General features: G+C 39.9%; 9 protein-coding genes and 1 pseudogene across 14 annotated transcripts; 6 read left to right on the forward strand and 4 right to left on the reverse strand.

The window, feature by feature from the left end:
- Window positions 1–595: 595 nt before the first annotated feature.
- LOC115730274 lies at window positions 596–5,471 on the reverse strand (annotated as a pseudogene).
- Window positions 5,472–36,043: 30,572 nt separating this feature from the next.
- On the reverse strand, window positions 36,044–46,352 carry LOC115753926 (protein ENHANCED DISEASE RESISTANCE 2-like). Its single transcript, XM_048278661.1, has 21 exons — window positions 45,677–46,352; window positions 44,450–44,524; window positions 44,302–44,355; window positions 44,156–44,221; window positions 44,014–44,075; window positions 42,865–42,998; window positions 42,746–42,792; window positions 42,568–42,668; window positions 41,758–41,853; window positions 41,619–41,683; window positions 41,458–41,529; window positions 40,507–40,653; window positions 39,991–40,304; window positions 39,766–39,829; window positions 39,478–39,653; window positions 37,879–37,980; window positions 37,729–37,779; window positions 37,497–37,640; window positions 37,293–37,388; window positions 36,763–36,864; window positions 36,044–36,474 (listed from the first exon to the last, which is right to left on the reverse strand). Exons 1-21 carry the CDS (start codon window positions 45,830–45,832, stop codon window positions 36,382–36,384), a joined length of 2,217 nt encoding a protein of 738 aa, XP_048134618.1. The 5' UTR covers window positions 45,833–46,352; the 3' UTR covers window positions 36,044–36,381.
- Window positions 46,353–52,431: 6,079 nt separating this feature from the next.
- On the reverse strand, window positions 52,432–58,101 carry LOC115755149 (dolichyl-diphosphooligosaccharide--protein glycosyltransferase subunit 1B). The gene is made up of 8 exons (XM_030694462.2): window positions 57,896–58,101; window positions 56,998–57,042; window positions 56,180–56,811; window positions 55,401–55,548; window positions 53,865–54,044; window positions 53,683–53,751; window positions 53,280–53,369; window positions 52,432–52,824 (listed from the first exon to the last, which is right to left on the reverse strand). Exons 1-8 carry the CDS (start codon window positions 58,007–58,009, stop codon window positions 52,702–52,704), a joined length of 1,401 nt encoding a protein of 466 aa, XP_030550322.2. The 5' UTR covers window positions 58,010–58,101; the 3' UTR covers window positions 52,432–52,701.
- Window positions 58,102–61,564: 3,463 nt separating this feature from the next.
- On the forward strand, window positions 61,565–65,370 carry LOC115755129 (BTB/POZ domain-containing protein At5g03250-like). The gene is made up of 4 exons (XM_030694429.2): window positions 61,565–62,016; window positions 62,715–62,784; window positions 63,246–64,463; window positions 64,618–65,370. The coding sequence occupies exons 1-4, from the start codon at window positions 61,958–61,960 to the stop codon at window positions 65,161–65,163; spliced, it is 1,893 nt and encodes a 630-aa protein (XP_030550289.2). The 5' UTR covers window positions 61,565–61,957; the 3' UTR covers window positions 65,164–65,370.
- A 51-nt stretch (window positions 65,371–65,421) lies between these two features.
- LOC115755143 (synaptotagmin-3) lies at window positions 65,422–71,131 on the reverse strand. Of its 2 annotated transcripts, XM_030694453.2 has the most exons (12): window positions 70,576–71,131; window positions 69,258–69,356; window positions 69,128–69,178; window positions 68,920–69,043; window positions 68,368–68,486; window positions 68,166–68,267; window positions 68,003–68,077; window positions 67,828–67,904; window positions 67,430–67,679; window positions 66,174–66,545; window positions 65,893–66,021; window positions 65,422–65,790 (listed from the first exon to the last, which is right to left on the reverse strand). In XM_030694453.2, the coding sequence occupies exons 1-12, from the start codon at window positions 70,684–70,686 to the stop codon at window positions 65,662–65,664; spliced, it is 1,638 nt and encodes a 545-aa protein (XP_030550313.2). In that variant the 5' UTR covers window positions 70,687–71,131; the 3' UTR covers window positions 65,422–65,661. The 2 variants fall into 2 exon arrangements, with proteins under 2 accessions (XP_030550313.2, XP_048134907.1); XM_048278950.1 differs by lacking the exons at window positions 68,920–69,043; window positions 70,576–71,131 and having other exon boundaries at window positions 69,258–69,320.
- Window positions 71,132–71,751: 620 nt separating this feature from the next.
- Window positions 71,752–95,512, forward strand: LOC115755135 (phenylalanine ammonia-lyase). Of its 2 annotated transcripts, XM_048279270.1 has the most exons (5): window positions 71,752–71,756; window positions 75,583–75,587; window positions 91,492–91,917; window positions 93,531–95,317; window positions 95,350–95,512. In XM_048279270.1, exons 3-4 carry the CDS (start codon window positions 91,505–91,507, stop codon window positions 95,278–95,280), a joined length of 2,163 nt encoding a protein of 720 aa, XP_048135227.1. In that variant the 5' UTR covers window positions 71,752–71,756; window positions 75,583–75,587; window positions 91,492–91,504; the 3' UTR covers window positions 95,281–95,317; window positions 95,350–95,512. The 2 variants fall into 2 exon arrangements, with proteins under 2 accessions (XP_048135227.1, XP_048135226.1); XM_048279269.1 differs by having other exon boundaries at window positions 93,531–95,512.
- LOC115733757 (phenylalanine ammonia-lyase) lies at window positions 79,746–95,512 on the forward strand. 2 transcript variants are annotated; one of them, XM_048279268.1, is made up of 3 exons: window positions 79,746–80,182; window positions 81,801–83,552; window positions 95,283–95,512. In XM_048279268.1, exons 1-2 carry the CDS (start codon window positions 79,758–79,760, stop codon window positions 83,548–83,550), a joined length of 2,175 nt encoding a protein of 724 aa, XP_048135225.1. In that variant the 5' UTR covers window positions 79,746–79,757; the 3' UTR covers window positions 83,551–83,552; window positions 95,283–95,512. The 2 variants fall into 2 exon arrangements, with proteins under 2 accessions (XP_048135225.1, XP_048135224.1); XM_048279267.1 differs by lacking the exon at window positions 95,283–95,512 and having other exon boundaries at window positions 81,801–83,794.
- A 13,482-nt stretch (window positions 95,513–108,994) lies between these two features.
- On the forward strand, window positions 108,995–116,839 carry LOC115753231 (probable lysine-specific demethylase ELF6). The gene is made up of 7 exons (XM_030691762.2): window positions 108,995–110,570; window positions 110,989–111,067; window positions 111,173–111,240; window positions 112,661–112,811; window positions 112,903–113,402; window positions 113,806–114,045; window positions 114,385–116,839. The coding sequence occupies exons 1-7, from the start codon at window positions 109,430–109,432 to the stop codon at window positions 116,553–116,555; spliced, it is 4,350 nt and encodes a 1,449-aa protein (XP_030547622.2). The 5' UTR covers window positions 108,995–109,429; the 3' UTR covers window positions 116,556–116,839.
- A 721-nt stretch (window positions 116,840–117,560) lies between these two features.
- Window positions 117,561–118,688, forward strand: LOC115753292 (probable acetyltransferase NATA1-like). The gene has a single exon (XM_030691845.2). It carries the CDS (start codon window positions 117,656–117,658, stop codon window positions 118,370–118,372), a length of 717 nt encoding a protein of 238 aa, XP_030547705.2. The 5' UTR covers window positions 117,561–117,655; the 3' UTR covers window positions 118,373–118,688.
- Window positions 118,689–119,824: 1,136 nt separating this feature from the next.
- On the forward strand, window positions 119,825–121,632 carry LOC115753260 (lysM domain receptor-like kinase 3). 3 transcript variants are annotated; one of them, XM_048278953.1, is made up of 3 exons: window positions 119,825–119,918; window positions 119,973–120,762; window positions 120,939–121,632. In XM_048278953.1, exons 2-3 carry the CDS (start codon window positions 120,015–120,017, stop codon window positions 121,463–121,465), a joined length of 1,275 nt encoding a protein of 424 aa, XP_048134910.1. In that variant the 5' UTR covers window positions 119,825–119,918; window positions 119,973–120,014; the 3' UTR covers window positions 121,466–121,632. The 3 variants fall into 3 exon arrangements, with proteins under 3 accessions (XP_048134910.1, XP_048134909.1, XP_030547666.2); XM_048278952.1 differs by having other exon boundaries at window positions 119,829–119,875; window positions 119,923–120,762; XM_030691806.2 differs by having other exon boundaries at window positions 119,853–120,762.
- Window positions 121,633–122,715: the final 1,083 nt, after the last annotated feature.

Consider the following 122,715-nt stretch of genomic DNA (forward strand, 5'->3'; position numbering starts at 1 on the left):
TTGGTGTTTCAAGAAGATTTGACCAAGTCAAATGGTCTTGGATATCTTTAACTAGCATAAAGAAAGATAGTGCTCTTTATTTCTTTGTGCGTGCAAGTAGAAAGTTTGTGGGCCCAGCGTGGGAGGAACAAAAGAGAAAAAAGGGAAGGGTTTTGCTTCCCCTTTTTGTGAAACCTGCAGAAGCCGCGCAAATCAAGAGAAAGAAGGACGCCGCACAGTAGCCTTCGTACACAGGAGAAGAAGAGAGAACCAAGAACTCTGCGTGTTCTTGGTTTCGGGCTGTACGACCGCAAAGGGATTTGTGCTTCGTGAGTTTTACTATATCCAATTAAGTTGTTTATTTGTGAACACTTAGGGTTTGGGTATAATCTAGGTGCGGAAACCGGCGTTTGGCGATTGTAATTTTCTCGATTATGTGGATTGTTCTTTGGCTCTCCCGTGGGAGTATTCGGACCACCACGATCTCGCTTTTTGTTATCGTTATTTTTGGTTTTTGTTGATTTATTTAATTGTATATTACAACAGAAGCAACTCAACCCGTAAATAACACAAATGTCACTCGAAAGTATAACGATAAAGCATACCATCGTCAGGTCTTCATTCTTATTTCTGAATCGAGAGACAATGGAACTTTCACACTTCCAGATACATTACAATTCTAAAGATTGCACGTGGAGCGACGACTTCTGATTCAAATTGACACGATGGAAATGGATATCAATCGACAAGTTCGAAATGAAACATAAGCTGACACGATTTTTGAATAAACCATTTACTCTACATTTTCACCAGGAATCCAGATTGCCAGCCCTGTAATTTATCAACAGTATTGTAGGGCAAGACGAGGATAGATCAAGACGAGGATGCCTTTTTGATGACATGCCTCCTTAGACCCGGAATATGGGCATTTGCGAAGTAATCATCCCAATTTATGCTCCTCAAATCCGTTGGAAATTTATTGCCCTCTTCGGTCGACATTTGTTCCATCAACTTTTGGGTATTCCCACTGTCGAACCTGTCAATACACAATCTATCTATGTTAGTCCCAATCAGTTACCAAATATGGAGAATTAGTGAAAAAGTCATAAACTTATTGCATTTGTGTCAATTTAGTCCTAAATTGTTCGGTTGTGTCAACTGGATCTTAAACCCTTTGATAACTTGCCAATTTAGTCATTTCAACCAATTTTGATTGGAAATTGCAAACATGGATGCGAACCTTCACATGTGGCACGATCGATATTGAGGTGAAAATTTTTATTAAATTTTTTGACATTTTTATTAATTTTCTTTTCTTTTTTTATTATTAAGGGCCGACAAGGGGCCGCCGGCCAAGGCCCAACGACCCCCGCTAATAGCTAGCGTGGGTTGCGGCCCTCGCTGACCTTGCTCAACTATGAGTGAGGGCCACATAGTCCTCACCGACCATTGAGCGAGGACAGCGAGGACTATGCGGCCCTCACTCACATTTGAGCAAGGGGAGCAAGGGTTGCGACCCTTGCCCACGGCGGTGAGGGCCTGCGGCCCTCATCCAATGGCCGACGGGGGTCGGCAGGCTTCTGATGGTGGCCGGCGACCCCTTGCTAGCCGGTAGCCCTTTGCTAGCTGTTAACAAAAAAAGAAAGGTAAGAAAAGAATTTCTCTTTCTAAAAAAATCAGAAATTTTCCACGTCAACCTTGGCCATGCCACGTAAGATACTCGGCATCGACGTCATCAATTTCTAGCTAAAATTAGCCGGATAAACTATATTGACAAATTGTTAAAAGGTTTAATACTAAATTGACAAAATTAAAAAGTTTGATACTGAATTGAAAAAAGTGCAATAGGTTTAGAAGTTTTTTGGGCAATTTTCTGGTTACCAGTATCACACCAAAAAGAATGCTCTCTGCATTGGTCAAAAAATGATTTTGCTTCGACAAAAAAATGTGATTTTGCTAACGCATATCTCAAACACCCAAAACACCCATTAACGAAATTTTGCAAAATTCAGTGCACAGATTTTGTTTTGGATATTATGTGTGCATTATATTGCACTCCACTATAATATAAACATAAATTAGTTTTAATGATTATTATTACCTTGCATGGTAGAACATGTAGGGCTCGTACAACTTAGCCAAGTGAATTAGACTCTCTGCCATTCTCTTGCATCTTGCCTCAAGCCTGGAATGTTGCTTTGTGTTTGAATTAGGGCCAATTTCTGTGCTCAAGCCACTTTTCTCTACTATGTATTTCTCTATGTAAGAGGAGAAGCTGCTTATTGAGCTGAAATACTCCATGTCAGTAATTTGAATCTCATCTCCTTGGTTGTCCGTCAAGGGAGAAGCCGCGAAATGGTCGCGGGAATACTTGAACATGTCGCCCATCGTCATCGGATTCACCGTGGATGACGCCGCGTGGTACACATCAATGCCAGGGCTCGCGGCTATCCCGTGCTTTGCGATGGCCGCGAGGATCACATTCGCTACTAGGTCTGCCGGTACCTGAGTGTTGTTGAGAAACAATAATTCAAGACAAAGAAATCCATTGTGCAAAATTGCAGAAGTTGGGTGACAAATTGCTTCCACCCCACCCCTCAAGACCTCTGGTAGTAAAATACCAAATACACCTTCATATGTAATGTTTAATGGAACAACTGTGTCCCACACGTTTCCTAAACTTACCACAAAATACTAATTTATTTTTTTAAAACAGCTGACAATAATCTTACAATATTTTTTTTCATTTCAGAACAGAAGGTCTTGAGTTCAAATCTTTCTTGGCTCTATTTATCTCAATTATTCTATATTTTCATGCTTAGTCTTGGTCAAAGTCCAACCAACGCTTAGTCTTAAACCGTGCCTTGAACCCTAAAATAAAAATGGATTGCTCACTCACCACGTCCATAACTGTGTTGGGGTTGACTAGGAAACCAGGAAGTCGACCTTTCCCATAGGACAAGATCAAGAGGTCGAGCACTCTTGCGGCACATGAAAGAGAAACTTATCTTAATTAGCATCAGCAAATTTGTGGTTATTATTGTAATTATTATTTATGCCGAAAAAAGTAAACGAGTAATAATAAAAAAAGCACCTGTAACCTTGAATCCATCCAGGAAAAGGCTCTCGAAAAGTACTCTCGATTACGCTGGGACGAATGATTACAACGGGTACTCCTTCTCTATCTGTGTTTATCATCATCTCCCCCATGGCCTTGGTCATTTGATATACATTCTGCCACCCATACATTCTTGCCCTGAACTCATACATGGTTAATAAATTCCGGGCGAGTGGTCATTTTCAGAAAAATGTTTCAGAATAAGTTTTCATTTTAGGGGACAAAATTCTTGAATTAAAAAGAAGCAGTCGGGTAGTTGTTTCCATACGACCTTTACATCATCCCATTTTTCTTTTCTTGAGACTTCCATGATTTGATTTTTATTCAATTTCAACGCCCAGAACTTTTTGAAAACGTATGAGTACCGATGAGTGAAACGTATATAAATATTTTCATAATTTATTGCCAAAATTTAAGTGTCAACAAGGCTAAAATAGTTTTGCGGTTTTCAAATATTGGGTAAGGCCAAAATCTAGGTGTTAACAAGTCTAAAATAGTTTCATGGTTTTCGATTATTGGGTAAAGCCGTCTATGTTAATTCAACCTTGGGTTAAAATTGGAGGTAGATGTTCACCTGGCCAAACCAATCTCCTTTAATTTCTGAGGCACTTCATTTGGAGGGAGTGTCTCGACTAGATCTGAAGCCAAATTTATTTCGTAATGGACGTCCAACTTGCTTTGAGTCGACGAATCTATTCTGCGCTCCCCCATTTCAAAAGCCTTCTCCATTAATATTCCCGGCCTCTCTCCATTCACATATGCTATCAATAATGAAAATGATAACGATGATGATAATGATAAAAAAAAAAATGGGGATAAACGAACCGAAATGTACAGTTTCATTTTTCCTTCGCATGAATTTTCGAAACAAGCGTTCATTTTTCTTACTCGTCGACAAGTGCAAGAAAAGGCTTAGTTTCTTGCATTTCTTGGCGAAGCTTAGGAAGCCGAGAAGGTGCAATGGTGTTCGCGACGAGAGCTGCATCGTACCTACACATGTATCGCAAGGAGTGAAATGTATCAGCTAAAGTATTCATAGGAATGGGAAAGGACAGTAGCAGAAGAAAAATGAATTGAACCGAACGTATTTTCGAGATTAGGGTTTTGATTTCGGTCGAAGCCATGTTGAGTCGGGCTCGTGGAACACAAACAGTGAAAGCTATGTCATTGTCATCCCTTCCTCCTTCATTTTGTATGGGAATAACAGAGAAAAATTCAAGATACCTCTCATCCAAAGTGGTGTTGGCTGCTGAGTTTATGATCACATCGACTTCTCGCGTAATTTGGCGAAGCAAATCATCGGCTATTCCCATATTCGACTCCCGGATGTCGCCCTTCACTGGGACAAGCTTGCTCAGCATGAAATCTGTGTATTCTTCTCCATACTTTTGCTGCAGGCACTTGAACAACTCGCACCCTATAATCTGGAAAATAGAGAAGAACAGAGGTTCTTGGTGTTCGGAAAGAGCACGTTTTCCTTCATGAACATTAACAATGCAACTTAGCACGTGGCCTGCACATGCACATGCCTGCACATGCACATGCAGGTAATATGTGTCGTCTTACGACACACCAACCTCTTCTTTGACTCTGTCCATGGCAGCTCGCTCGTCTTTTGCCTTGATCAGCAGGAATATCTTCCCCACGTCGGGAGTCACGCGTAAAATCTTCTCGATGAGAACTGTGAACAATAGTGTCAACAAGCAATGGAATTGGAACAGCAGAAAACGAATGAGTTCATTATCCATCATTAATGTTGAGTCTAAAGACTGCTTAGCGTAGATATCTGTATCATCACATTCAAAGAACATCGATTCCCATCTTTTCGTAGAAGGAGAATTTCCAAGACCAGCACAACATTAGGTCAGGATGAACACATCAAGCGGCTCAATTCCGTTACCTTTCGCGAGAAACCCAGTCGCACCGGTGACAAGATAGTTCCTTCTCTCAAGGAAGCCAACTATTCCAATGCCATCTCGCGATTCCCGAGCCATATCCGTGATGGCAGCGGGGGAGGCGGTGGCGGCAACACCAACGTCACGGCCATTGCCATCATCTTTATCTTTGATGGCCATGTTTCGCGAAGGTACGATGTTTCGGTCGTTATTTCGAGGAAATCTCGGTAAATGAAGGAACGGTTCTTGAAACCCTAGTTGAAGCTCAACGTTTCTTGGTGACATTGCAGAGAGGAAGGTGTTGTGTTCCCCTCGATCGGAATGGGCTCTGATGGTTGTGATCGGCAATGGAATCATGGCAGCGGAAGCGTAAGAACGAGAGAAGGACAACATTTGGCTGATGTTCTTGTTTTGGCTAGAGAGACGATCGATGGAGGTGAGGTACAGTGCAAAAGTAGGGCAAGAAGCCTGTTTCTTATATAACCAAGTGGTTAACCATTGGAGCCCATGTCCTCAAGTTATTACAATGCTGGTCGGAGATTAATCGTATCCGAACAAAAAGGTTTTGCAATGGGAACGCAGAGAAAATGCATTTGATTTTTTTTTGGCTGAAGTCACGAGATAATTTGAGAAGATGAACAAGGGTTTAGTTTGATTATATTTGTATTGACTAGCTATAGCTGAAGCACCTTTTCCACGCACAAGATTATTTAAGTAGATCGTCCATGATTTGAATCTTAAACTAATCATCTCCGACCAGATACTCGTCACTCCTGTGTCCCACCAACTAATCACGACTACGTTCCTTTGTATATTAAATGTGTTTGCATATGGCGCTTTGCAGATCAACCTTGAAACCTATTCCCCAGATAATATCGCGTTAAGTTCTATTTAATCTTATTTGTTTTGCAGAAAATGAATGATTCGGAAAACATTTTCCTAAAAATAACCGCTTGTATTGATTACAAAAACATATGAACAAATAAAATATTTTTCCCATCCATGAAAATATTTGTACATAAATAGTTATCAATTATGTAAGCATTTTCTATTGGCTAATTATTTCAAGTGATATAAATGATCATTTTCAGGAAAAATGTTTTGCGGATCATCCATTTTTCTAAAAAAAAAAAAAAATGGAGCCTTAGTCTTGAAAAAAACTTCTTTTGAAAATATTATTTTTAACAAAGTTTTTTTTTTTTTTTTGTGTGAAGTAAATGGAGCCTAAATTTCGAATTTTTTATTATTATTATCAAGGGTCGAATATGGCTTGAAGTTAAGGGCCCGTTTGTTTCACGGAAAATGAATAATTTGAAAAACATCTCAAAATGAAAACGATAGCTTCTATTATTTATGAAATTGAATGCACACAAAATATTTTCGTTGTCTACGAAAATGATTAGACATGAATTATTTTCGTTAATGAAAATATTTTTTATCAACTAATTATTTCAAGTGATATAAGATATCATTTTTCAAAAAATAACTTTCAAATTATCCTTTTTTCGTGAAACAAATGAAGAACAACAAGGCAGACACTCCCCCACAGCTGTCGTTGAAGCATCTTTCCCATGCATGAGATAATTCAAGAAGATCATCCGTGATTAATAAGCTAATTACCTCTTAAACTAAGTATCCATAATTAATCAATCGGAATTGACGGCAGTTGACTTGTCTTCCTCACATTTGTCTCCTTCCTACTAAACGAAGCTTCTCGTGCAATGCACAGGGATAAAATTAATTAGTTCATTTTTTTATCAAATTAATACACGGAATTATTGAAGCATGTTCCCATTACACGAGACAATTTAAGAGGACCATGTATGATGAATCATCGAACTTAGACTTCTTAAATGAATTATCCCTAATCAGTTTATTGAAATCGATGGTGTTAGACATAATTAGGAGATTCTTCGTATCTTCAACATCCACGAATACGAATGTAAATGAGCGAATTCGTTCAGAAAGTGTACAAAAAAGTGAAATGAATGATAACGTGCGTCTTCGGATTCACTAGTTGATTTAACCGTGCTTTGCGCGTGCATAATCAAAAGCTTAATTTGTTAGCATATGTAGGCAATATGACGTAATCATCTTCAATTTCACGTCGGAAATTTTTATAATTGCACATGAATTCACCTTCCGGTATCATCAAGGGGCAATGAATTTTGCATTGGAATTACCATAACACCAAACATCATAATAATGAAAAAAAAAAATCTAAGTAAAGAAAATATGCACTGACTATTGAAATTTACTGCGGGGATTAGAATCCACGTCCACCTCGTCAACACTTTAATGATTTAATTTAATTATTCCAACTTTTCGATTAGATTAATTTTCATAAATGCGCGGAGAAAATTACTCTACCCATTTATATTAGCTAAACTAGTGTAGTGGGTTTTGATTTACATTTGACGGGAAAAAAAAAGGTACTCGACACTATAGTAAGGACAAGACATCATTGGAATGATTTTACATGTAATGCATACATTCGAACTTTTTCGATTCGACTAGTTTTCATAAATACGTGGAAAAATTTACTCTACGCATATATATCAGCTGAATTAATGTAGTGAGTTCTTTATCGGTGACTCTATCGTCATACATTAGGCTTCAATTTTATAATTATGGAATAGGAGATTTAAGTGGAAATTCCCACTTACCTAACGAAGAGATGTAAAGATGTTGTGTCAGCATTATTTACTCAAACTTTTTTCTTTGGTATCATGGATCAAGTGAAGTCCGGAAAAGCTTTTGCAAATTTCAATTTGTCCACTTCCTTATGCGATTTTAAGGACGCTCTCCCCCTCATCGACTTAATACATTCGGGATTTTACTCACGTGGTGCTGCTCTCAACAAAATTCGAGGCTAGAATCAAAAGGAGATGAACGAATTTCCTTAACATCATCTTTACTAAAGATTCCACACTAAGATTCCACACTGCCTAGGACATCGCCGGTTGTCTTTGCTTTTCTATTATAGTTTGCAAAAGACGGAGACTCGGCAGAAGGCGTCAATGCTTTTCTATTATGACTAGCAGTAGCACCACATGCTAATGCCTGACCCCACCTGTATCATGCACCACACAAATCCAAACGCAGGACAGAGAAACAACTTACTTACATGTGGAAACGAAGAAGGAAACTGATGAATTCCACATTAAAAATTGCGTGCCCTGCTAATGCCTGACCCCACCTATCTGCCACAAAATCAAACGCAGGACAGCGAAACAACTTACTTAAAAAAAGAAAAGAAAAAAAAAAAAATTCCACATTAAAAATTTTAGAGTGCTTGATTAGCTAAGAGGAAATTGGATTTTAGCTTCAATGCTTTGATAGAAGTCGATTTTAAAAGGCCTGAGCTACTAGGATGAAAGGAGACGACATGTATAAATGTAGATTATGCATAAGCCAGCAACAAGATGATGCGCGACACATTTTAGCTTGCGACCATGTATATTGTTTTCACTTCTCCATGGATCCTATGTTGAATGCTCCACCGCAAGCTATCATCTCTAGCTAGAGGCATCCACCATGCGATCGGCACGTGACCTATGTTGGATATTTCAGCAGTTTTGAAATATTCTTTTAAAGTGGTTTTAATAGAATTATAACTGCAATGATTAGCCATCGTTATTTCTAATGGTCAGTTTTCCAACGGTCATATAACAACTTTATAATGTACAATTTATTCTTCAAAAAACCTTCATTATTCTATAACTGCTATAGACCAATCATATTCTTCTATTATTACGAATTGATTTATAATGGTTTTGCAACAATTTCATAACCACTCTCTCTCTTGTTTTGCCTATAAAATTGAACATCAAACCTCAATCCTTGCGATAGAGAATTTTCATTTCCTCCACACATCTTTCATTCTGTTGTTGGGTTATAAACATAAAGTTGTTCCGGTTCCTTTTAATATTCGATTAGGTTAACTAAATCGCGCTGAAAATCTCTAAAATAACCTTTTCTTATTTTTTCTTTTTCATTTCTTTTCTTTTTTCATTTTTGGGGCTAAGGACCGGCAGCCCCTGGGCAAGGGCCGGCGGGGATAGCTGGCATCCGCCGGCCCTCAACTCGAAAAAGGAAAAAAGGAAAGAAAATAAAGAAAAGGAAAAACAAAAATAAAACTAAAAATCGAGAATCGATCTGAACTAAACAGAACCGAACTGAATTTTTGATTCAGTTCATATTCAGTTTAGAGAGAGATTCGGTTTAGTTTAAGCTTGCACGCTAATGGTTCTGTTCGGTTCGGTTTAGTTCGTTTTTTTTTTTTTTTTTGAAAAATTAACACCCCTATGTCAGGTCCTAAAGTAATTAGTTCATTTTTATCAACGTGTTATCCAGAGTTATACCCGAGAAGAAATGTCGAAAAAGGAACGCACAGCCAAAAGAAATAAATATATATATTTACGATGAATCATCGAACTTAGACTTCTTAAATTAATTATCCCTAATCAGTTGACCTTGACTGCGGGGATTAGAATCGGCGTCCACCTCTTCAACACTTTAGTGATTTTAATTTAATTATTTAGAGTTTCGAATTGGAATATAAACGATAAAAATCCTTTCATTTAGTAATGTTATATCCCTATTATCTGTTTTTTTCTTTTTACACATCCTATTATTCCTTAACCTAAATTCACATGTAATGCATACATTCGAACTTTTCCATTAAACTAATTTTCATAGAATCGTGGACAAATTTCCTTGACGCATATATATTAGATGAATTAATGTAGTGGGTTCTTTATAGGTAGGTCTATCGTTACATGTTAGGCTTCCATTTTAAATTTATGGAATAGGAAATTCAAGTGGAACTTCCCTCTTATCTAACAAAGGGATATAAAAATGTTGTGTCGACATTATTTTTCTTAACTTTTTTCTTTGGTATAAGGAGTAAAGTGAAGTCCGGATCACCTTTCGGGCATTTCAATTGGTCCACTTCCTCATGTGATTTTAAGGACGCGCTCCCCCGCATCGACTTAATACATTTGGGTTTTTACTCATGCGGTGCTGCTCTCTACAAAACTCGAGACTAGAATCACAAGGAGATGAACGAATTTTCTTAACATCTAGTTAATCATCTATTGAGAAAACATCATCTTTAGTAAAGATTTCACACTGCTTGGGACATCGCCGGTTGTCTTTGCTTTTCTATTATAGCTTGCAAAAGACAGAGACTCGGCAGAAGGCGTCGATGCTTTTTTATTATGACTAGCAGTAGCACCACATGCTAAATTCGGACGCCACCTATATCATGCACCACACAAATCCAAACGCAGGACAACGAAACAACTTACTTTCATGCTAAGAAGAAATTGGATCGAAGTTTCAATGCTATGTTAGAATTCGATTTTAAAAGACCTGAGCTACTAGGATGAAAGGAGATTCATACTTGTATAAATGTAGATTTATGCAAATGCAAGCAACAAAGAAGATGCAGGACATGTTTTAGCCCGCAACCATATCGATTTTACTTCTCCATGAATCCTATGTCGAATGCTCCACCGCAAGCTATCTGTTAGGAATCGTGCACCAATTCCAGAAAAATAACCTAAGCAAACAATTCACACTAGCAGAATATAATAATAAAAAAACATAATCAAAAGAACATACTAGAGCATTTCTTATCGAAATTCACCCAAACTTAGACTACGTCTTCGTGTAGAGGCACTCTGCGAATCCACTAGTCTTCGAGAAAAGTAGGAATACAATTGATTATCTTCTCACAAGATCTGGGCACAAAGAGATTGAGAACACCCATAAAGCCGTCACGACTTCTCTTTTTCTTTTTCTCTCTATACTACTTTGCGCTTCTCCTTCTGCTATTTGTTGACACCTAAATTTTGATTTTTAAGAAAATTGTTCATTTAAGCATAAAATGAGAATTAGTTATAGTTCTACAAAATTAATTTTTCATGCATTGCATATTTATTTTGTCATTGATATTTATTTAGGTCACAGGAATGATCTCGTTGCACGTGTCCAAGAGGGATTACCATGGAAAGAAAGGAGGTAAGGCATAGAGAATAACAATGGGAGTCGTGGTTTTGTGAGTAAGATGTTTTGACAAATCATAACAAGAGGCCCATGATGCTTTGATTTGGTCATATAACTTTACTGTGGTAATTTTATCTCAAATCTAGCCCATTTTTGGTCATTGAAGCCTTTAGTTTATTACTGTTGAATTAATTAAGGCCCAAAGACCTTGAAATTACTGAGGTAGCCCATAAAATGGAAGAAATTTGCCAACCCATGATGACATCACTTTGCTGAAATTGATAGGTGTTTGGTTGATTAGGACTCTTTAGGTCAAATTCAATTTATTAGAGTCTTATCTTAACAAAATTTTATCTCTATTTGGCTGCAAATAACAGAAAATTTTAGTGGATGCGGACTCTTAAAATCTAGGCTTCATTCTCCTTATTGATGGCTACTACATCTATATCGCTAATATATGAGATATAGCTTTTAACCAAGAAGCAAAAGAAATGGTAAAAGACAAAAAAGCCCTTACTAATAAATTTGGCTTCACCGCCCGCCCCATCATCGCCGGTTGGAGGCATCAATGGTGAGATCATCGGCATGTGACCTACTCTCTCTTTCACTTTGATCTGCCTTGCTCACCTCCTCATTTGGAAGTTTTTTAATTGGGATAAGTGCAATAGAAAGTTCTAAAATTTGTGACAAAAAAAAGTGCAGTTGAGTTCTAAAACTTTCAAAAAGTGCAAGTCATAAAGCTTGTCAAATTGATGCAATGAAGTCATTCTGTTAACTTCATTAATTTGACTAATGGAAAATGCAGATGTGATTTTTTTTTCTCTCTCCTACATGGCATATGTTAACTTCATCTTAATGAACTTTTAAAAAGTGTAATGAAGTCCTAAAACTTGTTAAATCGATGCAATCAAGTCATTCCATTGACTTAGTCTAATTTGATTAATGAAAAATACTGACATGGCTTTTTTTTTTTTTTTAATTTTCTCTCTCCCACATGGCATCCTACATGGAATTAAGCTTAACTAAAGCACCTAAACGGCATCATTTTGATCCAAATCCTAATTTGTTTTCAAATTAGGACTGATTGAACAAACAAAGAGAGAGGGTTAAGGATTTTCATGTGGATTTGCCATACAAATAAATTTATTACCATATGTCATCCAGCTCGGCCATATCATGGTAAAATTTAACAAAGGGTAAATGTGTCACACGTGTACTAATTTGAAGTTTTTAGTGACCCAAAAATTAGTTTGGGGTAAATTTATCCTACATAAATTTATCACAGCGTACCCCAAAACAACCCACCCACACACAAAAACCCTAGGTCTTCCTCTTCATGGAGCATACTCCTTCATCATTGCCTTCATCTTCATGATTAGGTATCAGAACTCGTTCGAGTACACCATTATCTTTGGTAATCTTCTCACCTCCGACTGTTTTTTTAGGTCATGCTTCTCTTCGATGCACTTCCGAACAAAGCAAATGAACATATTAATTTGGTGATTTGGATAAGTTTGCCAAACAAAATCAGAAATAAAAAAGTTCAAGGTGAGAAGACTCATTGACAATGGCCAACGGGGTCACCAGCACCTCGGTGAGCGTCGTTGGTGACCTCGTTCACCATCGCCGATGCCCCAACAGCGATGAGGCTGTGGCTCCCTCTTGTATTATTTTTTTAAAATTTAGCTGTTTAATTTAAACTAAATTTTAGGTTAGAATTGAGATTTTGATTAAAATGACGTTGTTTAAGTGCGTAGTTAACCTTAATGCCATGTAAAACACCATGTAGGTGAGAGAAAATAATTTAAAAAAAAAAATCATGTCAACATTTTTTGTTTATGGAAGAACTTGATCGCGCCAATTTGACAAGTTTTTGAATTTGATTGCATTTCATTAAAGTTCTAAGACTCAATCACACTTTCTTAACAAGTTTAGGGCATCCAACGAACTTATCTTGTTTTTAATCACAAGGTTTGTGGGGATATCAATTATTGATTATAGATTCCCTGTTGACTGTCATATACTAGTCGCATAAGGGATGTACAAAACACTATATCGGGTTTCGTTTGTTTCGTCGAAAATTAATAATTTAAAAATTATTTTCCTCAAAATGATCACTTACAAAAAAAAAAAAGGAATGAGCCAAAAATGTTTCCATCATCAACTTTTCCTCAAAATGATTGCTTACAAAAAAAGAATGAACGAAAAATATTTTCATCGTCCACGAAAATATTTAGATATAAATTTATGTTGATGGTGAAAACATTTTTCATTAACTAATCATTTCAAGTGATACAAGCAACAATTTTCAAGAAAATATTTTTCAAATCATTTATTTTTCACGAAATAAATAGTCTCGATGTGCTTGCATTTTCGTATTTTGTAGTGGGATGGAAGTCATGTGCTTCCATATGTGAATCACATCCACTTTTAACATGGAAGCGACGATCCAATTAACGATAATGTTATTTCCTTATTCTAAGTTCTTGTTACACATTTGTTATTCTTCAGTAACTTCGTGCATATGTGTTCGATAATTAGTAGTCATCTCTCAATGAAATAATTCATTCTATGAGTTATTTTGCCGATAACACGAATGATTTTCATTTGAGAGAGGAAAAAGAAGTACCTGAATACTGTAGGGACTAGTGGTGTGCAAAAGAACCAGAAATCATCCAAATCAGACCAAATCATCCGATTCTAAGCTTATTATATGAGATGCGTTTACATGTCGCGCTTTGTAGCTCAACCTCGAAGCCTACTCCACTGATAATATCACACAAGTTTGATCTAATCTTGTTTGTTTCGCAGAAAATGAATAATTTTGAGCTTATTTTCCTAACAAATCAAATAATTTTTCTTGAAAATAACTTCTTTTGAAAACATTTTTTTAACAAAGTTCATTTTCCGTAGTGCCGAGATTATCCAGGCAACAAGGCAGGCACTCCGCAAATCGTATTGTATTGAGTTGCTGTAGCTGAAGCATCTTTCCCATGCATGAGATAATTTAAGAAGATCATCCGTGATTAATAATCTAATTACCTCTTAAACTAAATATCCCTAATTAATCAATTGGAATTGATGGCAGTCTTCTGTGGACTTGTCTTCCTCGCATTTGTCTCCTCACGACGCTTCTCGTGCAATGCACAGGGACTAAATTAATTAATTCATTTTTTGTCACATTAATGTACATAATTATATCCGAGAAGAAATGTCGAAATGGGAACGCAGAGCCAAAAGAAATATATGTGGATTGACTAAGGTAGTTGAAGCATGTTCCCATTACATGACATAGTTTAAGAAGACCAGAACTTAGACTTCTTTAAATAATTATCCCTAATCAGTTGATTGAAACTAATGGTGTCGGACATAATTAGGAGATTCTCCATATCTTTCTTCATCGTAGAACATCCTCAGAAACTAGTGTAAATGAGCGGATTCGTTCAGAAATTGTACAAAGAAGTGAAATGAATGGTGACGTGTGTCGTTGAATTCACTAGATGATTTGCCCGTGCTTTGCGTGCGCATAATCAAAAGCTTAATTCATTAGCATATGTAGGTAATACGAGGTAAACGTCTTCAATTTCGCGTCAGAATTTTTTATAATTGTTACATAAATTCACCTTCCAGTATCATGCTACTTCAATAGATTAGTTCTGTCTATAGATTGGACATGAAACTCTCGTTATTAGGTCAGCTGAATGGCCCTTGTAGCTGCTTCCAGTAACATCAAGGGGCAATGGATTTTGCATTGGAATTACCATAACACCAAACATCATAATAATGAGAAGAAAAAATAACTAAATAAAGAAAAAATCACACTGAATATTGAAATTGACTTTGGGAATTAGTCGGCGTCCACCTCGTCAACGCTTTAATTATTGTAACTTTTCAATTCGACTAATTTTTATAAATGCATGGAAAAAAATTACTCTACCCATTTGTATTAGCTGCTGGTATAGTGGGTTTTAATTTTTTTTTAATTTTATATCAACCGAACGCCGACAATCCTATATGGCACGGCCAACACCGACAAAGAGAAATTTTAACAGATATTTTAATTTTTAAATTTTTTTTAACTTTTTTTCCTTTCTTCTCTTTTCCTTCTTTCTTTTTTACTGTGGCCAACTTGGGTTACCAAGCCCTTGCTGGCCACTGGGCAAGGGTCGTTGACGAGGGCTTCGCTGCCCTTGCCCAGTGTCCAGCAAGGGCTCAGTGACCTTCGCCGGCCCTGATCCGGGGAAAAAAGAAGGAAATGAAAGAGAAAAGAAAAAAAGGAAAAAGAAAAGAAAGAAAATCAAAAAATTTTATTAAAAAATAATAAATGTTATCCACATCGGTGTCGATTGTTCCACGTAGAATGACTGGCATCCACGTAAGCGATTTACGGCTAAAATTGCTAGGATGGACTCAATTGGCAAAACGTAAGAAAGTTTAGGATTCAACCGATGCAAGTAAAAGGTTTATGATTGAATTAGCTAAAGTGTAACAGGATTAAGATTTTTTGGACAATTTCCCCGGCCAAAGTCGTATGACAAATTTCAAGTTTGAAAAGTCCGAAATTGTTGGCACCTAAATTTTGACTATCATTTTTAGTCATTAGTTTTTGCATAAAAATTAGGGACTAACATTAGTCTCTAACAAAAACATTAAAATCATTTAGTTGTTACTTAGATTGGTTTAACTTAGCATTCATCACATTTACTTAGATTGGTTTAATTTAGTATTCATCACATTGCATTTACATTTTTATTCGGATCGATGGTGGGTTCACATAGGCAACGTGGTTTCGGAATTTGATTAAACTTAGCCTCACAAATTGAAAATATAGCGAGGTTCTTTAATCATTTAACATGGTCGAAATTTTTGCACGTGGGGTGCCGAGCTTGGATAGATTATGAGAAACAATTTGAATCAACCTATGCGCGCATTTGTATTGGGGTACCAAATATAAAACGAAGAGGGCAAACCTCGTCGCTTTTGGGTATAGCAAGACTCAGTCAAATGATGTTGAGGATACATACCTCCAGATCTCCTGCAGTTAAGAAGGCCATATATTTTCGGCAATGGGAATGATTCACAAAGATTTTCAGTTTTATAAAATATGAGTCTGGTACGAGATCCCGTCTTTTCCTCAGGAGCCCAAAAGCTCTCGCCTATAAGGATGTTTCACAAACCAAAAGGGGGGAGGATGGTGCAGAAAAGTCAAAAGGGGGAGAGCTTCGTCCATTGAAGTGCAGAAAAATCAGAGGAGAGAGAGAGAGAGGGAGAGCTTCGTTAAAAAAAGAGGAGAGTCGTCCAGTGAGGTCCACCATTTGAGAGCATTCTTGAGGAAAATGGGCTCTAAAAGATGAGAAAAACACGTGAGTTCCACTCTCGACGACGGCCGAACCAGGACTGAAGCGAGTTCCACTCTTGACAACGGAGCCGCTATCCAGACGTGCACGAGTGAGTCTCCTTACGTTGGTGTCCTTGCCCGCAGTTCTGCTGTTCTTGTTTCACTAAAGCCCTTCCGATGTGGTCTCCAATTTGAAAAGAAAGCGATACTACCATCATCAGAAAAAGTGAAATCCTTCGGTGGTTTCTTTTTGTCGTCTTTTTGCTTGGTCAACAGAGTCTAAAATTTATGTTCTTTGGTTAATTAACTACAAAGTCTACCATGTTGACTAATTGAATCTTGAGATGGGATTCGGAGAAGCCTTGGAGGGGGGTGCAGTTGTAGTGCATGCAGTGAAACACCCTCACCGGATGACCACCATGAGCGTCATCGTAGACGTTTGAGCCTTCGGTCTTCCGCGCGTGTCAACTCTCACCATCGCCACACGTGAGCCCCCATATATCACGTCCAAAGGGTCCTAGGTCGAGCTGCAATTTTTGTGCAAGTCGGAAAAAAGAAAAGCAATCTTTGAAAGGCAAGGTACATCCTCCATCTCGAAATTTGATTAATTTGAGGATGTTTTTGCATATTCCGAATATTGCATATCTTGGAGCATATGTTGCAAATGTCAAAGCATTTATTGTGTTATCTTGCACAAACACAGGTCGATTAGGAAAATCTCCTAATCCGCAACTTGCCACGAGCAAGGATTTGAATTCAATCGTTAACCGTAAGATTACGGATTAAAGGTTGGATTCAGATATGTGCGAAATGTTTTCAAAAATCGGTTGAGATATCCACTTGATTTGATTGGCGTAATATCTTTAGAATGAATATGCTCTTGCGTGATATTTAAAATTCTAAAAGATATTGCATTGCATTTTAGATAAAAATTGCATTAAAATCATGTAGATATTTGCATGTTAATCTAATTTTAGAACAAGTTAATTTAGATTTGCATTCTAGGATAGAACATGCATATTTGCATTGATTTTCATGTCTAAAATAATTTATCTTTAATATGTTAGGGATTAGGCAAACTGAACCTTAAAATATGTAAAGATAATCATCTTTAGACATATTTTTATTTAGGGTCATTCATTAATCCGAAAATACAAAAATTAAAACAAGCTTGCCATGTCATTTGCATGCTAGGTTTAGATCATATAGAATTTGCATGTTTAGGTCTTCAATTAGTTCGTAAGCCATGTAGTCATTTTAATTAGACCGTAACATCATTTCTGCATTAGTTTCATTTAATTGCATGTCATCTAGGTTAGTCATATAGTTGGATTAATTTCATATGCATGCTTAGGATTTCTCTGCATTTAATTTAATTCATTTGCATCTTAGATTAAATTCATGCATTGCATATAGGTTAGTCTTTATCCCATTAAAAAGCAAAAATTCAAAAGTGAGAACAATTTGTCTTGGCATATGCTTCCTGCAATTACCTTGACTTCGGATGTTCAATTAATTGATTGTGCAATCGCATGATAACCTTTGTTAGTGACTTAGGTTAAAATCAATTAATGTTGCTCGACAAAATTTTTTCATGAAATAAAATGGTACCGAAAGGGCGTTAGAGTAATCTAGCGTAATCAAGTCCTCGGACTTAGAATCTACGGTTCGTAGAAGTAATTTAGTTCTCCCGCTAATTTACTTAGGTTTTTAATCGACCTACCAAAAACGATTAGTGGCGACTCCAATTCAAATATTTGCATGTTAAGTTGCGATTTGGTATGGACTTGGGAGAGTCCGAGTTAGGTTGGTTGAATAATTGACCTAATAATCCATTAGCCTAGAAACCTGATTTTTAGGTCGCGACGACTTGGCGACTCCACTGGGGACTGATTTCTTAATTCTTTCGAAATAAAATTGATTGATTAATCACTTTAATTTTCAGAAGAATTAAAAGGAACCTTAGTGGACTTAGGCCAATAATTTCATGGGAAAAACTGCATTTTTGTCTGGCAATTGGATTCCAGGTAAGTCTTAACTTAAGTGTTAAATGGTTTTGCAGATGGGAGATATAAGGGGTGGAGTGTGTGGCTAACCCCTTGTTTTGCAGGATTGGAGTTTGGAATTTCTGTGATTTATTTTCTGCAATTTTGAAGCGGTGTTTGCATATTATTTGTTGTGCATGATTAATTGCTTTAGCACTACACCACACAATAACCCGTGGCTGGACCCGGGCCACTAGTTTTAGGATGGTATTGAGATTGGTTCTAGCGTTCACCGTGAGATCATGGTCGAAAGTTAGTCCAAATTCAATCCCGAATCTTTTTCCAAAAATGAGTTTCAAAAATTAGAACTCATGCCCGGTAGGATTACCGAAGCAAGAGTTATAATTTTTAACTCGAGAAGCCGAAGTGAAATGACCCGGCTAATCCTGGTTATATCGTAGGATTACGATTAATCTTGATTATGTGCGCGAGATTGTCGCCTTGCCGCAAGTCTTTTGCTTCAATTTGTCGGTCTCTAGGATAGATAGAATAAGGTTAACTCACGAATCATGTGCATGTCCATGTGATTGTTTATCTTCCTATCCTACGGTAATGTATGCTCCTGAACTTTATCTTGTCTTATGTTATTTTTTTTTTGGGTCGGTCCATGATACTTAGGTTTGTGGCACGTGATCTATAGACAATGGGGCATTCAGATCTCCGTTTCGTGTACGTTCCGAAGGCTGAGTTGAAGCAGATGTGGGGCCATTTGAACGCCGATGCACGGAATTACGTCCTTAGCCGTATGGGTAACATGTTGCCACTTTTGGACATTGGATTATAGACTGGGGTTATACAGGCACTTGCATATTTTTGGTGCCCGGATACCGCTACCTTTATTTTAGGTAAGCACGAGCTCACTCCGACTTTGGAAGAATATAGCATTGCCATTGGAAAACCTTTAGACAGTGATTTAATTCGTCCTTGTGTGGGAATTGATCCAGTTCTCTTTTTAGCTGAATTTTTGAAAGTTAGCGAGAATAAAATGAGAAAAATTTTGAAAGAAAAATGTCAAATGTGTCCTTTCTCATTTCTCATGGAGCGTTTTTATGAAAGCAATTCATACTTGCAAGGTAGGATTTTCATTCTAGCTTTCTTTGGGCTTGTGATTTTTCCACTTCAAAAGAATTTCATCAATCCATCCATGGCTTGGATAGTTAGGCAAATTTGTAGTGGAATGAATTTCATTAATGCTATCCTAGCTGAAACTTTCATATCCCCGACTCGTTTCATAAAAAAGGAAGATAAGACATTCCATGCTTCACCTGAACTTTTGCAAATGTGGTTTTTCTCTCATTATGCTGAGTTTGGTTCTAAGATGATTATACCTCGAATAAGTGAAAATGAAAATCCAATTGCAAAATTTCAAGAACTGCAAAGAGATTTTAAAGGATTGTCTTATTCTCAATGGATTGATTTACTTAAAGATCCGAGTCCTAAGGTTTTCTTATGGCAAGCTATATGGTTCCGAGTCTCTGAGGCCCGCTTGTATCACGGTGAGCGGAAGCCCATACCCTTGTTGGGTGTTACAGGTGTGACGAGATATCATCCTCTTCGCGTGGTACGGCAATATGGGGTTTTGCAGGACATTCCACCACCACTGGGGCTTGATGCTTTTCAAGTCCAATTCGTTGCAGCCGAAAAATATGCAACCGAGCTTAGACATATCGATCAAGTTTGGCTTGAGTCCGAAACTCGCCAACTATTGCTACCCGAAGCGGAGCCCGAGGGAAAGGAAAGGCTTTATCATGCTAGAGCCCAATATATCCAGCATCATTTCATACCGGCCCATATGCTCCCAAAGTTCCCATTGATGCCCGTGAAGCCCACTCGTGAAGCCGAGATCGAGGCCTATGAGAAGAACGCGCAAAAGGCTAAGAAGCAAATGGAGACCTTGGCTAAGGAAAATGCACGACTTCGGAAAGAATTGGAGGCCCGTTCGTCTATAGATCGTGTCCTCACAAAGAAGAGAAAAACAACTTGATTGCCATGTTTAGGAGTCATTGTTTTGCTCTTAGTTAGTTTCATCTTAGTTGTAATTATGTTTCATCATTTTATGGGCTTTTCTTGTAATAAAGGTTACTCTTCAGATCGACATTCCGGTCTTCCGTAAATGTTATTGATTTATTTCATCATCAATTCGACTTTAAGTTCGTAAATGTGATCTTTTTCAATCATTTTTTTTGAATTGACATGAATTTTCTCATGAGGATCGACAAAATTGGAAATTTCCCGATGTAGTCCTTTATTTCGTTTTGAGGTCTAGAGGATGTCATGGACCGACTCGCTATTTTTACTTGTTATATTCATTTCGATCATTTTTTTTTCAGGTAATTTACTACGAATCCTCCACATTCTTATAACACTCGGTTAGTGACAAAGAGAAGGATGGCCAATCAGGCCGAGATTGCGGCCTTGATCGATGAAAAGCTGAAAGAACACATGAATGCAATGAATGAACATGTTGCGGCTACCATGTCCAAGATGATGAATGATTTCATGGCTAAGCAGCAGCAAGTCAATGTTGGCTCTCGTCCGGAGATTCCACCTCCGGTTCGCCAAGGTCGTCGCCCCGACAAGGCTCATGCAGTGGATACTGACCCAACTTTTCACTTGGATGATGTCATTTTGACCGATACTAGTATCTCTCCGGCAGCCCATGTTCATCATCCACACTTAAATGATGAGAATGTCAAGTTGCTGGCAAAGCTCGACTAGAGGTTGCGAGAAGTAGAGGGAACTCAAAGTGTTCCGCTTGTTGATCTGTCCATTTTTGCTCGGGTTCAAGTGCCCGAAAAATTCAAGATGCCAACCTTTGATAAGTATGATGGCACCTCAAATCCAATGCAACACATTGAGATGTACCAGGGGCACATGAGCGGATATATGTCCAATGAACCTCTAATGATCCAAACTTTCCGGGCAAGCTTGAAGGATGCTGCAATGAGGTGGTACACTAACCACCAGATTAACCGAAAGGATTCATGGGAAGAGGTGGCGAATCTTTTCGTCAAACATTTTAAGTTCAATCTCGATGTCACCATTACACGGGAAGATCCGGAGAGAGCCGAGCGGAAGAAAGGCGAAACTCTAAAGGAGTATGCTACTCGTTGGAGGAACATGGCGGGACAGATTATGCCCGAACCTTCGGAGCGAGATTTGATGAAGATATTTGTATCGACTCTTCCGCACGCAGTCCGTTCACGCATGCTGATTACGGTGGTCCGAACGTTTAGTGAGCTCATTTTCATGGGAGAGGAAATTGAGTCCGGGCTCAAGAAGGGGTGGTACGGTGAGTCGGGTGCATCTAGCAAGAGATTTTTCTGTAAGAAGGAGAAGGAGTCTGTCCCTGAAGTCAACATGACTTATGTACAGAAGGCACCAGCTTAGGCTTTGAAGTTGCAATTCACCACCCAGCAGTCGACCTCTTATGGGCAGCAAAGCCAGCAGAACCCACGCCAGCGACGCAAACCTTGCCCGCTTACTCCACTCCCTGGGTCACTTTCCCAAGTCCTGGCTGTTTTACGAAAGAAGGGTCTGTTGTCCTCTAAGCCGCAACGTCCCAATCCCCCGGAGTATCCTAGGTATGATCCCACGAAAAAGTGTGATTATCATTCCGGCGAAATGGGTCATTCGGTCGATGATTGTCTTGTACTCAAGCATCGCATCCAGGATCTACTTGAAACCGGGGCATTTGCATTTCAACCGGCTGATAAACCCAATGTGCAGAACAACCCACTACCGGATCATTCGATCGACATTTGAAGAGTCATCGATGGAGACGGTGCTGGCCCACAATAGCAATCATTTTTTAGTCTTTTCATTTCCCCTACGTGGAAACCTTTACTGCTTTTTAGGATTTCCCTTTTCTTTTCATGTTGGACTTTAGGATTTGCATTTCAATAAGATGTAATTCATTGATTTGATATCAATATAATTACAGAACTTTTTCATTAAATTTTGAAATCTTGGTGAAGTATCCCAAACCAACCCGATGACGATAACCAACGATTGAAAAATTTTGTCATCTATGATAAGTACCGAGGGTTGGGCTTCTCAAGAATTTTCGTCCCAAGGTGTTCGAAAAAAAATGTTTTTTGAAAAAAATTTTGGCTGGCATGCGGTCTAACCTTGTTTGTTTTCTTGATCCATCTACTACATGTTCAGGGGCAAAAGGGAATATTTTTAACTATATGCACCAGCCTGATCATCCCAGGACAGCCCTGTACATGAATATCGAGCAAACTAGAAATCCCGGGCTAGTCCCAGTCCATTGGCCGGTTGTGGCAATCCATGCTTTGTCCTTAACCGATCTTTCGATCGTGTTGTATTAGCTAACGGAAGGCGAGGCAAAACCAAGGCCACCCGACCTTAGAGGGAGTGTCTCTACAGAGTTCGACAAATTCTGAAGATGACATTTTGTTTTCTTCTCGCAGGATTAGGAATAGAGTGAAGTCTCCGCTAAAGGCCGGAAGTCAAACTTTCAACATGGAGCATAACTCGGGGGCAATTCCAGATTATGGGTACCTGATAGAGCCTGTCCCAACGGAAACCGGGGCAAATTGACAGTGAACCTCGGTCTTAAAAAGGGAGTATATTTCTCCTCTACCTACTTGGCTCCGAAGGTGACACTTTACTTTTTTCTTACAGGGGCATATGACTAACCATGATGGTCGTTGCTGTTAAACAAGCCAGGGCATCTCAAAGTCTTCACTTGACTTGTTTCGTGCATGTTTCTCTTTATCTTGGGGTAGATTCGGGAACGAGCTGCTTCTCGACTCAAGGAACAGACTCACCGACTTGTTTGATTCTTTTAGAAGTTCGGGGGCAATCCATGATCTCCCAATCCAAGAGGATTTTCTTACAAATTTGAATATGCTTGCATAATTTGTTCAAATTAAGAAAATGCACAAGTTTTTCATGAAACATGACAAGCTGATTCAAATTGCTACATTTTGCATACTTAAAAGCTGCTCATATATTGCAAAATTCCATGCATGTTTTATTGAAAGAAAAGGTTTGATAAGGCAGTCTGTTTGGTTCTTGTGAAACGATCATATTAAGTGAGAGACATCGGGATGACGAAAGGCAAGCCTTTTCCATACACGTCCAGATTATTAATCCCCGGTGCGAGTTGAGTGAAAATTTCCGTGCTGACAAGGTAAAGGGTCATCTCGAGAAAAGTATGATGACCAAAGTGACGTGAGGCATTCATTTCTGCTATCTAAACAATACAGGTTATCCTTTGCTTAACCCCTTTGAGCGGAGATTCATTTCTTAGCCCTGTCGGGAACAACCCCACATTGGGGCAATATCCCAGAAATTCAAAAATGGTTAGAATTTTTCTTGCTTTCACTTGCATCAATCTTCAAGCATATTTACTGCATGCAAATTTTGTGTTAGCTTGAGTGCCTTAGAAATGACGAAGAACATTTCTTTCTATCTCCCTACACACTATACCCTTTGCATACCCAATTTGTGCGGTAGATTCATTTCAACCCGATTGGTAATCATTCCCATGGTGAACAAATGAAATTAGCTCAAAGCAAGTTCAAGATTATTTGGGGCAAGTGGAAGAAGCTCAGAAGAAGTCAAAGAAAAGGCGCAAGAGGACTCCATCAAGCAAAGTTCTCTCTCTTATAAAAAAAAAAAAAAAAAGAGAAGAAAAACTGAATTCTCTTGAAAAAAGAAAAGAGAGAAAGAACTCCTCAAAAATTAAATTCTCTCTAAAAAGAAAAAAAAAAGAAGAAAAAGAGATCTCTCTCTAAAAAAAAAAAAGAGAAGGGGGAAGGAAAAGAGAGAAAATCCCTCTAAAAAAAAAAAAAAACAATCAATCAAGGAGAGAGAAATCTCGAAAAATTTTGATGTGCAAAATTGTTTCTCGGAAGGAAATCACTTGAAAGGATCCCAAGAGGAGTTCGCAAATTGCCGGAGCGAAAATCTATGATGAAAGCCTAGTAAATGATTACCAATCCCCAGTTTCCTCAAATGATACCCTCTTGATGAAAATAGGCCATTCATTTCAAACCTACCCAAACCTACGTTACAACCCCTATCAAAGTCTCTTCAGATTATGGCACTTATGTTAACGTAGAGTTTTAAATGCTTATAAATGTTGCTCGAAGAAGTGCAAGCAAGATTTTTCTATCTCATTTTGCAGGGTTCCTGACTTGTAAACCCGGAGCAATGTGTGATATCAATTCTTTCAAAGCCGTGACTCCCATGAGTCCCCATTGTTAAAAATTTGACCAAACCTGCATTTCAGTCCCTCAAAAGACCTCTCGGATTGGTCAGGTCATACTAATTTCGAGAATATCCAGACCCTCGTCAAGCACGATGGAGAGAGGTTGAGTGATTCTTATACCCGCATCAAGGGTCGGGTCAAAAGCCTTTCATTGAGAGCGAGTGGAAAGTCCTTTTCGATTGAAGGTCCCTTACTTAATGTGATCAAATTGTCAAAAGGATGAAACTATTTTTCTCATTGATAAATTCCCCGGTGAAGCTTGGTAATGCGGACTGATTCATGAATTCTATTCTCTTTGCCTGTGCGCGTGTGTTGTTTTAACCCTATCTCGGGTAAAAACAAGTGCAAGGCAATTAGCTCTGTCATTTTTTATAGCGGAAGAAGAATTCAGGTACGTCTCCTAAATTATTCTTCATTATTTCTCTTTTTGTGTCTACCCAGTGGAATAGGTAGCACAATTCATTTCGTGTTCGCCCAGTGGATTAGGCAACATGATTTCTCCCGTATGTTCACCCAGTGGAATAGGTGACATACTTTTTTGTGTCTACCCAGTGGAACAGGTAGCACAATTCATTTCGTGTTCGCCTAGTGAATTAGGCAACATGATTTCTCCCGTATGTTCACCCAGTGGAATAGGTGACGTACTTTTTTGTGTCTACCCAGTGGAATAGGTAGCACAATCCATTTCGTGTTCGCCCAGTGGATTAGGCGACATGATTTCTCTCGTATGTTCACCCGGTGGAGTAGGTGACATACTTTTTTGTGTCTATCCAGTGGAACAGGTAGCACAATCCATCTCATGCTCGCCCAGTGGAATAGGCGACATGATCCCTCTTATATGTTCACCCAGTGGAATAGGTGACATATTTCTTTGTGTCTGCCCGGTGGAATAGGCAACACAACCAACCTCATGTTCACCCAGTGGAATAGGTGGCATGGTCCTTTTTCGTGATTGCCCAGTGGTATAGGCAACACGTTTCTCATCTCTTCAAATGATTTTTAAATCATATCATGCCCTGTTTCGCATCCGTCGGAAATTACGGGTAACAAACAGGCAACCATGTACCTTGAGAACCTACTTCTAGTAGAATAGAAGTTCGAAGATCAAGGGAGTTCCAGCATTATAAAGATTTCCCTCACTTGGGTGCTTTTTTTAATGCGATCCGTATGTAGGGCTCTTTTACCGCTCCGCGTGAAGTAAGAAGCCTTAGCATGCGTTCCTTATTGCTTGCATTTTGCATATCATGCATCACTACATTTGAAAATTGGGATTAAAACCCCGCAAAAAAATATTCATTCACCATTCGCATTGTCAAAATTTAGGCTTAATTTTGTCTTTGAGCGAAACCTCTGCGAGCCTCCACTCAAAGAGGGGCAGCTGTTGGCACCTAAATTTTGACTATCATTTTTAGTCATTAGTTTTTGCATAAAAATTAGGGACTAACATTAGTCTCTAACAAAAACATTAAAATCATTTAGTTGTTACTTAGATTGGTTTAACTTAGCATTCATCACATTTACTTAGATTGGTTTAATTTAGTATTCATCACATTGCATTTACATTTTTATTCGGATCGATGGTGGGTTCACATAGGCAACGTGGTTTCGGAATTTGATTAAACTTAGCCTCACAAATTGAAAATATAGCGAGGTTCTTTAATCATTTAACATGGTCGAAATTTTTGCACGTGGGGTGCCGAGCTTGGATAGATTATGAGAAACAATTTGAATCAACCTATGCGCGCATTTGTATTGGGGTACCAAATATAAAACGAAGAGGGCAAACCTCGTCGCTTTTGGGTATAGCAAGACTCAGTCAAATGATGTTGAGGATACATACCTCCAGATCTCCTGCAGTTAAGAAGGCCATATATTTTCGGCAATGGGAATGATTCACAAAGATTTTCAGTTTTATAAAATATGAGTCTGGTACGAGATCCCGTCTTTTCCTCAGGAGCCCAAAAGCTCTCGCCTATAAGGATGTTTCACAAACCAAAAGGGGGGAGGATGGTGCAGAAAAGTCAAAAGGGGGAGAGCTTCGTCCATTGAAGTGCAGAAAAATCAGAGGAGAGAGAGAGAGAGGGAGAGCTTCGTTAAAAAAGAGGAGAGTCGTCCAGTGAGGTCCACCATTTGAGAGCATTCTTGAGGAAAATGGGCTCTAAAAGATGAGAAAAACACGTGAGTTCCACTCTCGACGACGGCCGAACCAGGACTGAAGCGAGTTCCACTCTTGACAACGGAGCCGCTATCCAGACGTGCACGAGTGAGTCTCCTTACGTTGGTGTCCTTGCCCGCAGTTCTGCTGTTCTTGTTTCACTAAAGCCCTTCCGATGTGGTCTCCAATTTGAAAAGAAAGCGATACTACCATCATCAGAAAAAGTGAAATCCTTCGGTGGTTTCTTTTTGTCGTCTTTTTGCTTGGTCAACAGAGTCTAAAATTTATGTTCTTTGGTTAATTAACTACAAAGTCTACCATGTTGACTAATTGAATCTTGAGATGGGATTCGGAGAAGCCTTGGAGGGGGGTGCAGTTGTAGTGCATGCAGTGAAACACCCTCACCGGATGACCACCATGAGCGTCATCGTAGACGTTTGAGCCTTCGGTCTTCCGCGCGTGTCAACTCTCACCATCGCCACACGTGAGCCCCCATATATCACGTCCAAAGGGTCCTAGGTCGAGCTGCAATTTTTGTGCAAGTCGGAAAAAAGAAAAGCAATCTTTGAAAGGCAAGGTACATCCTCCATCTCGAAATTTGATTAATTTGAGGATGTTTTTGCATATTCCGAATATTGCATATCTTGGAGCATATGTTGCAAATGTCAAAGCATTTATTGTGTTATCTTGCACAAACACAGGTCGATTAGGAAAATCTCCTAATCCGCAACTTGCCACGAGCAAGGATTTGAATTCAATCGTTAACCGTAAGATTACGGATTAAAGGTTGGATTCAGATATGTGCGAAATGTTTTCAAAAATCGGTTGAGATATCCACTTGATTTGATTGGCGTAATATCTTTAGAATGAATATGCTCTTGCGTGATATTTAAAATTCTAAAAGATATTGCATTGCATTTTAGATAAAAATTGCATTAAAATCATGTAGATATTTGCATGTTAATCTAATTTTAGAACAAGTTAATTTAGATTTGCATTCTAGGATAGAACATGCATATTTGCATTGATTTTCATGTCTAAAATAATTTATCTTTAATATGTTAGGGATTAGGCAAACCTGAACCTTAAAATATGTAAAGATAATCATCTTTAGACATATTTTTATTTAGGGTCATTCATTAATCCGAAAATACAAAAATTAAAACAAGCTTGCCATGTCATTTGCATGCTAGGTTTAGATCATATAGAATTTGCATGTTTAGGTCTTCAATTAGTTCGTAAGCCATGTAGTCATTTTAATTAGACCGTAACATCATTTCTGCATTAGTTTCATTTAATTGCATGTCATCTAGGTTAGTCATATAGTTGGATTAATTTCATATGCATGCTTAGGATTTCTCTGCATTTAATTTAATTCATTTGCATCTTAGATTAAATTCATGCATTGCATATAGGTTAGTCTTTATCCCATTAAAAAGCAAAAATTCAAAAGTGAGAACAATTTGTCTTGGCATATGCTTCCTGCAATTACCTTGACTTCTGGATGTTCAATTAATTGATTGTGCAATCGCATGATAACCTTTGTTAGTGACTTAGGTTAAAATCAATTAATGTTGCCCGACAAAATTTTTTCATGAAATAAAATGGTACCGAAAGGGCGTTAGAGTAATCTAGCGTAATCAAGTCCCCGGACTTAGAATCTACGGTTCGTAGAAGTAATTTAGTTCTCCCGCTAATTTACTTAGGTTTTTAATCGACCTACCAAAAACGATTAGTGGCGACTCCAATTCAAATATTTGCATGTTAAGTTACGATTTGGTATGGACTTGGGAGAGTCCGAGTTAGGTTGGTTGAATAATTGACCTAATAATCCATTAGCCTAGAAACCTGATTTTTAGGTCGCGACAGAAATTTGCGAGTATCCGTAGGTCGTAGGGTTCAGCCTCATATCCACCTCGCGCTCACTCCGAATCCCGTACCTTGGACTTTGTGGGCCAAGCTAGTTCAAATTTGCAAGGCTGGGGAGTTGGGGGCACACCAATCTTTGGGACAGAAACAAACTCAGCCAGCCTAACGCAAATGTTACGCTATAGTATTCCAATTGTTAGATCTTTACTCTTATTTTCGAATAGAGAGACAATGAGACTTGTCCACTTCCACAGATATTACAAATCTAAAGATTGCACGTGGAGTGACGACTTTTGAATCGACGCAACTACAAAAACGGATAGTAATCGATGAGCTCGAAGTGCCTGGATTATCCCGGCAACAAGACAGGCACTATGCACATCATATTGCATTCAGTAGCTGTAGCTGAAGCATCTTTCCCATGAATGAGATAATTTAAGAAGATCATCGGTGATTAATAAGCTAATTACTTCTTAAACTAATTATCCCTACTAAATCGATTGGAATTGATGGCTCTCTTATATGGACTTGTTTTTCTCACAGGTTTCTTTCTTACTAAACGAAGCGTTCGTGACATGCATAATAGGGGCGTCATAATTAAACTGGAAAACCAAACTGAACCGGTAACCGAACTAGATTAAACTGAAAATTTTGTGCATTTCAATTCAGTTTGATTTTTGATTCAGGTAATTGAAAAATAACCATTTTTTTCCAGTTCAATTCGGTTAACTAAATCACACTAAAAATCTCCAAAATAACTTTTTCTTGTTTTTCCCTTTTCTTTTCTTTTCTTTTCTTTTTTGGGCTGAGGGCCGGCGGGCCCTAGGCAAGGGCTAGCGGAGGTAGCTGGCCCTCGTTGGCCCTCATCCCAAAAAAGAAAATAAAGAAAAAGTCCTCAACCTAAATTCAAAGTCATCTCAAGAAAAATCTGATTTGAAGGGAAAAAAAGGTACTCGACACTATAGTAAGGACAAGACAACATTGGAATGATTTTACAAGTAATGTATACATTCGAACTTTTCGATTCAACTAATTTTTGCAGAATCGTGGAAAAATTTGCCCTATGCATATATATCAGATGAGTTAATGTAGTGGGTTCTTTATTGGTACTTTCCATCGTCGCATGTTAGGCTTCTATTATGGAATAGGAGATTTAAGTGGAAGTTCCCTCTTACCTAACAAAGGGATATAAAAATGTTGGGTCGACATTATTTTTTCTCAACTTTTTTCGTTGGTATAATGGGTAAAGTGAAGTCCGGATCACCTTTTGGGCATTTCAATTGGTCCACTTGCTCATGCGATTTTAAGGACGCGCTCCCCCACATCGACTTAATACATTCGGGATTTTACTCCTGCGATGCTGCTCTCAACAAAACTCGAGATTAGAATCACAAGGAGATGAACGAATTTCCTTAACATCTAGTTAATCATCTATTGAGAAAACATCATCTTTACTAAAGATTCCACACTGCTTAGGACATCGCTGGTTGTCTTTGCTTTTCTATTATAGTTTGCAAAAGACGGAGACTTGGCAGAAGGCGTCAATGCTTTTCTATTATGACTAGCAGCAGCACAACATGCTAAAGCCGGAAGCCACCTGTATCATGCGCCACACAAATCCAAACGCAGGACAGTGAAACAACTTACGTACATGTTAAGAAGAAAATGGATCGAAGCTTCAATGCTATGTTAGAAGTCGGTTTTAAAAGACCGGAGCTACTAGGATGAAAGGAGACTCATGCTTGTATAAATTTAGATTTATGCATATGCAAGCAACAAGAAGATGCTGGACATGTTTTAGCTCGCGACCATATCGATTTCACTTCTCCATGAATCCTATGTCGAATGCTCCACCACAAGCTATCTGTTAGGAATCGAGGACCAATTCCATAAAAATAACCCATGGAGACTTGCTTTTTCGGATTAAACCCTTTTGCAAAAGATCATCAATTTCTTTTTTGCATAAATTCAAAAGTTCAGAATTCATCTGTGAAGGTCTTGCCTTTGTCGGAATATTTTTCTCAGAAAATTCAGGTTCCTAAGGTAAATCAACAATATGCTTCTTCCTATTCCAAAATGCATGAGGAAGAGTAGAACAGACTTCCATCTTCAATTTATTTTCTAAAAGAAGGATTTTCTTTTGTATATCAAGATGAACTAACCTTTGTTCAATCCTTTTATACTCCAGTTCTTCTTTTAAAAATAAAAGGTGAGATTCTGTATCTCTAATGAGACAATTAATCTCTTTGATATATTGTTCCGGCAAAATATTTAAATTCCTCGTTTGAGGTTTAGAAATAAAATGGAAAGTTATTTTATTTCCCAAAATGTTTGTCTCAATTCCTTCCCGAGTAACCATAAAAGGTTGGATTAGAGTTATGAAAGGACTTCCAAGAATAACATTTTGTTTTAAATCTTTAGCCGATAAGAAGGATGTCTTCAAAGAAATATTTTCTTTAATAATTAAAACTTTTGGGAGTTTGTATTTGATGTTTAATCGGCCTCCTGAAGCAGTTTTCAAGGCTTTAGTGGTTTTATCAAAATATTTTGTTGGAATTAAACCTTCACGGATACAGTTTAAATCTACACCAGTGTCAAAAAGGGCTGTAGTATTTAACACGAAATCATGGATTTTGATAGAAATATTAATTATCCATTTTTTTGAAGTAACTTCAAAAAGTAAGTGAAGAAAAGACGAGGGACCCGATTCCTTAGTATCCTTAGTCTCAGTTTCTTTTCTTTTCAAAATTTGTCTTTTAAATTCCAAAAATTCTTGACGCTACTCAATTTGATTGATTTTGAGAAAACGATTTTTTTTAATTCATTTATCTCAAACTGCAAGTCATTAGAATTTGTTGGCCTAGAAAATTGTTTCTTACCTCTATTCAAAATATCAGTTGATTATAAGGGTTATCGAAAGGTTTGGAATCGATTCATGGCTAAGGGTTATCGGTTTTATATATATCAACTTGGATGACAATAAGTCAAATTGGGCAAGTGTACCCAGGTAAATGAACTTGTATTTACTAGAGGTATCAACGATTGGGGCCGGGTTTCTTGATGCATGATCCGAACACGATTATTATGTGTTTATGACTTTATGACAAACTCACATTTGGACTCAATCTCACTCTTCTTCTTCCTCTTTACCCATGGTGGCTAAACCCTCCCCTCTCTCACTCTCTTCATCCTCATTTTCATTTCATTCAAAAAATACTCTATAGAAGTTGAAGGGGAAAGCTTAAGTTCAAGGCAAGTTTTTCATCTTTTCATTACTCTATGTGATTTGATATTGCTAGATTATGGTTCATTTGAGGTTTTTGTGGCTTAGTATGGATGAGAAATGGAAGTAATATTAAGCCTATGGTGTTGCATGTGGTTGATCATAGTGTAAAATGGCTATACACGTGGGGTTGTAAAACTGTCCCGGGTTTGAGTCCAGTCTGACCTTCTGTGCTTGTTATATTTGTATCGCTTTTTGTGGGTTTTTATTAAACAAACTCAAAACATAAAAGTCGATGGTAATATCCTAAACTATAACATATACTAATTTAAGAATTTTTTAAATTCATATGGTAAGCTAAATAGCATCGTATTTTCACAGTTTAATTTGTGCTGAATCAAAGTCCGATATGACTTTACGGGCTTGTTATTTTTGTATCTTTTTTTGGGCCTCTATTAACAAAATAAAAAAAAAAATTTGTTGGAAACATACTAAAATACAACATATAAAATAATTTGTAATTTTTGAAACCCTTCAAGTCGGCGACACAACCGTTCCCTTAACCAACTCTATTACATTACTAAGACTAACTTTTTTTTCACAAATTCTTTGATTTACTGTGATTTATAAAAATATAACTGAACTTTGCACTTCGCATAAAAGTTGTAGACCAAGGTCTTACCTAACATATACTAAAATTTTATTATTTTAAGAGGTAATCTACTTGGGTAGAAGAAGTGATTTTGATCCGTGCATGAAACTGTTCCTAAATGAGAGAGTCGGGAATTTTGGGAAAAAACTCCTTGTTCTATGGGTCAAATGAAAAGGAGTTTCAAATAAAAATTATTCTCCACACTTTTAACTACTACTCTATGAAGTTTTAGAATTTTTCGAAATTATTTGGTAATTTTAGTTGAGGCGGGTCTAAATTTGCCTAGTAATGAATTTTGTACTTAATTGAACCACTTGTTTGATACGATGTCAAATATCTACATGAGAATATATCTCTATACTTACTAAGTAGTGGTAGACTCGATTGAATCATGTATGAGATGTTCTGATGGCATATCATATAATAACATGTGTGCCTGAGCATGGAGTTAAAAGATATGAAAATTTCCCATCAACTAGAGTTTCAATGGAGCTGGGGATGCCCGTTGTATATAAGGAAAGCCCCTGCTATGTGATCTAGGAAGTCTTGGGAGTTGAGATGCCCAATGAGTGGTTCTTGGAAGCGCCCTGTGCGGATTTATGGGAAATCCGTGGGTCTTGGCAGGTGCAAGAGAATTTGGAAAATACTAATTGGATTTCGAATTAAAGTTATACGCATATTTGTGAGTGTGTAGCATATTTCATGTGTTGTTATGTTTATTAGTTGCAAGTGCTTAATCTGTGTTTTGTGATCAACTCAAATAGCAATTAGACATATATTAAATTATATGCCATGTAAAATAGATAAAAAGAACATTATCTGCCACCACCGGTGCCTTAGCGTGGTGGTATGGGAAATAAAAAGGTCCGTAGACGACCGGACTTCGATCCTTGGAAGTCGTTGTTGTAAATATAATAATTAAACTTTTTCCTACTTTGAGATTAAAAAGAATGTTTATGCTAATTTTTAGTATAGGTTTCATTTGACACAATTTAATAGAAGTGCGTGTCTTAAATGAATTTTAATCGAGAAGTACACAAATCGTATAGTGTGATGCTTAGATGTTTTATTTATTGGGTTGTGGCTCACTCTTGCTAAAATTTCAGATCCTTATGGATATACCACCCCACCACTTCTACGAAGCGTCGTTCCATTTTCAGGCTTGGCATGAGGACAATGTTTCCCGATTCTGACTATTTTTGTTAAGTATACGTTTGTTCAATGGATCAACGTGGGACGCCTGCGTGTTGTTACTTTTAGATTCATCATCTAGTATTTTAGGCAAGACGATCATATATATATATATATATATGCATAAAAACTCCAAAAATAGAAAGATCCGGAGTAGATCCGAGAAGAAGATAGAAAGATCAAGGAAGATCTAGGTTAAAAAGGTTTCTTCTTGGAGATCTTTCGGGAAATCGAGAATGGTTTTAGTCGAAGGTTAGAAAGGATAGGCAGATCTCTCTGGGTCTTTTCTCGTGAGGAGCAATAGAAAGGGAAGAGAAGATTCTAGAGAAGTTCGAAGAGAAGGAGGGGAAGTCGCTCTCTCTCTCTCTCTCTCTGTGATATATATATTCGTGTATGCATGAGCTTATAGGGTGTAGTGTCTATGTGTAGTGGACAAGTTTTGTTGCTCGAAACCGCCTAATAGAATGGAGTAGGATCCTTTTGTACCCCTATCCGGGTATGCTAGATCATTCCCCAAACGCCTTAGATGTAGTGTGTTATTCAGCGATGACTTGGGTATGAACTTGCTTATGTCTTGAAATCTTAATGAGTGGACTATTATGTTTAAAACGAATTTCCTTCCGCTTGCGCTAATTAAATGAAATCATAATATAATAGAAGGCACGATTTAGCAAGGTGGTGCTCCTAGGGCGCTATAGGGATAACTATCCAAAAAGTCCTAAATCTATTGTACGGCGACCATTTCAGTTTTAAACCTTTTAAGTATACCGATTAAAGCCTAAACTTTCGGATGATTCGCCAATTTAGTCCTAAACCTTTCAATTATGTCAACTTAGTTACAAAGCTTTAAAATTTTGCCAATTTAATCCCAACTATATTTTACGATTACCAATTTTGGTCGAAAATCACTGACATGAATGCTAGCTAATTGCGGGATATTCTACATGTCATGGCCAGCAATGACGTTGACAATTTTTGCATTTTTTGAAATTTTTTCTTTATTTTCCTTTTGCCTATGCTAGTACTTGGCCATGGTTGGGGGTCAACCATAAGCAAGGGTTGACCTCACTAGATTTAGAAAGCACTCAAACCTCGTGACCTAGCGAGGGCCATAACACCCTCGCCTACGGCTAGTACCGGTAGTCGGTCATGGCCAAGCATTGGCCATTGGAAAAAGGTAAAAAAAAAGGAGAACTATAGAAAATTGTCTACGTCAGTGGTTACCTGTCAAAATTGACCGGAATGACTAAATTAAAAAATTATCAAAAGGTTTAGGAATGATTGACATAATTGAAAGATTCATGTTCAAATTGACCATCATATAATAGGTCTAGATTTTTTTGGGACAATTTTCTCTCAGTGCCTCTATTGTCATATCCAAAGGCAAACAAAGACCATGGAAAAAAAGGGGGGAAACAATTAATATTTGTGGGTTTATAACAAGAATAATATCTTGGGAAAATGACATTGATAGGTTCCAAATTTTGGCTCAATATGCAATATAATCCTGAAAGTTTTGATTCGTCTAATGTTGTTCTTGAACTATTCCTGAATATTTAATGTAGTCATTTCGTTTGATCAAACAAGGGAGAGTCACCATAAACCCCTACACTTTTAATTTGTTCAATTTAGTCCCTCAACTTACTTAATCAAATTAGTCATTCAATATTAACAAGTCTTTATAGTTACACCATCGCCTGAACTCTAGAAATTTTTTTATTAAAGCAATCCGCTTCCTGAATCAACAGAATGGGTTATCTTTTTTCAAGCTTTTTTACCTTTTCGATTTTCATAAGTAGTATACTAGTCATATTCAAGTAAATTTCAACTTATGATCGTAGACGTAGGACCTCATTTACAATTATATTGAATTAATATACCTGCTATTCCAAGTCTTAGCGTTTCCAAAAGAACGACAGGAAACAATACTGCATCTATGCAGATTCTCGTAATTATACTAATCTAATTCACCTTCTAAATCTTTTAAACAGATAATATTTTTAAGTTTTTGTGCTCCCCGTTTTCTAGTTAAAATTGGTTAAATCTTTGTGTCTTCAAGCTCTACAGCTGATGATCCAACAAAAATAAAACGCACAATAACTTGACCAATAAATAGACCCTACAATGGCCCTCTAGCAAAATAAATTTGCCAACGGAAGGTCGTTATGAAGGGGAACGAAAATGGTTTGGGCCACGGACAACCCTGTTCCACATTCCATACAATGCAAATTGAACAAACTGCTAGCATCTAAAATTTGTTGCACTTGCACATAGTAATGAGCCAGCCCATGAGAAAACCTAAATCTGGATGATCATCATTCATCAACATCAATTGATATTATAGCCAATAGACCCAAAGTCGCAAAAATAATATGCCCTGAATGATTACATTGTCAACAGCCCGCCGCTGCCCCTAGCGCCCAGAATTTATCGGAAGAATGACCATCAGTAAATTTTACAATTGCAATGTCCACCAAAGAATCAGAACTGCTATGTAACTGCCCCGCGCCAAATTTGCTTACATGTGACATAGCAGCCAAATCACATCTTATATACACCATCTCTCTCTTCGTGTTCAGATCGTGGGTGTAAACATTACAGCAAATTTGCTAGATATATTCGTCACTTTCTTTTCTCGTTTTCCACCTGAACTTGATCGTTCAGGGCTGTGCTATGACTGATTTTGATGCGTCCAGATGATTTAGTCGACATGTACCGAGAAGGACCTCAGGGAGCTCGTCTGGTGTATTACCCTGGGGAATTAAGTTTTCACCAAATGAGCACACTCGTCTGCTTGACACCATAGGAAAGAACGAGTGGCAACAAAATAGTCTACTGGTCAAAATAAAAACACCTATCCTTGACCCTATGGCTCGCTCATAGTGCAAGCTTTGTCATGTCAAACGACTTTCTTGGCACCGTTGCCAATTGTGCATTTATCCAACTTATATGAAACGACTTGCACGAAGATGGGCTGTCATTCTTTAGTGTCCATCTTACAGGCAAATACGATAGCTAATGGTTTTCCTGTTTACACATACCTGTATTAGGAATGCCATTTCAATGACCAAGTTGTTCAGATATCCGAGAACGAGACTGACAACTCCTCTTGCCACTGTTGAAGACCCAACATCGACCCCAAGCTAAATTTTCAAAGGTCAGCCAACATTCTAGTTAATACAAAGTGAATAGGGAATGAAATCACACAACAATCGCAGAAATCGCGTAATATGAAGAAAGAGCAATCTTTGGAAGCATATATCGTCTCTTTGCGACTTTCTTCTTTCTTTCCTTTTTCATCCGAAGAAAGAGAGAAGGAAGAGAAGGAGAGTTTGGGGTTGTTGTGGGGGGGGGGGTTGCTGTTCTTTATGTCCCTATTTTCCTAAGGCATGCCAATGGATTTGTGGAAAATAGTTCATACAGCCAACCATAATGTTTTGAGTGTTGCTACTTTTTCCCCAAGGAACCAGAGAATTTAATCTCTAGAAATTGATGAGCCGTGTTCATGAGGAGACAGACTTAACCCTGCAGCAAATCAACATACCATAAACCATGAAAGAGGTTTGCATACCTCCAAGTAATTCTTTCCATGAAAGTAATTAATTGCTAGTGCTTGACCCACCAAGCATGCTTTTTTTCCAACGCTCTGCTTGACTATCCATGATCCCTATTGAGAAATAAGTAACCAACAATAGATTTATCAGATGCATACCCCTCTATGGCAACTGAATCCAACGCGGTTGTCTAATTATGAAACTATCACAACAGTACTTACCTTTGAGATGTATGGTATGAGCTTAAATCTCGAATTCCTATATGTATCGTCTCCATTAACAAATCTATGCAGCAGAGGATTTTCTTCGAGAGGAGTTTTCATCATATAATACAATGCCAAATTATGTGTGGTGGACCCCGGAACCTGATCCATTATACGGCAGAATAACATACATTAATTCTCAGAAGTATGACACCAGATGAGAACAAAAGATAGAATCAGTCACAATTACCTGTATGTTGACAATGAAAAAAAATTCTGGACCACCCAATGCAGCGTATCTCTGCATGAAAATAGTAAGATAAGCAGATACACCAAACCCTCAGTGCATTTGGATATTTTCACATCACCTCTGGGATTATCAAGAAGCAGTCACAATTACCTGGACCATGCCACCAGGATGCCCTGCAAGATCATCCTCTCGTTTGTCAGACCTCAGCCAGTCTGCACCAACCATTTGCATCAATGATCCTTTGGCCTTGGTCTGTGAAAAAACTTATGGGTCACAAATAATTCAGAGAAATCTGAGCAACAGCATGTTTCTTTTCCAAAATGCAGGAGCTAATAACTCGGTTTTCAAATCACTAAAGTCTCTCATAAATCTCGTGCCTATATCAGCAAAGACATTGTCCAAAAGCTTTGACAAAACTTTTGGATCTCTTCCTATGTACAGTAATTATATTCACAAGCTGGCTGAAACTGGATTCCAGATGTACAGACTTCCCAATTCGGCAAAGTAGAATATACTGTTAGGAGGGTAGTGTTTTATGCTTATAAGATCCAGTCATGAAAACAACTTTGCAATTTGCAACAAATACAAATGAACCATTGTCCCATAGTCTCTGCCTGCCTTTGTCTTTCAAACCTTAACTGCATTCTCTATGGTGCTAGAAAACAGAAGATCACGCTCCACAAATGGGCCAAAAGATCTTCCGCACTGTTGGACTCGGATTTAATTTTTGCCAGACAATGCATCTCTGCACTTTCAAGTATTTTTCTCCCATTTAGACCTTTATTTGCATATGCCTTTAAGAGCCTTACAATCTTTAGTGACCAACTGCAAGACTTGAAAACCTACGTGTATTCAAAGGACTTGCAAAATCCTTTCATAAAATTCTACACGGTTGACCAACCTCTTTCCAGTAGAAAATACCTGCTCTTCTGCATTATATTTGTAAGAGCCTCATTCAAAAGATGAATCATTCCATCATTGACCTTAAAGCTTGTCCAGCAAAAATTCTCTCCTCGTACCCCGTTCACAAACATCAGTAAATCTATCTCAGCTCTATTTATGCGTCCAATGTGAGAGTGCCTCTTACACTCGACAGTCCATGAGGCAGTGATCTCCTAGTCCTATTCCCTACGCAAGAATGACAGCATTCTTTGCAGAATAGAGATATCAGCATCTTTATTGTCTGAATCATTTTTCGAAGCTCATTTGACAGCATTTCTCTCCCTTCCAAAACCTTCACCAAAATCTGACTCCTTTTATGAAGTCAACTTTATTACCACCTTGCATAACTTCAGTTATTCTGTCCCCCTATTAATTCTCCATGATTGGTCCCATTCTAAATTGAATATGTATTCATGCAAAATTTTATGGATAGACCACCTGTAGGATTGACCCCTTTGGAAAATGAAAGAGAAAACACCATTCATGAACTCCATACTGATACAATGTCCTTAATTAATCACCTAGCAAGTACTGAACAGTTGGCACAATGAATGATGTCAACTAAAAGACTGCTGTTTTTCATAAGTGGAATTTGGAAATTAGGGAAAATTTTCAGAACCATTCAACTAGTTAAACTCTTGTGGTGCTTGATTTGTTTAATGAATTGCATGATTCAATAAATTGTACAGCATATTGATGGAGCCTCCCAATCAAGGTTTTGAGCTATAATTTTATCGTAGTTGAAATTCTTTTGCAGCTTTCCATTGCTATAACCTTTCAAATGACATTTTATTCAAAGAGAGATACCTTCTGATGGTCTTTCAAATAATTTTCTCCTCGGATTAGGAAGGTAGAAGGATCAGCCGTTGTCCAACTGCAAAGCAGATTACAGCTTGGGTCACTTTGGAGAGTTGATCCATAACAACATTTTATGCTATCCTCTCTCGCCAACTCTTGTAGATCCATATAACCTTTCTTTTGAACTGCAGTAACAATGAAATTCCACCTTTTCCTTATCAGAAATGCTTGCTTAAACACCGATACAGGCATGGTGACAATCATGTCGAGAACTTTTGCTGTTAAGACAGAACTAACCTGCTAGATCATGCAACTTTTTCACAAAACTGGCTGCTGATGATAACTTAGGCTGGCACATGTTCTGTTGAAGAAGCAATATAGAAAGATCAACCCCATAATATACACAAAACCTGTTCATCACTAGCAACCATTCTCATGTTGGTTGCAAATGATGAAAAAGGCTAATGTAGGAATCCTACCCTAAGATTGACAAGAAAAAGAATATCGAATTAAGGAAAGTACCGGAGCATGTAGATCTGGGATCAATTCAGATGACCAGTTATCTAATTGGTCATAATCTGTTGGCTCGGGAACATCAAAGAACTCATCATCAGCATCGTTCAGTCCCATCAGGCTGGCCGATTGAGAAGGTGGCCTTTCAGACTGATCTTCTGTAATATTGACCTCCTGGATATTGACAATTTTTTCCTGATCCTCTAATTCGGCTTTAACATCCTCCTTTACAATCTGAGGCGACCCAATATCCCTCATCAAGTCACCACGAGAGTAATCTGAAGAAAAATTTCCTGCTTTGCATTTGAACATCTCTCTTAATGCTGCAAACAACGGCAAAGAATGTTTGTTAAACAGAAACTCTCAAAGGGAAAAGTTAGGGAGAAGCATGAACTGCAATTCCATGGCCAGAAAAATAGGCACCAATTGCTATCTTTACAAGCGATCTTCGAAATGACTCATTAAAGCAATGTCAACACGAGTTATGCATGAAAGAGACTGCAACATTAAGTATCCAAAAAGTACCTGCAACTCTCTCGAGCATACGAATGGTTGTGGATCTTGCAGACGATGGACGCAGATACATTTTCCAGAATTTCCAATCAATTGAAAGCATGTGTTTCACCAGGGACTGTTTTCCTTGGTTTATTGGAGTAACTACATATCCCCCACCTGCATGTTGGGCAATTGCACAGAAAGATCAAAATCGGAAACTAGAAGGCCAGATTCTCTGACATATGAGGGTCAATAGCATTAGGAGAGATGACACATGATTGCATAAGATGCTGCCGGCTTTTCAATTAGATAAATGACAGAAGTCGTGTCAAAGTCTCATATCTCCGCAAGCATGGCATCGCTTTCTTCAGCCAATGCTTTGTGGGCAATGAGGAGATCAATGATAAAACATAATGCCATAACTTATCTTGATTGTGAGTCTCAAATATGTTACTGTAACGGATTAATGTGCCAGATGCTCGAAATGATGCATCCTTAGCTTCGTCAGTTGTTTCAATTAGACCAAAAAAAAGCTAGATTCAGCAAAACTTGTATTCATATATCTACATGCAGAACGAAACACGGTCCTTATGATATTCCAATTAAAAGTCAACTTTGTCATTGTGTGGCGATGGATTTGCAAAGACTACTAAAGGAAAAGGACCATTTTCGTAAAGTAGCAGTTTGCACATATGTAATCTGATTACAGATGTTGAACTCAGAGTCGATAGAATTAAATGTTGGAAGTCTTCATTGCAAGATCAAAAGAGTATTTTCCCATCCAAGTTTTGATGAGCAATTTTAATACACAAAATGGTAGAACATGCTCAGAAAAAAGCATATGCATCAAGTACTCATTACAAGGAACTAAAATTGTAAGTGTCGATATCATGTCTTGGTGAAGTAGTTTGCAAGTCACTAGTTGCAATCATAGGCAATACAAGATACTATCGATACATCAACATTCAAAGCATACATTACTTTTAAGGCAAGCACGAACGTAGCCTCTCTGTGGCCGACATTTCTTGTGGAAAACAGAATGGTAAAGTATAACTGTGACAATATCAAATGCAGCAGGTTAGGGCATAGACAGCAAACCAAGCATTATGATATACGTTACAGATTCATCGTAATCTAACAACCATAGGTGCCATCATCCTCCCTTCTCCAGTAGCGTCTTAAGAGTAAGTCTCTTCGTTTCATTCCCCTACAAATGATAACGAGTTAATTAAAGCAGGATAGCATAACTGATTTCTTCCTAAACAAAAAATTCAATCTAACCATGGAAGCCAATCGCTGTACAGCTGTTTGTGAATAATATCTGTATGGCCATCAAGGTGCTCCACCACACTGCCTCGGTAAAAGCAGAAATCCCATCTGCAATAAAGGATCAACAAATATTATTGAAACTGGTTCGTAGACCAATATTAATTATCCAAGATGCCCCTTGAAGTGAGTCTGCTGTAACTGGTATTTAGTGTGTCTTTATGATTTTTCCATCTAATGTGTGGAGAGCCATGTTCGAGGAAAATATGACGTGGAGAAGATGCCTAGTGTCCATTGTTAAAGCTCCACAATAGTAGCTGAAATGACATCAAGGGCTTGATTGACACGTTAATTAACCTCATCAGCTCAGGGCTTCTGGGAACCAATCATGTGGATGAATAAACTTACTAGTTGTTTATAAAGTATTCCTTTTAGGCATTACAGTGGTTGCAAAGTGATGAAGTTGACCGTGTGGAACTCCATAGAGCAAAGGTGACGGGACAGACATACAGTTTTGGTGGTTAACGAAAAGAATGTAAACTACTTAAAACTGAGAATGTTGGTGCCACAAATTAAATTAGGCAGCTTCCAAATTGGAATGTTGAGCAGCTTAGACTTCTGCCAATAAATAGATTAGCTAGTTGTACAGATTCCACTTCCAGTGACTATTAATTGTCGCGTCACACATGCTTGAGAGGGTACGAGGACTCATCATGTGACACAACTAACGTAGCACATCTAGTTCTACCATGAGAAATGACCTATATCATCATATAACTCAAGCCATCGTTTCAGGAAAATAAAGCAGCATTCTGGCAATCTTACTCATAGCGTGAAGAACCAAGAGACATAAGACACCGGAAAATGGCCTCTGAAGTTCCATCAACCACTCCAACAGCCATGATTGCTGGATGATCCTCCCAGTGCTAATATAGTAACAACATTCAGTCAGAAGAAATCTTGTAGATATTAATAATTGCATGTTCGCAGAAAAGAAACGCACCCCTCCACGGGAATCCCAATCTTTTGCTTCTTTGAAAAGGCGCAGTCCTTCAAGAAGATTTACAATTAACTCCAATGCATTCAGTTACTCCAGAAAGTAGAAACAAGCTTAATTGTTACCATTCTGACAACCAAATATTTTCCATGGTGAGGGTCCGATAACGTCAGATGTCATTGCCTCCGTACGCATGGATGAGAAAACTGTCCAATCTACAGAGTGTTTACTGCTTGTCCTTTTTGAAGGGGTGCAGATCCTGTCATGAAAAAATGTCACTAAAAGAATGTCAAACAACTGCTCATTTGCATTGAACAGAAAAAAAAAAATTAAATGATGAACTTCATTTTGTCTTATTTACAGAGAAATAACTATTTATAGCAGTAGGAGTGGTATATTAAAAGAGTTGTCTAAACTACAGTAAGCAACTAAAGGTATGAGCAGAGGAAGATGGCAAATAGAACCAAGATTGTGAGATGAAAGTGATGAGACGGAACAAAGAGAACAGTAGGAGGGACAAAATAACTAAAGGCTGCGGAGAAAAGATCATCCAATTAAAAGCTATTCTCAGATGATAAGGGGCACGTGTATTTTGTCAAAAGAGGAATGCCACTTCCGTTTCTGCAACTTGCATTGAGGGTCCCAAAAATTGCATTATTTGTTTTCCAGAATCGCAAAATTGCATTTGAGAGCAAAATAACCAGAAAGTGCAGTAAATCTCTTGGATAAAGCTACAGATCCGACAATGATGACATAGCATAGCATGAGACACTAATTTCCATAAGGAAATGAATCTATCAAAGAAAAGAAAAACAAGGAAGGCACAAGACTAGAGTCATTCAAGGGTGGAAAGAACCAGGAGTCAGTTCACTACAGAAAAATCATATGCAAAACATTGAAGTAGAAAATTGAAGCATAAGCTTAGTCTCCCACTCCACCAAACTAAGCACCACCATTCACATTGCCACACCACACCTCAACAACCCCCCTCCACAACACCCCCTCCCCAAAAAAAACAACAAAAAGGAAAAAAAAAAGAAAAATAAAACTGAATGAGAGGAGGAAATTCCCTACCCTTTCCCTTGACTGGTGTACACTTGAAATTACATGTAATCATTTTCATCAAACCTGTCATACAGCTAGACGCTAGAGCAGGTAATGAATCTCTACAATGTAATAAACTGCAATCACTCACCTCTCCCAAATTTGCACACTCAGATATCAGAGCACAGAAGACTAGCATAAAAGAGATGCTAAATAACTGATAGATATACCTAAAAGTCGGCCATCTCCGCTTAGAACATGAAACGAAATTCGTGGCTGGGTTTGGATTTTCCTGAGAATGCAAAAGAAATCAAATTTATGCAATGAGCAAAAGAATTTCTCATGAGATCACTAGATAAGGTAAACTGGGACCTTTGCCGCTGCATCCTGCAAAGAACGTATCCATCTTGCTGCATCCTCTGAACTATCTGCCCCCAACTATATTGTTGGATAGCCATATTTAGGTATTATCGAAGACAAGAATGGATGAATGAAATGGATAAATCATTTTACTGCACCTTAAGCTGATCATTGTGATTAGCTGTATTATAAAGGGTGAAAATGAAGACTACCTGTAAGTTGGAAATAAGTGAATATACATTAAATGCTAGAGGAATGAATTTATATCTCTTAAAAGCTAACCACAATTAATCATATTATCTGTACTTTTCGTTGGATGCTCTCCCTTCCATCATCTATGACCCGAATGCAAGAGTCAATAGCTGCACTTCTGATGGGCTCCTGAAGAAAGAGAATTACTCTGTTAGCTGGCCGTTCCCCATAAGATGGAACTAGAAATGGACTCTCAGCTGCTATAGCAGATGATTAACGGTTTGTAAATAAGTTTTAAATGATAGAAACAACCAGAAGAAGTATTTAAATAAAACAGGAGGAACACAAATTGTTGGACTTTGTATGTTGATGTCTGTTTATTTACTTGGGGAATTCTTTCTATCATACATAAGAGGTATGTGAACCAATCGGGTAACATCAAACTTGATAACCAATAGCTCTTGATCAGAAAGTGCGAGAATTTAGACTAACATGCATGAATAAGAAAAATATGAAGAGACAAATACAAAGCAGATCATCATAGATGAGTTGTTAATCGAATTGCCAAAAGATGGGATAACTTATCGTCATTCTATTTCAGCTTATCAGATGCCAAAAGATGAGAATTTATCCAATTGTGCATATAGGTGTATGTCTGTGGCTAGTTTCACTCGTATTCTAAGAGCTCAAAACTGAATTTGAATTGACCATGAAGGTAAAGCAAGAACTCATTTCACTGGGTGCTTTGACACTCAGTTGATTAGTGGCTGAAAATGAAGCTATCCATCCACAACAAAACCAACTACCTCTTCCTTCCTTTTTTCACTCATTCTATTCGTAAAGGAACGTGCCTCATTTATGCAAGACGACTAGGACCATGTCTCTGAAGCTGACAAAATCACGTGAAGATGCATTTCAGGTTTAATTCGGAATAAAACCAATGACTACACAACTCCTAGAACAAGATTCCTCGTCCAATAGCAATAACCCTATGCAATACACCCTCTTGAGGGAGCTTTTACTCTCCAAAATAAAGGAACGTAACCTGTCACAAAAATAGGACCTCCAGAACTTGAGGTGATGCAAATTGTACGATCTAACAAAACTCAGAAACCAGCAGCTCCGCTAGAACACATTCAATATGAATCCAAGGTAAAGCAACGAGAGGCTACTATGCCAAACAAAATCCAGCATAATAACAACAAACGAACTTCTCGATAATGCGCCTCATAAAGATGACGAGCAAAACGAAAAACGAAATCAACGACAAAAAAAAATCAATGAACTCGCGCAGCTCCAAATGCCAGCCAAAAGAAGAAAAAGAAAAAGGAAAAGGACGACCTCCTCGTCCGCTAGAGGCAGATTTTTGAAGCTCTCCAGGGTGTTGTCTTTGAGAATGAAGTACCGCCTCCGCGAGTACTGGAGGCCGAACCTGTTGGAGCGGATGAGGTAGAGCCACCCCTCCATCGTGCTACCGGCCGCCCGCGGGGCGTCCATCGGGAGACGGGAATACCTCGCTCCAACCCCCGAACGCCTTAACGATCACGCTTCCCCCTCCCGCCCCCGCCTCACCAGATACTCGAAGCCATGCGAGGAGAGCTCGACGTTTCTTCTTCTCCTTCTTCTTCTTCCCCTCCTCCTTCGCTGGTTTCCTCAGAGCTCAAAAGAACCAGAAGAGTCCGACAATGGCGATGCGCGGACCGCCCCCGAAGAAGGATTGCATGAAACGGGGAAAGCAAACTCGAAAGCTGACGACGGCGGCGACGAATACACGATTCACGGATTGGCACGGCGAAACCGCGGGACGAGAAGAAGCTGGAGGAGGGCGGCGAAGGTGACGAGGAGGAGGATGGAGATGGCGAGATCCTCTGATTCCACGAGGAATCAGAGAACCGAAGCTCGAAGGGAAAACCACCAGACTCGGCTTTCTATTTCACGGGGGAGAAACTTGCCTACGCCCCATTTTTTCGGGGGGCGTTTGGCATTTTCTTCCCATTTTCGTTTTTGTCCTCGGCGTCGTTTTGGTTTTCCCAAAACTAACAGATTTGGAGCGAGGCGACAGCTCTGAAACGAACGCCAGCGGTTGGAGCGGAAATTACCTGAGTGCCCCCCCTTCCCTTTCCACTTTTCCATTCTTGTATATTTTTTATTTATTTTTTTCCATTTTCATGTTCCCCTTTTCTCCTAAAATTATCGCTCTCGTTGGGCTTTGGGGCACACAAGGTAATACTTTTAAAGTAGAATTTCTACTGAGGAGTTCTTTTTTTCTGGAGCGAAAATCCACTCCATCACGCAACTTCATTTTTCCACTTAGAAATAGTTTTGGAGCCACTCGAAGAATTTACTTCTCTCTAGAAATTGATTTCTAGAGCAAAAGTGCAGCCGCCATGCAGAAAAAGTCAGGCCCTCAGGATCCTCCTTGTTTACTTCCATTTGCTGCAACATTAAAATAAATAAAATTACACACAAGCAAAAAAAATTTTGGAAAAGGGTGATTTTGGAATTGTAATTTTATAATGATTTTGATTTGTGACAACCAAGGGAAGACAGAGAGTGTTGGGGGGGCCAGTTTTGATGCATGGGCAGGGCCTGACTATGATTTTGTTTTCTGGTCAGGCATTTGCCTGCCCACAGGAGTGATTTTGGTCAAACAACAATTGCTTTTTTTTTTTTTTTTTAATCGAAGTGAACTTCAATTTTATTTGAAAAAAAAAAGGAAAGAAGGGAGCTTATGGCTAGGAAAAAGGAGGATTATAGGCCCCACCTGAAAAAAGGGCATGCTTGCACTTTTTGGCCCCCCATGAATTATAAATTTGGAAATTAAAAATATTAAAAACTTATTAAAAAAAAAAGATCAAAAAGAGAGGAAAGATTGGGATGTGAAAGTGATGAGGGACATCCAAGTGGATGGTGGGAAAAACATATTCCTACTTTTGATTCCTAAGATGTTCCAAAGAGATCTTTCTATCCATGTTTTGCCCAAATGGAATTCAACATCACAGGTTGGATCATAGCTGGGACAGTTCTCAGCTGAGGGTGATTATCAAGGGTGAGGGGCAAAAAAAAAAGGCAAAAATTATAAATGAATGATAAAAAAGCTCAGTTCCTTTTTCTTTTGTCGAAAAAAAAAATCGGTTTAACAAAGGGAAAATGGAGAGAGAGGGGTTGAGATTGGGGAGGCACGTGTGGTGGAGTCTTGCCTCCCCTAGACAAAGACCTAAGTTGACCAACCCCATCTCAATTCCATTGACCTTTTGCCCCCGGTTCGAATCCCACTCCTCATTTCCTTCTCCTCCTTCATTTGTCTATGGTCAAAGGACTGAATATGGTCAATGGGCTATGTGTTCAGAGCGCACGTTCACGTTCTTCAAAGGGTGTTTCGGAGTATCGCCATTTTATCATGCTGTCCACGAAAATTCAAACTATCCGTAGACGCGGCCAGAGACGAGGTTCGAGGAACGAAAACGAGACCGAAGCTCGCGCGGACGACGTGGGGATCCCGGATTCGATCCTTGCTCGCCGGTGCGCATCGCTCGAAAAATGGGCTCCTTGTGAGCAGAGGACGAAGTTTAGTGCCGAAATCGATGCCACGAAAACGGCATCGCTTGGAACACGGCGAGGGGAGGTGACGGCGGTGGGATACGGTGCAATCAACCCGACAATTTCTCAGCTGCCAATAATTCGGCATGCTAACTTTCATGCACCAGAAAATAACTAATCAATCACACCTTCTTTTATTATTATTATTATTATTATTATTATTATTATTATTATTATTATTATTGGCTTTATTGAAAATTCATCATGATTAACTTTCGTGCCCCAGTTCGTGAAATTACGTTTAAATTGCTCGAGAACAAGTATTACATGTATTTCGTGTCGTGACGCAACCAAATAATATTGAGATGCGATCCCGAATCCTCGTCGAATTATTTTTCTTCTAATAGAGGGGGCTCATTGATATAAGTTCTTCTCTTCGGAATCAAATAGATTCATATCCAAAACAGAGCCGACACTAAGTTCTTTCAAAATTGACTACTTGCCCCTTGCGATGATAAGGGTTCGTTTTGTTTCTCTTTGTCACGACGAATGACCTGCTTAACTCAATGGATAGAGTATTACTTTCATACGACGGGAGTCATTGGTTCAATTCCAATAATAGGTACAACTTATTAGATACCCGAGTCATGGTATCCAATAAGTTTTTCTGGCCACCTTCTCAGTATTACATGTATTTCGTGTCGTGACGCAACCAAATAATATTGAGATGCGATCCGAATCTCGTAATTATTTTTCTTCTAATAGAGGGGCTCACGATATAAGTTCTTCTCTTGAATCAAATAGATTCATATCCAAAACAGAGCCGACACTAAGTTCTTTCAAAATTGACTACTTGCCCTTGCGATGATAAGGGTTCTTTGTTTCTCTTTGTCCGACGAATGACCTGCTTAACTCAATGGATAGAGTATTGCTTTCATACGACGGGAGTCATTGGTTCAATTCCAATAATAGGTACAACTTATTAGATACCCGAGTCATGGTATCCAATAAGTTTTTCTGGCCACCTTCTCAGTATTACATGTATTTCGTGTCGTGACGCAACCAAATAATATTGAGATGCGATCCCGAATCCTTCGAATTATTTTTCTTCTAATAGAGGGGCTACGATATAAGTTCTTCTCTTCGGAATCAAATAGATTCATATCCAAAACAGAGCCGACACTAAGTTCTTTCAAAATTGACTACTTGCCCCTTGCGATGATAAGGGTTCGTTTTGTTTCTCTTTGTCACGACGAATGACCCGCTTAACTCAATGGATAGAGTATTGCTTTCATACGGCGGGAGTCATTGGTTCAATTCCAATAATAGGTACAACTTATTAGATACCGAGTCATGGTATCCAATAAGTTTTTCTAGCCACCTTCTCTTATTGATTTTGTATCTTTTCCGTCCGATTCTTTTTTAATTGAATTTTTTTTAATAGATGTTCTTTACATTAAATAATAGGCTAAATGACAGAAATAGTCTCTTAATTTTTTGCTTGCTTTAGTCAAATGTGCAATAACATCATGAACTTTCAATTTGTTCAATTTTATTCTTCGAACTTTTGGTATATGTTTAACTTAATCCCTAGGCTTTGGGGGTGAGCGGGGCCCGATCCGGTCCGGTTCCCATAAAAATCGGAACCGGCCGGTTCACTTTTCGGAACCGCGGACCGGACCGGCCACCCTCGGAACCGAGAACCGGACAGGAACGTTGGTCCGGCCCGGTTCTCGGGCGGTTCTAAGAATTTCCGATCCGCGGTTCCAAAAAGTGAATACACACTTTGATAGAAGACGCAATTTAGCTCAAGGTCGAGAAAACAAAGGTCGGTGTACCACGAGCTCGGCGAAGTCAAGGCCTCTTCAATTGGCAGCTCTGGATCGAACTCTAAATGACCTAAACCTAAACAACAAGTAAACGTTAGGTTTGTTTTTAAAAAAAGGATCGATCTGATCCTGGCGGTCGATCCGGTCCGGTCCGGTCTTGGGCCCTGGAACCGGGAACCGAACCGCCTGGTCACCGGTTCCAATTTTAGGAATCGGGAACCGGACCGGATCCCCTAAAATGGGGTCAGGCGGTCTTTTTGTCGTATAAAAGTTCGGAGACAACATTGAACATTTTCATATACAGCTTGTGGACTAAATTGAACATGTATGAAAAGTCCGTGGATCGCATTCAACAGAGTAAAAGTTCAAGGACGACTTTGCACATTGAGTTAAAAGTTAGGGATCTTATCGTACAAATTTAAAGTTTAGGGATCATATCGCACACTAGGCCATAGTTCATGGGCCATCTATAAATAATACATGCACACTTTTTTTTGTTGTTTGGTGTGAATTAATGTTGCTTATTATAATCGGGTAGGTCATAGACATCAATTCACGCAATTTTTTCTTAAAGCTTCCATGGTGTTCATGGAAGTTATTCCTTGGACAAAGTTTGGGACAGCAAGAAAAGATGAGTAGGGGAGGATTCTCTTCGGATTGCTAAGCCGATAATTAATTATGACAACCATAACTTGAAGTATCTCTCTTCTCCACTCCAATCTCCCACCAACCTAACTCTCCTAATCTTCGGCCAAAAATCAAAACTCTCGCAATAGAATTAGACTCTCCTAATCAATCCGCGAGGCTAATTAACGGTTTGATCAAATGCATGGTGGCATCGCGGCGGGTGACACGTGTTTGAAAACGAGGCGGTCGTATGTGAGGGCCTTTAGAATTCAAATGCAAGATCAATTAGATCCGTTGCTCGGAGCGAGAATGCGATGGCGGAGTTAGTCTCACCGGCGAATGAAAATACTTTCTCCATGACCTACACTTTCCACATCTCTCCCTCTCGGCCGGGCTAACAATCGTTTCTAAAAGCACAAAGAAAAGTTGAGTGCACATTAAAACAAGAAAAAGTATCAAAAAAGACTTAAACATACTACATTGGTGTCAATACGGTTCTAAATCTTTTAATTGTATCACTTTAGTACTAAACCTATTACATTTTTGTCAATTGAGTCATCTAACCAATTTTGATAGGAAATTACCGACGAGAACAACGACCGGCCTAGGTGGCATTAACGGCATTGTCGAAGATATTTTTAATAATTTTTTAATATTTTATATTGTTCTTATTTTGTGTTATTTTCTTTTCTTTGCGGTTCTTTACTCTCTCTCTCTCTTTTGTTGAGGACCAACAAGGGCCGCTAGTTGACCCTACCCTAGATTGGGCGAGGGCGAGGGAATTGCGGCTCTCATCAGAGCTAGTGAAGGCCACGACACCCTTGCTTGGGGCCGGCAAGCTTGGCCTTAAGCAAAAAAAAAAAAAAAAAGAATAGATAACAAAAGGGAAAAAAAAGAAGAAAATTATAAAAATTATAAAAATAAATGTCCACGTCGGTTCTAGCATATAAGTCAGCAATGGTACGCCATCAACGAAATCACGATTTCACCAGGCGCAGCAGAAATTCGATACCTTTACCCGGGGAGATTATCAAGAAAAAGATCAAGTTCGAGTCCGTCATCACATTCAATGAGACCCACTTTCACTCAAAAACTTAAGCCAATGAGTTATGGACAAATTGAGATATATTAACTGCAAATCACATCAATTCCGATGTGAGACTCTTTTAACACAACTCACACATACATCCTAATATTTGCTCCTTCTTAAAACTCCTCCTTAGCCACTAGGGCAAAGAGGATAAAAATATGACTGATGTTTGGAGTAATAAAATTAATGTCTATGATGAAGTCAAAGAAATGTTTAAGGAATCGAGAGTGAGTGAGAGAATATAAAACCCGAGGAATAATCGAACCTTTATTTTTATTTTTTTTTAAGAATATACTTGGCGGTGATTAAAAGCAATCCAAACCTAATCATCTTTAGTATATATAAATATGGGGTGGAAGACACGTGACCCGATCATATACTTAGAGAAATCTATCTCGTGCAGTATTGGGCAATCATGGTTCACATGATCCTAAAACTTCTTAAGAAAGAGAGAAAGACAAGACTCTTTCCAGCTTCTCTTGTTTTGTCTTCTTCTTTTACTCTCTCTCTCTCTTCTCTCTCTCTCTCCCCTGTGGAAGAGACTGAAAGTGACACTTTGCTGCGGCGATGGAATATGCTAAGATATCGAAGCAAACTTTTCCAAGGAAGGGACATGGAGAATACCTTCCCCTATCGACCTTATCAACTGGGAGGGAACGAGCCCAATCTCGTGTTAAACAGACAGACATGGTCAAATTCAAGTCGTCCAAGCCTTAATCAGTACTTATCTGGTTTATGTGTTTCACCAGAAGCAACCTGAAACGTGTTTCTCGGTTAAGCTTTGCTGCACGAGTATTGCTCCTAAGTCAAACGGACAATTCAATCTGTCAATGGGGCCGGTAAGAAAGATCAAAGTTTCATAAGGTCGTTGATCTGTGACCAGCCTAGAATCCATCGGTTCGGCCCAAAATGCTTACGCCACCGAACCATCATAGGTTTTCGACCCGCATTCATCAGCCTAAAGACGGCGGTGTTTTTCTTCTTCATAAGGCAAATAAATAGTCATGCAATTCAGGAAACTTCTCACTGCAACCAAAATATTCAGTAAAGATTTTGCTACATGATCTGACTTGAGGACTTATAACCGCAAAATTTTCCCTGCTACATACACCATTCGAAAGTTACAGCACCGAGTCGACTGCTGTTGGTGCACTACGAACTGCGACCGCTAGTGAAGGCTATAACTCCAGAATAGATTTTACCAGCAACAGTCTCATCAATAAGTATAAGCTTCTGTCTTCGCTAATTCGTTTATCTGTGAGCCTAGCCCAAAACGCTGATCATTTGCGCAAAGACAGATCAATGTGTAGGTAAGCTACCCAAGTCACGAAAAGTAAGAAGAATGCAGACGTCAACATTAATGGCTCGGCGAGCATGAAGATTGGGTTGAAGTGGTAGTAAACCTGACAAATAGCGGAATGAAAGAAGTAAGTGGAGGATTGTGGACCTTTTAGGGCACAAAACTAGATAATTGAGACCACATACTATACTTTAAGGGGAAAAGATCTTTCTCCCAAACTGAATATAAACCAAACATTACGCACCACTTAACTCTACTGACATCATCTAGCAGTATATGTAAAATACAGGTCTTCCATTTCTCAAAAGGAGGGGATCCAAGAGATCACATTCCATGGATGCTCTGGCATGCAGGGGCCAGTTTAAGAAGTTGCATACGCGATGGAAGTAACATTAAGAGATGATAATATGGAAGAAATACTATATCAGTCAGGCTCTTAAGCAGGCACGGTAGGAGGGCTACTCAGACTCACCAAAAAGGCCAACTTTTGTGCCAATTACAATATTTCTTGGTTTCGCCGAATTGAGTAATGCCTTGTTTATCACAGTAAAATTTTACCTGGAAGGGAGTGTTATGCTCAGGGACAACATTTTTCTTCTCCAGAACTACCACTGTCCTTCCAACAACATCGAGGTATGAATATTTTTTCTGCAATCACAGATAAATGTGACATCCGGGTTAATATGGAAAAGGTTTCAGATTCTGCACAAGAATTTATCGAAAAGTCCAAATAAGATGGCCATAAGGCACTCATCCTAATGGTAAAGGGATTGGGGTGTGGGTATGCTTTCTTAAAGCTCAGGGGTTTGACCCCCGACCAAATTAGAAAACAGAAAAAAGATAGAAAGTCCACATGAAATGAAGTGCTGCATTTGAGCAGAACCTCAACTGACATATTGAGGTGAAGAAAAGGCCGATGATGCACGGCACTCATGTATGATTCCTACAGAAAGCAGTTTACCTCCAGATATTGATTCACAGGAAAAGGTACGACTGCTGATGGCCCTTTTGATCCCTCAGGCAGCACAACCTGAGATACGGAAATTATCATAAACTAAACCAAGGCAATTGCATTCAGTGCTCCGTGAAGTTAGAATAAGAAAATACTAAATTAAATTAGATTTGATAAGTCATAAAACCCACTTTGATGGTTAACTTGTCAACCACAGTCTCCACAAGAGGACATCCATAACTGAAATTGAGGTAACGCCTGCCATCAGGAGATTCAAAAAGGAAATCTTCCAGGGGCAGACCATACCCAATAATAAAAGTTGCTTTCCAACCTCCAAACAAAGGATAACGAGGCTCAATTTCTAGTTCAGACTGCCAAAAATGCAAAATTGAGTCAAATATTCAGCAGCTAGAATAACACACTGTAAATGATAGTATACTCTACGTTGAGGCGCTTAGCAATGACAAAGAAGTTAATATTTTTTAACAAGGCAAATAATTAAGGAGGACAGTCAGGGTGAGTGACACACTGTAAAACTCAAGTACTCTCTATGTTGTCATAAATTGCAAGGGCGGCAATACAGCTACCAAAATAGAAATAGATTCAAACATGTTCCTCATATCTGAAAACAATGTGACTAAACAACAGCACACGGTTTAAAACTTGTCAACTTTGTGCGCTTGAGTTCATTCATCTATTCTATCAGTTTTAAAGTAGAAAGAAAATGCCATGTGGCTTTGTTTATTTGTTTCTGATCGTGGCTCTTTTAATCATCTTTTCAATCCATGAACTCAAACTGAAGTCGTTTTAACCCAACATCAGGAAATGACAAAAACTAAGAATAAATAAAGCTAAAAAACTAGAAATAATCTTCGAGCTGAAAAAAGAAGCAAAATTAGGGTTGCAGGGGTGGAGCTGCAGCCAATCCATTGAGGAGCTCAGTGGCGGTGCCATGGTTGCCGCCGCCACCAAGCGAGGGTGTGCTTGCCCTCGCCGGTGAAGGGGGGTGGCGCCCTTGCCCCATTGCAATCTGTTTTATTTTTTCTCAAGTCCATTTTCAAATTAACTTTTTTACTTTCATTCTTTATTTATTATTATTTGAAAATTCTAACTTCTTTATTTTATTTTTATTGTAATTTATAATTTATAATTTATAATACACCGCTGTAAATAGGGGTTGGATGGAGTTATGATCACATGTATTACATCACAAAGCTCCATTCTACAAGACCTGCTATATGGGAAAATTAGACAACTCTTATTGTATTCCACTAAGGCCTATAGGAGAGAGGTTCACCCCGGTTATACCACTATAGGGCCCAATCATCTTATTAAAAGAAAATAAGAAAGTTTACCTTAAGCTGACAAGACAATGATTGATTTCTTTCATAACTTCGACTTCTTTATTTTACTTAAACTGTCTTTTTTTTTTTTTGGTCGAAATATTCCACTAATTCAAACAATAATACTACAAGGGAAAAGAGTTCTCGCATTAAGCTATATATTTAATTGTATGAATTTAATCAATCTGGATAATTTCACATGATGATTGGCAGGAATCAAATTCTTCCATTAAAAATTTACTTAGAAACATCAATTATTCTTTGTCCAATTTTTTTTTATTTACGATAAAGTATCACATGAAAATTATCCCTGACAACCAACAGCATGAGCCAATGTCCTGCATGATAGCACATCTTATCAGGACAAAAACATGAAGGATGTACCTTTTGAGCACCCAAACGTAGGCGTGATGATGAAATGTTCCCTATTTCATCACGATAGTATACGGAGTGCACTCTAGGTGGGAGCCTAGCTAGAAGATGTCTGAATGAAGAGACACCACTATTACCTGCCCTAGATTGATATTCAACCCTGCCAAAAGAGAACTTCTGAAGTTGAAAATCTAGGTAAGCAGTAAATTAGCCGGGGTGAGGAATTCAATTGAACTAACACCAAGATCTACTTCTCTTTTCCTCAATTCAATCATCCAACAAAAGCATCAAACAACCAGAGCAATTATTCTCTAGATAGGAGATAACCACAAATGTAGCTATAAACACGAGACAACAAAGTTTTGCGCCATCAATGAGACTGTGATGAGTCAATCATGGACTAAATCTTCAGGAGTCAACTATATTAAAGAAGGATTCAAGCATCCCCAAAATCTAAAGTCCGGAGTAATTCCACAGACAGCAAACAAGCTCTGAACACTAAAAGAGCAAGAATTAAAGAGGAAATGGAGTATGGTTATTTACAACACAAGAAATAGTATACTCTGTAATTTAGAAAGGTGTCAGATAGTAATACTTATTCAGCAATTGCAAGATTGAATTAATCAAATGAAGCCTACAGCATCCACACATCACTTTGCAAAACATAATTCTTACAAAAACATACTTATAATGCCCTGAAAAGGGAAAAATCAGAAAGCTATTGAGAAATAAGCAGTGTCTGTGTATTTCAAAATGATAGGACTACGGATCATGAAAATTGAGAAGCTTACCTTGAAAAGACACCTTTATGGCGAGCACCAGCGTGAGCCAACTTATATTGCTCGGTGATCTGAAGGCTTCCCCAGTGAGATATTTCCACTTCCCGTACAAGCTCCTCAACAACAGCGAAGGGACTATTATTTTCAAAGTGCACAATCACTGGAGAATATGAATATGGAGGATGGCCATTGTAAGGCCCATATTTCAGTTCAGTACCAGCACGATGAGCAGGGTCTACTACAGTGAAAGACTCCACTTTTGAAGTTGGTGTCTTAATAAATGTTATCTGCTGCTTGATATGATATGGCGACAATATTAGGGCACTGTCACGATAATAGACCAGCTGTGATTCTGATTGGCTTATCTCCACGGGAAAGGGTTCCAGAGAATGTGTTAGCATATAAAGTACCTCCAATGTCACAGCTTCACCGGCGGCCAACGGATTTAGCAGGGATATAGAGAAGTACTTAGTTCCATTTGGTGCATCGGGTAACTCTTTTGGATTTACATCTTGAGGGATATAGGTTTTCTTCTTTCGTTTTCCTATTGCCACTTGTGCCTTCACAACTGCCAGATGATCAACCTGTGTTGGTGGAAAAGCAAGCAGAATTTCTGAAGCAGGAGAAGCCCCAGTATTTTCAACCTGAAAGAGGCCCATCAATTAAAAAACTAAACTTATGGACATAAAGCAAATTTACAAGCAAAATTCAGTAATTTATTGTTTGGTATTCATCAGTGAGATTCCTGAAACAAACTTCATGCAAGATGAAGCAAAAGAAATGTAACTGCAGCCAGGAAGATTAAATCAAACAAAGACACGTGCACTTACCTTCAAAGTCAAGAAGACCTTAATGATGTGAGAAGTCAGGTCAATCTGCAAGAAGTTAACAGCACGGAAAAGAAAATGCATCAGTCATCGGCGACAATCAAAGAAACATTCCACGAGTAATCAGTGGTATCATATGCGATTGATGTACCGTGAAAATGTAACTTCAGTCAGAAGAAAAACAAAGACCACTGGAAAGGCTGTTCTTAATTTCTAGTATCAGAGTGAATAAACTGTAAAACTATGCATTTTCGGAAAATCATATTCGAATCAACATCCATGAGAAGGAGGAATTGAATAAGCTATAAGCTTTCCTCTGGCTCTTCCTGTTCACACTGATAGACAGACGGGAAAAGAATCTCAACAAGATCGAGTAGCTGTAGCAGACTCAGGCAGTGAAAAGTTTATCATCAATAAAAAAAATTCCATCTTTTCCCCAAGCTTCCTTTTAACTTTTTTATTTCTGAGCAAGCATCAATTGAAGAGGAGCATCGTCTACAAGGTCCACAACCGCCACCATAAGCAGCATACCATACGTAACAGGACTCAATTCCTTATATTGAAAAATCCGAACTCAACACCATTCCAAAAAAGCTCGCGACCACAACGATGTCCATCCACAGCTCGACAAGAACCTAAGCCTTGTCATTCTATCACTTCCAGTAAGAAGTAATTCTACGTACTCTGATACATTAAGAAGAAATGGCACGTACTCTAATACATAGTCTCAGCAGTCAAATCGATCAACGACGTAGTCAACCAATCTAAGCTCGGATGAGCAACGATTTCAAGCTAACGATCCGCGATTTACAGGAAACGCAGGACGCACTCGTGGACGCGAAGCTTGAGGAAATGGAAAGAGAAAACGAAAGAGGAGAGGAGAGGAGAGAGAGAGAGATACCCTGCGTTCGGCATTGACGACTTGGATGTCCTGAGCAGAACAAGAGGGCAGGACCAAGAGGAGAGCGAAGATCGAGATGGCAACGGAAGCTCGAAGCCGCAACAGAGTCTCCATTGGATGCTGCACCGTCTCTTCTCTCCTCTGTAGCGCTCGCTTGACCAACCAACGAAGAAACGACTCGCAGTCGCGCACACTGGAAGGAGAAGAGAGGAGAGAGGAGGTGGAGGAGGAGATGATTGTGGGCTTATGGGCTTTTAAGTGGCCCATTCGATTGATTTTGGGCTTATGGGCTCTTGCATGGATCGGGCTTCGGAGCCGGTCCAGGACAGGCTCCGGTTACTCGGAGAAAATTGAAAATAATCCCAATTTCATCTGAGTCATGCTGATTTTTGAATGCCGATCAACATCGTAACGATATCTCTAGCTTAATCGCTTTTTTTTTCCAATCGGATTCTTTTTATGGTTCTTAGAGAAATACTCTCAATTGCAACATATCATAACCACAGTACAAAAAATCATAAATTTATTACACTTTTGCCAATTCAATCCTAAATGTTTTAATTTTGTCATTCCTTTTTTTTTTTTCAGTTGAGTCCATCCGGAAAATTTTGACAAAAAATCTCTTCCGTGGACACCGATAGTCTTACATGTCGGCTACGTGAATAATTTTAAATAACGTATTTATATTTTTTGAAATTTTATTAATTTTTTTTCCTTTTCTTTCTTTTCTTTGTTAGGGTCACATGGGCCTTTGCCTGGATCTGGCCCTCTCGATTTGAGATGTTTAAAAAAAGAAGAAGAAATAAATGGAAAAAGAAAAGAAAAATTAACAATAAAAATAATAAAAATTCAAAAAAGTACAAAAATATTATAATAAAAATTAGAAAAAAGTGTTAAAAATTATCCACGTCACCTATTTTTGGCTAAATTGGCCGAATGGACTCAATTGTCAAAACATGAAAAATTTTATGACTCAATTGATAAAATTAGAAAGTTTGAAATTGAAATGGCAAAAATACAATAAATTTATAACTTTTTGAACAATTTTCTCCACATATAAATTTCAACCAAAGATGGAGTTCTACGTTTTCTAGTTCAATGACCAAGGATTTATCGATGAGCAATTCGATTGAAGATCTAGCCAAGCCAATGTGGGCATCGATCTTCCTAGTGAAGCGAAAAGGGTTCTTAACGTAGTCATTATTTTGTGCAAACTTAACAAGGAGGCATACCAAATTAGAGACATTTCAATCATGATTATTTCTTCTTCTTCTTCTTCTTCCTTTTGGAAAGGATTTATGTTTCGTGACTAAAGATTATTTTATTGGGAATATGATGGAGTGATTGCAATAATGGGCATAACTTAACCACCGCACTATGTGAATCACACTCAAACTTAATGAATTGCCTTGGGCCGCCATTGGCATCCTCTCGAGTGAGAATAGCCAAAAAAAAAAAGAGGACCATCGGACGATATGCACATGGCCCTCCTCTAGTCTCTTGATTTCGTTTGGTTGTTAGGATATAAGTTTGGATATGATATGTTTTATCATATCTTGTGTTTGGCGGCTATTCGAGATTGGATAAAAGGGGATATAGCCAAGAAGAAAAAAATCCCAAGAGAGGGGGTGGGATAAATTAGGATAGGATTTCTCAAGAGAGCAGACACAAGAGAAATTGCGTTTTTCCCACAACCGCAGCCTCTCCTTTTTGCCGAGCCACCTCTTTATTGGGAAGCCCCCTTTTTGGTGGTGGCGACCATCAAGTGTGGTTGTCTCTCCAATGACGCTAGGCTGGGTTCTCCGATCACAAAGTTTGATATCTCAATGACCTTGTTTTTTAATCGATTGTTTGGCTTGATATGACATCACGTCTCTCATTCTTTAATCGTTTGAATCTTTCCAACATTTGAAAGTGGTCTCGATATGTTATCAAGAACTTGGGGTTGATCATTGACTTTTAAAAGGGGTCTCGACATTTGAAAGGACTCTCTTGAACAATATGCATGAGTGCATCTTCAACTTGCGAAAAAAAGACCGAATAATTAGATTGCTCAGTACTTATTTGCTTACTCAACAAGAGAACGAGCAAGACCATTGGGTCGTTCTAAAAGGATTCGACTCCAAATCAAGATTCTCGATTCTACAAGCTCGGTGTTGTTAAAAAACTCATCATTGAACTCAATTGATGTTTAAGAAATTAATTTATTTGATCTCTACAATGGCAACCGCCCTTGGTTCGATGTTGTGCTCAAATTCAAGCTCAATATTAATTCACTCATGAAAACTCATCATTGAATAATTTCTCAAGCATCTTGATGTTTAAGAAAAATAGAGTCAATCTCAATTGATCTTTGCCTCTTCTTATCCCACTTTAAACCCGTAGTTCACCAAACAATAGAATAGATTTTTTATCAAATCATATCCAGCCTTATCCCGACTAGAAATCTAGAACAAACAAACGAAGCCTTGTGGTTCAACTACATTTTTCGTTGCTTGTACGGTTTCATAATAAATTAATTGTAAGAATAATAACTTCAATTGAAATCAGATATATAATTTTATCTCCACTCTTTACCACGGTATCGATCGTTTTTTCCGGAGGTAGACATTTGAATCGACATTTTTTTAACCGAATGGTGTAACAGGATATTTATTATTTTGTTATCATCTTTTTCACCATTAATATTCATTATTTTCTGGAAAAATTTAGATCTAACTTTTGATTATTCTTTTAATATTTAAAGACAAACATTTGTTCTAGCATACACAGAAAGGAAAATTAAGGACGATAAAACAAAAGTTGGTTTTTGCGTGCAGGGACGTTTAAGGAATTTCGCCAAGTGCACTTTTTAGTGGGAAGTGGGTATTAACAATTTTCATCTGCCTTTTAATATTTTTTTTTCCTCTTGGGTCAAGTTTGCTTTTTTTTTTTTTTTTTTTTGCCCTTTCTCTTCTGAGTTAAATTGAATAACAAGAGCAAAGTGAAATGTCTAAAGTGGCCCTTATTTGCATATTGGGATAACAACAAATCGACGTGGAGTGAATTACCTAAAAAAATCATAAACTTATTACAATTGTATCAATTTAGTGCTAAATAATTTTTTTGTCAATTTAATTTTAAACTTTATGTATTTATCCCGATTCAGTCCATCCAGGACAATTTTGGTCGGAAATCGTTGATGTGATGAAGTGAGTATTGGCGTGGGCAATTTTTAATGATACTGTAATATGTTTTCGAATTTTTTTTTTTATTTTTATTTTTTTTTTCCTTTTCAGGCGACTATCCATAAGAAGAAGGAAGGGAAGAAAAAAAATAAAGAAAATAAAAAAGGAAAAAAATGTAGGTCGGCAATTTCCGATCAAAATCGGTCATGATGAACTAAATTGGTACGATCACAAATGCAAAAGATTTAGGACTCAATTGGTAAATAAATTATTTACTAATGAATTGGCAACATGTTTAGGATTTTTTTTTTGGAAATTTTTCCCGGATGTCTAACATACGGAAAGTGATCAAACACCCTCAAAATGATCCAGTTTACATGCAGCGACTGATGCAGAACTCGAGATTCCGAGCGGAAGTCAAAATATCGACTTCTTCATGAAGCTCGAATGTCACACTTACCTAACATGGAGAGAGAGAGAGAGAGAGAGAGAGATCCGAAAATGGCGTCCGAGGATCCAGAGGTTTGAATGGACCCGTTCTTTGAGTCCAAACGAAGATAACCATCATCGAGCAAAAATCACTGCGTTTCCATTTTCATTTATCGCTGCCTCTTCGCATTACCATTTGTAACTAAAACTGTTCGGCCTCTTGGATCTCTCTGTCTCTCTTAGAAACAGGAAAAAGATCACGTTTTGCACCGAGACACGGTCGCCCTCCTCGATACTTCTTCTCCATCATCATCTTCATCACAATCATCATCATCATCGTCCGTTCTTGTTCATTGCTTTCTTGTCCGTCACTCCACTCCTCGGGGTCGTCCCCTTATATTTCGGCGCTGGAGCTGATGTTTGGGGGGTAACTGGAGAGCATCGATCGACTCTCGTACACTGTTTCATGGCGTGCATGAAGTTGGGTTCCAAGCCTGAGGCCTTTCGCCTCGACGGCAACTCCTGGTGCGCTTCGTTTCGTCGCTCCTCTCCGATCGCTTCTCTAATGTTTTTCCCTTTCCTTTTAGCTTGGCAGCTTCGGTGTCCTTGGAAAATGAGATGCATGTGTGGGTGTTAGGGAGAAATTTGCTTCGTGGGTGTAATTGATCCGGTGGATAAGAGTTTGAAGCTGTCATATGTTATGGCCGTTAACGTAATGAGCTTATATTAGAAATTTGATGGTTGATGTTAGCATGAAACACCAAAGCTTGATCAGCATAATTGGAGATGGAGAGTGTAATTGGCCATTTCGTTATTTTTCACTCATTTTCAAACTATTGACTGTGTGGTTGACCAGCATCCGTTCACTTGTTATGCTGTTGCTGGTCTGTTTGCTTCTATGCGTTTGGCCCTCCACATGATGAAATTTGGAAAAATGTTGGATCTTTCTGTCATAATCTGTCTTTTGGACTGATGCTGTCTCCTCAACACTTGGGCTGTGTCTGGAAGAAAAAGCCCTTGGAATTGCAGTAGCAGGAATTGTCATTCCAATTTGTCTGAAAAAACCAGATTTTTGCTGTTCTGAAAAAGTTGTTTTACTTTTTGCTTGGACTTACACAGTTGTATGGGGAACTATTTTTTGCATCTGAAGCTATCTGGTTCTGTTTTAGCCTTAATTTTCTGGAGAGCTCTTCATTTGGATTGAGCTTCCATCGTTTTTGCAGGATTTGCTTGACCGGGTTACCGAGCGATGTTGTGATTGAAGTTGGAGACACATCCTTCCATTTGCATAAGGTTAGTTTTATCCTCGAGTTCACGAGTTGGCGTTTCTGGGGTGATTTTCAGTTCTTGGTTAAGCACAAACTGGAGATCTTAACAATGGTAGGTAAAGGCCAGCATTCTGAGACAGGAATTGTGAAATATAACATCTTGTACAACTTCTTCAGCTCAATCCCTTGATTGTCAAGTTTAAGTATCGAAATCCCTAATATAAGATCGATACTGGCAGCATCTCTTACTTACATGCGGGTTACTTTACCTCCCAAATTATGATTTTACGCTGCGACGTATCTGCAGAATCTGCATTGTGGCTCTTTCCTTGGTTGTTCATTTTTTCCTTATATGCTTCTGGGGAGGCTATTGTAGTTTGTGCACACAGATACTTGATCGAACATTGAATTTTGATCACTGGATATCATGAATCTTCCGACTTTTCCAAATCTAATGAAGTTTTCTGTTTCCTATGTTTCAATCAGTTTCCCTTGCTGTCTCGAAGTGGGTTGTTGGAGAGCCGTATCGGAGAATGTTCCAGAGACGATGAGCAGAAATGCACGGTGCGTCTCGATGAGATACCTGGTGGTGCCAAAACCTTTCTCCTCGTGGCGAAATTCTGTTATGGCGTCAAACTGGAGCTCACCGCGACAAATGTGGTCAGCATCAGATGCGCGGCAGAGTATCTCCGGATGAACGAGGACTATGGAGATGCTAACCTCATAGTCCAAACCGAGAATTTCATGAATGAGATCTTCGGAAGCTGGTCTGACTCCATCAAAGTGCTAGAAACCTGTGAGGAGGTCCTCACGCAAGCAGAAGAGCTTCATGTAGTCTCGCGATGCATCACTTCCTTGGCAATGAAAGCCTGTGCGGACCTGAGCCTGTTTACTTGGCCAGTTTCCTCTCATGGCGGATCAGAAAGTCCAGCCGATTCTGCATACTGGAATGGAATATGTGCAGCCGGCAAGGCGGACTCGATTAGTGAGGATTGGTGGTACGAGGACGCCTCCATCCTCAAGTTATCATTCTATAGGAGGCTGATTCTAGCCATCAGTAACAGGGGCATGAAGCCAGAGAGGGTTGCCGGGTCGGTCATGCACTATGCAGTGAGGCACCTGCCGTTGATGCACCGGCAGTCAAGCTTGCAAAACCGAAAGCTTGCTGCGACCTGTTCGACCATTTCAGCATCGCCCGAAGTGGATCAAAAGAATCTTCTCGAACAAATAGTCGAGTTACTCCCCTACCAAAAGGCTGTGTTTCCTACCAATTTCCTGCTTCGACTTCTGAGGACATCCATGATCTTACATGCCGGATCGTTGTGCCGAGAGAACTTGGAGAGGCGCATCGGGGCACAATTGGAGCAAGCCCTCCTCAAAGACCTCCTCATACCAAACATGGGTTGTTCAGCGGAGACGCTCTATGACATTGATTGTGTTCAAAGGATCCTCGATCACTTCATCGAGGAAGAATGCGACGCGTATGATCTGAACACAAACTGTCTGGAAGGACAACCAAGGGGAGGTTCCCATGCCTCGACTCCGATGACAATGGTTGCTAATTTGGTCGACAGTTATCTTTCCGAGGTGGCGCCCGATGTTAACTTGAAGCTGCCGAAATTCCAGTCGCTCGCCGCTGCCATCCCTGAATATGCCAGGCCATTGGATGATGGTATCTACCGTGCAACCGACATATATCTAAAGGTAAACGAGAATTCAGAGCTTGCCTACTTCATTGGATAATTAGGCGGGAATGCTTTCTTCTTATCCCTTTCATTCGAGCAAGAACAATGAATTCTTGATCTATCTCTCACCTCGGCTTTCTCTTCCCACTGCTAAACTGCATTTAACAAATCAGGCACATCCCTGGCTTACGGATTCCGAGAGAGAACAACTATGCAGGCTCATGAACTGCCAGAAGCTCTCGCTTGAAGCCAGCACGCACGCCGCCCAAAACGAGCGGCTACCTCTTAGGGTGATCGTGCAAGTTCTTTTCTTCGAGCAACTCCGTCTCCGCACTTCGGTCGCAGGCTGGTTCTTTGTGTCCGATAACCTCGACGCCTCGCAGAACCCAAGTAGCGACCTTGTGCTTGCGAGGACCGAAGCCCCGGACCCGGGGGCTACGACCCAACAGTTCACCATGGCAGCTGGCGACATGAGGGAGAGGGTCTGTGAGCTCGAGAAGGAGTGCTTGAGCATGAGGCAGGACCTGGAGAAGCTGGTGAAGACGAGAGGGAGCTGGAACATTCTCTTCAGGAGATTAGCTTTCCGCCTCAAGTCGAAATCTCCAAAACTGCCGAAGCCATTCGATGATGCCAAAGATTCGGAGATATCAACAGCAACCCTGGTGGATGGCAAAGAAAGCCATCGTAACACCGAAAAGGAAGAGCCGTCGAAGATTTAGTTTTCCATCGAGTCGTGCATCTCTCCCTTTTTCCATATATCGTTGTTATCAGTTAAATCTGTTAGTACGCGGCCCTTGATTTTGTTCTATCCTCAAGTTTCTTTTATGGGGTTAGTCTTGATCTATTTTGCATTATTCTCTTACAGAAGCAATAGGGTGCATGTTGCCTTGTGGTTATTTCAACTGTACGTGTAACTAGAATGTCTGCGTGAGAGAAAATGCTTGCAATCTCAATATCTGCAGTATGATATTAGATAATTCAGAATCTGCGGCAATCTCATTGGAACAATTAATCGACATTGCTCAAAATTTCGATTAAGAGGGGACCCAATTTGTATTATTTACAGGGTAAGATGGCTCAAAACTTTTGACCTAACAGAGTTATTTTTTTCTTCCATTGCCTAAGCCTGTATATCCTAGATGCCAAAAAAAAAAAAAGGGGAAAAACCCGCGTGTACTCATGGTAATCAGCAGTTCTGCATTGTATACAGCAGTCAATTACACTGTTGTCCACCGTATCTCGACATGTATCACCCCGTTCCTCGAATCGATCAAGTGATATTTCTCATTGATCCGTCCGTTGTGCACGACATCGTTGAGATTGATTTGCACGTGGCCTAGAGATTCCTGCAGTGCAATCTCACTTTCAAAATGCAAAGGTGGTAGAGACCGAAGAAAGTACACGATCCAGATATAAGAGTAACCGGCAGCAATTAAGGTGGTACCAACCTTCGACCAGAAGCTAATGCCAGTTCGCTTGCTCATTACTGCGATGTGGATCTTCTCCTGCAAAGGAGGCTCATCGAGCATGAATTGGAATTCTTCATTCCAGAGAGGATTGCGAGTCTTCCTCAGCATCTGATGAAACAGAACGTACCATAAAAAGGCAGCTTCTAGACTTTCTACCATAGTTATGAAACAAGATTGTACAGACACTTTATTGACATTTCACAACTAGGCTAGTTTGAGAAATGGGTCAAGAGCAGAAGATGCAACGAGTCACGAATCACCTTTGTTTTTTTCTTCTCTCCTCTGAAAATCACTAACGCGTAAGGATTATTGTGCCTCTCCCCTTCTACGTCCTCGGCTCCTTGAACAATAACCGAAAGTAAGCCCGCTCCACTTAGAGCGTTGTCATTGGACCCTTTATTAACTCCACTTTCGATTCTTCCGTAGCCATTGGGAAGTCCATCAAAGCTTCCACCTTCTTCCTTGAAAGGAACAAAGGTTAGTTCCACCACCAGCTGGCCTCTTCTTTTCTTATCCTGGTGATCACTAATATCTGTGTGCTTCAACAAGTCAAGAACAAACTCCTTTTTCTCTTGGGGCTTAAGCAAGTTCAGAGGAACTAGTTGCATCCCCAGTCTGTCGTGCGCACCTACCTGCCGACAAGAGGGATAAAAGGAAGGAACAATTGACCGTTAAATAGAACTCATTCAGATTATAAAAAAAAGAAGGGGAAGGAAATTTCTCATTAAGGGTGCATTTGTTTGGAGTAAAACCATTTCAGGAAAATGTTTTCGGACTGTTTCACCTATTTGGACACCAGAAAATGAATTGATTGACAGAAAACATTTTCCATTAACCAAAACTGGCATATTAGACTTTAGAAAATGAATTCCCCTCCCATGAAAGGGGAATCATTGTCCCCAAAGATACACCATCGTGGTGCTGCCAATGCAACACCAGTGAGCACCTCTCCCTTTCTTGAGTAAAACCATTTCCTTTGATATAAGGTTTTTCAAGAAACAAACACACCTTAAGCATAGATAACAGTGTAATTACTGGCACTCAAAAGAGAAAAGAAAAAAGTTCTCAAAGATTTGAGATTTTTCCATAGGTTTTGGAAGTTTCTTGGAATAGGTGAAATTAAGGTTATGTTTGTTTCACGGAAAATGAGGAGAACATTTTCCAAAAAATGATCACTTTTATCGCTTGCAAAAATGAATAAATGGAAGACATTTTCATCACCCATAAAAATAATTATTTTAAATTGTGGCCGATAAGAAAACATGTTTCGTTGACTAATTTTTCTAAGTGATATAAACAATTATTTTTCAGAAAAGGTTTTCCAAGTCTTGAGTTTTCCGTGAAAACACACCCTAAACAGCAGTTTTAGTCTCTAAAAGCAGGAGCCACCTATGATTGTCCATCGTCTGTATTTTTTGTCTGTCTAGCTTGAAATGACAAAGAAATATAAAACTGCTTCAATCTCAGCTTTTGAGCTCCTTTCTAGCTACTAAATAATGGGGAATAGAAGAAGAACCTTGTCCCAGTCATAGACTTGGAAATGCAAAATCTGAGACTCTGGATCCTTCACGATAAGCTTGAAGTTCTCGTTCCATACGGGATTCAAGTTCTTCCTTATGATGGTGGTCTTCTTCGCTGGAAGTGTGTCTCCGCTCAGTTTGAGTTTGACATATGGGTCTGACGCCCCCAAAAAGTCCATTTTCAAGAGCTTTGTAGCGCGGACAACCTTCACGTGCAGTATTCCTACTGGTTGTGTTGCAGCCACTCTACGCAAGATATTAAATGGACAGAAGTAATAAATTGACAGTGTGTCAATCTCTACATGTAAGCAAACATATGATCCCATCAAATATGGTTTCAAAAGCTCAGAATATTAAGGTGTTTTCCTAGTACGGGTGATCTACAGGAACTTACGTCGAAGAATCAAGAATCGGTATTTCAAATGTATGGGGCCAGAGATACATATTCGCAATCTGTTTCTTGATCGTCTCCTGCATGTAAATGGAATCGAACGTAAGTTACACATAAACAACTTTTCCAGTCAACGAGCTTGATAATGCTTTCCATAAGAGAATTAATAGTTCCGCACCTGAACAAATCTGTACAAGCCAGGAATCGACATAATGTCCCCTCCTAAAAATTTCATTCCAAAATCCACGTGTGGCTGCAACAATTGACCACAATTTATCATAAGGAAGTGCTCTTATGCAATGGTCCACAAATATTTTCATATACTCTAAGCCAAGATCTACCTTCTCCATCAATGATATCACGATATTTGCGAAACAAGGGAAAGTAGGGACTAGGGGCTTCAGTTTGATCCTCGGAGCCATAAATATTTGCAAATCAACCAACTGAGAGGAAGGACAATAAATCTTCTTGTCAGCATCATCCCCTTCATATGAATCAAATAACGTTATTACTGTTTGAGGCTTGACTTTAACCTCTTCTGACCTGGATTTTGATATGCAGAGACAAAACTCTCAAGCACAAGATTATGTTGGGATTGCCTGCCCACCTAATGACTGGTTCCATCACTAGTTCTTTCTCGTTAGTCTCATAAACTTTCATTCCTGAGGAGCACATAATGAGAGCGGAAAAACAAATGAAAGACGAGGCAGAGAAAAGGAATCAATAGAGAGGCGTCTCCTCAAATTGTTTTAATGATGTCACTAAAGCATACAAGCAAAGCATTTGATTCCCTAGAAAGACTGCTCAATCTTTGTATGAGTTTGCAGTGTTTTGTATATAAAGAACAAAGTTAGAAATTGAATATTTGCCTTTTCTTAAGGGAAGCTGGACTTTTTGGACAACTCCTTTAATACAGAAAGCTCTTGCATCGTTTTGCAGGGACATCTGTTTTTATACTTCAGAGTTGCTTCAAATAGAAACCACGAATTAACCCTTTTTTTGTGGCATCTTGAAGGAAACTCATCTTTCAAAGCTCTACATATACAAGAACAGAAACAAGAAAATCAATGCGAAAGCAGTTATCGAGTATCTTACCGTGAACTGTGGGCGGAAGAGTTCCAAGACTTAACTTCTCAAACTCAATAGCTTCAATTTTGTACTTTCCAATGTACTCCGCAAACATAGGTTCCGCCGTGCTTCTTATATTGCAACAAATTGCCTGTACACGAGACTTGAGTAATGCTCATATGCTTCTACATGCAGCAGAAAAAGGTTAGAAGAACCTCAAATGCTTCCACATTACCTTATCAAGGTACGGCCACATGTCCAACACGAACTTGTTCAACCAGTCGACCTGCGCAATTCCAAATAATGGTCAAAGTAGCACATAGAAAATTTTCATGATATCATGAAAGAAAACCCAAAGAACTTACCCTATCATAGTCCGGACTCTTGATCCATAGAGGAATCTCCGGTAATATCTCCTGCAAGGCACGTGTATCCAACTCGTGCAGGGGCTTAATAACCGGTTCCTGCGAGTAATGCACGTAATGGCCATGCTGAGACACTTTCCGCACAAATTTTGATCTCTCTCAGAATTTTGATAACACGAAATAGAATTAGTTTTATTCAACAAACAGTGGAAGAATGGTATGTGTACGGTCAATATGGCAGTGAAAGATAAAGTGTCTTCCTTCCCTTGATCATTATAAGCCATAAAAAAGAAGCTTCTTTTTTTACTGCTTTACAAAATAAAGAGGAAGTTGTTTTTCCTTCAGAGCCTCTCCGGTAACCGATGAAGAGAAGAGCTTAATGTCCTTAAGTATCTTTGTGAAAAAGGGAATTTCAGAATTAGAACCATCAAACCACTTAAACTCGGTTAAAAAAAAAAAGATCTTGCTTGCTGACTCAATAGTCATCTGATTGGATAAATTTCAAATGCAATGACTAGGAATGTGCTCATTTCCACCTCCTAGGCATTCTCATTGTCCTGTCAATTTTACGTTCCAAGTTTGCATAAATTTGCATTCTTCCAGAAGGCAAATAACCACATGACCAAAAACAGTGAATTAGCATAAGAAATTACTATCAAAACCACAAGAACTCCAACTGATACAGCCGTCTCGTGGACATTTGAAATGCCACGTTTCTTGCAGGCCACTCTCTCCCACCCACCCCCCACCCCCCGAGAAAATAACAGGAGGAAGAAAGGGTCAATGACTTGCGAAATTTCAAATCTCATTAGTGTACAAAACTTGTCGACTTTGACCATCAAGACTGATCAAAAAACGAAACGCAACCACATCGTCAACTCTCAAAATCAAGAAACTTAGCTTTCGGAGAAGAAAAGATACGATTGATCTCTCTGCAGATGATAGACGAAATCATCCGCCACTTAATCTCGTTCTCAGCTCAGACATTAAAACCCCATAAGAAACTCATCATCCAAACTGGAAGAAGATGGCAAGCTCAAGTTTCAGCCGATGAACGCTCTGAAAAAACGTAGGACAGAGCAGCATCGGCAAGATTTCAGAAAGAACTGATGTTTGCCGTTGAAGTTCCGATACAAACATAAACAAGAGAGTCTTTCTTAAGCTGAGCGAAGATCAAACGAAAGAAAGAGCACAAATCCACAAAACAGTCCTCGTGCGTATCCACAGAGTAAAGAGCAAATGCAGCACAACAGATGATCAAACAAGAACTCCAGAATGGGCAAACAAAAAAAAAAAAAGGAAGGGGGCAGGTCCTTACCTTGACATCCTTAGGCTGAGAATAAACAAAGAGATAAAACCCCACGACGAGGCCAAGAGGGAGGCCGATCGCAAATCCAAGAATTCCAAAGATGGTACTCAAGAACCCCATCTTGTTCCTCTCCCGGTAGTGCTGACTCCAAGAAGCTGGAGATGGTGTTCAAGAAGAGAAAAAGAAGAAAGAAAGCACTCGCGAGCGCATGAAGAAGAAGAAGACGAAACAGAGGAAGCCGAAGGTGGCGGCTTTATGGAGGACGAAGGTGGCGATTACAACTAAGAGGAACGCCCGCTTGGGATTTTCTGAAAAAGACAATGGATGAATTCGCCGAGAGGAAGAAGCGTTCTCTCGCTTCTGCTCTACGACTCTTGGAAAAATGGAAGCGCGCCTCTGCTCCGAGCTTCCAAGTGGTGATCGTCCCTCGTCCTCGCCCACTGATTACGATTCACGACCCACAACGGGCGCATCGAGCGGGCAATGACCATTTTGTCCCTGCATGTTGCTCTCCTCTCTCTCTCTCTCTCCTTTCCCCTTCTCTTTCCATGGGAGTGGTGCTTGGACGATTCAATTCGGCCAACCGCGGAAGACTATGTACCGAAGAACATGTGCAGAATATTTCTTTTGTTTTTTTGGTAGAATTCAAAGAAAGACGCATAATGTGTTGTCTATGCTCCGTCCTTAATTTGGTAAATCGATAGCGGGATCCTCTTATGTGGAGGTTATCATCGGGCTTGATCGTTGCAAGGATCTGTCTTTTTCCCTTGAGGCCTGAGAGGACCAACCGAGCCGCCTCTTCGGCCCCGCCCTGTTCGCTTGTTGATCAAATCTACGCTTGGAACGATAAAAAAAAATCGTTGTTCGTACATACGCACCAGCACGACATTTCAAGGCATTGAATATTAAGAACAAACAAAATCTTTCGGAGCCAAAAAAAAAAAGGTCTCAATTGATTAGTCCATTTTCTTCCTAGTGAACGACTTAGCACGCTAATGGGTGAAGAGGGCAGAGCACCAATGCCTAAGATCGAACCTGGGCCAGATGCAGACCTAACCTGCGACAGACGCTAAACACGCGCACACGACCCCGAAAGCTTTTCTGATTTTCGTTCGGGGAGTCCGATGCTCGGAATCGTAGGGTGGTTTCTGCACTTTTTGCTTAATCATTGTTTGTTTATGTGGGGTTTGGTTGTACTTTTTTGTGGAGCAGGGGAACGTGACAAAGCAGAGATACTCGCCTTTGTCTGCAATTTCACATTCTCTCCAAAAGCTGTGGTTTCGTGCTGTTGTTGGCCCACTTGTGAAATTCCGGTCTCTCGGGTTTGTCGACGGTATATCTTAGAATGCGATTGTTTCACGAAAAATAAATAATTTTAAAAAAATATCGAAACGATCACTTGTTTCGTCAACAAAAGTGAATAAATGAAAAAAATATTTTTTTCGTCCATGAAATGTTTAAATGTAAATTATTGCCAATGATGAAAATATTTTTCGTTGACTAATTATCACAAGCAATATAGCAATTGTTTTTAAAAAAAATTATTTTACAAATCATTCATTCATCTCTCTAATTTCTCTTTTTTTCGCGAATTAAATCGGCATTCTTGTTATGCTAACAGGTTCCTTTCTTAATAGGAAATACTTCTCCGACAATACTATTAGAAACGGTACAATCTCAATCGTAGATCCACACACTATCACCACTTGTTTTATATAAAGCACTCATTGATTGTGAGATCGTATGATAAAAAATAAACCATAATACTATCAGACTGTTAGGTTAGCGACTTCTTTATCTTAATAAGTAGTTACATGCACTTGCTAAACTAGTGATAGCATTCGATGCATTGCCCTTTTCAAATCATGCATAATCGATATTTTAATTATATTTATGGGTTCACCCTAGTGTGAACGCATGGGTGAAACGTGCTCTTGGGCAGAGAGATGTTTTAAATGCTAAAGATGACACGCGATTAATTAATAATTAATCTCAGAGCAAAACGTCTTCCCGATCTCTTAAGCTTTTACTAATCGTAGTTTTGCTTTGGGACGTGGAAATCCTGAAAGTTTTTGCATTTTCTTCCCTTTTCTTTTCTTTTCTTTTCTTTTTGTCTGATGTGACCAATGACACCTTGCCACGTGTGAGGGGAGCCCCTTCACGAAATCTTTTATCCGCTATATCGAGTAAGAAATTGGGTCTAATTCATTTGGCCAAGAAATCAAAATGTCTACTTCGACAAGATTAAGGATCGTGGAGGAGCAAATGTCAAGATGAGATGCTCCAATCAATCTCTTTCGTGCCCGCTTCTAGAAAAAGGAAAAACAAATAAATAAGACGCGAATCAAATCTCTTCTTGACGAAGAATTGTATCGATGACCAAACTAGTTACCAATCGCAATCTTATTCATATGCACACTTAAAAAAATAAATATTATTGTTCTTCTAGAAACACATACGCGGTCGGAGTTTGAACCCTTGCACTTGATCTCGATTCTAATATGTTTTCGATAAATTCGAGCTTGACTGTGCTCGGACTCGACGCGATTGACTAATAAATCTCACTCGACACTCGAATTAAGCTTGAGCTCGAGCTCAAATTCCAAAAGAACACAACAAAAGAAAAAAGTTAACAGCTTTCATCTATTAATTCGCACTAGCAAATGAACATACCCAAGATGTATCAATGATTATTGGGTTACGCTCTCAAATTGTGCGACGGGCTTGCGGATAATGGGGAGAGAAGATGGACTTATTACGCGATGAGGACGAGAGGATTACTTAAGATCCAAGTAAAGGGAGCATTCGGGCAATGAATAGCATGATCTGTAAATTAATTAGTATAATCTCCAACTAAGCTCAGCCTTTTTAGTCCCAACACGGCCAAAATCACAATCTGAATTAAGTCGCACGATCAGCCAATTGTCTCCAACTGTTTCCACCTAATCCATGTAAAATCGGTGGGGGCCATCTGCCCGCTTTTTCGTTGGTCTTCGACGTTAGGTGTTCCTCATAAACACGTGTAACCATCTCTTAATAACGAAGAAAAATTATCTAAAGAGTCCTAAACTTATTGTACTTTGGCTAATTTAGTCATAAACATTTTAATTTTACCAATTGAGTTATAAACATTTTAACACTTTACCAATCGAGTCTATCCAACTAATTATAATCGAAAATCGTTGATTTAGATATTGACGGTGCAACATAAAATGGCTAGCGCCGACGAAGATAATTTTTTTATAATTATTTTAAAAGTGATTTTTTTTTTGTTTCCTAATTTTTTTTCTTTCTTTTCCTATTTTTCCTTTCAAGTCTAACGAGGGTTGGCCGGTGAATCTCGTCATGCTTGACAGAAAAAAAGAGAAAAAAAAAGAAAGAAAAAAGAAGAAAAAATAATTTGTTGTTCCACGTAAGACGTCTAGTGGCCGCACTAATGATTTCCAGCTAAAGTTCACCAAGTTGACTTAGTTGACAAAGTATTAAAAGGTTTAGGACTCGGTGGCAAAGTTTAAAAGTTTAGCATCGAATTGGCAAAAGTGTGACATATTTAGAATTTTTTCCTTAAATTAATGATGTATGGTAGAATACGGACAACCTTAATGACCAATTAGCCCAAGACTCCTCGTACCATAAGAAAGTTGATTAGTCGCTAATCCATAGGCTCCCAACACTATAAAATCTTTTCCTGACCTGCGTTAACGTCGTACCATAAGTTTAATCAAGATATGACAACAAGAAAGATTTAGAAAACGAGAATTCCAGGGCTAAATAGCTCCCTCGAACGAAGAAATATGCCGAGACCTAATCCTTTGCTCACAATGGATATGCTATTGACTAATTCTTGATCACAATGTTTTACTTTGGATATGCTATTAACTTAACTATATAAATCGTTAGTGCCGAGTAGAACGGACCGTGATGAACTCCCAAAAGAAATTTATCACATTCCGTACGAAAGAAATGAAAGGCTTCGTGATAACTTTAGTACAATAACGATTATATCATATGATTTTCTAAGCGTGTAAGCCATAGATAGACCGTTCATAATTTGAAAACAGGATTTGAGAATAAATAAGTAATTTCAAATGTAATCTGGAGGAAAAATTGATAACTCCTTCGTGATTATAGACCAACGCATAATTGTACTATTACGCGGTGAGGATTGTAACTACCCATGAATTTCCTACAAGATGGAACTTTGCTTATTTCTTTTTCTGAGAATTAACGAATCAAATGATATTTTTGTTTCAGTTTTTGCCTCTTCTTTTCCCTCTCAATCAAATTTTTCCTTGCCATAATGGTTCGGTTCCTATTAATATTAATGATAGAAGGCATTTTGGGCTGAACTTGGAGGAAAGGTCATTAATTATATTGATACCTTAATTATCAAGAATGCTATGAATCCGAGCAGGCCCGTAAAAAGCTGAAGAGGAAACAGGGGAAGGAATTCCCCAGTATGGTAGAAAGATTTCCCTATAAGTTCTCTCCGTATTCCCTCTCTTATAGGAAGAAAAAGAATTGAAGGAAACTTAGGAGCCTATTGCCGGGGAAGGAAGACCTCAGGTCAACAAGTAGATATAGTAGCCTCTCATGCATAAAGTCATGTAAGGGAAGTTTCGGCTTCCTACTAGGTCAATCCGTGCTTCGCACAGTATCTTTCAATCAACTTGTCGACCTAGTACCCCCGGTTAAAAGACACTGTGCGCATAACAAGGATGCTTCTCTTTCCTTTTTCTTTTTCTTTTTTTTCAGTCAGTTTTCAATTTTGACCTTGCATGGTCACTATCACCGGGTTCGATTTCATGCAAACTCACGAACGACTCTGTCGGAAAAGTGGACAATTTCTTCCGTGCTACTGTCGTTGAGAACGAAAAAAACACGAGACTGGTTAATTTAACCATTTTTTTTTTTTTTTAAAGATGCCATTTCCACTTTATTTTATGATTTTAATTACCTCTTTTTCTCTTGCTTTTTCTTGCAAGTTACTTCTCTAATATGGGCTTCTAGACGAAGGAGGGTTTGGCATGCATTCAGTCTAACTTGATCCGGATTTTCTCGATATCTAAAGTGTAAATATACAAGTACCCAAAATACGTAAAATAAGTACATAAATTCCCTTCTTTTTTTTTTTTGTGGAGTTATCAAGAAATCTGATGGATGGAGACACCCTTTGGATTCTTGGTCAAAATATGCAGCACTTCTCGAGCTCTCGATTAATCTCCGCCAGATTAGCTAGCCATCCCGACTCAAATAGCACGCGGTCGACGGTACATTATAGGTTCACACTCCCGACGACCATCTCGAACACCAATTGCTTAATCCACGAATTAGGTTCGAGTTTGGCCATGGTTTGATTGAGTCGGGTGATTAGCTGCCCGCCTGGTGACTCCAACCAACCAAATCAAACATTAATTAAGAACTCGGGAAACATTGGTATCCCATTACTTGCTTTGTTCATCTGACCCGATTGAATATTTGCGTCACCCCTTTTGTCCTAGAAGCTTTTGAACCTACGTTGGATGTTAAAATTTCTTACTGCCTTCACCAACTCAAAGGAAACTGCCAATTGGTGGTAGGTGGTGACTCTTTCTTTCTTTTTCCCCCTTGTTGGTCATGTTTTTTAGCTTAATTTTTGTTTGATTTTTTTTTGTTCGAGGTTGGTGGTAATTGGTAGGCACGACTTTATTAAATTATATGTAACTACCACATAATGTAACTCGAGCTTCATAGGCTGCTTCTTGGCTTAATTACATCTGAATGTGGCCTGGTTGACCGCATCCGAATTGAATTTAATCAAAATGGTGGAAGGATAAAGATATTCGTTCTTTGGATCGGGTGGACGAATTTATAATCCCCAGCTAATCTCTATTAATTAATTAATCGATTGATTGATTAACGCAAAAAAAGAAAAGTGCATCCGAACTTGCACTTTTGTAACTCAGTCAAGTATTACCAAAAAATGCGGGTATGAATAGCATGGCAGAGTCTGAAAAATCAATTTCGGTTCGAGGAAAGGAGACTATTGTTTCTTAAGCTTTGGCCTTATGTAAAATGTTGTCGTTGGATTTTTTAATTCGTTTAATGCGATCTTCTAAATATCGGTAAAAGTTCAATGTAATATCAGAATTTTTGGGTTTGCTCAATCCAAATCTTAGACTTTTTCACACAGTCAAATCAATCATTTATTGATATTCACATTTTCGGATGATTACGTTATTACCCAGATTTCAGAATATCTTTTCGTTTGCGAGGAATAGCAAAGAAGGACATAACGTGAAATTGGTTCTCTTTGGTTCAACAAACTCAACATGAGATTTTGGAACAAAACTTTTCAAATTAAATACAGACAACAAGTTCAAAATGTAAAGTAAAGATGTAACTGCTTCAATACATTAGGACAACATCGTTTCTATCTTCATTCATCAATAATGTCCTTCCTAAATTCATATGCTAATCAATTTGGCATATTTAATCTCTATATAGCTTAATGAGCTACCTGCGGGCTGCCGAAGATAGGTTTTGTGGCGATTTCAAACATGAAATATCACGGATATATGAGAGAATTGATAACTTCAAGCGGCACGGACCGTACACAAATTGTGTAAGAATTTAATCGAGGACAAAGCCTGAGGACGTAAATCACTTCAAATGAGACTGCACGTGCACAAGCTATGCCTATATTCAATTGGCGATAAATACCAAGTGAAAGAAACTTTATAGTTCCAACGCTTCGATTGTCGCCGGGTCCTGCACAATCAGAGTCTCGAAATTGAATCATTCAAATAAAATATACTCGACAGATGTCCACGACTTTCGTTACGGGCTTTGTTAATCAGTACCCGACGTGCTTATTGAGTGTATTTAATAAAGAAATTATTCGATTTTTAGAGAGTATTAACCGTAGTATTAAGAGAGAAGTTGGTGCATTGAAAGTTACATTAATTTTTCTTTTTATTGAAATTTACTTTTTAATTTTTCATCAAATGTCTTCGGGGACCCGCGTCGGTGAAGCCCCGTTCGTGGTTTATCCATTCCTCTGCTCAGTGGAAGAGGCTACCAACCCCGATCCACATTGGTTTGGTTGGTGGGAAGAATGTCGTGCTCTCTCCCCTCTCTCGAACGACATTGTGGGAACCAATTTCTTAATTTTTGCAAACGGGGAATGTTTCCATAACAAAGCTCCGTTAATTTCCGGAAAACAAAACTTGGCGCTGCGGGCTCGCGGAACTCATTATGCCCGCCCTCAACGAAGTCCCGAATCCCCACCGGTTCAGGACAGAAGCGAACACGATGGCAATTTTCACGCATTATGCCGCACATCTCGTATGGAATATCGAAAGGTCGATCCTTAAAAAAAATGTGGATTTGTTAAAAAGCCAGAGGATTTTGGACCAGTTCTTAGCGCAAAATGATGATGAGTTGGAATGTTTCGATGATTTGGGAAGCGCAATTGTCAAAAGTAGCGGGGTTGGTGACCATAAGACGACGTCGGCTCACGCCATGCGCGTTAATATCATGGAGTCAACTAAGACCACTTCGGACCAAAAAAACTAAGACCACTTCGTAATAATCCCACTTATACTTCAAAAATATTGAGAAGATTCTAAAAAAAAAAAAAAATTCACCAAATAGGAGAAACGAATATTTTACCAAAAAAGACAGAAATAACGAGAAAAAAGAAGTGTCCGAAACAAAAATGAAGTAAAGCTTGATAAAATAATTATCACGGAAACGATCAAGTCGATGATTCATTTTAGATATTGTCATAAAAAAAATGAAATTTGTCTTCGACATTACTTGTGAAAGCAATCTATGTCGTAAAACACTATACAAATCCCTCCATTTCAAATGGTACATTTCGCTAATATGCATGCGGCCCTGCTTGTAAAGAAATTGAGAGGGTGGAGACGCTAGTATGTCACAAGCGCGGGGCTCGACTCCCGCGCTCCGTAAAGAGGCATAACAAAAATCGAAAAGAAGAGAGTTAGAGATTGGACGGATAAAGAAAAAATAGTACAGCTTCGGGTCTTCCTCCCCCCTGATGCAACGGTAAACACATTTGCATTATTTCTCAAAACGGCGAAGCAATTGCGGGGGAGACAGGGTCAATGTGTCTATCGCCACTTATCCGCCAATTCCCTCCTATAATTACCCAATCAAAACTCCACCTAATCGGAAATTTAAATCCGGCAGTTGACTCCTACAACGAAGCATCGTCTTATTTGCCTGTGGATACCAACTACGTAGAGAAATTATAATCATGTGTGTACAAACGAGACGACTCTTTCTAATAGCAACATGGTTCAATAGAAAAATTCGACCAAACAAAAAAATGATCCAAATAATTTCTAAACTTTGACTCCATATGCAGTGCGATACATGAATTTTTAATCATCTCAATATAGTCATCAAATTTTTAAAACCCCAACATTAGACATTTTCATATAATTAGAGACTAAATTGAACATAAACAAAAATTTTGTTGACCACATTGGATAAATTAAAAGTTTATAGATGACATTACACGTTATTCAGAGATTATATTAAATAAATTAAAAGTTCACGAATCATATCTCGCATTGAGCTAAAGTGAGAGAGGGAACTCGTGCGGTTAGCTGTGCAGCTGCATGTCGTTTTTGCGCCCATGACGTGATGCTTTCGTGCGTCCAGTGAGTCCTCCTCTCACCAACCCCCAATGGCAATGTCCCCAAAAAAAAAAAAAAAATTCCCCACCACCGTTTGACGAGTAAACGCCTGCGTTTGGTCCTTTTTTTTGCCCTTTTTTCCTACAGAGAATCACCGAGGGGCCAAAGAAATTTCCTACAGACATTACATGCAGACATGTCGTCCACGTGTCGAGATCCCGTCCGTCCGGGCACCGTGGGGCCATCCGACGGCCACGGCAAACTCTCAACAAACCCATCGGCCCAACCTACCCAACACTCAATGACCGGAGCCCCACTATTTAAAGGGTCCAGTTTGCAGGTGAGCAGACTCAGGAAATTCACTTAAAACATTTTTTTTTTAAGTTCCTGAATTTCCATTCGAACGGACACGAGCCGCAAACCCGGCCTCGTCCAATCATCACTTCTTCTTCTCGATTTCGAATTTCGATCTCCGTTCTCGGGTCGGAAGCTGCTCCACATTCGCATTCTGCACCTCACTTAAGCCTCGAAGTGATACGAGCGATGGACGTGGAGACATCTCGCGGCGGGGCGGCGGCAGCGTGCAACGGCAACGGCAACGGCAACGGCTCTCTCGGGCTCTGCAAGGGCCGCGACCCGCTCAACTGGGGTGCCGCCGCCGAGTCCCTCGCGGGGAGCCACCTCGACGAGGTGAAGCGCATGGTCGAGGAGTCCCGGAGGCCCGCCGTCCGCCTCGGCGGGAGGACGCTGACCGTGGCGCAGGTCGCGGCGATCGCCGGGCGGGGCGCAAGTGGCTCGGCGGCGGTGAAGCTGGCCGAGTCGGCCCGGCCGGCGGTCAAGGCCAGCAGCGACTGGGTCATGGAGAGCATGAGCAAGGGCACGGACAGCTACGGGGTTACCACCGGCTTTGGTGCCACCTCGCACAGGAGGACCAAGCAAGGCGGTGCTTTGCAGAAGGAGCTCATCAGGTAAAAAATAAAAAAATAAAAAAAATGTCCCGCCTAGTATATTTCTTCAAATAATCTCCCTTCTTCATTCGATGTTTTTGTTAACAAATATAAGTAAAGATCCCCGAAAACACTAATTAAGCAATTAAATCACGGAGAAAATGCCAACCTTCGATGTTAATTACCAGCATTTCTTCATTCAATATATATATATATCCGAGAGTTTCTACATGATAATTTGACGGTGTTGTCATTTTTTCTAATCTCACGATTTTTTAATTAGTGAGTGCTTTATGTAAAATACGCAATGATGGTATGTGAATCTATGATTAGAAATAATTATCATATTATTATAAAAATATTATATATATATATATATTTGTTGGGAAATATATAGGTAAAGAAAAATGAGCTGTAATGTTTTTATGCACAAGTTTCTCCATCTAGGTGGAGGGTTTATTACAATTGAAGTTGACCCATAAAGTGGGCCCGGCAAGGAGTAATTATCCCAATGCTGTCGTGTACGTGAAATATTTATTGTCCAAGATTTCTGGAATTTAGTCCTTGTCTCTCACTTTAATTAGACAATTATCCATTTACCAAAATCAGAGTCCATCCTCAATAGTAAAATTTCACCCGACACAATCGATGGACATTTTGTCCAATTCACCGAATGATTTGGACGAATAGGCTTTGCTTAATACGTGGTTACAAGCGTTAGATTAACACTTATTAGATGGATTTGATGAGATAGAGAGGACAAGAATCTTTGCAAATTTAGGATAATAAGAAGTTGGTCTTGCATATAATTAAAAGTCGTGTGGAGACATATGCTCGTGTTAATTAACGTTTATTTGACTATTTGAACCTCCGCCCTTTCGATAGGAAATGAATATTAGCCAGAAACCCAAAAAAAAAAAAAAATTGATTGCCCTCTATATTCATTTTTCTGCATAAATAGCCGGAAGAAGAAAAATACTAATATTGCGGGACTTTATCGAGTTCTCATACTTTTTATTAAATTATTTTGTGTAAATAACTTGAAAGACACCGAAAAATTAGCAAAATGTATGAAGCCTAACTCGCCAGTTGTGAGAGATTAGTCTACTTTTAGAGACATTACCTCGCGTCTTTCATTTTTCAAAACATGTGCAGACATTATCCGCAAGTTCACATGAGGCAGGAGACACAAGTACCAATCAAGCACATTGAATTTAATAAAGTAAGACAACCGGTTAGTCGGTCCCCATCGCCCCATCCTCGCGTCGAATTTTAAGAGAAAAATTAATAAGTCGAGTAAAAAAAAAAACTCTTATTTTAATTTGAAATTTATATTTTTGCGGTCTTTGGTGTAATTGTCCTCCTCGTGAAGGGACTGCCAAGTGTCGGCTTAGCAGACTTAAACGTGCACGAATCAGCCCAGGAGGCCAAAAGTTAAATTTCTAAAAGTTTTTCAATTTCTAGACGATCCAAAAATCAAATTTATTAATTTTGGAAGACCTAACTTCCCATTTTGTCAATCAATGAACCGAAGCAGTTGGCAGTCTCGATCAAATCCCGAGCTTAAAACATGAACGATTCCTCATTCCCTTTTTGCTATGAATGAATATGTGGCTGACGGAATTCCGATTGGGGCCAGGTTCTTGAATGCCGGTGTTTTCGGCAACGGGACCGAGTCATCCCACACGCTGCCCCACTCGGCGACCCGGGCCGCGATGCTTGTGCGGATCAACACGCTCCTCCAGGGCTACTCGGGCATCCGGTTCGAGATCCTAGAGACCATGGCCAAGTTCCTCAACCACAACATCACCCCGTGCCTGCCTCTCAGGGGCACCATCACGGCCTCGGGCGACCTGGTCCCACTGTCCTACATTGCCGGGCTCTTGACAGGCAGGCCCAACTCGAAGGCCGTCGGGCCGAATGGGGAGTCCGTGAACGCCGTCGAGGCCTTCCGTCTCGCCGGGATCGAGCACGGGTTCTTTGAGCTGCAGCCCAAAGAGGGCCTCGCGATTGTGAATGGCACGGCGGTCGGGTCTGGGCTCGCTTCCATTGTCCTGTTTGATGCGAACATTCTGGCCGTCCTCTCGGAGGTTTTGTCGGCGGTTTTCGCCGAAGTCATGCAAGGGAAGCCCGAGTTCACCGACCACTTGACCCACAAGCTCAAGCACCATCCTGGACAAATTGAAGCTGCAGCCATAATGGAGCACATTTTGGACGGGAGCTCCTACGTGAAGGAGGCTCAAAAGCTCCATGAGATCGATCCTCTCCAGAAGCCGAAGCAGGACCGATATGCCCTCCGCACGTCCCCGCAGTGGCTTGGTCCCCAGATTGAAGTGATCAGGGCCGCCACCAAGATGATCGAGAGGGAGATCAACTCAGTCAACGACAACCCGCTGATCGATGTCTCGAGGAACAAGGCCCTCCATGGAGGGAACTTCCAGGGGACCCCGATCGGTGTTTCCATGGACAACACCCGTCTCGCCATCGCCTCAATTGGCAAGCTCATGTTTGCGCAGTTCTCGGAGCTCGTCAATGACTTCTACAATAACGGGCTGCCCTCTAACCTGTCCGGGGGAAGGAACCCGAGCTTGGATTATGGTTTCAAAGGAGCCGAGATCGCCATGGCCTCGTACTGCTCGGAGCTGCAGTTTCTTGCCAACCCCGTGACCAACCACGTCCAGAGTGCAGAGCAACACAACCAGGACGTGAACTCCTTGGGCTTGATTTCATCGAGGAAGACCGCGGAGGCCGTGGACGTGTTGAAGCTCATGTCCTCCACTTTCCTCGTCGCCCTGTGCCAGGCCATTGACCTGAGGCACCTGGAAGAGAACCTCAAGAGTGTGGTCAAGAGCACGGTGAACCAAGTGGCCAAGAAAGTCCTCTACGTCGGGTCCAACGGTGAGCTCCACCCTTCGCGGTTCAGCGAGAAGGACATGATCAAGGTGGTCGACCGGGAGCAAGTCTTCGCCTACATCGACGACCCCTGCAGCGCCACATACCCCCTAATGCAGAAGCTGAGGCAAGTCCTGGTGGACCACGCGCTGAACGACGTCGACCGAGAGAAGAATCCTAGCACCTCCATCTTCCAAAAGATTGGGGCTTTCGAGGAAGAGCTCAAGACCCTTTTACCGAAAGAGGTCGAGAACGCGAGGGCTCAGTTCGAGAGCGGGAATTCCGAGATTGCCAACAAGATCAGAGGATGCAGGTCGTACCCACTGTACAGGTTCGTCAGGGAAGGGCTGGGGACAAGTTTGCTCACAGGAGAGAAGGCGGGCTCACCAGGTGAGGACTTTGATCTGGTCTTCTCTGCAATGTGCCAAGGCAAGCTGATCGATCCTTTGTTGGAGTGCTTGAAGGATTGGGATGGTGCTCCGCTTCCTATTTGTTAGAAATTGTTAATCACTGAGACTGCTTCAGATTGATTTGCTCTATTCTTGGTTATGTACTTAAGAGAGTTTCATGGTCAAGTGGTCCACGCCTCAAAAAGCTGGGGTGACTGTAATGTCTATGTCTTTGTTCAGTTCTTTCTTCTTTCCCTGTCCCCACAAGGATTATATGTACTTGAAACTTCAGTGAAACAACAATGTTGATATACGTGAAGGAAAGATTACATAGCATACATTTTGTTATATTGTTCGTTCTCTTAAAGGATCAGAGACATCTGCCCTGGATTGCCATTTGCCAACCGTGCGATCATCTCCAATAAATAGGCCAAGAGGAAAAACTTTAGCGTGAACTATTTATTTTCGAATATATCTTATTGTTTCTTCTAACTTGACATGGCCGACTGCAAATAGAGTTACCACCGGTCGGTCCGCGAGTAGTCTAAAGACGTTTCACATACAAAAATGTTGAGGTTGCTTATGTTTGTCTTAGGCCTAGTGGGCGATGGGCATGACTATTGGAGCAGGTTGACCTACAAAGTTAGAATATTTGTAAGGGTTGGCCCCAAAAAACGCAAGAAGTCATTTGGGACGCAATATTCCAATTGAAGATAAATATCACTACTTCAGATTTTCCTCGTTCCACATTTGCATGTCCGAAAATCAAGTGACCAACACATTTGCATGTTTTGGACCAAGTAAAAAAAAAAAACACATTTGCATGTCCGAAAATCGCTTCTTAATGTCAAAGGATTCCAAATTCCGACGTGATGAGGTTTCATGCATTACATGTTGCTTTAATCAACACTTGTGCATGTCGATGTGAAGTCGCAAGCGGTTCCGTGTGGGAGATATTAAGCTTGAGTCACAAAAAACAGATCTGGAAGATGGAATCCGTATTTTTTCTGAAAGATGGAGGCAGAATTTCAGTCAAAGTTGATGGAAATCTGGTAATGGTATTTAAAGTTTCCATCTCAACGTGGGACGTCCTTCATGCTCAACTTGGATCCACTATTAACATGATCTAGCAGGGTATTCACAGGTAATACTGCCAAACTTTCCGTGCCCTTTTGGGGACTTCACTGTTATCAAATTAGAATTAACCGAGTTTATATCAAGGTTAAACTTGTGCAGCTTGTGTAATCAACAGATTGATAAGCATATTAGGTGGGCCACCATATCGTGTAATGGTGGATTCTCTGTCTAGCTGAACCTAAGACTAGTCATGAGATGTTTTGTCTAACTTTTAGGGCATGTTTGGTAACGTTTCTGTTCCAAAAAAATGATTCTGATTAGAATCAATTTTTTTGACTTTGTTCCCTAGATGAATTTAAGAGAATTAGAATGCGTTTGGTAACTATGTAAAATTTTTGTTCCCGAAACAAAAACGTGTTTGGTAACTGTACAAAATTTCCATTCTGAAAAATGATTTCTCTTCCCAATTTGTCATTTAAATCAAGTAATTACATAAGCACTTTTGATGAATTTCCTTAGACCCCACAATTGCAATCTTCTTGCACCATGACATCTTTTTGGCCAAAATATGGATGCTTTAGATTTGTTCCTTGGAATGATAATACGCTAAAATTGTTTTTCCATACTTCTCTTGAGGCTATGCATATGTCAATGATGAAAGAGGTGACTCTTATTATCTTTTATTGCTCAATGAATAAAATCTATCTCTGCTGTATAGGTGGCTTAGTTTTACCCTTGGATACTATGCGGATAGTTACTAATGCAGCATGATACTCCGACAACAAATCAGGCGGGGCTTAGGAAAAATTGAAAGGTAAAATCATCAAAAACAGGATTTCAAATCTTCAAATAATCTTCACTTTTCGTAAGTACAATCAATTTGTATCGAGTATTTACATCGATCTCTCCTTCCCATTGTTTAATCATTCAAATGTTTGGTGACAAACTTAATCTTTCAGTTGTCAATTTCCCGCACCCGCACAATGCGTTTCCATGTTTGCTAGTGAGAATCATCTCGCACGATCGATGTTGGGCAATCTGACCACATGCGGCTGAAACCTAGGCTTGTGAAAAAGATTTTTTACTAACCAGGAACACAATTTCTTATCAACGTTCGATTACGGTCATTTATTTTTTAGTGAAAAAAAATCACGCTCTAAGCATTATTTGAGGTGTGACATGATTGTCCATGCTAGATTAGTGTGTTGGTTTATCAAATAATTAGGTATGATAATTTGGGGGATAATGATATAAATTATTCTTGATCTTTGACACAATGTGAAATGTGGTTCATGAACTTTTAATTATTCAACAATATACTTCGTCACCTATATGAAAATATTCAATATTGTCATTGCATTAATTTAAAATCCTGGACCACATTGAACACTTTCATGTAATACATGAATTAAATTGAACATGTACCAAAAGTTCAAAAATTAAATTGAAAAAAATTGACGTTCGGGGATCACATGGAACATTGCACTAAAATTTAGAGATCATAGTAAATAAATTAAAAATTCAGAGATCACATCGTCCATTGTGCTAAAGTTTAGGGACCACATTAAATAAATTAAAAGCTTAGGAATTACATTAAACAAACTAAAAATTTAAAGCCCACATTGCACGCTAATCCAAAATTTAAGGATCGTTTATGTCGTTTTCTCTTAACTTGCAGTTGACTTAAGGGCAAGGATCTTTTGCTCCACATTGTCGACGCAAAGATCATTTGCTCATCAATAATGGTCAAATCGAGAAGAAGAAGAAGTAAGTGAGCGTTGAGAATAAATAAGTAATTTCAAATGTAATTGGGAGGAAAAATTGATAAATCCTTCGTGATTATAGACCAACACATAAGTGTATTATTATGCGGTGAGGATTATAACTTTCCATGAATTTCCTACAAGATGGAACTTTGCTTGTTTCTTTTTTTGAGAATTAACGAATCAAATGATATTTTTGTTCCAGTTTTTGCCTCTTCTTTTCCCTCTCAATCAAATTTTTCCTTGCCATAATGGTTCAGTTCCTATTAATATTAATGATAGAAGGCATTTTGGGCTGAACTTGGAGGAAAGGTCATTAATTATATCGATACCTTAATCATCAAGAATGCTATGGATCCGAGCAAGCCCGTAAAAAGCTGAAGAGGAAACAGGGGAAGGAATTCCCCAGTATGGTAGAAGGATTTCCCTATAAGTTCTCTCTGTATTTCCTCTCTTATAGGAAGAAAAAGAATTGAAGGAAACTTAGGAGCCTATCGCCGGGGAAGGAAGACCTCAGGTCAACAAGCAGATATAGTAGCCTCTCGTGCATAGAGTCATGTAGGGGAAGTTTCGGATTCCTACTAGGTCAATCCGTGCTTCGCACAGTATCTTTCAATCAACTTGTCGACCTAGTACCCCCGGTTAAAAGACACTGTGCGCATAACAAGGATGCTTCTCTTTCCTTTTTATTTTTTTTTTATTTTTTCAGTCAGTTTTCAATTTTGACCTTGCATGGTCACTATCACCGGGTTCGATTTCATGCAAACTCACGAACGACTATGTCGGAAAAGTAGACAATTTCTTCCGTGCTACTGTCGTTGAGAACGAAAAAAACACGAGACTGGTTAATTTAACCATTTTTTTTTTTAAAAAGATGGCATTTCCACTTTATTTTATGATTTTAATTACCTCTTTTTCTCTTGATTTTTCTTGCAAGTTACTTCTCCAATATGGGCTTCTAGACGAAGGAGGGTTTGGCATGCATTCAGTCTAACTTGATCCGGATTTTCTCGATATCTAAAGTGTAAATATACAAGTAAGTACCTAAAATACGTAAAATAAGTACATAAATTCCCTTTTTTTTTTTTTCTGGAGTTATCAAGAAATCTGATGGATGGAGACACCCTTTGGATTCTTGGTCAAAATATGCAGCACTTCTCGAGCTCTCGATTAATCTCCGCCGGATTAGCTAGCCATCCCGACTCAAATAGCACGCGGTCGACGGTACATTATAGGTTCACACTCCCGACGACCATCTCGAACACCAATTGCTTAATCCACGAATTAGGTTGGAGTTTGGCCATGGTTTGATTGAGTCGGGTGATTAGCTGCCCGCCTGGTGACTCCAACTAACCAAATCAAACATTAATCAAGAACTCGGGAAACATTCGTATCCCATTACTTGCTTTGTTCATCTGACCCGATTGAATATTTGCGTCACCCCTTTTGTCCTAGAAGCTTTTGAACCTATGTCGGATGTTAAAATTTCTTACTGGCTTCACCAACTCAAAGGAAACTGCCAATTGGTGGTTGGTGGTGACTCTTTCTTCTTCTTTTTTCGCTTGTTGGTCATGTTTTTTAGCTTAATTTTTGTTTAATTTTTTTTTTGTTCGAGGTTGGTGGTAATTGGTAGGCACGACTTTATTAAATTATGCTTAACTACCACATAATGTAACTCGACCTTCATAGGCTGCTTCTTGGATTAATTACATCTAAATGTGGCCTGGTCGACCGCATCCAAATTGAATTTAATCGAAATGGTGGAAGGATAAAGATATTCAGTCTTTGGATCGGGTGGACGGATTTATAATCCCCGGCTAATCTCGATTAATTAATTAATCGATTGATTGATTAATTAATTTTGCTTCTAAAAAAAAAAAAAGTGCATCCGAACTTGCGCTTTTGTAACTCAGTTGAGTATTACAAAAAAATGCGGGTATGAATAGCATGGTAGAGTTTGGAAAATCAATTTCGGTTCGAGGAAAGGAGACTAATGTTTCTTAAGCTTTGGCCTTATATAAAATGTCATCGTTAGATTTTTTAATTTGTTTAATGCGATCTTCCAAATATCGGTAAAAGTTCAATGTAGTATCAGAATTTTTGGATTTGCTCAATCAAACCCTTAGACTTTTTGACAAAGTCAAATCGATCATTTATTTATTTATTTATTTTTTGGGTAAGGTAAGTGATCGATCATTTATTGATATTCACATTTTCGGATGATTACGTTATTATCCTGATTTCAGAATATCTTTTCGTTTGCAAGGAATAGCAAAGAAGGACATAATGTGAAATTGGTTCTTTTTGGTTCAACAAACTCAACATGAGATTTTGGAACAAAACTTTTCAAATTAAATACAGACAACAAGTTCAAAATGTAAAGTAAAGATGTAACTGCTTCAGTACATTAGGACAACATCGTTTATTTTTGGTAAGGAAATTAGGACAACATCGTTTCTATCTTCATTCATCAATAATGTCCTTCCTAAATTCATATGCTAATCAATTTGGCATTTTAATCTCTATATAGCTTAATGACCTACCTACAGGCTGCTGGAGATAGGTTTTGTGGCAATTTCAAACATGAAATATCACGGATAGATAAGAGAATCGATAACTTCAAGCGGCACGGACCGTACACAAATTGTGTAATAATTTAACCGAGGACAAAGCCTGAGGACGTAAATCACTTCAAATGGGACCGCACGTGCACAAGCTATGCCTATATTCGATCGGCGATAAATAACAAATGAAAGAAACTTTATAGTTCCAACGTTTCGATTGCCGCTGGGTCTTGCACAATCAGCATCTCGAAATTGAATCATCCAAATAAAATATATTCGACAGATGTCCACGACTTTCATTACGGGCTTTGTTAATCAGTACCCGACCCGCTTATTGAGCATATTTAATAAAGAAATTATTCGATTTTTAGAGAGTATTAACCGTAGTATTAAGAGAGAAGTTGGTGCATTGAAAGTTACATTAATTTTTCTTTTTATTGAAATTTACTTTTTAATTTTTCATCAAATGTCTTCGGGGACCCGCGTCGGTGAAGCCCCGTTCGTGGTTTATCCATTCCTCTGCTCAGTGGAAGAGGCTACCAACCCCGATCCACATTGGTTTGGTTGGTGGGAAGAATGTCGTGCTCTCTCCCCTCTCTCGAACGACATTGTGGGAACCAATTTCTTAATTTTTGCAAACGGGGAATGTTTCCATTACAAAGCTCCATTAATTTCCGGAAAACAAAACTTGGCGCCGCGGGCTTGCGGAACTCATTATGCCCAGCCCTCGACGAACTCCCGAATCCCGACCGGTTCGGGACGGACGTGAACACGATGGCAATTTTCGCGCATTATGCCGCACGTCTCGTATGGAATATCGAAAGATCGATCCTTAAAAAAAAAATGTGGATTCGTTAAAAAGCCAGAGGATTTTGGACCAGTTCTTAGCGCAAAATGATGATGAGTTGGATTGTTTCGATGATTTGGGAAGCGCAATTGTCAAAAGTAGTGGGGTTGGTGACCATAAGACGACGTCGGCTCACGCCATGCGCGTTAATATCATGGGGTCAACTAAGACCACTTCGTAATAATCCCACTTATACTTCAAAAATATTGAGAAGATTCTAAAAAAAAAAAAATCACCAAATAGGAGAAACGAATATTTTACCAAAAAAGACAGAAATAACGAGAAAAAGAAGTGTCCAAAACAAAAATGAAGTAAAGCTTGATAAAATAATTATCACGGAAACGATAAAGTCGATGATTCATTTTAGATATTGTCATAAAAAAAAATGAAATTTGTCTTCGACATTACTTATGAAAGCAATCTATGTCGTAAAACACTATACAAATCCCTCCATTTCAAATGGTACATTTCGCTAATATGCATGCGGTCCCGCCTGTAAAGAAATTGAGAGGGGTGGGACGCTAGTATGTCATAGGCATGGGGCTCGACTCCCGCGCTCCGTAAAGAGGCATAACAAAAATCGAAAAGAAGAGAGTTAGAGACAGGACGGATAAAAAAAAAATAGTACAGCTTCGGGTCTTCCTCCCCCCTGATGCAACCGTAAACACATTTGCATTATTTCTCAAAACGGCGAAGCAATTGCGGGGGAGACAGGGTCAATGTGTCTATCGCCACTTATCCGCCAATTCCCTCCTATAATTACCCAATCAAAACTCCACCTAATCGGAAATTTAAATCCGGCAGTTGACTTCTACGAGGAAGCATCGTCTTATTTGCCTGTGGATTCCAACTACGTAGAGAAATTATAATCATGTGTGTACAAAAGAGACGACTCTTTCTAATAGCAACATGGTTCAATAGAAAAATTCGACCAAAAAAAAAAATGACGCAAATAATTTCTAAACTTTGACTTCATATGCAGCGCGATACATGAATTTTTAATTTATTCAATATAGTCATTAAATTTTTAAAACCCCAACATTAGACATTTTCATACAATTAGAGACTAAATTGAACATAAACAAAAACTTTATTGATCACATTGGATAAATTAAAAGTTTATAGATGACATTACACGTTATTCAGATATTATATTAAATAAATTAAAAGTTCACGAACCATATCTCGCATTGAGCTAAAGAGAGAGAGAACTCGTGCGGTTAGCTGCGCAGCTGCATGTCGTTTTTGAGCCGATGACGTGGTGCTTTCGTGCGTCCAGTGAGTCCTCCTCTCACCAACCCCCAGTGGCAATGTCCCAAAAAAAAAAAAAAAATCCCCCACCACCGTTTGACGGGTAAACGCCTGCGTTTCGTCCTTTTCTGGCCTTTTTTCTTACAGAGAATCACCAAAGCGGCCAAGGAAATTTCCTACAGACATTGACATGCAGACTGCAGACATGTCGTCCACGTGTCGAGATCCCGTCCGTCCGGGCACCGGGGGTCCATCCGACGGCCACGGCAAGCTCTCAACTAACCCATCGGCCTAACCTACCGGTCCTACCCAACACTCAATGACCGGAGCCCCACTATTTAAAGGGTCCAGTTTGCAGGTGAGCAGACTCAGGAAATTCACTTAAAACATTTTTTTTTAAGTTCCTGAATTTCCATTCGAACGGACACGAGCCGCAAACCCGGCCTCGTCCAATCATCACTTCTTCTTCTCGATTTCGAATTTCGATCTCCGTTCTCGGGTCGGAAGCTGCTCCACATTCGCATTCTGCACCTCACTGAAGCCTCGAAGTGATACGAGCGATGGACGTAGAGACATCTCGCGGCGCGGCCGCAGCAGCGTGCAACGGCAACGGCTCTCTCGGGCTCTGCAAGGGCCGCGACCCTCTCAACTGGGGCGCCGCCGCCGAGTCCCTCGCGGGGAGCCACCGCGACGAGGTGAAGCGCATGGTCGAGGAGTCCCGGAGGCCCGCCGTCCGCCTCGGTGGGAGGACGCTGACCGTGGCGCAGGTCGCGGCGATCGCCGGGCAGGGCGCAGGCTGCTCGGCGGCGGTGGAGCTGGCCGAGTCGGCCCGGCCGGCGGTCAAGGCCAGCAGCGACTGGGTCATGGAGAGCATGAGCAAGGGCACGGACAGCTACGGAGTCACTACCGGCTTTGGTGCCACCTCGCACAGGAGGACCAAGCAAGGCGGTGCTTTGCAGAAGGAGCTCGTCAGGTAAATAAATAAATAAATGTCCCGCCTCATATATTTCTTCAAATAATATCCCTTCTTCATTCGATGTTTTTGTTAACAAATATAAGTAAAGATCCCCGAAAACACTAATTAAGCAATTAAATGAAGGAGAAAATGCCAACTTTCAGTGTTAATTACCGGCATTTCTTCATCCAATATATATATACATGGGAGTTACTACATGATAATTTGAGGGAGCTATCATTATTTTTAATCCCATGATTTTTCAATTAATGAGTGTTTTATGTAAAATACACAATGATGATGTGTGAATTTATGATAAAAATAATTGTTAAACTGTTATAAAAATATTATATATATTATATCGTGGAAAATATATACGTAAAGAAAACCGAGCTGTAATGTTTTTATGCACAAGTTTCTCCATATCTAGGTGGAGGGTCTATTACAATTGAAGTTGACCCATAAAGTGGGCCCGGCAAGGAGTAATTATCCCAATGCTGTCGTGTACGTGAAATATTTATTGTCCAAGATTTCTAGAATTTAGTCCTTGTCTCTCACTTTAATTAGACAATTATCCATTTACCAAAATCAGAGTCCATCCTCAACAGTAAAATTTCACCCGACACAATCGAATCTACTTGGACATTTAGTCCAATTCACCGAATGATTTGGACGAATAGGCTTTGCTTAACATGTGGTTACAAGCGTTAGATTAGCACTTATTAGATGGATTTGATGAGATAGGGAGGACAAGAATCTTTGCAAATTTAGGATAATAAGAAGTTGGTCTTGCATATAATTAAAAGTCGTGTGGAGACATACGCTCGTGTTAATTAACTTTTATTTGACTATTTGAACCTCCGCCCTTTCAATAGGAAATGAATATTAGCCAGAAACCCAAAAAAAAATAAAAATCGATTGCTCTCTATATTCATTTTTTTGCATAAATAGCCAGAAGAAGAAAAATACTAATATTTTGGGGACTTTATCGAGTTCTCATACTTTTTATTAAATTATTTTGTACAAATAACTTGAAAGACACCGAAAAATTAGCAAAATGTATGAAGCCTAACTCGCCAATTGTGAGAGATTAGTCTACTTTTAGAGACATTACCTCGCGTCTTTCATTTTTCAAAACATGTGCAGACATTATCCGCAAGTTCAAATGAGGCAGGAGACACAAGTACCAATCAAGCACATTGAATTTAATAAAGTAAGACAACCGGTTAGTCGGTCCCCATCGCCCCATCCTCGCGTCGAATTTTACGAGAAAAATTAATAAGTCGAGTAAAAAAAAATCCCTATTTTTTAATTTGAAATTTATATTTTTGCGGTCTTTGGTGTAAATTGTCCTCCTCGTGAAGGGACTGCCAAGTGTCGGCTTAGCAGACTTAAACGTGCACGAATCAGCCCTGGAGGCCCAAAAATTCATTTTCTAAAGTTTTTCAATTTCTAGACAATCCAAAAATCAAATTTATTAATTTTGGAAGACCTAACTTCCCATTTTGTCAATCAATGAACCGAGGTATTTGGCAGTCTCGATCAAATCCCGAGCTTAAAACATGAACGATTCCTCATTCCCTTTTTGCTATGAATGAATATGTGGCTGACGGAATTTCGATTGGGGCCAGGTTCTTGAATGCCGGTGTTTTCGGCAACGGGACCGAGTCGTCCCACACGCTGCCCCACTCGGCAACCCGGGCCGCGATGCTTGTGCGGATCAACACGCTCCTCCAGGGCTACTCGGGCATCCGGTTTGAGATCCTAGAGACCATGGCCAAGTTCCTCAACCACAACATCACCCCGTGCCTGCCTCTCAGGGGCACCATCACGGCCTCGGGCGACCTGGTGCCACTGTCCTACATTGCCGGGCTCTTGACAGGCAGGCCCAACTCGAAGGCCATCGGGCCGAATGGGGAGTCCGTGAACGCAGTCGAGGCCTTCCGTCTCGCCGGGATCGAGCCCGGGTTCTTTGAACTGCAGCCCAAAGAGGGCCTCGCGATTGTGAATGGCACGGCGGTCGGGTCTGGACTCGCTTCCATTGTCCTGTTCGATGCGAACATTCTGGCGGTCCTCTCGGAGGTTTTGTCGGCGGTCTTTGCCGAGGTCATGCAAGGGAAGCCCGAGTTCACCGACCACTTGACCCACAAGCTCAAGCACCATCCTGGACAAATTGAAGCTGCAGCCATAATGGAGCACATTTTGGACGGGAGCTCCTACGTGAAGGAGGCTCAAAAGCTCCATGAGATCGATCCTCTCCAGAAGCCGAAGAAGGACCGATATGCGCTCTGCACGTCCCCACAGTGGCTTGGTCCCCAGATTGAAGTGATCAGGGCCGCCACCAAGATGATCGAGAGGGAGATCAACTCAGTCAACGACAACCCGCTGATCGATGTCTCGAGGAACAAGGCCCTCCATGGAGGGAACTTCCAGGGGACCCCGATCGGTGTTTCCATGGACAACACCCGTCTCGCCATCGCCTCAATTGGCAAGCTCATGTTTGCGCAGTTCTCGGAGCTCGTCAATGACTTCTACAATAACGGGCTGCCCTCTAACCTGTCCGGGGGAAGGAACCCGAGCTTGGATTATGGTTTCAAAGGAGCCGAGATCGCCATGGCCTCGTACTGCTCGGAGCTGCAGTTTCTTGCCAACCCCGTGACCAACCACGTCCAGAGTGCAGAGCAACACAACCAGGACGTGAACTCCTTGGGCTTGATTTCATCGAGAAAGACCGCGGAGGCCGTGGACGTGTTGAAGCTCATGTCCTCCACTTTCCTCGTCGCCCTGTGCCAGGCCATTGACCTGAGGCACCTGGAAGAGAACCTCAAGAGTGCGGTCAAGAGCACGGTGAACCAAGTGGCCAAGAAAGTCCTCTACGTCGGGTCCAACGGTGAGCTCCACCCTTCGCAGTTCAGCGAGAAGGACATGATCAAGGTGGTCGACCGGGAGCACGTCTTCGCCTACATCGACAACCCCTCCAGCGCCACATACCCTCTAATGCAGAAGCTGAGGCAAGTCCTGGTGGACCATGCGCTGAACGACGTTGACCGAGAGAAGAATCCTAGCACCTCCATCTTCCAAAAGATTGGGGCTTTCGAGGAAGAGCTCAAGACCCTTTTACCGAAAGAGGTCGAGAACGCGAGGGCTCAGTTCGAGAGCGGGAATTCCGAGATTGCCAACAAGATCAGAGGATGCAGGTCGTACCCACTGTACAGGTTCGTCAGGGAAGGGCTGGGGACAAGTTTGCTCACAGGAGAGAAGGCGGGCTCACCAGGTGAGGACTTTGATCTGGTGTTCTCTGCATTGTGCCAAGGCAAGCTGATCGATCCTTTGTTGGAGTGCTTGAAGGATTGGGATGGTGCCCCGCTTCCCATTTGTTAGAAATTGTTAATCACTGAGACTGCTTCAGAGTTCAGATTGATTTGCTCTATTCTTGGTATGTACTTGGGGAGTTTCACGGTTAAGTGGTCCACGCCTCAAAAGCTGGGGTGACCGTAATGTCTATGTCTTTGTTCAGTTCTTTCGTCTTTCCCTGCCCCCACAAGTATTATTTGTACTTGAAACTTCAGTGTAACAACAATGTAGATATACGTGAAGGAAAGATTACATAGCATACATTTTTGTTATGTTGTTCGTTCTCTTAAAGGATCAGTGACATCTACCCTCCATTGCCATTTGCCAGCCGTCCGATCATCTCCAACAAATAGACCAAAATGAAAAACTTTAGCGTGAACTAATTATTTTCGAATATATCTTATTGTTTCTTCTAACTTGACACTGCCGACTGTAAATAGAGTTACCGGCGGTCGGTCCGCGAGTAGTCTAAAAACGTTTCACATACAAAAATGTTGAGGTTGCTTATGTTTGTCTAGGCCTCGTGGGCAATGGGCATGACTATTGGAGCAGGTTGACCTACCAAGTTAGAACATTTGCAAGGGTTGGCCCCCAAAAACGCAAGAAGTCTTTTGGGACATGCCTAGGCCATGAGTAGGACATTTCTGTCCAAAATGGTAAACAAGCTAGTCGATCCTAGCTAGTATAACAAAATGTCACATGGATCTACTTACGACATGTCAAGATCAATTCCTAATATACAGATCTCAAAATTATGGCCCAAAAGCCTAGAAGAATCTCAAGAATCTTTTTTTTTTTTTTTTGTCGGGTCAAAAGAATCTCAAGAATTCAATAGACGGGTTTCATCCTAGACGTGAGCCCAGCCCAAGAGAAACCATGGACCAAGCTTAAAAAATTGAGTCTTTTGGTAGATAAGATGTGATGAGGAGACTGAGGTTTATATAGGAGAGTACAGGAGTGAATGGTATTTCAATGAATAATAATGAGGCATTTTGGTAGCCTTGTGGAAGTTTCAAATGACATGATAAAAAGAGTGGTAGAGGTATATTTCTGAGCATGATGAACAACAGGCAAGAGTCATGAAGATTGTTGTTTGTTTATGTATGTGCCCCATCAAGTGAAAGTGTAGTTATCAGAAACAAAAGGGCAGTGAGATCATGGGGAAACTCATAGAATACAAGTTGCAATGTGTTTTGAGAGAGAGAGAGAGAGATTCCCTCCAAGTTCTTGGTATAGTATATCAAGTGACCAACACATTGGCATGTCGGAAAATCGCTTCTTAATGTCAAAGGATTCCAAATTCCGACGTGATGAGGTTTCATGCATTACATGTTGCTTTAATCAACACTTGTGCATGTCGATGTGAAGTCGCAAGCGGTTCCATGTGGGAGATATGAAGCATGAGTCACAAAAAACAGATCTGGAAGATGGAATCCGTATTTTTTCTGAAAGATGGAGGCAGAATTTCGGTCGAAATTGATGGAAATCTGGTAATGGTATTTAAAGTTTCCATCTCAACGTGGGACGTCCTTCATGCTCAACTTGGATCCACTATTAACATGACAGTAAACTTAGGGACTCAACTAACTTTAACAACTTTTCGTACTGGCGGAGTATTCACAGGTAGTACTGCCGAACTTTTTGCGCCCTTTCGTGGACTTCACTGTTATCAAACTAGAATTAACCGAGTTTATATCAAGGTTAAGCTTGTGCAGCTTGTGTAATCAACGGATTGATAAGGATATTAGGTGGGCCGCCATATCATGTAATGGTGGATTCTCTGTCTAGTTTAGCTGAACCTAAGACTAGTCACAAGATATTCTCTCCAACTTTTAGGGCCTGTTTGGTAACGTTTTTGTTCTAAAAAAGTGATTCCGATTAGAATCAATTTTTTTTATTCTGTTCCTTGGATGAGTTTTAGAGAATCATAATGCGTTTGGTAACTGCGTAAAATTTTTATTCCCGAAATAAAAACTCGTTTGATAAGCGCACAAAATTTCCGTTCTGAGAAATAATTTCTCTTCCTAATTTGTCATTCAAATCCAGTAATTACATAAGCATTTTTGATGATTTTCCTTAAACCCCACAATTGCAATCTTCTTGCACCGTGACATCTTTTTGGCCAAAATAAGGATGCTTCAGATTTGTTCCTTGGAAGAATAATATGCCAAAATTGTTGTTTTTCCATACTTCTCTTAAGGCTATGCATATGCCAAGGATGAAAGAGGTGACTCTAATTATCTTTTATTGCTTAATGAATAAAATCTATCTCTGTCGCATAGGTGGCTGAGTTTTACCCTTAAATACTATGCGGATGGTCACCGATGCAGCATGGTACTCCGACAACAAATCAGGCGGGGCTTAGGAAAAATTGAAAGGTAAAATCATCAAAAACAAGATTGGCCAGTTGAATGAACCAATTTCCTACTTTTTGAGATTTTTTTGGAATTTTCGGGATTTTTCGAAACAATTTGCCCATGATGGGAAAAATCGTCATTTGGGAGAAATCGGAAGGAAAAATCATCAAAAATAGAATTGGCCAGTTGAAATAACCAAACTCCTAATTTTTGAGATTTTTTTAGAATTTTTGTAATTTTTGCCCATTTTTTAAGAATTTTTATGAATTTTCCATTTTTGAATTTTAAATCATTTTATTTTTTTTATTAATTTCAAAAAAATTACCCGGACCAGATCGGGTTGACCTGGCCCATGCCTCGTGGGTGCCGAACAAAAGTGAAAGAAGACTATTGTTGTCTTTTTGATTCTCAAAAGTGTTCTTTTTTTGGAGAACCAACTTTTTTTTTGTTTTTATTTTTTGTCTAAAAGTGTTCTCGGGAGCAAAATCAGAAACAGAATCATTTACGTTATCAAATATGGTTCTGATTTTTTTTTTTGTTTCGTGGAACAGAATCGGAGGAATAGAGTCGTTATCAAACAAGCCCTTAATCTCTAAGGCTGTGTATGGTAACGTTTGCGTTCCTGAAATAACTTTTGGAGCAGAAATACTTTTTCCATTTTTGTTCCCGGCAACGATTTTCGGGAACAGAAACGCATTTAGTAATTTCAAAAAAATTATGTTCCCGTAACAAAAAAAGAGCAAAAAAGCATTTGGTAACTGCAAAAAAAATTTGCTCCTAATTTTTTCATTTAATTAAGGGGACTATATATATATATTAAAATTAAGATGTCTTTATCTTTTTAACTTACTCAATCAAATTAAATCTCATTTGTTCAATTTACTAAATCAAATTAGACTAATATATGTATAAGTAATTTAAGCATGATTTATCAAATTACAATATGGACAAGATCGACTATAAAAAAAAAAAAACTGAAAGAGAAGACGAATTGGAATTGAACAATAAGAAAATCAAAAATGTTTTCCATAGATAGGAAAAATTACAATTATGAGTCATACATAAATGTTCCCAAGTAGTTAAAAATATGATTACATAATTGAAAAATACAAAATCATGGAATTTCGGGCATATTGTAGTTCCTTGCCATTTTATTTGCAATACTTTTCCTAAGCATGTTCAATAACAAAAGTGTTCAAGAACAAAAGTGTTCCCAATTTTGTCTAAAAAATGTTCCAAATGTGTTTTTAAAAAGTGATCCGGGAACACAAAAGCAAGTTTTTTTTTTTTTTTTTTATTTCTGCTTCAAAAGTGTTTGTTTCTCAAAAGTGTTCTCGGAACACTTTGAGAACACTTTTTCACCCTACGTGTTTTTGAAGCGTTACCATATGCAGCCTAAGAAGCTGTCAAAACCACAAACATAGTTACCTATGATCTTCCCACGACAGTTTGAGGTCCATCCGCCCACCTCAAGCTTTCATTTTGTACTTGAATCTATATACACACATAGGAGATTGAATCTGGACAGATGGGTGTATGTCCGGGGAATCATGAATTGTCTGAGTCCCTGACAGATTTCATCATTTGGTGCCTTTCTGTTTGTGGAGAGTTTCTTGTGCAGCCTTAGCGTGGAGGAGCACACAGTTTCAGCTCCCTGAGGACAAGTTTTCTAGGGCAAATAGGAACAGGAAGGGAAGGTCCTCGTCGAGGCACATCACTCCAATGTAAGCAACCGACAGATTTTTCTCCATACGTGGGATTTCCAATCATTCCTAATCCTCAGAGCGGTCGGATGTTAACGTGTGTGTCTCTCTCTAGCTCTCTCACATAATGCTTTCAATGTGTCTCGCTTTATGTCTTCAAACTGGGGTTTGCCTTGATCGGGAAGCATATGCCTCATTCTTCTGTAAAGATCGATTGAGCTTTATCGAAGTGAATTCGGGGTTTGTCTCTCCATCTCAAGATCAAGGGACATATGCTTCAATCGAACCGGGCGGGTGAACTTTGAAGTGTTCTTGCCGTTTTGCTTTCTAACTTAGAAAAAAAACATAAAATGGTTTCTAAATTTTGATTCAATGTGCAATGTGGTCCATGAACTTTTAATTTCTTCAATGCAAAAATGCCGTCGGGGACGAGAAAAATTACGAAGAAAGTTCTATACATAATACAATTGTATTAATTCAGTTTTAAATTTTTTTTGTCAATTGAGTCTTAAATCTTTTGCATTTTTACCAATTCAGTCTATCCGGTCAATTTTACTAGAAATCGCTAACATTGACATTGGTTGTCCTACGTAGCGCGATCGGCACCGATGTGGACACATTTTAATAATATTTCATCATTTTTTATTTTTTTTCCTTCCCTTCTACCTCTAGTCAGATTGGGCAATGGCAAAAATCGGCGAAAGAGAGAAAGATGGAGAAAAAAAGGAAAAAAGAAAAATAGATAAAATATACAAAAATATTAAATTATTACTAAAAATTGTCCACATCGCGCCAGCCATGTCACGTAGGACAAATAGCGTCCATGCCCATAATTTTCATCCCAAATTGGCCGGATGGACTCAATTGACACAAATGCAAAATGTTTAGTACTGAATTAAAAAAAATGGTTATGATTGGATTAACACAATTGCAATAGGTTTAATACTTTTTTTTTTTCATATAATTCTCCTATAAGATGACATTACATATTGATATTGGGTCAAAGTTCAAGGATCGCATTAAACAAATTGAAAGTTTTTAGGCCAAAGTTCAGTGACCATATTGCACAAATTAAAAGTTCAAAGACTAAAATGGACCAGAGTTTAAGGGGGGTTACACTATTATTCATTCTAACTTCTCTTAACAATCTTTGGTGGGACATAATTCCAATGTGGTCTTTCTGTAATGTGCTGACAATGGTGGCTATATTTTTGAATAACATCGCCAATGCAAGTGTTAAAGATATTGATTTTACTTTTTATGTTCGTGGGATGTCATGATGATAAATCACTTTAATACTTCTATATAGTCGGAACAATAGCAGCATTCCACTGTCCCATGGCCAATATGGATTTTTTATTTTCTCTAGGTAAATTTGATTTCCCAAGCTAGATAAATATTAGGACTCATCCCCTAATTAAATCACTAAGGGAATTCTTTCTAGTTCAACTTAATACGGTTTTATACAGGTACAGCATTTGTGGTAAATTTAGAGGCTGGTTGAACTTCCCACCGATATAAGTAAAGGAAAAGGGAAAAATAAGACGTTTGTGCGATTCCATAATGCTGTAATGTGTCTCCATGATTTCCTCCAAGCCACCGGAAATCATTTTTTTAACAGCAATAACAAGCATTTACCTCTTGGCCAGCACAATTGTTTACACGTTCAGTTAAAACTTAAGCCCTTCTATATAAATAGCATTCAAAGCCATCATTTGCAATCCAATTCAATAGAAGGATGGGGGGGAAAAAGGACAATGGCAACGAGGAGCACAATTTTCACTATCGCCGTGATCGCCGTGCTTCTCACGGTACGTGTCGAGTCGGCGACACCGGAATGCGTCCGCCAGTGCGTGCCGAGTTGCACGGCATCAGGTAGGAGCAAGTTGGCGTGCGCCATGGAATGCATAGGGGCCTGCGGTAAAGTGCGGCCGGATGGCTTCGATGATTGGAGTTGGGGTTGGGGTTGGGGTTGGGGAGGGCTGGATAAAAAGGCACCCCATGCCCCTAAAAATCAGTAGATGATTGTCGGATTAAACTTTCTCAACCGATCACAAAAGTGATCATACTTGTATCGGCCTCGAGTGAAGGCAAGGTTGCTCGTGTTGTGATAAATTAAGGCCAAATGTATGCATACCCCAAAAAAGATAATGGAATGAAGAAAATGATGTTCTCCCCAATATAATCACGTTGAATAACAATCCGTTTATCCCGATCCATCTCTCCTTGATTTTCTTACTTTTGTTGGAGAATCTTCCAGTAACAGTATGCCAATAATTTGATATCTTTTGCTCAATTGGTAGGGCAAGATTCATACTGATTAGTGAATAACCCCGGCATATATGGTCTGTGAGTAAAAATTGGAACATTATGCCTTGCATATAAAGAAGGTGTACAGAATTTGATGTCCAATGTGATGCGACAAATGCTTATAAGGTGCTTGAAAAGATCTAACTATGAATCACTTTAAAATTACCGTGCCATGATGTAAATCTGATGACCAATATGATGCGACAGAATTTCTTACTCAAATTGGACGCACAATCGATCAATTGGATTAGCGGTGTGTATTCGTTTATTGTGTAAGCACTGCTAACGGTTATATTCAATGAGAACATTCAACTTTCCAATGGCCAATGCAGGTAAATTTGAATGAGTATTGTCAAGAAAAAAAAAAGAAGTTACTAAAAGAAGATGCCCGTAACTTTTTTGGTTCTTGATTACTTGTCTGTGCTTGCCCAAATGACTCTTTTTTCGGCTTCTTTTGACTTTTTTTTTTTAAATTCTCATTTTTTGTGGGACACTTTTCACCGTTGCGTCCTTTGCAAGAATAATATGAAAAATTGCACATTAGTGTTTTTGTTATTGGAATTGGATGAAGCAAACAGAAGTACTCGATTGTAAGAACTAGATAAATTTTAGGACGTATTCCCTAATTAAACCTAAAAAGGGAATTCTTTCTAATTTAACTAAATATGGATTTACACAGGCAAAACATTTGCGGTAAATTCAAAGGCCGGTTCAACTTCCCAACAAGGTATGTATAAAAAAAAAAAAGAAGAAGGAAAAATGAGACATTTGCGAAACTCCTAATGCCCTCATATGTCTCCATGATTTTCTCCAAGCCATAGAAAGTCATTTTTTGCAACAAAAATAACAAGCATTTCATGGCACATGCCACGTCCGCAACACCGGAGTGTGTCCGAGAGTGCGGGCTAGGTTGCATAGTGTCGGGAGAGAGCAAACTCACGTGCACAAGAGCGTGTACAAGAACTTGCGACAAACTGCGATCGGAAGACAACGATTGGGGTTGGGGGTGGGATAGCGAGATACCCCGGGTCCCTAAAAATCCTTAGGTGACTTATGCTATGTTAAACATTTTTGCCCTATCACGAATGTATTAGCCTCAAGTGAAGGCAAGGTTATACTCATGTTGGGATAAATTAAGGTGAAATGTATGCATACCACAAAAAGATAATGCAATGAATAAAATGATGTTCTCCCCATTATAATAATGCTGAGTAACACTCCTTTTATCCCTACCCATCTCTCCTTGATTTTCTTACTTTTGTTGGAAAATCTTCAAGATTCATACTTATAAATGAATAACCCGGAACGCATGGTCTGTGAGTAAAGCTAGAACCTAAGGCTTGCATATAAAGAAAGTTCACAAAATTTGATATCCAATATGCAGCGACAAATGCTTATAAGTTGCTTGAAAAGATCTAAATAATAATCACTTTAAATTAACCGTGTCATACTGTAAATCTAACTCGCAAGCTAGTTTGAGCCTATTGTCCCAACAATACTCTAGAACGATCCTACAAGTCCTTGAGTTTGAGATGCAAACCATAGGGTGCAATTTAATCGATTGATCTGTTTAGCGATGTGTGTTCATTTATTGTGTAAGCGGCACTAACGATTATATTTAGTGGCAGGATTGCACTTTCCCATGGCCAATGCAGGCAAATTTGAATTAGTGTTGTCGAAAAACGGTAAAATTGTCAAAAAGAAATTCTAAACCTATTTCACTTTTGTCAATTCAGTCTTACACTTTTTAATTTCGTCAATTAACTCCTAAACCTTTTGCATCTGTGCTAATTGAATCCATCCGGCCAACTTTGCTTGGCCAATGCTAACATGGATGCCGGCACTGATATTGACAATTTTTAATAATATTTTAATATTTTTAGAATTAATTTTTTATGATTTATTTTTTCTAATGCGGCACCTTTCACCTTTGAATTACGTGCAAGAATAATAAGAAAAATGACACATCCATAATGTCTGTTACTCGAATTGGATGAATAACTAATCGATCGATATAGCGATGATGATCGTTTATTACGTAACTGGTGCTAAGATTATATTCAATGAACAACATGCAACTTTCCCGTGACCAATGCAAGTAAATATGATTGAGTGTTTGTCAAATAACCATTGTTATAAAAAGATGACCGCAACCTTTTGGTTCTTGATTACTTGTCTTATTTGCCCAAATGAAATTTTTTTCAGCTTTTTTGACTTTTTTTTTTAAATCTTTTTTAACGTGGCACCCTTTTTTTTACCATTGCGTCATGTGCAAGAATAATAAGAAAAATGATAAATAGGTATTTTTTATTACTCAAATTGGATAAAACTAACAGATGTACTCGATTGTAGAAACTGGATAAATTTTAGGACTTATCCCCTAATTACATGAAAAAAGGTAATTCTTTCGAATTTAACTTAATATTGTTTTATAGGGGCAAAGCATTTGTGGTAAATTTAAAAGCAGGTTCAACTTCCGAACAAGATAAGTAACAAAAGGAAAAATGAGATGTTTGCACAACTCCATAATGCCCTAATATGTCTCCATAATTTTCTCCAAGCCACAGAAAAACCATTTTTGTAACAGTAATAACAAGCATTTCCCTCTTGTCTAGCACGGTTGTTTACACATTTAAGTTGAGACTTAGCCCTTCTATATAAACCCTACTAGGGTTTCACCCAAATTATTCAAAGCCCTCATTTGCAATCCAATTGAGCAGGAGAGGAGTGGGGGAAAAGACAATGGCCACGAGGAACACAATTTTCGCTTTTCGCCGTGATCGCCGTGCTTCTCATGGCACGGACCTTGTCCGCGACGCTGGAGTGCTTCCCGGGGTGTGTGCCTACTTGCACGAAGTCGGGCCAGAGCGAGCAGGTGTGCACCAAAGCGTGCACCGGGGCCTGCGACAAAGTGGGGAAAAATGGCTTCGACGATTGGGGCTGGGGTTGGGGGTTAGATAAAAAGTTACCCCAAGTTCCTAAAAATAAATAGATGATTTATGGTGTATTAAACTTTTTTCACCCTATCACAAAAGTAATCATACATGTATTAGCCTCCAATGAAGACAATGTTATGCTTGTGTTGGGATGAATTAAGGTGGAATGTCGGCATACCACGAGAAAGATAATGCAATGAATAAAATAATAATGTTTTGCACCAGTTTGCAAGTTCTTTTATACCTAAAGCTTCTTCTCTTTTATTTTTTGTTCTTCTGGCTCAATTGATAGAGCATGATTCATGCTAATCGGTGAGTTACCCTCGGCAGTGTGTATTCATTTATTGTATAAACGGCGCTGGTGATTATATTCAAGCGTACTTAAATAATGATGTATAGATTGAGTGCGGTCCGAATTCGAATTTTGATGAGCATTACCTTGGTAAAAAATGTCCGATTTGGCCAAATGAATAGATTGTGGAAATGCACCAAGATTTAACTTCTTGCTTGATGCTAGTCAACGCAAAGAATCATTGCACCTAAAGCTATGCAGAGTTTAAAGTGCTCCGTGCGCCTTGAGCACCTCAGTCATTTCTTTGGAGTTCTTTTTCGTGGGATCTATAATTTAACATCTCTCGACGTTCGTCGGGTGGAAAAAAAGGCAATAAATTTCATTCTTTGTAAAGTTCATAAATGTCCATGCTTTACGGTGTCAAAAAATTTAAAATGTTACGACGCGTTACATTCTGAGGATTTACCTGTCGGTAGAGCACAGAGCTCCAGTGACGTTAGGAGACATTAGAAAAAAAAGGGGAAGAAAAAGCCTAAAGACCACGAGCTTTATCGTGCAATACAACACAGGGAAGCATAGACCCCACGCACCACTCACAGCAAAAAAGGTGCCAATTCAATCATACGTCTTTTAATTTTGTCAATGAAATCATAAACATTTTTCATTTGTGCCAATTTATTCCATTCAATCAATTTTTCTCCGCCAATGTTGACTTGGACATCGGCACTAATATGGATAATTTTTAATAATATTTTAATATTTTAACAATTATTTTTTGTTTTTATTTTTTTTTCTTCCTTCCTTTTTCTGTTTTTTCTTTCTTCTTCCTCTAGCCCATTGTCGGAGGCAATCAGCCAAAAGCTAGGGCTAGCGAGGTTCGCCCCAACTAGCCGCTAGGGCAAGCCTCCCGAGTGTTGAAGAGGTGTCGGCCTAATCGACCCTAACTTATGGCTGATCGCCGATAAGAAGAAAGAAAAAAAAAAGGAAAGATAAAAAATAAACAAATAAAATTAATTCGATAAAATATTAAAATATTATTAAAAATCTTCCACATCGGCGTCAATCGACCAAAGTCGACTAGATAGAATGAATTGCCACAAATGAAAATGGTTTATGATTGAATTTGCACAAAAAAATATATTAAGATTTAGAACTAAATTAGCACAAAAAAGTTTTAGGACTAAATTGACACAAATGATAAAGGTTTAGGACTGAACTAGCACAAAAAAAAGGGGTTTATGACTCAATTGGCACAAATGCAAAAGGTTTATGACTTAATTGACAAAATTGAAACGTTTGTGACTAAATTGCCAAAAGTGAAATAGGTTTATGACCTTTTTTACAATTAACCCGTAAAAAATAGTTCTAAAAAAAAAGGTGACCGTAACTTTTTCGGTTCTTGATTACTTGTCCGTATTTGCCCAAATAACTCTTTTCCGGCTTCTTTTGACTTTTTTCTATAAAATGAATCTAATTATTTCTAATGTGACACATTTTCACCGTTGACTCCTGTGCAAGAATAATAAGAAAAATGACACATTAGTATTTGTTATTACTCGAATTAGATGAATAATCGATCAATCGGCTTAGCGGCATGTTCATTTATCGTGTAAGCGGCGCTAACCATTATATTCAATGGCAGCATTCAATTTTCCCATCGCCAATGCATGTAAATTTGAATGAGTGTGTTGTAAAAAAACCCTTGTTAAAAGAAGGTGGCCATAACTTTTTTGGTTCTTGATTACTTGTCTCTACTTGCTCAAACGATTCTTTTTCCGGCTTTGACTTTTTTTTTAAAATATATATCTCTTTTTTTTCTGATGTGACGCCTTTCACGATTGCATCCTATGCAAGAATAATAAGAAAAATAACATATCAATACTTCCTATTACTCGAATTAGATAAATAATCAATCGATTGGCTTAGGAGTGTGTATTCATTTATTTTATGAGCGGCGCTAAAGATTATGTTCAATGATAGCATTCAACTTTTCCATGGCCAATGCAGGTAAATTTGAATGAGTTTTGTAAAAAAAAAAATCGTTGTTAAAAAAGATGGCGTTAACTTTTTTGGTTCTTGTTTGTCTTTGCTTTGCAAAATGACTCTTTTTTCAGCTTCTTTTGATCTTTTACAAAAAAAAATATTATTTTTTCTAATGTGGCACCTTTTACCTTTGCATTATGTGCAAGAATAATAAGAAAAATGACATATATGTAATGTCTGTTACTCGAATTGGATGAATAACTGATGGATCGATATAGTGATGTGTGTTCATTTATTAGGTAACCGGTGCTAAGATTATATTCAACGAACAGTATTCAACTTTCCTATGGCCAATTTTGGTAAATATGATTGAGTGTTTGTCAAATAACCATTATTAAAAAAAAAGATGAATGTAACTTTTTAGGTTCTTGATTATTTGTCTTATTTGACCAAATGACATTTTTTTCACCTTGTTTTGACTTTTCAAAAAAAAAATAATTTTTTTAATGTGGTACGTTTTTTTTTTTTCACCATTGCATTATGTGGAAGAATAATAAGAAAAATGACAAATCGGTATTTTCTTGTACTCGAATTGGATGAAGCTAATAGATGTACTCAATTGCAGAAACTAGAAAAATATTTGGATTTATCCCCTAATTGCATCAAAAAAGGTAATTCGTTTGATTTATGACAAACCGGTTTTATGCGGGCAAAGCATTTGTGGTAAATTCAGAAACAGGTTCAACTTCCCAACAAGATTAACTTAGATAAGTAACAAAAGGAAAAATGAGATGTTTGCGCAACTCCATAATGCCCTAATTTGTCTCCGTGATTTCCTCCAAGCCATTTAGAAAATCATTTTTTTAACGGTAATAACAAGCATTTCCCTCTTGGCTAGCACGGTTGTTTACACATTAAGCTGAGACTTAGCCCCTCTTATATAAACCCAACTTTGGGTTTCACCCAATTTATTCAAAGCCATCATTTGCAACCCAATTGAACAGAAGAGGAGTGGGGGAAAAGACAATGGCCACGAGGAACACAATTTTCGCTTTCACCGTGATCGCCGTGCTTCTCATGGCACGGACCTTGTCCGCGACGCCGGAGTGCTTCCCGGGGTGTGTGCCTACTTGCACGAAGTCGGGCTAGAGCGAGCAAGCGTGCACCAAAGCGTGCACCGGGGCTTGCGACAAAGTGGGGAAAAATGGCCTCGACGACTGGGGCTGGGGTTGGGGGTTAGATAAGAAGTTACCCCAGGTCCCTAAAATTAATTAGATGATTTATGGTGTATTAAACTTTTTTCACCCTATCACAAAAATAATCATACATGTATTAGGCTCCAATGAAGACAATGTTATGCTCGTGTTGGGATGAATTAAGGTGGAATGTCCGTCGTACCACGAGAAAGATAATTCAATGAATAAAATAATGTTTTGTACCAGTTCGCAAATTCTTTTATACCTAAAGCTTCTTCTCTTTTTTTTTTTTTTTTTGTTCTTTTGGCTCAATTGGTAGAGCATGCTTCATGCTAATCAGTGGATTACCTCGGGCGGTGTGTATTGATTTATCGTGTAAGTGGCGTTGGCGATTATATTCAAGCGCACTTAAATAATGATGAATAGATCGGGCGGGGTCCGAATTTGAATTTCGATGAACATTACTACCTTGGCAAAAAAATGTCCGATTTGGCCAAATGAATAGATTGTGGAAATGCACCGAGATTTGACTTCTTGCTTAATGCGAGTCAACATCGCCCCTAAAGCTATGTAAAGTTTGAAGTGCTCCTTGCGTCCTAAGCACCTCACATATCTCTTTGGAGTTTTTTTTTTTTTCGAGGGATCGATAGTTTAACATCTCTCGATGGCCGTCCGATGAAAAAAAAAAGGGCAATCGTTCGTCCGTCGTAAAGTTTACACATTTCTGTGCTTAACGACGTGGAAAAATTTAAAAAGTTACGACCCGTTACGTGCCGAGGATTCGCCGGTCGGTGGAGCATAGAACTTCCGGTGACGTTAGGAGACATTAGAAAAAAGGGCACGAGCTTTACCGTGCGACGCGACACAGGGGAGCGTAGGCCCCACTCGCCTCGCGGCAGAAAAGGTGATCAAATCGTAAGGACGATAAACAGTGAACCTCACCGTGCGCATGCACCTGCGGCTCATAATAAACCGTCCTCCTGCATATGGCTAACCTGCGCCTCGTCGGAATGTCACTCGAAACCTAGACACGCCTAATCTCTCTCTCTCTCTCTCTCTCTCTCTCTCTCTCTCTTCTTCTTGCTGGCGCTCTCGTCTCGCTCGCTCGCGAAGGCGAATTCAACTCACCGATTCATGAAGTTACAGGTTCTACCGCAGAATGTTTTCGTAATTTACGTTCGCAGTCTCCTGCCATTTCATTACTTCTTGAGCTTCGTGTAGTTTGTACGGGAATTAGTTGCGGAGAGGTCGTTGATTGGTGCTGAAATACTCGGTTAGGGTTCTGATTCTGCTGCTGGCGTTTACGGCTTTCGTGTGACGTTGTTACCTAATTCGAGCGTCGCACGATGTCAGCCGGTATGTTCTTATAGCGGTTTTTTTTTTTTTCCGTTGATCCGTCATGGGTAATGTGGAAATCCCCAATTGGCTCAAGGGTTTGCCGTTGGCGCCCACGTTTAGGCCGACGGACACTGAGTTCGCGGATCCTATTGCTTATATATCTAAAATCGAGAAGGAAGCTTGTGCTTTCGGGATATGCAAAATTATTCCGCCCTTGCCCAGACCATCTAAGAAGTATGTTTTCGGGAACTTGAACAAGTCATTGCTGAGGTGCCCTGAATTGGGGTTGGGTGTGAGTTTGCAGAATACTTTGCGGAAACCAGGGTCCGAGGACAATGGCGCTGACGGGGAGGCTAGGGCAGTGTTCACCACGAGGCAGCAAGAATTAGGTCAAAGCGTGAAAAGAGCGAAAGGGGTGGGAAGTAATGCTCACTTGGGAGTCCAGAAGCAAGTTTGGCAAAGTGGCGAGATGTATACTTTGGAACAGTTTGAGGCTAAGTCAAAGGCTTTTGCACGTAGCCTGTTGGGTATGGTAAAGGATGTTTCTCCTGAGGTTGTAGAAGCCTTGTTTTGGCAGGCAACTTTGGAGAAGCCTATATACGTGGAATATGCTAACGATGTACCCGGGTCTGGTTTTGGAGAACAGGATGGTAGGTTTCGCAATTTTCATAGACGTAGGAGGATGAAGATGGATTACCATAGGCATAGAGAAGGAACTGATTCCAAGAACAATGAAGTAGATATTGTGAAATATTCTCATCGTAGTGAAACCAAAGATTTGTGTCATGGGGATGATTCTTCAGGTCTGGAGACATGTAAATCATCAACGTCTCAATCAGGTTTAACGCCGGAAGAAACTTCACGAGCCTGTCGTAGAAGTAACTCTGGTAGCAATGAGCTTGAAGGCACTGCAGGTTGGAAACTTTCGAACAGTCCTTGGAACTTACAAGTGATTGCAAGGTCGTCTGGATCACTTACACGCTTCATGCCAGATGATATTCCGGGTGTTACTTCTCCGATGGTCTATATCGGTATGCTGTTCAGCTGGTTTGCTTGGCATGTTGAAGATCATGAGCTTCATAGCATGAATTTCCTTCACATGGGCTCTCCAAAGACCTGGTATGCTGTCCCTGGAGATTATGCGTTTTCTTTTGAGGAAGTTCTTCGCAAGGAGGCTTATGGAGGAAATATGGATCGCTTAGGTATGGTTTTTCTTTATATTTGGTTACACAGACAAAAACATTCATGTCAACTATAAAGGACGTAATGTGAAAAGGTGTATACCAACCATATATATTGAAACTAAATTGCTGAGTAATGCTTCCAACGCATGAGTTGACTATTCTGTGCTTCAGAGCTACATAATTGTGTACTGGAGGTGAGCAAACTAAGGAGCTGTCTTTTTGAAATCATCCTGATCGGATTGTGTAATTTGATTGTTTTGAAATTCTAAAGTCATGTAGTTCGGTCTTTTGTATGTTGCGGTGTTGCAAATTGCCATCTATGGATGCATTCTTCTGTTGTTATTTGGCTTTTCAAAAATGAAAAGTCACCACAAGTTCACATGGACTTTATTACATGGGCAAAATTGTCTAACCTAGGCCCAGTTTTTATTTCCAGCTGTTCTCTCACTTCTGGGTGAAAAGACAACTCTTCTGTCACCTGAGGTAATTGTTGAAGCTGGCATTCCTTGTTGCAGGTTGGTTTTTATTCTCCTTTGCCTTCTTTTGTGGGTTGTGTTGCGTTTGAGTTGCAGGTCTACAAGATTACTAACATGCGGTTATCTTATTTTGCTATTCTCAAGGTTAATACAGAATCCGGGTGAATTTGTGGTGACTTTTCCAAGGGCTTATCATATAGGATTCAGCCACGGTAAATGCTTTGTTATTGGTCTGCAAATTAACAAGATTCCGCTGAGAAGTTCTAATATTCATTTTGTTGCATCATTTTTGAGATCTATTACCTACTTGCCACTGGGGAAATGAGACATCATGAAGTCACTGGCTACGCTACACGGACACGGCAATTTCAAAAAATTTGCCGTGTCGGACACCGACATGTGTCCGACACAGCTGGACACTGCTGGACGCTCCCGGACACGCGGTCAACGTGTGTCTAGGATCGGACACGAGGTCAACTGAAGGGACACGCGAGGGACACATGAGTCCCTCGCATGTCCAGGGGTAAATGAGTCATAACACCTAAAATTTTAACCTGATTTCTATTCTCTCGCGTCGTCTCCTCTCCCGATTGCATTCTTGCTCCTCTCACGACTCGCTTCTCTCCTCTCTTCTTGTGACTCACCTCCTCTTGACCTATTTTTTTTTTCCTCCAAGTTGCATGGATTATTGAAATGAAATGTAGTTGAATTTTTCACATGATATATTTTTTGATCACAAGGTATGGTTTTGCTTTGCCTACACATGATATATTTTTTGAAACCTTTCTAAGGAGGAGATTAATAATGGTTTCGGCATCATGATGTTATTATTGTTGAAATCATAAAAATAATAATTTATCGTGTATATATAAAAATATACATATAATATACAACGTGTCCCAACGTGTCGGAATTCTCTATTTTTTGAGAATTCATGTGTCGGCGTGTCGTATCGTGTCGCATGTCGTGTCCCGTGTCCGTGTAACATAGGTCACTGGAGACTAGTAGCATAGGGCAAGTTCTTGGGATCACAACTCCATGGATTGTCACAACTTTGTAAATTATGAATTTCAATTATATTTTGAGACTCAGTAGTGTGGAACTACACTGCCTTGTTATATCTGGCGGAACGATGGTTTATCTGTATAGGCAGAAGGGATTTGAAGTGTTACCCTTTTGGCTATTGTACTATGCTGGGTCCAAAACATGAAGAACAGTTCTAGTTTAATTCTTACCTATCGGTTGGGTTTGGCAACAAGGTTTCTCTTCATCATTTTATCCAAAAATTTTCATACTGTCAAGATGTGTTAGGATATGGCCAGATGGCATATAAAGAATTTTTGCATTTCGTTTTGTGTTATACATTCAATGTTTTTTTTTTTTTTTCATAACAGATGGTGTCTGACAGAAGTAATAATTTTTGGTTGTTAGTCGCAATTTGGTATGCCTTGGGTTACACTTGCAAGATGAATATTGCATCCATAGGATTTCTGGGTTTGGGTTGTTGATATTCTTTCTTGCTACATTTACGATGTCGTTTTTAAACTTCAGGATGTTTTAACTCCTTTCAGCCCAATATTCTTGTCTTTATGTGGTACTTACTATATGGGTCCTTTCTATTCCACAAAATAGGTTTTAATTGCGGTGAAGCAGCTAATTTTGCAACCCCTCAATGGCTTAGATTTGCAAAGGAAGCTGCTGTACGTAGAGCTGCGATGAATTATCTGCCCATGCTCTCTCATCAGCAGCTGCTCTACCTGTTGACCATGTCTTTTGTTTCAAGGTCAGCTTGTGCATACAGATTCTCGTGCATATACAGAAGAATATCTATGCGTAGTAGTTAATTCAGTGATACTTTTTTCTTCTGATGCCAGAGTTCCAATGTCCTTAATTCCTGGGGCGCGAAGTTCTCGCCTGAAAGATCGCCTGAGAGAAGAAAGAGAGCTATCTGTGAAAAAAGCTTTTCTGGAAGACATTTTGAATGAGAATGACCTATTATCTTCTCTTTTTAGAAAGGAGTCTAACATACATGCAGTTATATGGAACCCTCATATGCTACCTTCTTTGAGCAAAGGATCTCAGTTGCCTGATGGAACTGCTGCCATTTCCTCCTCAGAAAAAGAGAATTCACACCACTATTCTGGAAATGATAGTTCGATTAATCTTTTCAAAGAGATGACAATGTTCATGGAAGCTCTGAATGACTCATATGTGGACAAGGATGATTTATTGTTTGATTTTCAAGTTGATTCCGGAACGTTGCCCTGTGTAGCTTGCGGAATTCTTGGTTTCCCGTTTATGTCTGTGATACAACCATCTGAAACGGCATCGGCAGCATTGCTACCCACAAAACATTATACTCAACAAACCTGCGGTAAATTATACTCGATCATTTCTATTTGTCTTAGTTTCTCATTTTTGCCTGTAACTCAAACCTCGGTCGAAGAAATTGGCTATTTTGCATGTTTTTCCTTCTACCCTCTTATGTGTCGCTGATTTTAGAGTTACTAGTCATAGTTTTGGCACATATGATATAAGGCTTGTTGCTGCGGGTTTTAGCTCTGATGCAGACTAACAGGTGTTCATTCTGGTCTCAGAACAATCGCCCAATGCCCACGGCAGACGTCTCTTATGCAAAACCCAAAACCAATTTTCTATTAATGTGTATTTATTAATTACGAGGAACATAAAGCAAACTGATTGAACTTTGAATATTTTACTTTACGTCAACAGGTTAACTTGAAGTGTTTGATGTGTTATCGTCCTTTCTTCTGCAGAGGACCGGTCAAATACTTCTGATACCGCTTCACCTCCAATGCAATTGCAATTATCATCAGGCATGGACTCAGAAAAGGGTATGAGTTTGCAAGTAGCATTAAGCACAGACTTAGAAAAGGGTACAGGCACTTCTGGTGGATCACTAAGACCACGAATCTTTTGTTTGGAGCATGCAATTCAAACAGAAGAGCTTTTGCAGTCCAAAGGTGGAGCAAATGTGCTTGTGATCTGCCATTCCGGTAAAATTGGCTTCCTATCTCTGTCTTGTTGATTGGATTGAGTATATATGTGCTCTGTCTTGTTGATTGGATTGAGTATATGTGCTCTGTCTTGTTGATTGGATTGAGTATTTGTGCTATTTATGAAAATACAAAGCAATTCAGGTTCTAAGTTCATATAATTTTGGGTGATTTTCACTTTTTTAATGATAATAGAATTTTTCAGAGGTCTATGATGCCATATGATATTCATGGTAATGGAAGTCATCTATCTAGATTGTGCTCTCACTATCATTGTGGAAGTGCACACTCCATTGGCTTAGTTACTATATTGATTGCCATTAAATTCTGATTTTGTAGACTATCAGAAAATGAAGGCATATGCTGGTGCCATTGCCGAGGAGATTGGTGTTTCTTTTAAGTACAAGGATATCCCATTTGACCCTGCTTCAGAAGAAGATCTAAACTTGATAGACCTTGCGATTGATGACCAGGAATGCGCTGGTTACAGAGACGATGACTGGACTTCAAAGCTGGGCATTAACTTGCGGTATTGTGTAAAAGCGAGGAAGAATTCCCCGTCAAATCGAGTCCAACATGCCTTAACATTGGGTGGATTGTTTTCTGGTGAAAGCCCCTTGACTACTTTTAATCTTAAATGGAAGTCCAGGAAATCTCGCTCGAGGACTAAGGTAGATATTTCAGAGAAGTGTGAGCCATGTGAGAGCCTTCCAAGAAAGGATTACAAAGTATTGAAGAGCAAGTTGAACAGTGATGCTGTCAGAAAGGAAGAAATAATTCTTCAATACACTAGAAGGAATGCCAAGTTTAAACCTGGTAGTTCTACTGGAAGTAGCAGAAGCCTTGGCCACTATGATAAGAAGCCAGTAGAAGTCTCACTTGCCAGTGCTGGAGAAGTACATCGGAAATCGAGTAATCAGACAGACAACACCTGTTGTGGCACGGAAAATCCTGTATGCGAAACTGCAGCCCTTGAAGTTCCTGTTGGATTGGGTGATGTTAGCCATGAAATCCAGGTTCTTGAAGCAACTACTGATCTGACCTTGGACTTGATTCCAGCACAAGTTGCATGTTCACTTGCCAGTGTCGCTACATACGTGGGAAATGTTGAAGTGCAGATCATAAATCAAGCTTCAGAGGAGATGGAGGTAGAGCAACAAACTCTCAGGTCAGCTACAAGTACTTCTCAAAGGCACAGTGAAAATGAGTTTTCCCAAATATTAGGTGGGCAAAATGAGATTTTGGTTAGCACGAACTCTTGTTTTCTTACGATCACCAAAACTGGAGAAAGTCTTGACATAACAAAAGCGACCAAAACAACAGAAGTTTCAGATAGTGATATTGTCATCAATTCAGAATTTACTGAAGTTCCAAGTGCACCGAGCCCTTCATCAAGTCTGTGTGCCAAGGTGACTTCAGGTTGTAAAGTGTCTGAGGAAGCAGCATTCTCAGAATTGAAAGATGGTCACGATGTTCAGGGTAATGCTGTTGCACATACAGAAGCAACTCAGCACAGTACTCCAATGGGACCACATCCTTGCGTTTGTAGCGGGGGTGATGAGGAAGAAGAAGAAATTCGCAGAACGGTCAACCAGTCTGTTCCTCTTCTCATTGAAGCATGCACAGGAGCTCCAAAAGGAACCTCTTCAGAAGAACAAGGGAGCAGCTATGGGAGTTCATACTGTAAATCACCGGAAAAGGACCAGACTGCAAATGCAGCGAGCCTTGAGAACCCTGTAGTTTGTTCTGTTGAAATTACAGATCAGCATAGTGCTGCTTCTGATAAAGAATGTTCTCATGTTCAAAGAGATTCCAATGACAACAAATGGGAGATGGATCACGGAGACTCTCCTTATCAGGATGATGGGGAGGCACAAACCATGGAGTCTACAAAAGTAGGTCAAGTGTCCACAACACGACAGAGAAGGAAGAGAAAGAGTGAGTTGGAGACAATAGCGGAAGACCAACTTAACTGCAGTGGCTTCATCAGAAGTCCCTGTGAAGGTTTGAGGCCGAGAGCGGGGAAAGATGCAACCAAGGGAAGTGACGGCATCAGCTCATCAGGATATGAAAATCCTGCCAAGAAGGCTAGGGAATCGAGAAAAGAAGGCAAACCTAGAAAAGAAATTGTCACTTTTGACGATAAAAAAGAGAAGAGGGGTGGCTCTCACAGGTGCGATATGGAAGGCTGCCGGATGAGATTTAAAACGAGGGCTGAGTTGATGGTGCACAAAAGGAATCGGTGCCCAGTTGAAGGGTGTGGAAAGAGGTTCAGCTCCCACAAGTATGCAGTACTTCACCAGCGCGTCCACGAGGATGACAGGCCACTCAAATGCCCGTGGAAAGGTTGCAATATGACATTCAAGTGGGCCTGGGCCAGGACCGAGCACATACGGGTACACACGGGGGAGCGACCATACAAGTGTAAGGTGGAAGGGTGCGGGCTCTCTTTTAGGTTCGTGTCGGACTTCAGCCGCCACAGGAGGAAGACGGGTCACTACGTGAGCTGACTTTTTGATAGCTACATAATCCGAGTAGGCAGCAATGTATCTGTAAAATACGTGAAAATTGGGCATGGAATAGGTGATTCTGCGAGGGCCAAAAAAATGGCTTCAAGAATTAGTTCGTAGTTTTTGAGTGTTACAGTAGGATCGGAATGGTGACAGAATATTCATGGAGGTAGGTGTAGGAAGTCTGTGAATTCGGGTGCTCTAGTTATTCAAGTGCACTGATTGTTTGAATCCTTTGTATCTCCTCATCTCTATTGTCAATTCCACACCAATTCTATTTGTTCCGTTGCGTGCTGATCCTGTTTGATCGGATGCAAAATATGGCTATCTTGCCAGCAGGTTCGTGTCGCCTTATGCCTTGGAAGGAGACTCCTGATTGTCTTAGCTCTCCCCTGTTCCAGTGAGGCGATTCGTGCTTCGCAGTGAACTATTAACTCGGTGTAGCCTTCTTGAATGCGCTTGATTACTGTTCTCATCTTTGCGAGATGATTTAGTTTGTTATTTAGTCAGTTTAATGATCTCAAGATGATTCACGTGTCCAGCGGTGCCTTGCTTGACATGAATCCTCGGGCCAGCCGTGTGGGCTCGCTACCCTGTTGGGCGAGCTCAACGGCCAGCATGGCCTGATTGTCGGCTCTCAGTATCGGTAATTGATATGTTGGTTCGTTTCTTTCGGTTTTTGTTACTCTACTTTTTGTCATGTGACAAAAATATCCTACCTTACAGCTGAAAAGAGGAAATTTTCAGAAATTTAAGCATTTGATCGAGGAAAGAGTTGTATCTTATCGCGCATTTCATTTTAGATTTGATGATTCGATAATAATGTACAACGAAGAGTTCTCATCTGATCGGACTTCTCTTCTCTAACGCCTCCTTTCCTCGCATCTTCTCATTCACAACTTTTATCATCCTGTCTGGTTCTGCGTTTTGACCGAAATACCCTCAATCCAATCGAAATATTCCCACTCCCCGCGTCCCTATTTAATTAACCCACCCGGGCCCCCGAACTTCTGCCTCCCTCCAGAACTTTCCATCTGCTTCTCTTCCGCCAAAAAGCAAACACCTTGAGATCAATCTCTCAGGAAAAGAACCCAACCAGTATGGCCGCCGCCGCACCGCCTCCGCCGCCCTCCGAGGTCCCCGAGATGCCGGAGCTGGCTCCTCCTTCCTCCCGCCGCCCGCTCTTCGCCCGGGTCCGCCTCGCCGCGCCCTCCGACGTCCCCCACATCCGCAGGATGATCCACCAGATGGCCGTCTTCGAGCGCCTCGCAGACCACTGCACCGCAACCGAGGCCTCCCTCTCCTCCACCCTCTTCAACTCCCCTCCCTTCCAGTCCTTCACCGTCCTCCTCCTCGAGGTCTCCCACCTTCCCTTCGCCCCACTTCCGCCGCCGCAAAACCCTACCGCCGTGCCCGCATTCGCCCCGATCGTCCACACGATCAACCTCGACCTCCCCATCGAGGACCCCGAGACCCAGATCTTCGCTTCCGGGGCCGAGGGCAGCGGCGCCGTGGTGGCGGGGTTCGTCCTGTTCTTTCCGAACTACTCGACGTTCCTGGCGAAGCCGGGGTTCTACGTAGAGGACCTGTTCGTGAGGGAGTGCTACCGGAGGAAGGGGCTGGGGCGGATGCTGCTGACGGCGGTGGCGAGCCAGGCGGCGAGGATGGGGTACGGGAGGGTGGAGTGGGTGGTGCTCGATTGGAACGTGAACGCGATTAAGTTTTACGAGGAGATGGGGGCGAAGATTCTGCAGGACTGGAGGATTTGCAGGCTGACCGGAGAGGCTCTCTCTGCTTTTGCCAACATCGATTACTGAAGAAGGTGACTGAAGAAAAAAAAAGTCGACATTTTTAATGTGGTGAAATGAAATGAAAAAGATTCCAAGTCGCTGTTTTGTGTTTCTTATTAGGTCTAATCCGGTATGTTGTTTCGTTGGGGAATTCTGGAATTGTCGTAAAGTGGGTCGATGAGAGTCTGTCGTTTGTGTTAACTTCTGAAAGCAATCGAATGAACTCGAAGTTGTCTCTGTTTCGGCTTCTTTGTTAGCAGCATCTGCAGGTGTATTTAGTGCGGTTCAAGCGTGTCTGGAATTCCAAGCTAATTCGATTCGGAAGCGAAGTCTGTATTGGGCATCTACTTTGTTTTTCTCCTCTGCTGCGATTTGGGCTTTGTCTTCGTGTTGGACTTTTTGGGTAATCCGATGATGACATCGTGCGTGCTTGTGTGCCTAAAATTTGACTTGTAACATTAGCCAAGCCCCACTAGCCTTTTGTGGTCAACGCACTTCCTTTCAGTTATACTGATCGGTTTCGAGAGCCGTCCTGTTCTATCAACTGTGTGTGGAGCATTTGAGGATTGCAGAAGCCAAAACCCAGCGACATGGATGGACCATTGGTCGCCCTTAATATCGGGATTTTGTCTCCTGAGTTCTGCCCTTGTTAATGGCTGAAGTGAAGAGCCAAACCTTTCTGGTTTCGAAGCTTTCTTACAATGATAGAAATGCTCGTTCCGTTTCTCTCTCTCTCTTCAACAGTGATGAGGTTGGCATACCATGGCCAGCGATTTGGTCTAACATATGGTTTCTTTAGTGCCGCCTTCTTCTTTTAGATAATGTAGGAGGCGAGGACAAGAAACTCCCTACCCCGTAATAAAGGGACGGTAGAGAAGAACACGACAACTCAATTCTGAGACGAATACAGGATTTCTTGGCCGAACAAGATAAGAGCTAGAAGAGAGAGAAAGGTATGGAAAATCAAAAAAAAAAAAAAAGATCAGATTTTTAAAGCGAATTTTGATTTTTTCGGCCATTAATAGAAAGAGATCGGATGCATATTGTTCGTGCCAAAATGCAAGAAGTCTAATACAAAATGCATTCTATTTTAGGATGTACAATTGGACCGGATTTATCTGAATCGGATCACTCGACAAAATTGGTTCGGAAATCGATTTTTTAGTTGAGGGGTCAACGTTTTTATCAATTTGACGTCGCCAATACTATAAAAAAACTCCGCAGGATCAGACGACACGACACCTGAAAATGACTTCACTCCCGTGCATCTTCTGAAAACCAATTACGACCGCCTCCCACCCGAAACGAATAACTCAAAAGTCAGAGACTCATACTAGAGGAGAAGAAACTTTGAACAAAGAACTCATACTGGATTTTAAAAAAATCATAAGCCCAAGGACAAAAAGCTGGCGAGGAAAGAAACATTCCTCCATTCTTGAGCTACGGTTGTGCTACTACGACGCCCATCGGCCTCCCAGCTTTCTTCTATCTCGATCTCCCCCACCGCAGAAGGCGGTTCAGTTTGTGCCGCCGCTGCCGGCGGTTTCAGAATCGAGGAATCCTCGGGTTCTTTTACCCCGCCACCGAAAAGACGAAACTTTTCTCTTGCAATTCGAGACGACTGACAAATCTTGATTCCGCCCATTCAAAAATCTCTATCTCCTTCCTCATGTGCAGATCAAGAAAAGCCACAGACTCGATCCAACCCAACCTGAAGTGCCCAAGGAGAGCCCCCTCTTCCTCCTCCAAAGCCTCCTCGATTGACCCATCATCGTCGTCCAACTTCTTCACCGTCACTTCCACCGCCACCGCCTCCTCCTCCTTCAACAACCGCCACCACCGTTCCTCCCCCTCCGACTCGTCCTCCCTCCCCACCACCCCGTCCTACTCCCTCCCCGCCCACCTCAAGCACCACCTCCACGACACCCCCAAGATATACCCCCTCTCCGACCTCTCCTCCGCCACCGGCAACTTCCTCCTCCGTCGCCTCTCCCCCTCCTCCTCCGCCTGGCGCTGCTCCCTTCGCGGCCGCGACGTCGCCGTCTTCCGCCGCGGGCTCCGCCGCCCCGTCGGGCTCCCCCGCCTCCGCGAGCTCCTCGCCTCGATCTGCAGGAGCCACCACAGCAGCGTCGCGAAGCTACTCGGCGCGTCTCTCTCGGAGAGCGATGTCTACCTGGTTTACGAGTACGTGAAGGGCGCGAGCCTCTGCGATTGCCTCAGGAACCGGGTCAACCCGGACTACTCGGCGCTCGCTAGCTGGGCCTCGAGAATGCGGGTCGCGACGGACGTGGCTCATGGGTTGGAGTACATCCACCACTGCACGGGGATGAACGGGTCAGGCTTTGTCCATAACCGGATCAAGAGCTCCAGCATCGTCGTCACCGAAGATTCGTTGAGCGCCAAGATCTGTCACTTCGGTACGGTGACCCTCCCACACGAATCTTTTTCCTGGTTTTTCCGTTTGCATCTTCCGATGAAAAACAAATCGTACGAAAGTGTCGTTTTCTTTTCTTGTGCCCCCTTTCTGTTTGAATCTGGTGTGATTTGCGAATTACTATATTAACCTAGTACATCTGCTAACTGATATCTATAGGTATGGCGGAGCTGTGCGGCGAAGTGGCGGAGGAGGACGAGCCTCTGTCGTCCCCAGACACAGCCAAACCGAAGAGAACCAACAGCAGCGCAATGAAGTTTGAGGGAACGAGAGGCTACATGTCACCGGAGTTCCGTTCCACGGGGACCCCGACCCGGAAGTCCGACGTCTATGCATTCGGAGTCGTGGTGCTCGAGCTGTTGTCCGGGGAGGAGCCGCTGAAGTACTCCTTCGACGGAGAGAGCGACGAGCTCAGGAGGACGAGCGTGATTGAGGGGGCGAGAGAGGCGGCGGCGGGAGCGAGCTTGAGGCGGTGGGTGGACAAGAGGTTGAAGGACTCGTATCCAGTGGAAGTCGCGGAAAAGATGGTGGAGTTGGGGTTGGAGTGCGTCGACGACGACCCGGAGAAGCGGCCCGACATGGGTCGGGTCGCCGGTAGGGTCTCGAAGTTGTATCTGGAGTCCAAGAAGTGGGGTGAGAGGTTTGCTCTGCCCCAGGATTTTTCGGCCTCCATGGCACCGAGGTGACCATGATATGTTTGGCTTGGTCCGATCCAAATAGATCCATTTTAACTCGTTTACCTATCCATTTGCAGTAAATAGGTTGAGATTTGTGAATATGGTGGATTTTTCACAGGGGGTTTTTCCTTTCGGATTCACCATGAATGGTCATGGTTTGGTTTCTTATTTTATTTGCTGGCCTAATATTTCCAGCTTCTTCAACTCATTTCTCATATAAATGCCAACGTATTCTGCGTCATTCAAAACATCTGAGCATAAACTCCGTCTTCTGATTTTATATGTTTCGCGGTTTTTGCTTTGCCCGAAAAACCTGATAATCTTTATCCTCGCGTAGAATCGTGTATCTCATTCATAGAACAGAATATCTATCTAATGTCCAATTAAAAATTAGGATATATTCACTGAAAGTCTTAAAACTTGTCACGAAAGTATAATTAAGTTACAAAACTTGCAAAAAGGACAATCGAGTCATTCCCTTAACTCCGTCCAACTTGATTAACGAAAAATGCCGACGTGAATTTTTTTAATATTTTCTCTCTCGTATGCGGAGATAACGTGGCTAAAATAATATTATTTTGGTCCGAATTTTGATTTTTAATATAATTTTTACTTAACTTGATTTAATAAATAAGTTAAAATGCCTCCGTAAAAAAACAAGGACCAGAACCAGCGATGAGAGGTGTTGCCGCCGTCGACTCCATCCTCGGAATTGCAGAAATCGCTCACAACTCAATTCAGAGCTTCAACCAAAAATAAAAAAAAACTTCTCACACAACTCATCTAGAGGGGCACGAAGAACAAGACATGGTGGGGTTTGTTCTTGGATGGGGCGGGGCGGGGCCACCACCCCACCCCTCGCCGGCGAAGGCTGTAAAGCTGGAAGTGATTCTTCTTCTTCTTTTTTTCTTTTTTTGAACAAAACTGGAAGTGATTCAACCAATGGCCACTGCGGTCCGGGCTTATTCGTGTCAAAACCGGGGACCAATCACGGTGATGGTGCTGAGAGTTGAAGATGGCGGCTAGTGGAGATGAAATCTTACGCCACACGAGTTGGAATGTTCTCAGGCCCAATTGTTTTTGAACGGAGCCGTATCTTGTGATGATTCGGATGGCGGCGTGTGTCCAGAGGTTGAAGAAGAGGAGATGAGGAAATAGGGCGATGCAAAGAGATTGTCTCTTTCCGTGTCTTTATCGATCTGAGTCCACCCTCGTCTTTAGCCTCGAATTCATAAAGAAGATCCAGCAATCATGACCTG

The sequence above is a fragment of the Rhodamnia argentea genome, chromosome 5 (assembly GCF_020921035.1).
Source record: "Rhodamnia argentea isolate NSW1041297 chromosome 5, ASM2092103v1, whole genome shotgun sequence".
Classification (NCBI taxonomy): Eukaryota; Viridiplantae; Streptophyta; class Magnoliopsida; order Myrtales; family Myrtaceae; genus Rhodamnia; species Rhodamnia argentea.

Bases quoted from the DNA above. Each gene is read 5' to 3' on its own strand.
- LOC115753926 (XM_048278661.1), bottom strand. From the start codon at position 45,832: ATGGACGCCCCGCGGGCGGCCGGTAGCACGATGGAGGGGTGGCTCTAC. The intron at 37,641-37,728 runs GTAATTGTGACT...ATAATGGATCAG, and splicing joins TTTTCATTGTCAACATACAG to GTTCCGGGGTCCACCACACA. The intron at 36,475-36,762 runs GTATGTGTAAAC...TTAATTCCCCAG, and splicing joins AAATGGCATTCCTAATACAG to GGTAATACACCAGACGAGCT.
- LOC115755149 (XM_030694462.2), bottom strand. From the start codon at position 58,009: ATGGAGACTCTGTTGCGGCTTCGAGCTTCCGTTGCCATCTCGATCTTC. The intron at 57,043-57,895 runs GTATCTCTCTCT...AACTTCTTGCAG, and splicing joins TCGTCAATGCCGAACGCAGG to ATTGACCTGACTTCTCACAT. The intron at 53,752-53,864 runs GTGGGTTTTATG...TCCGTATCTCAG, and splicing joins TTGACAAGTTAACCATCAAA to GTTGTGCTGCCTGAGGGATC.
- LOC115755129 (XM_030694429.2), top strand. From the start codon at position 61,958: ATGGCGTGCATGAAGTTGGGTTCCAAGCCTGAGGCCTTTCGCCTCGAC. The intron at 62,017-62,714 runs GTGCGCTTCGTT...TCGTTTTTGCAG, and splicing joins CGCCTCGACGGCAACTCCTG to GATTTGCTTGACCGGGTTAC. The intron at 64,464-64,617 runs GTAAACGAGAAT...TTAACAAATCAG, and splicing joins CAACCGACATATATCTAAAG to GCACATCCCTGGCTTACGGA.
- LOC115755143 (XM_030694453.2), bottom strand. From the start codon at position 70,686: ATGGGGTTCTTGAGTACCATCTTTGGAATTCTTGGATTTGCGATCGGC. The intron at 69,044-69,127 runs GTAATGTGGAAG...TCTCGTGTACAG, and splicing joins TGTGGCCGTACCTTGATAAG to GCAATTTGTTGCAATATAAG. The intron at 67,680-67,827 runs GTAAGTTCCTGT...TATCTTGCGTAG, and splicing joins CCGATTCTTGATTCTTCGAC to AGTGGCTGCAACACAACCAG.
- LOC115733757 (XM_048279268.1), top strand. From the start codon at position 79,758: ATGGACGTGGAGACATCTCGCGGCGGGGCGGCGGCAGCGTGCAACGGC. The intron at 80,183-81,800 runs GTAAAAAATAAA...GATTGGGGCCAG, and splicing joins TTGCAGAAGGAGCTCATCAG to GTTCTTGAATGCCGGTGTTT.
- LOC115755135 (XM_048279269.1), top strand. From the start codon at position 91,505: ATGGACGTAGAGACATCTCGCGGCGCGGCCGCAGCAGCGTGCAACGGC. The intron at 91,918-93,530 runs GTAAATAAATAA...GATTGGGGCCAG, and splicing joins TTGCAGAAGGAGCTCGTCAG to GTTCTTGAATGCCGGTGTTT.
- LOC115753231 (XM_030691762.2), top strand. From the start codon at position 109,430: ATGGGTAATGTGGAAATCCCCAATTGGCTCAAGGGTTTGCCGTTGGCG. The intron at 111,068-111,172 runs GTTGGTTTTTAT...GCTATTCTCAAG, and splicing joins GCTGGCATTCCTTGTTGCAG to GTTAATACAGAATCCGGGTG. The intron at 113,403-113,805 runs GTAAATTATACT...TTTCTTCTGCAG, and splicing joins TTATACTCAACAAACCTGCG to AGGACCGGTCAAATACTTCT.
- LOC115753292 (XM_030691845.2), top strand. From the start codon at position 117,656: ATGGCCGCCGCCGCACCGCCTCCGCCGCCCTCCGAGGTCCCCGAGATG.
- LOC115753260 (XM_048278953.1), top strand. From the start codon at position 120,015: ATGTGCAGATCAAGAAAAGCCACAGACTCGATCCAACCCAACCTGAAG. The intron at 120,763-120,938 runs GTACGGTGACCC...TGATATCTATAG, and splicing joins CGCCAAGATCTGTCACTTCG to GTATGGCGGAGCTGTGCGGC.